A 101,747-nucleotide genomic window follows, 5' to 3' on the forward strand; every position below is an offset into this window, starting at 1 on the left:
CCCAGTCTCCAGGGTAAAAGTCCTGTGTTCCACCCATCCACCACACCGACCTATGCAGATGTTCTCACATATGGGAGAAAGTCCCATGAAAGTCCTTTTTTGGCAGAAAGTTATTTAATTGGAAAGTTATCTCCAGCAGAAAGTTTAATTTCCGAGTCTGACAATGGGCTGCTCAATCTAATAGTAGGTGTAGCAGGCCCCCACTTACCAACAGTATATCTGTGATGCTTATCACCACTGATGACAGCCATTTAAGGCAAAGTTTTAGCATCATAGCAGTGTTGTTGTGATACTGAACTCAAAACATGATTTTAAACCAAAAGGAAAAAAAAGAAATGTCAGTGCTGATCAGGGGCCAAATAGTAATCTTTACAAAAATATCAGTTACAGTAATTTTACAGACCTTCCATGTCGATATCTCATATACACACAAATCTAAACGATGTGCAATTTGATATACATCTGATAATGTAAGTATATTTGTAAGTCAAGAATTTTTTGCTTTGTGAGATACCAAAAATATACTTCCCCCTGACTTCTAGTTGGGATCCTTTTGTAAAATACAATCCAAAAGCCTGTATAAAGAGAAGTAGAAAGCAGTAGAAATGCCCTCAAAGTTCAGAGTTTCCTATTGAACTAAATATGCATAATTCAAATTGTTTTTTTTAACACAAACATTTCTGCTGCAAGGCAGTTGAAGACAACTATAGCCTTCTTTACTACACCCCATAAAGTTTGAAAACTAAATTTATTTAACTGCAACAAACATCATCATTTCAAAATGAGTGCTTTAGTACCTTTTAGAGTATAAGCCCACTCCACACCAACAGCACAAAGCAGCAACACAATAGCAAAGCACAGCCACTGCCTCCCTGCTAATCGACCCATTTTACCAAATCTGGGGAGAGGAGTTGACAATTTGCTGTCTATAATAGCACTGGCCAAAGGAGACAAGTTACTGAGGCGGTGAAAACCCACTCTGTCTGAAATGATCTTGCTGGATCAGCTGTGGCATTGCGCGCCTCCCAACCGTGAAGAACTGTGGGCCAAGCGCCGCTATAATTAAAGCGTTTATTGATTAGACTTTACGCGCTCCTGCGTCCTCTGGACCGTGAGCCAGAGGCGCAGGGCGGGTCAGTCACTCTTTCTATGCTAATGGATATGGTAATATAGCCACCGGTTTGAGTCGATTATCGACGCCTTCCCTAAATGGACGGTTGATCCACAATTGAGGCTTTGTGCCAAGGGGTCAATGGCAATGAGATTGATACCGGGGCAAGAGGTCAGTTTCATTTCAACTCCACCGGCTTCAGGAAATGAATTGGGAATGACTTTGTTAATTGAAATATTAATTGGAAAGAAAATGACATTTCTCAACTCCAAAAGGGATTTCTTTTCATCCCATGTATTGAGTGGAAATATACAAGATCCATCTATAGGCGCCCTGGGGAATAGGTCAGAGACCCTCGTTTGTTGAGGATCAACCTCTCACTGGTTTCATTTAGACATTTATATCTTTCTTTATATGTTTGCACAGGCAGTGTGTGCATTTGTGTGTGTGGAGAAGACAGAGACAGATATAAAAATGAAAAGAGCACACCACAATAAAAGTCCTGAGGTAAAATAAAAGAGCAAGGCACCAGAAGAGAACTGGCCTTACCCTGCCTGCTGGAACAGAGAATAACAATGCTTGATGGTTGATGGACCTCTGGTGGGTGCTGGTGCTGGGGGCAAAGCAGAACATCATGCAATCAGTCTGAGAAAGGTCGGCGTATTGATCGGTGTGTATGGCTCCACTGTTACATATCAAAAACATCTCTGCTCTTCTCAACACTTCTCTAGCTCTTAAAATGACCTGAAGTGCACTGCTCTTTACAGAAGTCTATCCCCAGACAGCCGTTTGGCCCGTCACGCCGAGGCACCAGCGTCTTCCAGACTCAAACCCAGACACATAGTTCTTTGTTACAGCATACCTGGCCTTTATAGAAGTTTTCTGGCTGTTTTTCATACTCGAGATGAACTTATCAGTGTGTGTACACAGACAGGAAAGAGAGAGAGGGAGTTAATCAGATTGTCTGATTATTATAATTCTGCAAAAAAAGAAGACAGAATCACATATCTTTATCTTTCAAAATGAATCAGATACCTCAGTGTTGGATAAAGGATAAAATTAAACCTTGATCTGTCTGGATCTGATGCTTTATTAAACAGACAGAGCAGACACCGCCAAATAAATCCATCTGATGAGACACCTCTTTAATTACTGCTCTCATTTGCGACATGCCACTCACATTGTGTCTTTGCCTGCAGGTGCGTGTCTTTGGTTTGAGCTGCGCACCAACAGTGTTTGTGTGTCTCATATCAGACAACCCTTCTCCCTGCCTCAGCAAGGGCCTAAAAGCCCCATATCTATTGTCAAAGATTCGCATGGAAGAGTATGCGTAGAGGGGACAACTACGATTTAGAGTGGGACAAACATGCATGGGAGGAAGTGTGAAAGCACAAGGTGTGATTATCACAAAGTTGTGGTTTGAGGCAGAGGCGTTTGGTTTCCTTTTCTCTTTTCTCACGTTTGCTCTGTGCATGCAGATAAGGTGGGGTTCTGTTAAACAATAACCACATTGAATGCAACCGAAAGGGCTTTTCCTCTTACCTGTAGCGCTGTTTATCAGTCTAGATTGTTTTGGGGTCAGTTTCCGTGTATTGCAGATATTGGCTGTAAAGGTATCTGCCTTCTTTCGTATATAATGGCATTAGACAGCACTTTGCATTTGGTGGCACTGCCTTCTGCACAGTGATGCAACACATTCTCACTGTGACATCTGGTCAGTGGCCTTCACATTACGATATAATGCACTTGGTACCCCTCCTGCATCAGTTTTGGACACACAGGACCAACTTTTGCCATTAAAGCTTGTTACATACATTTTGTGTTGTTCGAGGTAAACTTCTGTTTCAACAGGAATCGTATAGTTTCTACACATTTAATGCAAGCAGCCCTTTAAAATAAATGTTCAATGTAAGTAAAAACACCTTGTTTTAATGTCAACTGCCTTAAGTTTAGGCAAGAAGAGTACATCATGTAATGTGACATATGTCATGTGACATACTTTGCTAGCGTAGCATGCCACACAGACTAACACAATACGTTATTAAAATAACTTGACTGTTGGTTTCACAGGAAATGAGGAGCATGTTTGACCCACTTACCCTATGAGTACTTTGTAGCTCTTGATAGTATCTTAGTTGGCCACAGCATCAAGAAGGGCTGCTGCCTGGTGTGCGTCATAGAGTGGGGAGTGAGACTAGGTTGTGTGATACGCTTGGTGGGTGTAGCTCGATAGAGAAAATAGTTATGTCATTAAACTGCTCACAGCTAGGTCTGTGGATTATCTTCAGTAAGCGAATCATGATTTCTGCAGAGACATTGCCATTGAGTATTCAAATGCATTTTGTTTGGTTGGCACCACAAGCCGTCTAGATTAAATTTAGATTAATAAATAGCACCACGGATAAGAGGAAGAATATGTGTATTTAATTTGGGGATGAACTGTCGCTTTAAAGTGTTTGTCAGCATACATGCATATGTAAATATGTTCTTAAGCGTGCCCTTGTGTCTGTACATAAGGGGTCGACAATGTGCTTCTCATTCCCATTTGCAGTCGATATCGGATGAGGATACGAGAGTCAGTATTGATTGTAATTTCCTGCGACGCTACGTTCCACTCTCTAGCTTTATCAGGAGACTAATACCTATCAGCTATGCTGTCGGCCAACCAACAGCCCTGGCTGCTGCCCAGGATAACAACTAATGAATAAGAGAGGAACGAATAATCCAGCAAGGCATTCCTCCTCTGACAAACAGGTTGCCACAGGGATGAGAATGATGAGGCTGGGAAATTGGGTGTGGAGAAATGTATATGTGTGTGTTTGAGTGCAAAGTACGTCAGTGCAGGCAGGTCATTATGTGTGTTTCCTCTCTGCACATGTGGATTTGAGATACGTAGTTTGTTCTCAAGTGTGTGTATTTGTATTTTAGTTGAAGGCACCACACCAGCCTAGTTTTCATTGATTTTAATGACAGGACATTTGGGATGACAGGCGTTGGTGTGCCCTGGGATTTCTTTTTGGTGACTGAAGGAGTAAAGGGCATGAAGCTAACATTAGTTTTCCATCCTGACAGCAGGTGGACGGCCAATAATGTGTTTACTTTTGCTATTATTGTTATACCGGTATAATGATGTGCAGGCTGAGATGTACTGCAGGGCCCAGATACATATTGCAGGTTTCTAGCTCTTCACCATTTCATTTTTTTCTGTTTTTCACACCTGTTGTGTCTCAGTTTCCCTTCAACCTTTTCTTCAGTGAATTTAAAGGGTCTTCCTCTTCATTTTGCTTCTCATCACTCTGCCTTTTTGTACACCTATCTCCCTCACAATCTTCACATATCTCTTTCACTTTTACTCCTTTTCAGTTTCTTACTCGATCCAACCTTCTCTTTCTTTCTCATCAAGCTTTAAATTGAGTCCATTGTATTGTCAGTTTGCCAGGCTTTATGGTTGGTTAAATGTTGTGGTTAAATTGAAGACTGACGCATTCATCCTACTGTATACACCACACGCCCCATTCCTCTGTGTGTGCCCTTAAACTGCTATATAAATGTGCTTGCTGCCCCTCGATATATGTTTTGAACTGTTTCCTCCCGGTAGCTGGAGTGGGCTGTAAAAATAAAACTCATTTGTTTCCATTCAAAACTACATTTTCTCTCATCAAAGGCAGCTGGGGTTAAAATTAGACAGAGCTATGCTGGTAAATGATATCAGGTCACAGAACTCCATAAACTAGTCAGGGCCAATACCAGTATTGATATTTAAGAGATTAAAACTGCATGTGAATTTCAGTTCAACTTTAGTTGTATAGGGCCAAAGCATAACAAAAGTTATGACTCTTTTCATTCTCACCTAACTATTTCCACCATGAACAAGCACTGTGGCAACGGCAGTAAGGAAAAAGTTTATTTTAAAAGGCAGAAACCTTAGGCAGCCATTTGTCTTGACTGGTCGAGTTCAAGAGAGAGAAGCAGAGATAGTGAAAGATGCATAACAACAATAATAACAATAACAATTAAAATAAAAATAGAAATAAGAACAAAAAGATATATATATTTTTTTAAGATTACACTGTTGTCTTTATTTGACAGGATAGATAGAAAGAGGGGAAGAGAGGGTACCAAAGTTCACCTGCACATTTGATGGAGAAGCAATGTGATTCCACTGAAACACACCTATATTTATTTTGGTTGGAAATGTAATAGTTGTAAATACAGCTGTGAAGCCAGACAGTGGCAATGGCATTTCAACAGCCTCTACACACACATTTATTATGAAAAAGAGCCAGCCCACTGTGTGGGTGTACCATGACTGTGTGTAAACCGCAAGAAGTTTCCCTCAGACCTTTATTAGAATTTATTCATTTAAAAATAAAAATGATAATAAAATAATTCCATTGTCCTTTCAGTCACCAAATGTTTCATACTATCAGTGACTCATTAAGTAGAGGCAGCTTGTGGTGTCAGTTTAAAGGACATCTGAGTGTAAAGGAAAGAGAAGGGTATTTCGGAGGGTATGTGTATACTTTGAGTGATGCTACATGTGTGTGCTTGTTGCATTGTGGGCAGGGCTGTGGTAAAGGGTCTTTTTTTCATCTTGGGCCTGACAGAGGTGAGTTAATTCTTTCCTCTCCCCACTGTGCGGCCACAGAAAGTATCCTCCATTATGACGGCTTAGAGGTGTGAAGATGAGTTATATACGAAAGGGGGCTGTGTTTTATAAGAGCCGAGATCAAAATTGAATGATCAGAAAGACGAGGAGAAGCTCACTAACACAAAAACCCTGAACGTATATGCTGCGCCTGCCGTGCGAGGAAGACTATCTTGATTCTGTTTCAGCAAGCGGGAGATTTCTTGTGTGAATTATTCAGATGCTGTAAGTTTGCATTAAGAGAAACTACACTTAACAACTGGAGGACAAAGCCAGAAGATGAGATTCACTCTGATGTTAGCCGTCCTTCTCTGCTTCGCCACATGGATGAGCATGGTTTACGCAAGTGAGTACTGGGAAAAAACAAAAAGAATTCATCAAAAATTATATTTGATTGAGTGTTTGTCAGGGTAAAATTATGGGTAACTAATCTTTCTTTCTCGATGTCTGTCTTGCTAGCTCATGGACCGGTGTCCAACTGTTGTCTCCAGAGGTCTAACACTCTGTCAAAAGTTCCATTTGAACAAATTGTGGATTACACCAATCAGTCTGAAGGCGTCTGTCCAATCAGAGCTGTAGTGTAAGTGTACCTGCAAATTTACATTGTATAGATTAAAACCATATAATAATTTAGAACCAATATCCACATCTACTCCCAAAGTGTATTTTTAAAGGGTGGGTTCACAAAAAAAAAAACAACCTCCAGTGGTATGTATCTATGCAGACAATTTTTGTTTCATTTGCCCAGGTTTTCAGATACAGCATTATTTCTGCCACCTCAACAGTACAGTAGGGGTGAACAGAGTTAAATTTTTGCTGTTCAGAGCATTGGAAAATTTTATTTTAAAAAAGTGAATTCCAACAGCAACATGTCTTTTCAGAAAATATCTCCATTATTGTGGACAATCCAGAAACTGGACTGTCAACAGTTTTCAGCAGAACAGCTTTCTAATGCTGAATAGTCTCTTTAAAGAGAGTTCACAGTGGGAACTGTGGATAATTCAGAGAATCTATTTCTGCGAACAGATGTTGCTTTTGATTTTTTTTAAATCCCCGTTTTCAGTGCGCTGAGATTCAATATTTTAGAATCTGAGCAAATTATCTGCATGGTTAGATTCCATTAAAGGCAGGTGAGAAAACATGCTTTTATTTTAACTGGATCAACTACCCTTTTAAGAACAATTAAAAACAATATTGAAACAACAATATTAAAACAACATTACAATGCAATTAACAAGTCACAATCAATTGCAGGTTTCAGACAAAGCGTGGAAAGAGGATTTGCTCTGACCCTGACAGTGACCGGGCAAAAAGAGCCATGCGGAGGGTGGATAAGGAGAAAGAAAAAAAAGCATTGCAGAAGAAGGGACAGCATGAAGGAGAATCAACAACCAACATCACACCGCCAGTGACCAGTGCATCAACAAATGCGCCGCCAGTGTCCAGTGCATCAACAAATGCGCCGCCAGTGTCCAGTGTATCAACAAATGCACCAACAGTGTCCAGTGCATCAACAAATGCACCAACAGTGTCCAGTGCATCAACAAATGCACCGCCAGTGTCCAGTGCATCAACAAATGCACCAACAGTGTCCAGTGCATCAACAAATGCACCACCAGTGTCTAGTGCATCAAAAAATGCACCACGAAAGAAACACAGAAATAGAAGGAAATGCCAAAAGAAGAAGTCACTGAGGAATTGGCAGAGAAAACGTGGGTGAGGAATTACAGGACAAATTGCAGTTACTGCAGTCAGCAAACATTACTCTTTCTTATTGGACTTTTCCTGCTATATTGCATCAGTGGTAAACAAACTTAATGCAAAAACAGCTTTTATATATAATTGTATCCATGATTAAATGTGCAATACACATTTGAATGTATGCTGATCATGTCTTGTTGTCTTAAATCTTTGTATGTCAGTCAGAAGAGCACAAATTTTGGCCTTTTACAGTTATTGCCAATAAAAAAAAATTTTAAAGCAGATTTTGTGGTTTATTTATTTATTTTTTGTTATGAACCAAATGAGATATACTTACTTACATGTTGAGTTTTACATATACATACATTACACAAAATACATCACATAATCTACTCACCAAACCATGATTTTTAGAAAAAGGCCCTCCAAGTGTGTAGGCAGCCACAAAGATAATGACAGAGCTCACTAACCTTCCAAATCGGGAGCACATTTTGTACTCCGTGGGAGTGAGGGCCATATGGTATGTGCAGTAAGCAATAGACTTTTTAAGACAATGTTTAGAACTTTCATGTTATGCAAAAACATTTTGAATATATTGTATTCTAAGCTTTTAATTCATAATTTCAAGGAGACATTGAAAGAGCGAGGGAGAGTGGCGCTGAGTAGGACTAGAGTGTGGTTGACAAGTATTCAAAGCCTTTTATCACACCTTTACAAGCTTCAGAATTGTATTTATCGTCTGAACTTGGCAAGGAGAGTGTAGAGGAGTTTAAAACAAGATGTTGATATAAATTCATGCTTCTCTAGAAATGAACTGTTGTGGCTTCCGACTAATTTTCATAGAGCCCACCACTGAAACGGTATTGGTACGTTGTACTAAGCCTGTGTGCTCTCATTGTTTTTACACACAGTGCAAATGAAAAAATATGAACAGGAAGGAAACAAGCATGCCACATAAAACTTAACAGAGACAGCAAAAGTAAACATAAACAGCATAGATACAGCTGTTGTGTACAGCAAGTAGGTATAAACACAACATCAACAGCTGGACAATATTTGTGTTGCACTGTATACTGTTGCTTCACCATGCAAGTATGCATGAATGTAAGATTGGTAGCTTTCTGTTTAATTATTGCTAGACAACAGAGGGTACTATGTACATGATGATATGTACATCTGTTGCACATTACATGCTGTATTTGTTACCAAATTATATCTAATAATGTATCAAACACAGTGTTGTTTTGACATTGGTCATTGGGTGTCACCTGAAAATGCGGCTGGAGAGAACCACGGGGTGACACCTGGCGCGTCCACCTGATATGTGCACTGGCGGCATCACTTGACAACGCTGTTGGATGCCTGTCGTGTGCACATGAAACGCGTCAGGGCGGTGTCAGGTTGAAACACTGCCAGTGACAATGTAATACAAGGAGTGGGAACAAATCAGAATTTTGATGTGGGAGTCTGACGTTTGTTTCCCATTAGAATGTGATGGTTTTTTCTACACCTCAGTATGGGCCTCTTTCCCCTAATCCTAACCATCCGTCCAAGCATTGCTGTCGTTCTGGCGTCAGTTGCCATGTGCTGATGTTGCCTAAACATAAGCAAATGCAGCGTCACCCCACCATGTGCATATGCTGGCATCACAGCAGTAGCATCCCAGGACATGAATATCAGGCACTTAGTGATACCTAACTCGTAATATGTAGATGTGGAAGTCCACGTGTACATATTAGCGGCATCATGTGACGAGTTGGGATGAAATCATGTTGTGATATCACATGATATCTCACTGTTTCTGACTGTGATGTCAAACACTGTTCTGGTGTCAGGGGTCTCTGGCTGTTTACTAGTTTGTGATGTCTGAAAGTCCTGGCCTGAGCAGGCCTTACCCAAACCAGACAGAATTTTGGTTGTCATTCAGGTCTATACTACAAATTCTACATAGTGCTACATATTTATTCAGCTTTATCAAACTGAGAATTTCTTTTAAACAAAATTATTCAATATTCCTTTCAGCCCCCAGACGTTTTACACGATCAGTGACTTTTAAAGTTGAAGCAGCTTGTGGCTTTCAGAGTGAGTGTAAGGGAAAGTGATGAGAATCTGTGTGTGTATGAAAGTTCATATCTGTGAATGTTTTATTTTTCAGTTACGCGACAGTTGTGTACTTGATGCACTGTGGGCAGGACTGTGGTGAACGGTCTGTGTCTCATCTTGGGCTTTTGAGAGGTGAGTTCACTCTTTCCTCTCCCCACTGTGCAGCTGCAACTCTTCTCCATTGTGACGTGTTAGAGGTGTGATGACAGGGGAGAGGCGGAAGGGGCTTGTGTTTTATAAAAGCCAAGATGAAAACTTGAATGATCTTAGTGTGAGTGAATCAGATGGTGTAAGTTTGTGCTGAGAGATACAACACTCAACAACTGGAGAACAAAGCCAGAGGATGAGATTCAGCCTCGTGTTAGCCGTTTTTCACTGCCTCGCCACATGGATGAGCACAGTTCATGCAAGTAAGTACTGCAAAAGAAAGTTTAGGACTTTTGACTGAGTATTTATCAGGGTAAATTATGAATATTTAATTTTTCTTCTTCTTGTCTTTTTTGTTCAGCCATTGGACCAGATTCAGACTGTTGCCCCCAGTGGTCTGACACCAAAGTCCGAGTTCATAAAATTGTGGATTACACCAATCAGTCTGAAGGCGTCTGTCCAATTAGAGCTGTAGTGTAAGTATTCCTGCAAATTCACACTGTATAGAATTAAGATATATACAGATATACACATGCACTTCCAAACAAAGTATATTTTCAAAGGATGGGTTCACCAACATTGCAACAAAACACATTTCCTCACTCACCTTTATGTAGCCATGCAGACATAGTTTAGTGCATCTGTGAGATTTCTACCTCTTCAGCACAATGGCAATGACTAAAATATTTATAAAATTTAACAGCAACATCTATTTTCAGAAAGTGTCCCTATTATTCTGGATAATGCAAAAAATCTGTCACCAGTTTTTGTTGGAACAATTTTCCACTGGTTCGCAGAGCTGTGGATTATTCAGAGTAACAGGGACTCTCTGCAAAAAGATGCTGCTGTTGAATTCCTATAATATTTAAAATCTGACCAAACCTTCTGCATGATTAGATTCCATTAAAGGCAGGTGAGAAAATTTGGATGAACTACCTCTTTTTATTATTAAAAACAGCATTAAAATAACATTACAATGTTATTAACACATCCTGAACAATTGCAGGTTTCAGACAAGGAGTGGGAAGAGGATTTGCTCTGACCCTGACAGTGACTGGGCAAGAAAAGCCATGCAGAAGGTGGACGAAAAGAGAGAAAAAAAAGCATTGCAAAAGAAGGTACAGGATGAAGAAGGATCAGCGAGTGTCATCACATCAGCGGTGTCCAGTACATCAAAAAAGGCACCACAGAATAAACGCAGAAATGGAAGGAGACGCCAGCGGAATAAGTCCAGAGGAATGAAGAAATGGCAGAAAAAAGCTGCATGAGGAATCACAAGACAAGTCCAAGTTACCACAGACTGCTAACCTCACTCTTCTCAGTGTGACTGCACAAAAACTTGCTTAAATATTTTATTGCATCTATTTTGACATCATATGTCAACTATATCTTTTTGTTATAAAAGTGTGTATGTTGATCAAAACCGTGTATATTTTGACCTTTTCCAGTTGCCATTAAACTCATCTTGATTGAATTTTGTGTTTTTGTAATGAGAAAATGTAATTTCACTAACAAAGACCATGCCATTTGTACTGTAAAGAGACCTCAGGAAAGATTGGGTTAGGGTCACATTTGGTGGGATGATTGGGGGTCGATGAAAGGTTATGACAGTGGGGGGTCGAGACTCAGGATGGGAACATGTCTCGATGAGCTTTCTGCTTAATCCTGTATAGAGTCCATTTTTCAGCCTATTTACTACCAACATGGGCCTCACATATATATTCTAGCTGGCTTGTTTGGCCCTTTTTGTAGTTTTTGAGACTCTTTGCATCTTTTTGCAGTCTTTTTGTGTCTCTTTCTAGTGATTTTATGTTTCTTTGTGATAATTTTAGGACTCTCTTACTGGTTGGTATGCATTGCAGGTTGGGATAAAATGCCCCCCTGACACTGTGGGCCCCTGGACCGACAGAGACAAATATGGGGGAAAAGGGTTAGACACACCTGCATGAGTCTAAACAGCATTAGTGGTGTGAAGAGAGAGAAGCATGCTCCTAAAGCTTAGTTTTATTAACTTCATATAATGTGAAACTGAATTGAGAAAATAAACAGTACTAGTTTCCAGTCGCCCTCATTGTGTTTACACAGACAAGACAAATGCACAGGAAGGAAGCAACATACAGCTAACCAGAAATAACAAACGTAGACACAGATAAGCATCGGAGATACAGCTGTTATGTTTGTAAAAATAGCAACAACAGCTGGAAAAACAAACACAGTTTTTGTATACAGACACAACACTGTATTATTGTTATTTCAGCATGAAAGTAGTGCAAGACATTGGAATAAGTATTGCTGAGATGTATAGTCATAGACATGAGTGACTTTAGGTATATTTATTGCTAGACGATAGGGGGTGCTGTGGATATGATAAAATGTACATCTATTGCACATGCTGAGCAACATGAAATCTTTCAATTCTTTAATACATACACTTAATCTGAAGCATTATCTACATTATAGAGCTGTCTTGAATGCTGTCTGTTATTACCATTGTCGTCTCCCACATTGCATTATGGGATATTTATGCCAGCATAGTGTCCAGTGTTTGTATATTTTAATATTTCATCAGAAATAGCATGCATTTCTTATAGTAATGGTTTCGGACATACTAAAAATTTCACACCGTTTTAGCGTACTATAGCATGTTAGTGTGGAATTTCAGACACAGCTCTTATCTTGATGCACTTGGTGCCTTATCTTATTGGAAAGCAGACTACAGTCGTGTTTTTGGTAATTCACCTTTGCTGGAAAATGTGACAGACTAAAATAGTTATTGAGCATTATCAAATTGAGAATCTGTATGTCATAACTACACATCAAAACATTTTTGCAACCTGCTGTGATGCTCATAAAATACCACAGAAAACCCACAGAACTGAATGTCACAGTCAACAACATCACAACACAAACACTGAAGTTGGTTAGGACAGGCTGTGCTATATAAGGTGTATTTATACAGAATATCTGTCATATTTTATAGTACATACACCACTTTCTAATCTGATGGATGTTTGCTGATGGAAACCTACAGATAATCGTCAGAATGAGTTAAGCTTCACTTTTGTCATCATAAATCTCTTTGTGTAGTTATTATAGAAAATGTCTTTAGCCTTTTCTCTTTTCGACCAAAAGAAAAAAAATATTTAAAGATGCAAGTAAAAAATGCAAGTAAAAAAATGCAAAATGTAAGTTCATAAAAAAATGTTTTAGAAAGGGACGTAGAAAAGTCTTGTATATTTGTGCGTGGTGTCTAGTAGTGATGTCGTAGTATGTGTGTGATATTTCTGATATCATTGTCTTTCTTTGAAAGGGGGGCATTGGGTTTTATTTGAAACTGTGGAGTAATCATGCCACCACAGCTGCCACATCCTGAGCACGCAGTCGAGCTTATGTGTCTCTGTGTGCTTGTTTGTGGTCACTTTCAGTAGAAGAGTATTAGCAAAGCTGTTTCCTCTCTTCTACGAAAATTAAATACAATGTGACAACACCTTAAAGCAGCCATGCAACACTAAACATGTCTGACAGAACTGTCCACCACAAAAAATGCAACGTAACACTTTTGTCTTTGCTTTCGTTTTTCATTACTACCCAGAGGTGCCTTATTATCGTCACAATAAAGGGCCACTCTAAAATGTGCAGTTTTATCTAGAAAACAGACATTTATCAGGATTTCACATGACTAGTGTTACAGAAATGTATTTTTCGGTCACACATACCAACAAAGAATCAGTCAGTATCTGGTGTGACCACCATTTGTCTCATGTAGTGAGACACATCTCTGCTCAAGTCAGTTACGACAACGAACTGCTTTCAGGCCAAGACCCTGATGAGGACTATGAGCATGCAGATGGGCTCTCTGTAGATGGTTTTCTGATGGTTAGTGCAGAAAATCTTAGGTTGTGCAAACTAATTGTTGCATCAGCTGTTGTGGTGAATGGCCTCAGGCGAGGTTCTAAGCTGGTGGTGTTACACAAGGTCTGCAGCTGTGAGGTTGGATGTACTGCCAAATTGTTGACTTATTGTAGTGAAATGAACATTGAGTTAACAGGCAACAACTATGGTGGACACTAGTCTGGCAGTCAGCCTGCTATTGTGCTATTGGCGCATTTCCTCAAACTGATAAAACTGCACATTATTAGAGTGGCCTCCTAATTCTACCAACCCAAGTCACAACTGTGTAGTGAGGATGCTGACCAGAGCTAAAACAAGGGCTATTATTGGACTTATACTCATCTGGTGGCCAAAAACACAACTCCAAATGAACGTTGCTCCAAGACTGCTGGATGTTTGCTTACTTGTTTGGCATGTTAATGTGTGAAGTGATACAGTGTAAATGCAGTGTTTACAACTGCTGCCCCAATGATGCAGGTTTAAAAGTCAACTGTAAGATTCATGGAGAGTAGTAGCCCTCAGATTGAAACTGGCTCTTTTAACTGAGCAAATATTTTTACATTATCATTATATCTGATTAATAAAACCGATAAATAATGGGAGGAATGTCAAAAAACTGGGCAATAGTATAGTTTATTCAGAATACAGGTGTAGTGTATGCAGTAATGTATTTATATCCTATAGCCAATAAAAGTGACTGCCAATGCAAAATTATTACTCTAACTGGAGAATGAATCATACAATTGATTCCTGCGACATGTGTGGGTGAGTGTTTGTGTGTGTGTGTGTGTGTGTGTGTGTGTGTGTGCGTGTGTGTGCGTGCGTGTGCGTGTGCGTGTGGGCATGCGCGTGTGCGGTTGCTCGCCCCAGAGAATTTGGTTCTGTCTGACGTTTTGCAGTGTGAGATTGCACTTTCCTCTTGATGGGTTAACCACACGGTACCACACAATACCTGTGTAAAGTACATGAAGACCCACAATCCTTTGCAAACACTGCAAGTTACAAAACTGTGCATGTCTCAGGTTACATCACAAGTAAAAATACAAGACAGGGCGTTGTCTGATTAATGCACAAATGTTTCAGTGCTGTAAAACTGAAACTGGCACAATAATGAACAGGTGTTATCAGTGTTATACCTACATGTTTATCTTAAATTTACAGTACAATCACACTTATATTTTATTTGTACTTATATCACACTCCAAGCAAGTGTTATGCACATGGACTCATCAGCTCAGTCATACATGTGGCAACAAGGGTGGGCCTCTAATGTTGCTGAGGGGTGGGGAAAACCCATTGCACCGTGGTTTGAGCAAAAGATGCATTCACCTCAAAAACTCTCCCCTCAGCCCCTCAGACCTCCCCCAGCTGTAGCACATTGAAACCGAGCTGTACTTTCTCTCTCCGCCCACGCCGAGTAAACAGTAGTTTGCCTGATGCCTTTTTTTTCGGTTGTGTTAGCGCCACCAAATGATGGAAACATGTTAACTGAACGCCCCTAAAAATTCCACCAAATATCTGGTCAGCTCTGAGGCCCACCATGTCACACCATCACAGTGAGGGGAAGTGGAAAATGGCGGCTCCCATAATGGGTGACAATGATTAAACTGAGTACAATGTGAATGACTCACCCATGGTAGTGAGAACTTGCTTAAAGCAGATTTTTGATAAAAGAAACTTGAGGCTGACGTTTTATTCGGTGGTTTTAAGTATGCTTCGTGAGAGTGCCATGAGAGGTCGTGTGTGGTTGGAAAACAGCGCTGAGAGCAGTGAGTGGCAAAGATTTGACCTTAATGCTGGTGAGACTGTTGTATAATGTTTACCTTTTCAAAAAATATTTCATCTCAAAAAGTAAAATAAAATGAAAAACCTTATAATGCAATACAAACAAACATAAGCATTACCAAACAGTTTAGTGCACAAATTCTTAAAACAAATTTAACACTATACGCTTTATAATGGAAATATATATTAATACAATTAATATAATTCATATTTTAATATTTAAGAGCCATGTAATGTAATAACAGTTTTTGACACAGGTCTCTGTTTTGAAATGATCAGACATAATTTCATAAAAATAGAGCAAAGAAAGACTTGTCAACTTACAGTAAACTGCATTTTTTCCTTATATTGTTAATATGTATCAAATCTGAAAATAAGAATAAGAACAAAATAAGAATCCTGAGCCCCTAAAACAAAATTGCTCCAGGTGGTGGTAGATATAACATTTACATAGCATAGTAAAATAGTAAATTTCCCTGTACTTAAGCGCCAGTTTGTAGGATTTGGGGGTAGATATGGACAGAAATGGAATATAACATTCTCATATGTTTTCAGTAGTGTATAATCACTTAAAACTAAGAATCCTTGTGTTTGCATTACCTTAAAGTAAGCCATTTAAATCTACATATGGAGTGGGTCCTCTTCCACGGAGCACACATGACATACCAAACACTGGCTATAAATAGGGCAGTTTGTTAGAGAAGTTAAAGTTGGTTGCAATCTGCAACCTCATCACTAGATGGCACTAAATCCCACACACCAGACCTTTTAGTGCACATGTAGGCACTATAGTGTTTCCATTTCAGGCCACTTCATACTTCACCATATTCCACAGGAAAGTATTATCCTTTTGATTCCACTATATTTAATTTACAGCTATAGTTACATTTGCAAAGTTTTGAAAACAAAAAAAAAAACAACATATGATGGACTTGTAAAATATCATGTATTGTTACAGATTAACTTCCAAACAGTATATTAAATAGTTAAGATTAGCTCTATCTTGAGATCAGTAACATGAATTACACATAAAGGCATCATCATTTTACTAATAATGTGAGACACTCACAGTGGACATTATTCTGTATTTGGCACTTGTCATATTTTAAGTACATATTGCCAGTGGTGTAGTGGAGGGTATACACAGATATAGGGGGTATATTCCACCCTTTATATACCTGTTTACAGTATATCCACATATTAGCCAAAAAGCCACTGAAAAATATAGGAGAGTACTTCCTCTTTGGTAGTCTATCTATCTCGAAGTACAGTGACTGCATAAAATACCACCACACCACTGCATATTGCTGATAATACTTACATACTTTTACTGAATGATATAATAAGGTAATTTAAGCAGGAATGTAAGGAGTATTTTAGTATGCTATTCCTTTTACTGTGATAAAGGCGCTAAATATATTTTACTGAATCCTCTTTTCAGGACCCTCAGTTTACAAAGAGCGGCATTGCCCATAGACTCAATTATGTTACAATGTTTAATCTTTGTGTTTTGTGGTCTTTTTTATTTTTTTAGAAATGAAGTGCATGTAGAGATGAAATAAAGAGATGAGAAGAAGGAAACTCTAGATGCTGAGATACCAGCTGTTGCTTTTCTTCATAAACACACTTAGTCAGTAATACAGGGATACTCAACTTGCTTATCCCAGGGTCCACTTTTGAATAATGACAGAAGGCCAAGGGCCAGGTTATAAATAAAAATTATAATAAATACATAAATCATTAGCCTGGACCTCTCTTGGGGGGGTCAGGGTGATGCTCCCCCAGAACTTTAAAACAAGCTCATTTGTGCTACTTTTAAATGCCCTCTGGCTATTTTCATTAAAAGTACACACACACATGCGCACACACACACAATATAATCCCAGTGTGAATCATATATTTTTATTGTGAAAGTGATTGCCTGGCCACCAGGCACCCCTTCGAACCAGAATTGGCCCACGGACTGCACATTGAGTATGACTGCAAGCGTCTGTTCTGCTATTTACAATCACCAAAACGTAACCATTACATGACCATTTTTATTTGGTCACAGTGTCACTCAGACTCATTATAAAATGAAGATAACACATTGTTTACATATTTACAATCATATCATTGATATTTATACATAAAAAAAATATTTCCTAATATTATTTCACTTTACTAAAATTAGGTAAGGAGTTAAAATATGAAAACATTCAATAGTCTGTGGAACTCAAATAACAGATGAAAAAATTGGAGTAATTTTAGCTTTAATGCTGCTGTCTCATTGGTTCACCGATGGTGTTTGTGTAGATTTGCATGCTGGAGATGCCAGTTCTTTCCATCCAGGTAGGCCATGCTGGTCTGTGTCCACAGTTTGATGGGGTCGGCACAGATCCGCTTGTCTTGCAGCGTGTAAAATCTATTGCAAAACACAACACAGAACGAAGACATTCAGTAACGTGTTGCGACATATTTAAAAAGAAGATCAAAACTAAAAATAAATCCTAAATGATGATGACTAACTCTGAAATATTGTGCACCACAGTCTAGATCAAAATATCCAAGGACATGACAGAAACTGTGCAAATAAATCCAATGTTGAATTGACTTACACCACTGCGTGTAGAGGGCACGGTGGTTTATGTTGTTCGTAGTAACTCTTTAGATTATCTCGGTGGATTTGAGTGTCTGAAAGTCTTCGACAACAACTGGCTATCCCACCTTTGAGTAAAGATACAGCAGTCCATTATTATCATCATCATAATCATCAAAATCATCAAATAAAACATTGATCTGATATATTATGAATTGACAAATGCACAAACATAACAAATCTTCATGTTATTCTTACCTTGAGCTGAGGCTGTGGACACCATGATAGTTACAAGGAGAAGTGAAACAAATGCGGCAAAACTTGTCATTGCTTGTCTCTGGCTGCAACAGGTATGATGCGTGCAACTGAGCTGTGAGCTCTTTTTATGCCGTCTTACACACTTGACACATTCATTTTCACCACTTGCAAGTTGAGCATGCTGCACCCACAGATACGCATAGGGCTGGAAAGTAGAGTAGATATTTCCTCCCGCAGCGGCTCACTGGTATGACCTTCACCCCTTCAGTTATCACTGGTGGTCTGAAGGTGTCAACACATGTTCCACTGCTAGAGGATGTGGTCTTTGCATGTATTATTATACAATTTACAATTTAAATGATTGTATGGAAAGTACCTGTAATACCTGTACCTGCAATACCAGGATATTGAAGATGTGGTCTTGATCATTACGGTCAGTGAAAATGATGATACCAGTAAGTGCCACACTCATTTTAATGGGGTCAAAGCACATAGATAGGTACTTTTCTACACAGACCAGTTTCCAGGAAGCTTTTAACTTGTTATCAGACATGATTTTCAGATTATTTGTTTGCTAAGTTTGGTACAAATAAGAATCACTGATAGAATCACTTAATAAAACCTTGAAAACAAGAGAAAACCCCATTAGGGGTCACACAGGCTCACTTTCACTGTAACACAGAAGCTTTCTACTGTTGGGTTTTTGAGGTGAGTGTTGCCTTGTGCTTCTGATGCTGGTGTACTAATTTTTGCAACCACAGTGCATGCAGGGGGAGAAAACACGGTCTACGTTTAGAGGTTATATACACAAACGCAGATGCACTCACACGCACGGATACACAAAACCATGTTCATTTCCACTGAAACCCACATGAGGAAAAGCATGGCAGCAGAGACTTCCTTTTGTTAAAGGTTTTGAGTTGGAGTGTTCCCTGTCGCTTATTCATGGCTGTGTAGTTCAGCTATTTGAAAGATACAGTAACAGTTAACTTAGATAAGGGTTATCTTAACACTTGCAAGCTCATGTGGTAAATACAGTAGAAATTAAGAGGATCCTCATCCCTCAAAAATAAAAAACAAATAAATGAATGAATAAATAAATAGATACATATAATAAAATAATGGCATAATTCTTAATTAAATCCATACCCATCATCACTAAAGGGCTGTAAGTGGCTAACCTACACAGTATAGACCAGACAGTGTAACTAGGCTTTTAACTTTTTAACTAGGACAGTGTAACTTTTTACACCAATATATGAGTATAATCATGAAGAAAGTGTTAAACCACCTCAAATTTTACAATAGTTTCTCTTACCTGAAGTGGTTGCGGTTTTCCAAAATGTCCAATAGAGTGCGCTACCATATGTAAAGACGTATTTAGATGAGCTCCCCTGCATCTTTTTTTTTTTTTTTTAATTAGACCGGAAGTAAACAAGCAATGGCGGATGCCCCGATGCCCTTTAGTCCGAGAGGGCCTAAAAGTTGCTACTTTGTTTAAAGTTAAACAGGTTAACCAGGGTCGCGTTTGTTGTGTTTCGGGATCGTGCGGCTCATGAGAAGACTTTAGGAGGATCCAAATGTATCACGCTGTTCATGAAAATATCATGTGGTGAGTATTTTTTCTGTTATATTGTTAGCTAACCGCGATGTTAGCTATCGTAGTGTTACCGCGGGTCTGTTTGCGTGACTTTAATGACGGTATACGTTTTATACAGTCAACGGAAAATGACATTTGTAGAAATACTGTGCGGCAAAACAACAACAGCTGCATTTTTAAGTGAATGAAATGTGCGTTTTGTCAGTAGAAATGCCTGCATTCATACAGTAAGTGGACTTTAATCACCCGTCAGCAGTTTCAGTTTTATAGTTTATTTCTTATTTTTCCAACTTTGCAATAGTGACTTGTTGTATTAACAACACAGTAACTGGTGCAATAATTTAACTTTTACTTACCTTCTTGCACTACTTAACATGATGCACATATTCTTATATGTGTGCATATATATTTATGTGTGTGTGCATGCACTATTTTTTAAATTTATTTTGACATTATTCTTTTCATACTTAATATTCATACTTTTTCATAATTCTCTAAGAGCCGCTGTAGCGTATCACAATGCACCCCAGTGGATTAAAGTATTTTTGATAAAAATGAACAATGGCCATACTTATTGTGTATTTTGCTCCTTTTAGGTTGTTTTTTCATGGTCACACACTGTGTGTGAGCCGGAGGGATGCTCACTGATGCTACATAATGGATAAGGCAGGGGCCACTCACAGGACTGGGACCTCAACAGGATCAAAATATATTCTTCACTTGGACCCCAGGTAAGGTAGGTAGTTCTTTATGTAGTTAATGCACCTAAAATGGACCAAATGTTACCCATAATAGTGGAAAATCATATAACAGATATATGACTTATTTTTGTAATGTCATCTGTAGGAGTTTTTGAAGGCACTTCCTCTTAGATTATGGTTTATTCACTATCATCTGTGTACAACCTTGATGGGGATGAATTACAGTGTAATTTGAGCTTCCAGCAATTCTGTTCAATTCAATTCAATTCAGTTCAGTTCAGTTCAGTTCAGTTTTATTTATAAAGCCCAAAATTACAAATCACAATTTGCCTCAGAGGGCAACACTTTCCTTGAAGTCATGATGAAATGAAAAATACCCTTTTAACCTGTTTGAATGTCATTTTATAGTGTCACGTATTTGCACAATATGACTGGAGATGACAAATACTATTTTGTCACAAATACTAATAATTATATTATTGTATCAAAATGCAATCATGTTTTCTTCCTATGAAACAAAATATTAAGGGTCCTTACATAAGCCAGTACCAACCAGTTTCAGCCAATAATATCATGACATCCACCCATCAATCAGTCTGCACAGAGCTAAGATTCATTGGTTAGCTAGCAGCAGCCTGCTACGTCAGTATGATTTCTGCATTAACATGTGGTTACGGGCCTGTTGGTCAGAGTTCATTCAGTTTGAGGAAGTTGGTGTCTGTGACAGCTCCAGAGTGTGTGCAAACAGTGTACAGGGAACTGGTTGAGCCTCTTAAGTCACATGAAGCATAAGATGGGTTTTGTCTCTCTGTCCCTGATGGATACAACTATCCCATCAGTGAACACTGTCCGGTCTCTATGTGTTTGTTGCAACATGCAAACTTTTGAATGATCAAAGTGCATTGCTCATGAAAATTATATTCTGCTTGCTTATGCTGTTTTACTCGGAAAAAGTTCACGATATTGAAGCCAGACACTCTTAAAATACTGTTTTATCTGGGCTTGAATAAGTAGCACAGGTTTGTACAAAGACACACAGACAGAGTGGGTGGCTTTTCACTTTTGTGAAGGAGTCTCTATTTTTATTCTAAGGAGACAAACTGACTCTAAAAATGACAAATAAGATTATTTTATACCATAATGCAGACCATAAAGTAGATTATCACTCATGAAAACTATTGCTGTACCACAATAGATTACACTACTAGATAGAAAAATGAACACAGGGATTTAATTCTCCTGCAGCCTCCATGTCTCTGAAGTTATCTAATAGTCACTCATGGAGCTGTCGTTGAGTCATTTTCAAATGACAATGTAAGTGAAATTTTTAGATGGGTCCATTATGTTTAATTGACTGTATCCTGTCCCTCCTCAATGACAGTCTGTTATGATTTAAGAATAATCGCTGATATATTCCTTAGTTGTGCCTCAGAGTGCTGATGTCTGCAGAGCACCGGTGTTGTACTATATTGTTCTCACATTTGTTGGAGCCTATAAAGATAATGATATGAGAGAAGAATAAGTTCTCACACAATCACAGTAACAGTGTGGATTTAATCTTTAAGTTTAATCGCCTTGATGTAAAATAAAAACTGGTGAATGAGGTTCATAAAAAAGAAGAACTTTGTTTTTTAATTCAAAAAGTCCATGTTTTGCAATTTTATCTTCATTTTAGTGAAACCAATCACACTCTTTCTGCTTCCTTCCTCATTCTGAGTTATCATTTCTGCTTTTCTTTTAACAAGGAATTATTTTAATGTTTCATTCATCAAATCCCGTAAATACATTTCTGTGTAATTCAGTATAGGCGGACACTGCAGTCAGCAGAGCCTGGTTGCTTCACCATCAGCTGTATAAAGCCTCATGATTTGAGATGTATTGCTACAAATTACTTTTACATGCAGTTTTTTTAAAATGTTAAGAGCACATCAGTATTAAGTCACTGATGATTTTCAGAAGAGTGGAATCTAACGACACTCGCGAAGGCCACAGAACTGAGACATGTTGTAACACGTAGTCAATGTCGTGAAACAGTCGCGCTAAAGTTAGGGGAAAAAAAGTGCTTTTTAGAAAAGTATAATTTTTTGGGTAAAAGTAAGTATAACGTTATGTTAATGCATCATGTGAGTGACGTAAGTACGCAAAAAACGTATGTAAATTGCATAACATTATGTGAAAACAACAATGGCTTTTGGTTTCACACCGGACAAAAACTTTGGTCTCCGGGGTGAAAGTCTGGTTTTGTTCAGCCCTTGCAGAGTTAGTTGACGGGTCGCTGTTATGTCTCATAGAGGTGCTGAAGGCTGCCTTTGGCATCTATATCACATGCCAAAGGGTTAGTTTAACTGATGTTTGACTGGACGCTCAGGGTGACAGTGATATTTCACGTAATGTTGTAAACAAGCCAAGTTAGCCCTCCGAGCTAATGCAGCATGACTTCTCTAACAAAAGATTGCAAATGAGCATCCACGTTTTTTGCTGACTCTGTATATAAAATAGAAATCGGAGAGTGTATCATATTACAGTGCTGTGAGATGTAAATTCACCACTTCTAGGCAGAGCCTGTCCGGGCAAAGCTTCACTTTCTACAGGCAGCTACCTCTGTCTCACTCAGACGCGGTCTGGGTCTGCAGCTGCCTGTACTGGAATACTGCATTAAAGTGAGGAGCGCTCACTCTGCAGCTAAATCTGGGGACTGAAACGTCCTCAGAAGTACCACTGCACACAGACTTACAAAGACGAATCTCAGACTCTTGTTCAAATATCATAATGTTGTATATTTGAGGGTTTGATGAGGATTGTTGATTTACTAACCAGGTGGTGAGATTTGTGGATGTCAAATTGTGTATTATGACTTAACTAGGCTTTTACTTTGAGTTTTTGTTACTCATAATTAGGGAGTTATCTCTGTTGTAACATGCCTATGAGTAGTCCCTTAAGGCCTCAGAGGTCTACTGTGCTCTAAAACAGCAGTGGAGAAACCTTTATTCTGCACAGAAACTACATGGGGATTTTATTTATTTTTTCTTCTTAGTTATTAACAGATACTATCCTTTGAATAGTGGACATCCCTTTCACGCCTGCAAGCTTCTGCAAAATAAATCACAAATGTCCTCCTGATAGGGCAGAAGGATACAGGTGTGGTTTTATTTAGAAATTAATCTTTGGTCATCATGAAATGATATGTAGAAAGTCTGAGGCCACAGGTTCTGCTTTGTTGAAGGCCTAGTTTCAATTTATTGCTTATGAACTTCATATTCAGTCTGCAGCACAAACACGCCCAGGTTCCTAGCATTTAGTTGGCATTTAGTACTGTGAATGAACTTTTTATTTACTGAATACATTGAAAAAATGCTCACTTGTGGTTCTTTGCTCTGTCTCTGGATTCAAATACTGTTTTTGTGTTAAAGTAGACTGCATGACACTATATTGTTGAGACTTGTAGGTGAACATACTGTAAATTATAAGTTCAAATAATGCAATTCCTACATTTTATGAATAGAGGTCTACAAAGGTCACAGATGACTTCTGCCTCTTTAGGACAGGTGAAATAAAAAAAAAAACATAGTTGTAATCTATATAGCATCCATGTAAAACATTTATAATATGTGAATGTTTATTTTAAGCAAATAAAAGCCAGACCGAACAAATTAATTTGCTTTATCAACCAACTTGTGTCTTGAGGGACATAACTGGCAACCTAGTTTTTCTGGCAGCATGGAAACTTAGTTTTAGCCTTTTTGGCAGTTATTTGGTGTTTGGCAGCTTTTGATAAAGCTGTGAAAAACATCCCCAATTAGTTTTTCCAAATCAAATATTTAATATATCCAGAAATACATCTCTACTTGCAAAGTCATTTTAGTCTGTTATACTGCCTGAATTGTCTAAATCATCAAGGCCCCTCTTGAACAAGTAGAGACTTGTAACTGAAATACAGTCAGGCCAGGGCAAATGACCAAATTTGGACGGAGGATGATCGGAAATTTGCGGTAGAAAGTAGAGGATCTCCTTCTCCTTCCCCTTTTCTTGCCCCTGTGCTGACCACGGCAGTCAGCACCACAGAAAAGGAGGGATAGAAAGAGAAAAAGATGACACACTGTGTGGAGTAACCAGCACATGATGCTGCCTTTACAAAATTGCTGAAATCAACAGGATATATAAAAGCAATCATTTAAATTACCGGTTTATAAAGAATGTTACTGTTAATACAGACTGATATAAATGCCCAGTCCGTCTTTTTTGTTCAGGGCCCTGGGGGATGCAGTGTATCTATGCAGCATGCACTGTTTGAGAACCTGGACAGGATGCCAGTCTATCACAGAGCTTACATTCATAGACACATTTGACACTCACGTTGCTGCGTACAAGCAATTAATATTCCACGTTCACCTAAACAAGGCTGTGGGCTGCACGAGGTAATACCTAGAGGAAACTCACATAAACGTGGTATGAATATTCAAACTTCAGAATAACTATAATTAAGAATATTAAACATAGGCTAAAACTAACTGAAAACTATATCAGTAGATTAAAGCAAGGTTAGTAGTTCATTATTTGTTTATTAATGTATTTAATTTAACTGTTGCGTGTTATAAACAGTGGAAAGCATTGGTGGATGAAGTACCTAAAAGCCACACTTAAGTAAAGTTACAGGTGTTTTAGCAGAAAAAGATTTTGGTTGAAGTTGAAGTCACCCATTTGACTATGACTTAAGTAATATTTACTGATATTTACTGTACTTAAGTGTCAAGAATGATCTTATTATATTAAATGTACTTAAGTATTGACAGTAAAAGTACAAGGAAAGTGTGTGAGGTTTACTTCTTTGTATGCACACTAACTTAAAAATGGAGCATACATGACTCTTAAAGAAAAACAAGGTCTTTTTACCACTTAGTGGATTTTAAAGAACAAGTTTTTCACATCCTCACACTCCTTAATTCATCCGTCTGCCCCCCTCTCTTTCCTTTCTTCCCTCCCTATTTTGTAGTGAGTAACTAAAATGCAATTGTTATTCAGGAAATGTAATGGAGTCAAAGTTAAAGTTGACAGAAATCTAAAAATTCAAGTAAAGTACAGGTACAAATCCTTAAGAAATGTAATGAAGTATTTTTACTTTGTTACATTAATGCACTGGATAAAAGTGATAAAGTGAGTCCTGAAGAGTGGCTGCACTGTTGCCTTAGTTTCCACAAATCACTTAGTCAGCATCAGTCAATGTCATGATGTAATCGCAAAAAAGGAAACCGTTGACTGCCACATCATCCAACTACGTCTCCCACCCTGAAACATTAGAAGGAATTCCTCCGGTTTTTCTGCCCTGGTTCCTCTTTTTACGATATAAAACCAAGAGGTTTGGTCTGAAGAGATCACTCGCCTCCATCAGCCGGATCAAACAGTCAGCTTCTGCAAAGAACCTCTGGATCATCTCACACAGTAACCATGCAGCTGTGCATCAGAAGACTGGCTTGCCTGGCTCTCCTCGCCGGGGTTCTGGTGATGGCAGCGTCGGCCTCCGGTAAGTCGCCTTTTAGAGATCCTTCACAATATTATACTTCTTATACTTATACTTCATATTTTATGCTGCAAATGAAAGAGATGTTGGATCGTAATGACTAACCCTTGTTTGTTTTCTGAAAAACAGAAAATAAGATAGTCAGGTGCTGCACTTCAGTCAGTATCGCAAACATCACCGCTCCAATCCTGGGCTACAGGATCCAGAGGAAGAACCTCCCATGTGTCCGTGCCGTTATGTAAGAATCCCCTCCTTATTTTTATTAAACATAGAGTGATGATCAAAAAATGCTCAAAGGTTCTTGGTGAAAATTGATTGGGAGATGTAATTGACTTTTCTTCTTTTTTTCCACCCAGATTTGAGACCGCAGAGGGAGAAGTCTGCAGCCACTGGAAGCAGGACTGGGTGTTTGAGAAGATCATGGAGCTAGAGTGAGTAGGCCTTTGTCATCTCAGTCTGTCTTCAGTGTTGATCATTTCTGTTAGTTGGTTGCTTCAGACATGATGTGTCGCATATGCTCAGGAACAGCACAAACTTTTATCTGTCATTTTAACGGTTATCTCGTTTGTGTGTTTTACAGGAAAATCCGCAACACTACTCTTGCCCCTACAACCTCCGGCCTTTAGAAAGCACTCCTCCCCATCATTATATAACTATAGCAAATTGTCTTGAATTAATTTAAAATATTTAAAATGCTTTCTAATGTTATCCTGTAATATTTAATATTTATTATAGCGTTATTTATTTGTCTTTCATTTTCTTTGTAATCTGTAATCTGTGTTATTTAACATAACATGAGATAAAAGATACAAAAGGTTCATGATATGCAGTACAGAGCAAAACATCTGAGAGCTATCTATTGTTTGCTTCAAACAAAATAAATGTTTTTATCCTCTATACCCACGTATTGTTGTTATTGGTTGATATCGAAAATCAAACTTAGCTGTGCTCATTAAATGAGCATTAAGACCTCCTGATGTAGCGGACTGAGGCGCAGTCTTTTTACAGATCTTCTCTGCCATCTAGTGGCCAAGTAAAATTACTTCAGGACAGTTTGGATAAGAAGAGCGTGTCATTGAGGGAGTCACCTCGTCTGACTGGAGCACCAACCCCTTGGGGTGCTGATCTGAAATAGCACGAGAGGCTGCCTCCCTGTCAGTCAAGTCATGCATTTGCATGAGCTCGGGGGACAGGACAGCTCATCGCAAAGTTTTCAGACACCTTCCAGCAGATGTGCTGACAGCATCCTTCTCTAAGTGCACCAGGCACACATGTCACACCACTAAAACACACATCATGCACAGCAGCAGGTTAGGTTAAGTTTGCACAGGTTGTGGGGCCTCTACCTAGAAAATTAACCTTTTAATCATTTTAATGGGAAACATTAGTATTTTTTAACCTTCGCCCTGTTTTTCCCATTTTTTTGTGTGAAGGCAACTGATGGGAACAACAATTTTTGAAATATGTCCAGTATTGAGAGAATGCGCTGCAGCTGACAGCTGGGAAACAGGCTGCAATACATAGGGGCACATGAATACAAACAAAAAATACTGGCAGAGGACTTTTATTTTGAAAAAATTAAAGACATTTACTCAATACATTAATGCAAAAAGAATCCCAAACTGATGTAGAAAATTCACCGGAATGCAGAAAATTATGTGTTTGATGCACAAAATGTTCTCGTGCAGCGCCTCCTGTCCATTTCATATTTCCCTGGGCAATATCGCACCATCTGTAAACTAATAATGCTTTGTTTTGTTTCAGATTGTTGAGTGTGACAACATCACGAAAAGGACCCTACACAGCAGTAAAACGTTTACATGACCTTTTGCTTGATCCGGTCTGTCTGTTAATGTGGTCCTGCAGCAACTCAACTTGTGAGACTTCAGAACGACACTTTTCCTTCAGAGAAACTAGAATTTCAATCGGAGTCTATCAGTGACAAACAAACCATTGGATGTACATTAATAGTGCGATATTGCATCAAGTGGCTACATTGTAGCCTGTTTTGCGGCTGCTGGCCGCAGCTCTTTGGCTCAACAGTGGACCAATTTCAAAAACTTCTGGTCCCATTAGTCACTTAAAGAAAAACATAATAGGGTCCCCGTTGAAGATACCTACGTTTCCTATACAGAGTCAGGTTACTTACACGTTACATAAAAAAATCATTCCGAGATTTTCTTAAAGCACTGTTGCTAAAATAATGTTACAGCTTAAAAAATATTGTTAAAAATGACATTTTAACAGTATGGCAGCCATGGCTGCACTGAACGTTACATGACACACTTCAGTGAGACAGTGTTGTAGTTTGATTGAATAAACATGGACAACAAGAGTACTATGAAGTAAATTTATTTATGAGAACTGTTATCAGCATTTTGAGTACATTCCCTTGATTAAACAGCAGATTCATAGCAGAAATTAAAACAGCATATAATCACAAAAGCATGATTTTGAACATTTGCTGAGTGGATAAGCACATAATCTGCATCAGTAGTCTCAAAGCTGTTCTTCACAGGTTGCCCTTAAGTCACGATTATATGCTGACGCTGCGTATGTTTAGGCAAGTAGCTTTTTTAAAACAAAAATTTTTAATACTTTTTCAGAGATAAAATCCCCTACATGACTGTGTTACAGTAGGTTCAGTATCTCTCAAACATTCCCTCTAATTGGCATTTCTATATCACAAATTCTTTGATGTCAAATCTTTTCTTGAATGCCGCCACCTTTTTTACGAGTAGTAACTTTCCGTGCTGTTGATGAAGGTTTCTGTGGTAGCGATGTAAAATCCACCTTTCTTCATCGTAGTTTCACCTGCAGCAGGGCCAGTCTTGGACATCTTTCTCAATTTTGAACTGTAAAGAAATACATTTTACTCACAATGCCCATAAAACAAAAACCCCCCTCACACATAAGGCGTGCCCTGATTTTAAAGGTCAATTTCTTAACTGAAACTAGTTGGTATTTAAAAGTGAGTAGGAGTGACATACCTGAGTAATTCCAGAGTTTTCCTCACCCACTCATCCTTTCTTGTCGCACATATTTCATTCCTCTTAATCGTGTAGAAACTACAATCAGGACAAACATGATCAGACACAGATAGCACTATATTGTAGTTAAGTGTATTAACACACTATAATAATGAAATTACACTGTAGTTGGTAGATATTTACTGTTAAAAAATAGTGACATGATACTTACAATTTTTTACTAATTATTAGCAATTGTATTATTTATGTTATTTTACCAGTTTATTGTTGCACATATTAAAATATATATATTAAGTATTTGTTCCTGCTAAATAATTTGCAAACTGTAAACTGTCTGTAACATTATTTAGATGGCTGTGATAAAGTTGCTACTGATGATTATAACCACTCATTGAACAGTGGTTAATAAATACTGTGCAGTGCATCTATAAGTATTGTGACTTTATAATAGACACTTAAAAAAATGTTTATGGATGTGTTAAAGTCATCAGTTACAACTTTATAATAGTCATCCAATTAATGTTCATAGATCGTTTAGAAACCAATTATTACATTTAACAAATACTTAATATAGGATAGAAGTTGCTATAATGTGTGCAACAATATACTGCTAAAATAAGAAAAAAGGAATTAAGAAAGACATTATGTCATCATCAAGCATTACAAAATCTTATTAGTTATGATTTTTAACAATAAAATCTTGATTAACTTGAGGTTAGTTACCATTTAGGCTATTGTGATGGTGATGAACTTTATTAAAAAAAAAAAAGAAATCTTAATTTGTTTTATATCATGAAATATGTGGTCAGATTTTAAGTAAGCGAGAGTAAGTATCTGACAGAGTATTCAGTTGCAGCTTTTGGCACATGTCAGTTTGTATTCACAAAGTATTGAGGTTTGATACCCAGCACTGTTGTGTAATTGGATTTTGTCAGTCTTAAAGCCCAAACAGCTTGCGTACAAATCATTTATAAATACAATTTATGGAGATATGGAGCATATCAAACAGCTGCCTTTTCAGAGTCATGAAATTCACAGTAATTAGTTTTGACATTAAAATGGTATGGTAGACGAAATCAAATGGCTTATTTTTATGGCAATAGATTTTGGAGAAACAACATTAGTTCTGCTTCCCACAAAACAAATACCAGTGTCTTTTGGATAGTTTAGAATAAATCCAATCATCACAATCAATCTACGCTCTCGTAAAGGTTTGTCAGTGATATTTAAATATCACAGTCAGCAATTCAGATTAATGTTGGCGAGGTTTAGAGTTTGGTGGTGTAGTCGGAGAGTCTTACATGATCGCGTCAATGTGGCAGTTTTCCTTGGTGGTTTGTTCTCTGTATCCCTTTATACGCTGGAAGGGTACTGGCTTCCTGTTGTATCTGGTACAACAGAGTTTGCCAGTGTTGGACCCCACTGCGCGCACACACACACAAACACACAAACACACACCACATTATTTACTGAACTAAGAGACCTAATCTAATCTCTACTGTATTTTAATCTGATTGACGAGCAGTCAAATGTGGTGAAATAAACTTACAGGCAGCTGGAGCTGGACCGAGCAGGCCCAGTATGAAGCAGAGGAGAACAGTTGTCGCGGCGATCATACCTTTAGGTGCCATGTTAACGATGTGAACAACAGCATCACCTCTGCACATATATATATAAACCTATGACACTACTCTTTTTTTATAACCTGTGGCTCCTTAATTGAGGACAGGAAGCTCACTATTGCATCATGACAACCAAAGGTGCATACGTTGCACTTTGATCAAAAAAATTAAGCCTCTAACGTGCCATTATGCAACACCTAGATTTGTTTTTGTGGGCATGTGGGAGAGTATCACAGAGGAACTGGTGCACTGATACATTATGTTCATACAGTCTCCTTGTACTCTCATCTAAATTTATACTTTCTGGGTTCATAATCGTTCCGTGAAGTTCTTCACATACGACACAGCAGATTCTAATCGTCACACTTTCTTCGCTTCATTTAGTTTTCTCCAAAGCTACAAAATATTGCTGCATATTTAGCTCTCAGTGCGCACCCCTGCGTAATTACGCTTAAATGGAATTTTTTACACAAAATATTGCCCTCATCTTGCTCCTTATATTTTTCAGCGTTGACAAGAACATGACTGTAATATCCATTGTCACAATTTGACATTGTAGCTTAAAGCTGGAGTCAGGGTGTTTTACATAATCAGCAATCTTGAGATTGTTTTGTGGTGAGAACTGATGGAGTATGAGAGGCTTGTCAAACCCCCCCGTCCTCGTTAGCATGACCTATTTAGTCTGCAGAAAGCTGACAACTCCAAACCCAGCTCAGCTGACCTAGATAGGCACAACATCTTCAAGTTGTAAACACTCTATAGTGTACAGTGTACATATCAAAAAACTACATCTACAAGCTGTAAATGACGAGTTGTAAAAATCAACACCTCCTGCACAGTAAAACACTGTGAAAGCTTCATGAATGAATTCATGAATGTTGTACAGTCACCATGAGTTTGCTGTTACCCCATTTTCACAACATGTGATTGCATCTAGATATTTTTGCCAGGCAATACATAAACACTAAAACTAAACTGGGGCAAATTATTTTCTTGTACGCTGTTCAGAGTGATACTCAGCTAAACCCTGAAGGGAGAGTCTATTTTTTTTGTTGCCCGTTTCACAAAGAAATCAAAAGTGTGAAGGCCAGCAACAGATTAGGGCCATTATAGCTGATAGATTTAGTGTTTCTTGCTCAAGGGCACTTCAAAAATGCAGATGCTTGCTGTCAAAGCACGGAGACAGCTGGAGACAGTGCTGCCAGTTGAATGAGTCTCCCAAATCTCACCATATGATTAATAAGTGTGTATGTGCCAGAAATGTGTTGGTTTTTCATCTTCTGTGCCCACAGACATTAACTGAAATGATTCAACTCCATAGAAACTTTTTTCGCTCAGAACTGATGCATCGTTGAGTGTACAGGAATCCACTCGAAATAATTAGTCAGGAAAGAAATTAGCTCAACTGACAGTTTTTATTGTTTATAATGTTTGTCTTTCAATGGGAATAGCTGTCATCTTGTAGCTGTGTTGTTCTTTCTGTGCGGAGACATTTGTTAGATCAGAATATTTACGCCAAGTCTACATTGATATTAGGCTTACATAGCCACCCTTCAGTATTGTTTTTGTCTGTTGCAGCCAAGATATTGCCTTGTCTGATGTAGTAAACTTAAATTAGTTTTAACTGCTCTGAGCTTTGTCATTTCACGACAGTTTCAAAGATCATGACTCATTATGTTCTCGTTATGACTTGCCCAACTTGTGCCCTCCTTGAAACCTCCTCTGTCCTCCCACTTGGCAGTCAGGCCCACGCATCTCAATTTAGCACAAACTCATGCCCTGTTTCACACTGTCCACCAGCAGTCTGTGCTTCCTTCACCCATAGGGGGGCAGTGTTGGTATGGGCCACTGATGGCTGGCAACCAAGACGAAATAAATGGATGAGAAGTGAGTGTCCTGCACAATCTGAATATCTGTCATAACAACAGTAGGGATGGTTGTCATATGTGAAATGCAAATCAGGCTTTTTATTTTCAAACTGAAGAAGGAGATGGTTTCAGCTCTGCTTTGCACGTCTGTCATTCAGCAACAGAGAAACCATTTCCACAACAGTCAAAAAATGAAAATTTCTCCCCCAGCGTGAATACTATTCAGGCACAGATCGTGTCATTAACACAGTGCGTGATGATGTTTTCACAGAGGCAGTTTATATCCTGGCTCCTAATCCATCCTCTCTCTGTTTTGCTAATGTTTTTGTGACCTGTTGCAACTACTGATAAAGGGGAAGGTAACATGATAAACTGGACAATCATCTGGTTTGACAGCCTAATCCCTGCTAATCCTCTGTAAAACACAGCCTCTTATTATCGTCTCGTTTTTCCTCAATAAAAGAAAAACACAAACTTTCCTGTGTTTACAGCCCCACTTTCAATGGTTATTGTCGTTATGATTAATTTATGTTTAAGTTTGTTTTTTGATCATATGATCAATCATATTAGATGATTACAGGAAATTAATCAGGATCATTTTTTTTTAAATCTATTAACTGTTTTAAGGAGCTGTTTCAGAGCGTATTAATGAGTCTGTGGTGTTAACATACGTTTCAATGACCCAAACATAAGTGGACAGCTGAGACACCTTCACACCTGTATCTCTGATGCGTCTCCAGCTGACCAACTGTTTTCAGATTTTATTACTGCCTACGTCACTTGTGCTAAAAAGTTCAAAGGTCACACTGTTATTGTGTCCACACTTTTGCTAGCTGCTTGCTAGTATGCTTGCTAGTCATGTTAGCGGATGTGTCCACACAGCTGGAGATAACACTTAGTCCAACTCGTCATAAAATGGTGTTAGCACACTGTCACAAAAACAACCACCACATCCTGCATTAATTATGCAGTAATGGGGACACATTCTTGTTGACACTACAAAAGATGTGTTTAATTGCTTCCAAACCACCACTGCAAGTGGTTTGAGTGATTGGCTCACAATGCGTCTTGGTAGTCATTTACACTTGTATTTAGCGCTATCCGCTTGTGATTGGATCACCCAGGACGCATGTTAATACCAGGTGTAAATCGCTTCTATGATTGAGTGTGTGAGGCTGGAAAGTCTGCACATGGTTCTTGACATGGAGGTAGCTGAGTGGATAACTAGAAGCTAACGGTGCCAACACCTCCTTAAACAGTGCCAATTATGGCAACAGTGCTGACAGAGCTAACAGTGTTAACCTGATGGGGGGACCCATGGGGAAACGCTATGCTATGGGGATGCCACCGCCCCGTTATTAGCTGGAAGAGTTTAAACGCACTGCAGAGTAGCAGCATTTACGTAGCAAGTGGGGCACACATGTACTAACATAACATACCCGTATTGCTGGACCGTCTACCACAACGACAGACAGAAAAGCTCGGACACACACAGTGAAGCATGACTCCATTCTCTTCTCAGGATGCCATTTTTCCAGTATATCTTTACATATCAAACAGTTGTTTGTTGCTATATTAATGTTCTGAATGTCACATAGAGCTCCTTCAAATATCAGGTTTGAGCATTATGCACAAAAATTCTGTTTCAGATCCTTTGATGTGAAGATTCACTATTTTTCTCTCTTTTATATCACTGAAAATTAATTATTTCTTGGACGGTTGTGTAAACAGGCAAAACAAGCTATTTGAAGATGTCTCCTTGGAAAATAACTGGCAGAATAACCAATGGTAAAAAAAAAAAATAATCATTACTTGCAGCCTTTTCTTATTCAGTCCAAAAAATGTCTAAAAATAATTACCTGTACCTGCATGAAAACGACATTTTTGCCAAAGTGATCAAATTCATCTTTTTCCCACAGATATTTAATTTGAAAAATAGAAAAGCAGTAGACCCTTGCATCTGAGAACCAATAGCCAGAGAATGATTCTTATTTTAACTTGATGAATGACACTTTGGGCAGTGTAAGGAGCTGTAAGCACAACATTGACAAATTATCACCTTATCAACTTGATTGGCCAATGTGTTAGCAAACTGTTGCTTATAACACATCCAGCAGACATGGAGCTTCATTAGCATTCATTCAAAATGCTCCAGAGAGCTGGGGGGAGCTGCAGAACTAGGTGATAATTCTGTGTCAGTTCGTCACTCGTGCAACTCCTTTCACATCAGACGTCGTTTATCATAAAAATATTGAATAGTGCAGCTTTAACCTTTAATCTCTTATCCAAATAGTCCTTGGTTAATGTTCGGTTTACTTGGTTCAGCACTGCTTCTCCAGCTTTGTCTCATCTCTACAGAAGATGCTCCTTCATGATCAAAGGCCAACATGCACTCTAATAACATTTTCTTATTATGCAGTTTTTTTGGCGATTGTAATATTTTGGCCAGTGCATTTGCTTGAGGCAGGGTATGCAACAGACTCTTTCTCCTCCTGGGCCCCCTCTCCCTCTTTTTGGACTCATACTGGTGGACGGAGGGCAAGAAAGGAGGGGAGAGGAGGGAGGGTGAGGGTAAAAGAGAGGGGGGTCACCATTGAGTTGTCCACCCACACAAGGCCCCCTCTGGTCACCTGCGTGGGCTTGGGCCAAAAGAAAGGCGAGGATGCGCGCGCACACACACAAAAAGAACAAAAACAACAGCTTTCTAACCCTAAATGTCAAATGTGGCAAAGGGGTTCGGAATAAAAGTGTTTTAAATTAGCAAGAAACTTCCTCAAAACAACAGAGAGGGGCATTGTCAGTATCGTAAAAGCACTCCACAACAGAGGAGAGTTTAGGCAGCGAGGGAAGCAGCAGAGAGATGAAAAAGCTCTCAAAGCACTTGGCTGTGGCATGATCTTCAAAAAAAAAAAAAAAAAAGCCTAGTTTATCATAATTAGCATTGTTCCAGGCCGTCAAACCCGTGAGGCACAGAAAACAATGCACTCTTCAATATTTTATTGAGGAGTTATGGTAAATTACTCGATGTATAATTATGTGAGCTGGGCAGATTCTGTCCTCACTGTCTCCTCCTACATCCCATCTGCCCTGTGTGTCCAGAGTGTGGGTGACTGAAGTAGCTGCAAAGGGGAGGGAGCGGGGAGGATGAGGAATTATTGTGGAAAATTATAAGAAAACTTGTGATGTAACAGTCTGAGTCGCACTAGCTGTTCAAGCTGACACTGTAACGTCTGCGGCCTCTAACAAACAACTAAGAAGACGAGGAAGAGGGGAAAATATAGACTTTAAGGACCTCTGTGACTTTAGGAAGCGCCCAAAGGTGTTTTAGTCTGGCAGAGCTAACTCCTGGCCAGGGAGACTCCAGAGGATACAGTCAGCCAGAAGAGGTGAGCAGAGCAGAGAGGAAGAGTGAAGAGTGGTAGAAAGAGGAGTATTTTTAGGGTGGTCTGTTATCTGTGGAGACGAGGGTGCGCGGTATCACAGCCGGGTCACATCGCTGAGGGGGGAAACTGCACAGGCGCTCCGCTGAGACAGCAGATAAGGAGGAACAGAACAATGAGATCTCCGTCTGTCTCTCACACTCACACGTCCACAATGTACACTCAGAATCTAGTAAACCACATCAACAGGAAAACAGCTTCACTCTTTCACATCCTCTCGCAGATACTTAGAAACCCTCAGACATGTTAAAAGATCATGTCTGAGTGGGGCCTCGGAGCTCCACGTGTGACCTGAGAGTGTGTTACTGCTCTGGCGACTGACAGACAAAACCAACATCATCGTAGAATCTTTTCACTAACTGTTTATCTCCGACTCTCTTGTGCTTCCTCCCTCTCTTTCTGTCTCTCTCTCTCCTCTATATAGTAGCCCTCTGAAGATGTAAATGCCAGCAGAACAGATGGATGGAGAGAACATCTCATCACTCTGACACCATGTTTATGCAATCACACACCAACACGCTCCTCCATGTGCACGCACGCACACATACGCGCTCTGGAGCAAGATGCTGATGGAGATTTCTTCAGTCATCAAAGTAAGCGCATGACACACACACACACACACACACACACACACACACACACTTTTGGTGTTTTTGATGAAACCTTCTGTTCGCTTCTTCCTTTGTTTATACCGAACACACGCGTGCATAAACACAGACACACATCCACTCACGTACACACATGAATTGAGTAATTCGCCAGACTAGCAGCTGTTATTGGAGTGAACCGGGTACCGATGGAACGCCTCTGACATGCTAATGACCTGAGGAGTTCAACCACACACACTCACACTGCACAGATTTAGCAAATCTGACTATTATCTGTCACAGAACCCAGAGAATATTAGTCTGGTGGCATGAATATTAAATGGTTTTAGCTCCCAGTACGATGTAAGCACTCTGTGTAGGACTGCAAGCCAAATGAAACCCTAACTCGCTCCAGGAATATCTTAGTGAGGCTTTGAGGGAAGATCCATTTTCAACACCCAACACCCCCACCACCACCCCCACACCACCACCCACCCACCCAATCAAATCCTCACTGGCAATGCGCTGCTCCTCATCTCTCTTCTCTGCTTCTTTTGTTCATCTCTCTCAGCCACCCACGCACCTACAGTCCCTCTGGCTTTTCTCTTTACGCTCTCGCACACATGCACGCATTTACATTTGGCTTCTTCGTATGTACTTTATTTATTTCTGCCCTTTCCGTTCACTTCCTGAGATACTGTATGTGCATGAGTGCAGGTTCAAATATTCAAACAAAAACGGACACTATATTTAGTGCTTTACAATACAGATGTGTGGGCAGCAGCCATCTGGGGCCCCAAATGGAACAAAAAGTGTGTGCCTATGTGTGTTTGTGTGGTTTAGGGCTAAGGGCCAGACTTAAAGTAGGGGTTCGAGGCTGGGGGCCCGTTGTGGAAACCCCCTCCGGAGAGCTGGGAATCTCAGGGGAGAGTGGGAAAAACATCCCGACGGTCATCAATCAAAACTTCGGTGACACAAATGACCAGAAACAAGAGAGCATTCTCCATCCATGTCACTGTGACACCCTCCGCCCCACAGCCATGTCCCACCCACCTGCGCCGCTGCCTCATAGGCCCTCACCGCACGCTGCCCGATGCGATTGGCCAGTCGGTCCCCAAGCGAAATCGAGATCCCCTCTTGGCTAATTGGGTCTTTGTGATTGCGCAGTCTGTCGTGGCGCTGGGGGAGAATGAAACGTGAAAAACGGTATTATGGTGGATGGGGGAAGAGTGGCAGGTCGGAGCGGGGAGATCGTTTTTGGCGTCTCAAAGCACCAGATGCTCTTCCTGGGTCCATTATGATGCCTTACAGGGGATCGAGATGGTTTCGGCGTAGCAACTGTGAAGACACAAAGCGAGATGGATACGGGCCGAGATGGAGGCTCACACAAGCACATACATGCAAATGCGACAACACACACACTAACACACGCACTCTCATACACTTCAACATTATAAACACTCACTATTCAGTGCTGTTTGTTGGTCGATTACAACAAAGGTTATCAGAACCTATCTTCGCAAGTGTTAAGCAAGTTCTAAACAAAGTGGAGCACATCTGCGTGTCACCTTTTGTGCTTAAAGTGTACAACAGACCCTACCGGATCAATGCAAATGAAAAGTATTTACTCCTTCAAGCTGTGCCTACATCAACAGTAATTGTTCGTTAGAGTCTTTGAGAGAGAGAGTGTAGGAGGACGGGTCATGAGCCTGGTCTTTGTCTGCATCACCACGCTTCTACGTGAGGCCGAAGTCCTGAGCCTTTTTGTTTATAACTGGCTTATTATTAAGGAACAAATCTGCTTCTATTTCTTTATACCGCCCATACTTGCGGGGGTTTGTAGATAAAAATAATACAAGCTGTAGGGGACAGATGGTGGGGGAATGATTGAAGCCTCTTATCCTCTTCTTATCAGCCCAAAAATATCCAACAGCCCTTTCAGAAAAGATCCCTGATCATTCATTGGGTGGCTCCTCCTTCCAGCAATCATCAACAGATGGCGCTGTAGTCACACTCTTCAGTGTGATGCTCCTCAGGACAAAGAGCCTCCAACAGCCTCGTGAAGGCTACTAAATCCAAGCAGTCCTTTATCAGGAGATTGTGGCGCATTCATGTTTTGATTTGATGTGACAGGATGATTGAAAAAAACGTGATGATGTGACGTGTAGGACCCAGTGCCTGCTGGTGCTTTTCAATATTATACTAATGAATGACTCTCCTGGCATCTCATATCAACTATCTAAAAGAGTTGTGCATCTGTTAACTGTATCCTCTATTCATTAACCTTGAATTTGCGGTTGCAAATTGGTCCTAAGTGCGTTTTTTTTTCAGGAGAAATGTCTCGCGGGAAAATCAGACATTTAGGAAAATGTGTTATTTTATTTGAAGTTATGACGGTCAGTTAAAAGGGAGGAAAGTGTGCTCTTTAGGGTCGCTTGTTTTAATCTCTAGAGACTCCAAATAAGTCCACCAAAACATATCCACAATTTTAAAACCCCCTTTTTTCTTCTAGAAATAGAGTGTGGAAATGATGCATTGACGCAAATATGTCCCACAGTACTGTATGTCATTTGGCTCATGTCATTTGAATTACCATTAAGGGAAGCATCTGAGTGTAAGAGGACCGCCCCACTATCCGCTGCTGCATCCAACTCGCTTTTCACACTTGGGTTCATTCACACACACTTTTCCCACCGGGATGGAGCCGCTTCAGCCAGCGCGCAGAGCCAACGGGGAACACACGCGCTTTCACACGGCACATATGGCTGCAAATTTATGGCGAATATTTTCCACCTTTATCTGGATATTAACACTAGTTTCAAGTTCGAGGACGAGGATTTATCCACCTAACGAAGGTGAGTAAGGAGGAAATCGTCTGAGCGCGCGCGCATGTGTGTGTGAGAGACACAGTCGGGTTTTCCGTTCCTGCACGCTGGGACACACCGCTGCGTGCAGGCGCTCCCTGCGCGTCCTAGGATGGGAAAGAGCAATGCAGATATGCATGAAACTTACCAAAAAGTTGGATTTTGGCAAAATTTTAGGGTACATTTTACAGTTATTATTTCTCCTGGAGTTGTACCTCCAAGGAGTTGATATGCATGTTGTGTCTCCCCAGTGCTGCCAGGAAAATCTTTTGTTTCTGCGAAATTTCCTCATGGTATGAGCGCACACTGTACTGTACAGTTTAGTGTGAAAGACATCTGTATTCATAAATCTCAAAAAGTTGTACTTTTGTTTGTTTCTGTATGCATATTTATGGACCATAAAATTAATGTGAGAATTTGGAATTATAGAAACTATTAATCTGATACTATGTAATAAAAATGAGAATTATTATTATTTAAAGCAGTTATATTCATTTAAAATTAAGTGAGTTAGACTTCCTGCTGATGTCGTATTTGCACCAAGCTCAAAAATCTTTTGTTTAGCACTGATCTCGAGGTGTGGTTAAGTCATCCAAGTGCAAAAATATTACTTATTTCTCACTCTTAAAGAATGTTATTTATTTATTTTATTAAAGCACTGCAGGCTGTTTGCCCTTAAACCACCTGCATGTGTGCGTGTGCATTTTAGTGACCCTGCTGGATACCAGGACAGTGCCAGGAGAGCTGAAATGGGCAGCCAGTCCTTCAGAGGGAGGGGTGAGTGGGAGCTTTTTTACAGATACACTGTTTACAACCTGTTCTCTCTTTTGGACAACACGCTCACTCTTATCTCTCACTCACATGCACATGCACACACACTTGTACACACTTGGTCTGGGAACTGTAAATAATCATCCCACAGATTTTGAAATGTGCTGTTGTTCAGCGAGTCTAAGTGCTAATACGAGATTGCTGGCGTCGTGTTTGGCACACAAAAAGGCATAAACCAGCTTGTTGGTGGGTGTCATTTTTTTAGGGATTTTTACTACCATGCAGTTGCCAGGATGAATCCTGTAAATGTCTTATTTTGTATTGCATCCTCTCATCTTTTTTGTACTTTTCGTTGTTGGTACACTGTGATCTGCCATCTACTGTATATGTCCTTCCTCCTCCTCTTTCTCTTCCTCTCTCATTTGCTCAGTGTCTTCTCTCAGCTCTTTGTTGATTTAAGAGTTATTGGTGAACTTGACTCTTGATTTCTTCAGTCACCATGCTCTCATTCTCTCACATGCTGCTTGATTGACGAGGTCCTGGTCTGCACGCACTGAGCTTTTGATTACAGGCACCCCCCACCTTCCACATCCCTCTGCTACACACACGCATACACACAAAACACATCTCTGTATGGTTGGGGCAGAGCTTTTTTTCCTCTGACAGCTGTGATTTCTGTCTGCTGACAAAGGCTCTAAAAGAAACTAGACAAGGAGGCATCATACCCCATGACAGCTTCTTTTTTTTTATAGCTCTCTTCTTCAATACACACATGTCCTGCGCAAACACCCACACACAAACATGGAACAACACACACATCACACAAAGACGTGACCATGTTCCCTCGCTCATGCGTACACGCTCTTATATTCACATACTGTAGCCGTGCAGTTACAGACTGCGGAGCCATTGGTGGATTTTTTTGTGGTTGATACTGATGTTTAAAATGGAGAATGATAAAAATCAGATATTATAAGCCAATGTTTAAACATTAAACTTTATTGTCCAATATGACCTTAAGACTCAACAGTAAACCCAAACTGGAAACGAAAAATTCTAAGTAAAAAAATAAATAAATAAAATCAGTACACTGAATTTTCTGCCAACATATATGCCAATATCAGTTCGTTAGTATATCTGCTGTAAGTCAATATTGGCCAATAAGATCAGTCCTGATGGCATATTGATCAGGCCCAATTAGACACACACTCACACACAGACCTCCCCAACACACACACACACACACACACACACACACACATTCTGACATTCTCTGACTCTCCCTCTCTTTTTCTCTCTTTCGACACGGCGCATTTAGTGTGTATACAGCTCTCACTAGAGCAGATTATTATTCAGTGGCAATAAAAAGCCAATTTGGAGTTGGGAGGCTCAGCGGTCATTTGAAGGGTCACAGTACAAGGCAAATAGTCGGCTCTATTGAGATGGATGGTGCAGTGAAGGTTGAGCCGGCTCCGCTTGTATGGAAATGTGCCTGTAAAAACCTTGGGAGTTGCAACAAATCTGAACCACTGTCCACTGCAGAATATTGATGCAAGAATGAATGTTTCCAAATGACAGCAGTGAATTAGAGGTTGCGCCCCAGCATCTGAAATGTACTCAATATAGTTCTTCTGTATTTGTGAGGACAAACATTTCCCCAAGTGGTTGGGAAAAAAAAGATAAGTTCTCCACAGTGAGTGTGTTTTTCTGGTCACTACCTCCGTAAGAGCTTTTGTCTGCGAGGGGCAAAGATTAGAATTTAGTTAAGTTTAGAGTTAAAGGGTATGCCATTAATAGATGTTCCTCTTCAACTAGATTTAGGAGAGACCCTTTGGGTATTGATTTCGCTTCATATCAGTGCCAATATGAAAATCATCTTGCATGTACTTCCCATCATCATCATAGTAAATATTTAGCTATGTTTATTTTTTGCCAAAATTGCGTCATTATTTGCAGCTGCCACCAGGGCTTTTTTTTTCGAGCCTTCATGATTTTGAAAATCCTTCCTCGGTGGTGCAGTTAAGCACTTGTCGAAAACTCTGACAACTGGAACTTGAGAGTCATCAACCTTTTAAATACAAGATGCTTCCTCATTTAAATCCTTTTCACAACATCTGCGCATGTTGTTTGACTTCCAGGTTTCATCTTTTGACAGCAAGCATTGCTACTAGGCAGCTACTCATTAAATTTATCAAAGTCCACTGATTATGAAACAATTTCGACCTGCTTTTAGCACCCTAAAGATCACTATGATGGAGCATCTGTTTTAATGAAGTTTCTATAATTTGTTTATTTATAATGTTGGCATTAATAAGAAGCAGTGAAGGCCTTGAAAGCCGGAAATCAATCTAAATATTTATGGTACATGTTATAAAGTGAGATGTTAAAGGGACAGTTCACCCCCAAAATCAAAAGTATTTTCTTTCTTCTTCTTTTTATCAGTCCAGATTGCCAAATGTTGGAGATTTTGACAAATACATTTGAAAAACTCAAACAGCAATGTCTCTTTTCAGAAATCATGACCAGAGATCACAGACCTTGTTGTGAGCATTTTCATGTAGGAACTATTTTCTTTCTACCGAAGTACACCCACCAACTTTATCATTGCGCAGAAGGAAGTGTGCATTTACTGCTACCTTGCCTTGCATCACTGAGCTAGCAAACAGCCGAGGGGGACACAATTAAAGCTTACCTCTCACACTGTCATGAGCCTGTCGTCCATCAGAAGATCACACAGTGATACAGTTGGCAAGATAAGATAGATAGAAAACAGTTCAGGCATGAAACTGCTCACATGAAGGATTATCTTGAATAACCAAGTCATCATTTCTTGAAAGAGACATCACTGTTGAGTTTTCAAAATGTATTTTTTGGCGCTTTGAGCACCACAAATTGAGTGCCATCTAGTTCCATTATATTAGAGAACAGGCAGACATCTCCACGACCGATCTCCTACACTCGGCAACTCACACCAAAAAAATCCATAGTAAATTGATAAATAGCACTACAGGTAAGAGGAACAAAAGGATTTTTGATTTTGTGGTGAACTGTCCCTTTAAGTATACACAGATTGTTGTTAAGGAGATTAAATAAGTAATCAGCGGATATCTTCACCAGTGTAGTATTGAATTTGTGTTTGTCTTTGTTGGCAGTGGGAAGAGGTGAGTATAATGGATGAGAAAAACATCCCCATCAGAACCTACCAGGTGTGTAATGTCTTAGAACCCAATCAAAACAACTGGTTGAGGACAGACTGGATCCCTCGATCTGGCGCTCAGCGGGTCTACGTCGAAGTCAAGTTTACCCTGAGAGACTGCAACAGCCTGCCAGGGGTCACCGGCACATGCAAGGTACAAGAAAACAAGTTTATAATGTCTTGACGGAGCACGATTATCATTGTACGATCTGGGCACAGTAGAAAGTTTTAAGAATATCATTTTTGTTGAAGACTTGACTTCCTTAACGTGTTAACTTTTCTGCTAATTAGTCAATGGACGTGCCACTGCTAATGGAGCTTTATTATATATTACAGCTGCTGGTTATTCAAGCACAAACCGCCCTTTGACTCATTATCATATTAAGAGGAAAGATGAGTGCTGATGATGATAAATAGATGCCTCAGTCTTTTTCTTCTTGTCCCTTCTGTCTTGTAGGAGACATTCAATCTGTACTATCACGAGTCAAATGAAGACAGAGAGAGCTACATCAAAGAGAGCAGCTTCATAAAGGTGGACACTGTGGCAGCAGACGAGAGCTTCACCCAGGTAACACTGAACAACTGAGTCAGGCTTTGAGTTCTTTATCTTCCCTCCTCCACTCACTTTAATTTGCTCTTATCTTGAAAATAAAATCCCCCTGCGGCACTTAGCTGTAATTTTTTTATTTGTTTTACAAGCACTTTTATCTCTGATGTCCATTCTGATGTCCCAGGAGTGCTGGCTGGGTACTTTTGCCTAGTCCTTCCAAAAAATTGCTTCTGATTTTAGCATCGTAGGCATTACAGCTTATTTTACCTTTGCAATCAATAGAAGTCAGTCTGGACGAGAGCCAAGTGCTGAAAATGTGAAGATCAGCCATGGTTCAATAGCAACTCCCACTTTGGGTTGAACAAGCGAGTTGAATTAATGAGGGCTGACACAGTTTACTGCACATTCCATTAATGTAGCTCCTTTCTCTTCCCGTCCAGGTGGACGTGGGTGACCGCATCATGAAACTCAACACTGAGGTGCGAGACGTCAAGGTCACAACCCGGAAAGGTTTCTACCTGGCCTTTCAGGATGTTGGCGCCTGCATCGCTTTGGTTTCCGTCAGAGTTTTCTACAAAACCTGCCCGCTAACCATCCATAACCTGGCAACGTTTCCTGACACTGTAACTGGGGCCGACACTTCTTCCCTAGTGGAGGTCAGGGGGTCTTGTGTCAACCAATCAGAAGAGAGAGAGGAGCCTAAAATGTACTGTGGTGCTGACGGGGAATGGTTGGTTCCTATTGGTGGATGTCTCTGCAACCCAGGGTATCAAGAGAAGGGCGGCGCATGTAAAGGTAAGTGATGCTGGGTAAAACAGAGCTGCTGTACCGAAATTTGTTTTTTTTTTAATGGTCAGGCTGATCTATATTGGACTCACTCTGTAAAGCCTTGTGTTGTCATCTCTAAGTCCCATCAGTTAGTCCCACGTTATCTGCTAACGATGGAAAACAGTGACAGAGATTTGGTTTGTGTAGTAACTAACTTGCGTTTTATTATTCTGTGGAATAATTTAACTATTTTTAGGGATTTAATTTAGAATTGTTGTCATTAGGGAAAACTCACTTTCAGTGTGTTCTACAATACCACAACAAATTAATCAGTGTGGATGATGAGTTGTCAAGTTGTAAATGAGTAGAAATGTCTTCTGGGTAAATGTCGTTTACAAACAAAAATATGCACTATGTTAATTAGTGAGCTTTAGAGGTGCTGGGAGGCAGATTTTGGTACTTTTGAACAGAGCACGGCTAGCTCTATCCAGCAGACCCCCAGGAAGGCTGCCCAAACCTGCTTCCAGTTTTTTCCAGTGGTAATCGTAGTACTGCAATGACAAAATCCTCTGTGACCCAAAAAGCATTTTTCCCCCGTCAAACTTTCTTAGCTGAGAAAAGTGATTTAAAAATCTGTGACGTCACAACGTAAAGTCTACAAGCCGAGCGGGAGCTTATGGTTTTGGCCAGCAGGAGAAATACTCCTACACATATTCAGTGGGCCCCATACAGTAGAAATAAACCCGTAAGCTAGAAACTGTTTTGGTGTGTGCGCCAGGTGAGCAACACCATTTGAATAAATAGGCACCATCTTGGCATCTGTTTTCCAGTTATTACTATTGTATATTAGGGATGCACAATGTTGGATTTTTTGCCAATATCCAATATGCCGATATATAACAACTCATTTGGCCCATAACTAATACTGATATCGATATATCCACCCTTTTCCCCACCTAATTTTAGTGATCATCAAGTCTCCTCTGTAGTGGAATTGACATCATATTATGCGTACTCTTATCATGATGGCCCAGAGACATGAAATACAAAGTTTTGTCAGTGTATGTAAAAATCATTTAACTTGCAAAATAAGAAAAATACTTCAATTTAGGGTTGAGGCTTTGTACATGTTTACTTTGTCAATAAAAAAATATCGGTTTGTGATATCAGCAGAAATTAGCATGTTGGCCGAATCTGATATTTCATTTTTTAAAGCCAATATCTTCAGATATACATCTATGGTTTACAGTCTTTATGATAAGCTATGCTTACTGTTGCTGTTTATCTGACTGCAGCCTAATTTTAAACAGGCATGAGAACATTGTTGATATTCTCATGAAACTCTTACGAGGAAGAAAATGAAAATGTATCCAAAATGTAGAACTATTCCTTTAAAATATTCATCTGATCTGTACTGTACTGGTTGCAGGAAATAGCTGTAACAAAACATTTTTAGTCAAAAAACTGGACTGCCTTGTGCCGTAGAGTCTGTGCTTTCAGCTTCTCTTGAAAAGTAATACCGAATAACTATAATAAGAGCAAAAAATAAATAGAATATACCATCATGCCATTAAACCATTCTCCCTCTAATCAGTTTATCTTTTAATAAATCCAAGATACAAAGAGTTTGTGTCCTGCAGTGTTATGTCAGTAGAAACTTTCAGGTCTCAGTGTGAGGTGTGCTGACATAACAACAGCCATCTGGACTAAAATGTCTTTCTATCACTTACAAATGTGGTCTGAACTTTACGGTAGCAAATATGCAAGCTGTTCACACCTCTCACCAACATACATGTGGCGTTGATGACGTGTAATGTTTGGAAGTGACTTGTGATAGTGGAGACAAACTAAATGTGCGTGTTTGTGTGAGAAAAGCGGGGTGAACGGGGGACAACAGACTCGGTGGAGACACTTTTACAACATGGCTTCACTCCCCCTATTCAGTCTCACGCACAACAGACACGCAACATGTGCGCTCACACACACACACGCAGATGCATAGAGACCAATAGAGACAAGGGAGAGCGCCTCACTGATCTGCTCCCTCAGTTTTATTTATGAAGCCTATCCCAGCAGGCTAATTGTATAACAAACAGACCCATAATTCAAAGAGAAAAGAAGAGATGCTGAGGGAAAGAAAGGCGGAGAGATGGACATAAAGAGAGCGATGCAGTTAGTGCCAGTTGGCGTTAAAGAGAGGGGAAAAAAACTTGACTTTTTTTTTGCAATAAGAAGTGCAGTAGCCAAAATTCTCCATGTGACAAACGTCCTCTAAAACCTTCACCCCGCTTGCCCTGTTTGTTCTCTCTGAAAAGGGAGGAGGTTTGCGGGGTGGTCCCTGAAGCCTGAAAGATGTTCCTCTTCAACTAGATTTAGGAGAGACCCTTGACTCTGTTGAACCTGCAGCAGATGTGAAGTGCCATCTATCTATCTGCTGCTCTCTTCGCCGTCTCCCCGCTCTCGCCGCCTGTCAGGTTGTTGGCCGGGCTCAGCTGCCTCAGTGGAAATCCATCAAAGTCTGGATGAATACCGAATGTTGCTCAGTGAAAACTCTGACCCTGCAGTATTGGACAGGCGCCTTAACACTTCTCCCATTTTAAGTTTGAAATTCGCAGAGAAAAGAGAGAGGGGGGGAAGGGCAGAGTGGGATGGATGGAAGAGGCAGATAGTTAGATGATCTGTCGCTCCTCCCGTCGCTGATGTCAAAAGGTTTCTGGATCTCCCAGACTCATGTGCCTTCACTCAGTCAGTGTAACAGACAGACAGACAAAAAAATGGAGTGATTACAGCTTGGACAGAGACACCTGTTATTACGTTTTTGTTTTTTTTTCACACTGAGCAAGGCAGAAAAAAAGAATCCTAAATACTTACCTTATGCAATAAAGAGCTTAAAGGAATAGTTCCAGCATTTTGGAAAATGTGAATATTGGCATTCTGGCAGAGTGTTAGGCCTTTTTTATACAGAGATGCTGCAATACTGCCACAACGCGAGCCGTTCTTTGACCACGCTTTGCTTTTTTATACAGAACCAAACAACACCAGCACATACCATCCCAGTGTGTGATTTTAGATAACATGCTGGGGTTCTGGATGCAAAAGAGGCGTGAAATGTAACATGGCAGCGTTGGCATCCAGTGAGACATAAGGGTGGGTGAGAATCACCAAAAACCCCTAATACAATTTTTTTAGGATACTTGGGTCACGATACAATAATAATGTGATTTTAAATGTTTTGCAATATCCTCAGAGTTGCAAAAACAAATATTGCATTACATTGTCATTTACCTTTTTTTAAATATATATTATTATAGAAGGTTATTTGCAATAATAATAGTTGATACAATAAAAAAATGCTACTTGGTGTCCATGTATCGATACATTATTGCCATGCAAAATATCCCTTTACTATGCTAATTCATTTTTCCCCCCACTCCTAGTGTGACACATAACATACGCCTGGGGCAGTGTTTTCTGAGCAATAACAATGGCATAACATGGTAAAAAAAAATCATTTACCTTCCCTGTTATATATGACAATTGTTTTTTTGTCCTCTCCTTTAACGGTAAGGAGTGTTTGTACTTATATAAAGAACAGTGAGGCAGAAAAAGAGTGCAAAATTCCCACCTTTAACAGGCAGTGTAAAAGGGGCTTTATATTCAAAGAATGAGGAATTCTCAGCTCGCAGACTTGTTATTTCTTGACTTCATATTAAACAAATAAGAAATAACTTCTTTTTAGGGAGTTTTTGAGGTGCTGCTAGGTTTATCTATTTATTTCTTACCTTTGGACAGAGCCAGGCTAGCAGTTTACCTGTTTCCAGTCTTTATGCCACCCTAAACTAACCTTCTCTCAGCTTCTAATTTAACAGATAAATATGGCAGTGGTACCAATCTTCCTGTCTCACTCTTGGCAAGAAAATTAATAAGTGTATTGCCCAGAACTATCTCTTTAATTTCATCCATGAAATACCTCAAATTAACCTCTCTGTGAAAAAACATGAAAATTGTATAACAGAGGCTAAATCATAGAAATTGTCACTTCAGCCTTGTTCGTATTTTAAAAATATTTTCACATTTTGTCTGCCCAGTGTATATGTGTGTGTGTGTGTGTGTGTGTGTGTGTGTGTGTGTGTGTGTGTGTGTGTGTGTGTGTATGTATATGTATATATATATGTGTGTGTGTGTGTGTGTGTGTGTGTGTGTGTATATTCAGTATGTCTTAGATTGATTATTTTTAGCTAATTTTTCTATTTTATACATCACATTTTTTCTGTATGGTAAGAATCCTGGTGCAACAACCACAGTTTCCCCTCTGTGCAGACATTTTGCCTTTTTTAAATTCGTTTTAGCATTCCCAAAGTCTCCTGTTGAATTGAGCTGAAACAAGAGTAGACTTAGCTAAAGCGGTGAAATGTGAAAAGTTCATTTTCGCTGTTGACACAGAGTAATGAGGATGGAGAGGATGAGAGGAGACGCTCTGGAGAGGAAGAAGGGATTAGAAGTTGAATGGGGCGAGAGGGGGATTGAAAGAAGGCCACTGACAGCAGAAGGCATCAATACAGGGCTGCCCCTCCCCCGCCGGGGGGGTTCGTCATCGGGTGCAAAGGGGACGACTAGAGAAACACAAGAGAGAGGGAACTCCCCCTCTTTTCTAAACCCCTGGTTAAGACCGAGGTCATGACTGAGCCTGATGAAGACGTCAAAAACTCTGACTGACAGCCGCACACACACACGCTCATGCAGAGAGACTTTAGATACAGAGTGCAGGGTCATGACCGAGGTAGATGAAGACGTCAAAAGTTTGACAGCTGCGATCCGTCTGGGAGGATCGGAAACGAAGGAGGAGAGAAACAACAGAGAGAATTTAAAATGTGAACGGCCGGAGAGGCGGAATGAAAGAGGAGCCTTCTGCTTTTTGTCTCACTGTCTCTGCACTGGCCTCCTTTTTCTGTCGTCTGATTCTGCTCAATTCTGCTCACTGCCTGGGAGGGTTGGACTGTTTCTCCCTCTGTGAGTGTGTGCGCGTTTCTGTGTTCCCCACTTCCAGAGAGATTTCATGGTTGTGCTTCTTTCCAACGCACCTGCAGTGTCTCGTCAACAGCAGAAAGCGTTTGGAAAGAGACGGATGAAAAGAGAGAGAGAGAGGCAGCCACACTCAAAGAGAGATGACAGAAAGAAAGAGTGAGCGGATGACAGAAAGAGTGCGTAATCGCTGTATTCAGTCCCTCTAATTATTGCATCGCATTTCTGGACTCTGGACATGTTGGATTGCTGCTTTAGTGTGTGCGAGTGTGCACGAGCGTACATGTGTGGGTACTGTATCTCTGATTTTCTGCCTAACAAAGCCCTCCCTCCCATATACTCACAGTTTGGAGGACTGCCCAGGAATGCCTAGAGAGGAGTGTGGTGGGGCAAACAGAAAGGGAGGAGGTGTGTGTGTGTGTGTGTGTGTGTGTTTGTTTGTGTGTGTGTGTGTGTGTGTGTGTGTGTGTGTGTGCGTGTGTGCGTGCGCACGCATGGCAGGTGACAAAGCAATGGCACGAGTGATTGTATGACGCGAGCCAAACTCAGGTGGGGGGAATGGTTTGCATTCCACCATCACAATCAAAGTGTGTGTGTGTTTCTGAGTGTGTGCTCACTATTGTCTCTTTCTCCCAGGTTGTTCTTAATGTAGTGGAGGTTTGCCAGCTCCACCAGTCCGTCTGTGGCTCTCTGGCACCGGAACAAGCCCCTCTCTGCCTCTCTGTCTCTCTGTCTTGCTCTCATTATCCTTCCTTTCTCTTCTCCAACTCTTCTCCCTGATCCACGGTCCGTCAGGGGGCTGGGGTGCTGTTGCTGGTGGTGGGGGGTGATCAGTGTGTGATGGGGAGGAGGGTAGGTATTGTTGTGGAGCCCCTTTCACATGCTAATGTTTGCACTGTTGGCTTTGGGCACACACAAATCCACACACATTTCTCCTCAAACCGCCAGTTTTTGTGAGGATTTAAATTTAGACAAACTTGCGGCTTCCACTGAGCACATTCCTAAGGTTTTAAACGCAGAGTGATGTGAGAAGCTGGTGCCCGTGTAAGATATGAGATCATTTTGATACCAAGCTGTGTAGGAATGTGTCCTCTCAGTTAAGACATACAGTAGTGAAAAGATAAGCATCTCATCTTATCTGCAACATTTTCTGTGGGTTTTAATTAACGGGGCATGACCCCTGTGATTAATAGTGTCCCTCCTTCTCGTGTGACAGTCTATCAATCCGTCCATCCATCCGTCAATCGGTCCCTCCCTCCATCCATCACAGAGACAGGTGTCAGACCAGAACGGTCGGGGGTACTTCCTCCATCTACACCCCTCTGCTGAGAAGGAACAAGGGATGATGACAGATAACACGGGGTCAAGGAGAATACACACACACGCCCACACATACAGTGTGCCGACAAGGCTCTTATTTGGATTTGCAGGGAGCTGCATTTGCATTTTAGGTAGCAGATGAATGCATATGCAAATGCCGACAGTGCTGATAGTAATCAAAGGGCACCTTCCCCTCCGCTTCTCTCCCTCCTTGTTTTCTCTCTTCCCATCTTTATCTCTACCTCCTTGTCAGTCTTTTTTGTTACCCATGCTGTCTCTCCCCTCCATCTTTCACACTTTCCCGTACTTGTCTCAAGCAGACGAACAGCTGATTACAGTCGATTCACTCGGCAGCTACCAGGCAAAATGTGAGCGCATGCTATCACTTCATCTTATCAGTATGTGCTTATGTTTGTGTCCAAAATCCCTCCCAGTTTGTTGATTGAGCTCGGGTGCTGCGCGGTCCTCGTCGGCGTAGGGTTAATGTCGGGTTAATGACACCCTCATGAGCTCTTATTCCAGGTCAGCAGCGCTCAGCCCCCCCTGTTGAAACCAGCACTAAAAAAGACACAAAAGGCTACAGACAACAGAGAGAATAGAGACATGAGAGGGCGCTGAAGGAAGTTTATGGCTTCAGATACTGTGCTCCTTTCTTTCTCTTCCTCCTTCAGTCTGTCCTCTGTGTTGGAGACAAGGATAGAGGATTTGGAGGGACAGGGACAAAGGCAGTGTGCAACCCCCCTGGCAGAGTCTTGTTTAGCCTTATAATCAACCCTTAAGTCCTCAGCAGGTCAAATACTTTTTCTTTCTCCCTTTAATTCCCTCTCTTTCCCATCCATGTCTTACTTATCCACATTGATGAATTAAAGCAAAGGAATGTACATGTCAGCAGAGGTGGTAATACTGTGTTTTTATCTCAGATTTGATGATATCAGCTGAAACATTACTGCAAGTCTTTCACCACATGAAACCCAGCCTTATCAGCTGTAAATGTGTTTATGAATTTACAGGTTTTGATTATAGCTTTCAGCCTGTGTACAGTCTCGTTTGAGTTGGTATCGATATCAAGCCATAAACGCTGCAAGTCGTGCTTCAAAGCTTCCTTGAGATTTGACGCTTGGAAAGGAGAGGGATATACAGAGATACAGCAGGAGCGAGAGAGTTATCACAGACACAAAGACAGATAAGTAGAGGTCGAGGAGGAAGTGCGCGGGGAGCGAACGAGGGAGGTCGTGAAAAATGTGAAAGGAAGGGCAGATGAGTGTGTGAAAGAGCAAATCTATGGTGGCTCACGCAGATGGGGCAGGATGGTCGGTGTGAGTAGATTACAGAGGAGACTTCCTCTCTCTCATCAGTAGATGAGTGTCATAAAGCACTTGAGCACACATCTACACACACACACACACACACACGTACACACACATCATTCCCACATTCCTATCCACTCCTACTGGGATGTCTTCATCTCCCTTGGAAATTTGAAAGGGTTGGAAAAAAAGGAGAGAACCGGGAAAGATGGCAGGATCGAGAAAGGAGAGTGAATAGGGTGTGATGATGAAAAAGGTGTTGAAAAAATGATTGCCGTGGAAACAAATGAAGGATTTCCTTCTGAAATTAAAGGGAGAAAAAAATGGCTCTAACCAGCCACGCTCTGCCATCTCTTTTGCTTCACCAGTGGATGTCAAGCAGTATAATTATGCACTCATTTGTTGTATTGTTGCTCTGTCAATGCGTGAATTCCTTGGTATACAGAGAGAAAATTTCTCTCCCTCCACCCCCCCCTCTGTATCTCTCTCTCACCCTCCCTCTGTTTCTCCTCTTTCATATATTTAAATGTCAGTTATATTTGTGTTGGCGTTGGAGTTTTGATGTATTCAGATCTAGTGTTTCTGGTTTCTGTGCGTGTGAGTGGGAGATGATCAGTAGATGTTCTTTTAGAAGTTTCTGTCTTTGCTCATCAAACCATCAAAAAAGACAAAAGAAATAATAGTGCCCTTTTCGCCTTTATGCCATATCTATAACGCTCTGTAGATTTTTCTTTACGGTTTATCTTTGGATCAAATTGCAGTCTGTGTGTTGATTAAGTTGTCTGAGCAGTCTGAGACGTCAATATAGAGACAACAAAGACTGCGTCAAAGGTCAGAGGTCAGCTGACCTGAGGTCAGTGCTGGGTGCACTGCTTGCAGCACAAATCAGGGTGGATCTATTGCTATAAACTGAAAAATAACATTGATGTTTTAAAGGTATCCGCTTGAGTATTTCTCACTAAAACACATTTGCAAATTTTTTGAATATTGACATTGAGCAATGCTTGATATTTTATGGGTAGGAGAACTATGGGATTGTGCACATTAAAGAATACTTCATCCCCCAGACAATCATTTGTATATCAAATTCTCAGCCCATGATACATTGATTTGTTTTTTCTCTCACATGCCTCCATGGAGAACAAAGAATCCAAAAACAGAGAAAATTCTTGAAGAAGTGAAGTCAGAGGGGGCCCACATTTAACAACAACTATATCACAACATTCATTTACAAACTCTAACACAACTGGAGCAGTATAATCAAATGCTCATTTCTCCTGTCATATGCTCAGTGCTTCCCAAACACATGCATTTTCCTAAGTGTTTAAAACATGTCCTCCGCAGAGACGAGTAGTGTACACCTGTACTGTTTATGTGGAAGTGTTTTAGTTCCTTTTTTAACAAAAATGCATCTTTGTGATGCACTGAGCATACACCTGAATAAATGAGACTTGGAATAAACTGCTCTAGTTGTGTGAGAGTTTGTAAATGGATTTTTTGATATAATTTTGCTGTTGCTCAATGCGTCCCCCTTTTACAATAAGTCATCATTAAGTTGCCTTTTTTGAATTCTTCGTTTATTGGAGGCATGCGAGAAAAACGTTTTTGGAGGTGAGTGCTTGATGCACAAATGGTAACTTGGGGCTGAAGTTTTCATTAAGGGCTGCAACTAATGCTTTATTTTCATTTTTTATTCATCTGCTGATTATTTTCTTAATTAGCCGATTAACAGTTTGCTCTATGAAAAGCAATAATTGCAAAAAAAAATAATTCTTACAATTCCCAGAGCCCATGCTGACCTATTTAAATTGCTTATTTGTCAAACCAACAGTCCAAAAGCCAAAGACATTCAGTCAACTATCAGAGAAGACAGAGAAAGAATATTCATATTTTATGAGCTGAATTTATTTGGAATATATACTTGAACAATCAATGTATTATCTAAATTGTTGTTCATTAATTTTCTGCCAAACAATGGACATATCATTTCAGCTCTTGCAAACATATATATTTGTTTATGTGCACATTACAGCTGTGCATGAAATTCGAGTAAAACAGAGACCTGCAAATAAAAAAGCACCATTAGTGCCTCACAGGGTGCCTTTAAACAAGTACTGTGTTCTGTTCAAGGTAACATGTTGTTATTTCATTTCAGAAGGACTTTTTAGTGTCTTTCATAAAGTTTCTGTCAATGTGACCTGTGAACGTGAATAGGCATTGTTGTCCTGAATCTGTCATTTTCTGTCCCTCTGCAGCCTGTACCGCTGGCTTTTACAAGGCCAAGTCTTCAGATGCAGGATGCTCCAAGTGTCCTCCACATAGCTACTCGCTCAGAGACGGCGCGACTGTCTGTGACTGCCACTCTGGATTCTTCCGCGCTGACAGCGACCCTCCCTCCATGAGCTGCACCCGTAAGAACACACACACACACACACACACACACACACACACACACACACACACACACACACACACTCACACACACTAGTAAGACTATACATAAGTGAAGACACGGACAATACGTGTGTGCATTTCTGCAAATAAAAGCAAAAAAAGCACTCTCATTGTCTCCCTACCTCTATCTCTACCAAACAGAGGGAGACACAAACTTGTCTGAATGCCACCCCTGTTTCATGATCCCATTACTTATGACTAAGCCACCATCTACATCCTGTCTGCTAGTGATAAGTAAAGACATTGAGAAGTGAATAAATGTCCTCGCTCTCTCTTGCTCTCTCCATCTCTCTCTCTCTCTCTCTCTCTCTCGAAGTCTCTGAGTAGTTCCTGTGTGACAGACTTGCAGACCTCGGTCTGTGTGTCATAAACTTAATTATGCCTATATTCAGCACATGGTTTCCTTGGCCTGGGAAAAATGAAAACACACACACACACGTACTCTGTCTCTCAGACGTACAACACACAAAAAAGAAATACCGCAGAGGAAAACATCCAGCCCATCAAAAACATCTCTGAACAGTATGGTTTTCAGTCTGATGCCAGATGTCCACATTTCAACTCGTGCCAACAGCTCGCAGCAACCCCCCGCCCCCCATACACCCCGTTTACTGGCTCCCCCCCTTGTGTGCAGTATAGAATGTAAACTTGGTCGGTTTTGTTCATGCTCAAGCTTTTACCCGTCTCCTCCTCAGAGCCGCCGTCAGCCCCACAGCAGCTCATCTCTGTGGTTAACGAGACCTCGGTGGTCCTGGAGTGGGCCCCCCCTCGCCGGCTGGGAGGACGAAGTGACACCAGCTACAGTCTCGAGTGTCTCATCTGTCAAACAGGAAGCCACAGTCAGTCTGGCAGTAAAGCTCTTCCCAGGAATCACAGCATCTCCCAGCCTGAGGCTCAGCACAGTGGCCTGGGGATGCAGTCAGACCAGGGGATTGTGGGATCTGAAGTCCAGTCAGGGAGAGGAGTCTACCAGAGCAGACCAGTACCTGGAGATTACCCGAGACTCAGTTCAGGTTCTGTCTCCAGCTCTCAGCTCTGCCTGCCTTGTGGCTCAGACGTGCTCTTCTCTCCCGACCAGACCGGACTGAGGACCACCAGGGTGGTTGTGAGCGAGCTCAGGGCCCACACGCACTACACGTTCATCGTCCACGCACGCAATGGGGTCTCCCAGGCCAGCGGAGCAGGGGCAGCTCAGAGTGCGTCTGTCACCATCACCACCAACCAAGCTGGTGAGCAGAAGTGTTTGAGAGTGAGAAATGTGTTTGTCAGATTGTTGTAGCAACACAAAATGTGCTTGTAGATGTTGTCCGTAAGTGGGTCAGCACAATACAAACTGCTGTTCACTGCATGTGGGCCCACAAGGGAGCAGGGCCCCATGAGTAATGTTCCAAAACGTGAAAGCATGTTGTGCACAACCTCTCTATGGTGCTACATACTTGCATGCGAAAACTAGTATCCATCCTAAACGCTTCAGTTAAATGAGAGTGAGTCAACAAAGCCAATGTGTCAAAAACTGCAGTTCTTGGAGTGGCCACTTAAGGGCCGGCTCCAGAAGCGAGTCAGTCTCCATAGCAGCCCCATGTTGAAATGCCCAGATTTACAGCAGATATTAACATGTGTACAGCCTGGTACAAAAAACTATTTTGCTCACTATAGGTTATTTCAATATTCATGAGAACTGTACAGGAGGGTTGTTTTTTTGTTTTTTTTTAAACTCACCTGTTTAGATGTTATTCAGGCTTAAAGTGACTCATCATTCATGTGGGGCTTCTTTGACTGACAGGCTGTCTGCGAGGTGTCACCACACCTTTTGTCTAAATATGGTCACTTCTGGCTCGAAAAATCCAAGGTGGCAATTGCCAAAAAGCACGACTTTGGGTCTTCAAGATGGGAGGCAACGCACCAATGGGTGATGTTACGGAGGCTTTATCCATTATTTTAACCAAGTCTTTGGCTTATTATTATTATTATTATTATTATTATTATTATTATTATTATTATTATTATTATTATTATTATTATTATTATTATTATTAAGGGAATGTATTTGTAATACGTTTTTTCCCACAACACTTTCCAAATATATTTATAGTGAATCTTAACAGGGCTTATGACGATGTTTGTTTCTGGAAGATTGTCCAGAAAATTATGATATATATTTGATGAAATATTAAATTAAAAGTAGTTTGCATTCATTTGATTTGCATCAAATTTGGCATGTAGTTTAAATAGACTAGCACCACTATATGAAATATATAAGGGATGACCAAATTGTAATAGTGTATAGAAATGCTATATATTACAAATGAAATTCCTGAATACCTGAAATGCATCACAGGTGTCAAACATACAGCCTGCAGGCCAGAACGTGCATGCAGAAGGGTCCACACACCTAATATTGATGCACTTGTGAAGGCTAAGTGCTGCCAGGTTTCAGGGGCAACTTAAAAAGCGAGGAGCCTACTTTATATAAATTGCTGTTTCAGAGGCTTTCCACCAGCTCAGACTGCCTTTATCTAAAAAAAAACTGGGAATATTTATTATGATCATATATTAAGATAATTAACACTGCATTATAAACATATAAGTGGAACCTTATTACAAGTGCACTTTCAAAACTTTCAATTAGTGAGTGTTTTGTAAGGTACAGGATAACTTCACCTGCTTCCTCAATGGCTTCCACTTTAGTTTGGTGTGGTGATGCATGCATTACCGCGCAGGAGTGAAAACGTAAGGAAAAATGCACATGTAATGACAGTATGTAATAGTACTCACTGAATGTGGAAAAACTGAGACATATTGTTGAAATTACGCTTATTTTTCCTCAGACATCTCAGGCTGTTCGTCATCTGTTTTATTAAACCGATGAATGTTATGTACTTGTACATATTTACACTAAAAGAGACAGAAACATTTGGAGGTGTTGTTATTTGTAGGTTATTATGCAGTTGTTGTACTTGCCCGGCCCACGTGTGATCAGTTTTTATGAACCAACATTTACGTAATGCTTCAGTAGAGTTTAATGGAAGAAAAAAGGATGAACTTTTGAATTAATCAACAATAGGTAACAGCTTCTCCGCTAACAACAGCATCAACACTAATGAAGCTACAAGACAGTTTTCTTGCTTTCTCTCAACTGGAAACTCTTGCTCTTACTATCACTGTCATCGTTGCCATAGTTATTACTCTGTCCTCCTACATCTAACAACAGCTGAATTAATTATAGGGTTGTTCTCAAGAGGATGTCAGAAAGCATTCTGGGAAATGTAAAGCACTGACTTAAATACAAATACACAGAGCTTGGTGCGGGGAAAGTAGTTACAAGGAAAAAGTAAATGACAACAGCACACAGTAAATTAGTTGACACATAACATGAGTGTATCTAAGCGGAGGGGGTGACTTTCCCTGTGTCTGCTCTTGACCACGGAAGTGTTTAAAAAATCACCCAGATTTTATGGCGTGTTTCATTTTAGTTGTGAAGGTGTCAGCTGGTGTGTGGCGCTCCTCACACATGCTCTCCATTAGTTTTCAGTGCGTGCTTTTCTTTCTCATTTTCTTTTTCTTTTTTTTTTTTTTGCATGCTGTTACATCTCAACTGTCATTTCTTTAAGTCTTTACGGTGGCATTTAGAAAACGGCACACCTGCTTAGTTCCAGGTGCCCCGGGGAAATAACTTAGCTTGTGTGTGCACAGCGTGAGAGCTGTCTGGGATTTTTCAAGTCCAACCTGCATCACCATATGGCCCGATATCATGTGAACAGCCACAAAGGAGGACAAACACCATAAAGGGAGGGAAAATGGTGGGATGTAAGAGGAGAGAGAACGGAGAATGAGGCTCCTCTCATTCATTCGGAAATGAGATTTAGGTTAGTTGTCAGGTGCACTGGGTCAAAGGGATTATTGACAAACAGGCACCTTACAAACCTTTTCAGCTGTATTCAGACCTGTGAAACTATTATAGTTATCTTCTCAGCAGCCTCATATTATAGAGTGCTGCAGGGATGACAAAAAAAATGAAACAAGACAAGCAATACACACTATGGCACATGATATAAAGTGATATAAAGAAGAAGATGAGACAGAAAATACAAAATGAAACAACACCAGAAAGAAACGTCACTCAAAACACACAATAAAACACACTTATTGAATATTTTTTTGATATCCAATAGCTCCAATATCCAATTCATTAATTAAAAGTTAGTTAACTGAAAAACACACTACTTTAGCTCTGGTGCAACCAACCCTCTGTGTCTGCAGTCAGTCACCACTCTGTGGCCTCGCTCAACCTCCTGCCCACAGCACTCTTTGATTGGTTATGCGTCAGAAATAATACATCAGCACTGCTCCAGTAAGGCCGTGGGGCTGTGAGCCAAACATTAGGGCAGCATATAAAATTGAAGTTGAAAAATATTATTGTTTCATATACTGAAGTTGTAGCATTCTGCTGACAATAGCCTCAAAACAGTTGTTACCTCGGTTGCACACGTGCAAGAGCTGCACGGAGAGGGAGTGACATGGATGTGGCACATTTTTCCTTTGAGCGCTGTCCACTTCCTTTCAGTGCCCATGTTAAGCAGATGGGAGGTTCACACAGGACACGCCGCGGCCACTTTGCTTCAAGCGCTTGATCTGCAGTGTTAGTTTTGGCATTTATGTGAAGCCTCCATGTTTCAGAATTTGTAGCTTCTTTGTGGCAACATTCATTTTTGAAGCATGTCAACTGTCACGGCTACATATGAGTCTGGACAGACATGGCTTTCACCTTTTGGAACCTTGATTTCTTTAAAAAAAAAAAAAACATGGGAAGAAATGGCCCCGAAATTTTTTTAGAAAGTTATAAGAAAATTACCTGAAAATAAGCACAAAAAAAAGAGTTAAAAAAAACCCACAACAAGATCAACTGATTGATGTCTTTATTTCGAACATGTAAAATACAACAAAACAGTAGTTAAAAACATATCAACAAAAGAGAAAGAAAAATAAGGACAGTCCATCCACATATTGCATCAATTTACATGTGTGAAAGGGAGTAGGAAGAACTGTACATAGCAAACATTTCCCCCTTGGTTTTAAATAATATCGAAAAAACTTGAAAGTCTCTTCAGCTTGTGTTAACAACAGACCTTATTTCAGGCATCTAACCAAAAACCCATTGACTTCCAGATGAGGAAACTGCTTATTTATTTGTTTACAGTTTAAAAGGACTCATCCCTGCATATATATATATATACAGTAAGTTATACTAATGTCACTAAGAAGTCTCTCCCCATCTTCCTCTCCCTTTCAGCTCCCTCTCCAGTGTCATCCATCCTGGCCACCGACGTCACCAGGCACAGTTTGTCGTTGTCGTGGCAACAGCCAGATCGACCCAACGGGGTCATCCTAGAATACGAGGTCAAGTTCTATGAAAAGGTGAGGCGCCGGCAGGTTAATGCAGCTCAGGCAGCTGTCTGGAATGCCAATACGTTGGCACGCTGTTTGTATTTCGCTGATGGTTACGATGGATTTGCAGTCAGGCATTGAAAAGAGGCCCCCTTTTTTGTCCCATCTAATCAGGATCAGAAAGAGAGGTCCTACCGCATAATGAGGACCTTCTCTCGGAGCGTGGATGTCACGGGTCTCAACCCCCTCACTGTGTACGTGTTCCATGTGCGTGCCCGCACAGCTGCTGGATACGGAGAGTTCAGCAACCCCTTTGAATTCGCCACCAATTCAGGTACACTGACAATAAGGTTCAGAAGTTTTAGAGGATGCATTAAAGTTTATTGTGACGGAGTTTACAACTTTCTGGTTGGTGACCTGTGTGTCCTCTGTTGTTAGATCCGTTCCCTCTGATTGGAGAAGGAGTGAACTCAGCCTTCCTGCTGCTGTCTGTCAGCGGGGTCGGAATTTTACTGCTGATATCTGCAGCTGTCTTCATCATTAGCCGCAGGTACACACACACACACACACACACACACATATGCATCCACGCAGACCTGGCATGCACACCTATGGGCTTGTTAGGTTGGCTAGAAGTTTCCCATCAGTGCATCACTGACGTCAACATGAGTGCCGCCGCTACCTTAACTACTGCTTTTGACCAATCTTCCACAATGCACACAGACAACACACACAACTCCTCTGCTATTGTGTGGCTTAATAATGTGTGTGTGTGCGTGTGTGTGTGTGTGTGTGTGGTTGTGTGTGTTACCTGAAGCTTTTAAAGGGGATTAGAGTGGAGACAGTGATAATCCCTTTGTCCCTGACTTGTCATTACTGTCTCTTCAGCAGCACAGCTTGTGTGTCAGCTTCCGTTGCACACACACACAAACACAAGCATGCGCAAGTGTCCACAAACACACACACACACACACACACACACACACACACACACACTCACACACACACACACCTGCTCACCCACAAAGGTGTTTTTGACAGTTTCTTTGTTTAATGGAAAACACCTTTTATCTCGCGCTACCTGAGGCGGCGCCCCTCCTCCCTCTCTCCCTTAAACGCTTTCATCTACTCGCTCTGTGTCTTTCCTGCAGCCCGTTGCTCTCTGTTCTCATTGTCATCGCTTCTCTTGCGGCATATCCTGAAAAACCCGATGAATGCGCAGCTCTACTGGGAAAAAAATACACAAAGTTAAAAACAATGTGACACGTCATTGCTCTTAACTGTAGGAATCACAAAATAAAAATGTGACAAGTGAAAAGAATTGAATGCTCTGACATGTCTTTTTGTGTGTGTGTGTGTGTTAAATGTCAATCACTTGTGTCTTGTCAGGAGGAGCAAGTACAGTAAAACAAAGCAGGACTCGGAGGAGGAGAAACATCTTAACCCAGGTACTTCACACTCATATACTGTACTGTGAAAAAAAGCAGCAAGACAGATGGATGCTCATTTTTCTTCTCTTCTCTTAGATCCACCTGCACACATCTTACACACATACTGCCAACACATTTACATAACATATGCAGCAGTTACACAACTCATATTTCTCACCCTCCTCTGCATTCCTCCTTCTCCTCCCTCGTTTCCTCTCCTCTCCCGCCTCTCTGTTATGGCAGGAGTTAAAATCTACGTGGACCCGTTCACCTACGAAGACCCGGATCAGGCCATCCACGAGTTTGCGAAGGAGATTGATGTTAGCAGTATTCACATTGAGAGGGTTATTGGCATGGGTAAGGCTGGCATTAGCGCTCACACACACACACATACACACACACAAACCCACACACACATGCTTACTTGGCGCTGACACTGCTGTTCGCTCGATATGTGTAGGAGAGTTTGGGGAGGTGTGCAGTGGTCGGCTGCGTGTTCAGGGAAAAAGGGAGATCTATGTGGCCATCAAGAGTCTGAAGGCGGGATACTCTGACAAGCAGAGGAGGGACTTCCTGTCTGAGGCCTCGATCATGGGCCAGTTTGACCATCCAAACATCATCAGGCTGGAGGGCGTCGTGACGAGATGTAAGTTGTGAACATGGGAACTCTTAGGCCCAGACACACCAAAACGACATCAAAGAACTAGTATCGACAGTGGCCAACTGTTGTATCGCCTCGTTGCATTTGTCTCGGCCAAAATGTTGCACTTAAACACACTGCAAAGACTAAAGCCAAGGAACAACTGGCACGTATGTTCATAGGACATAACCCTCCATAGCAAAAGACGTCAAGTGTGTTCTGTGGAAAAAAACTGCAATACAAATAAGATAAATAAATGAAATGTATTATTAGTTTATCAGTTGGCACATTAACAACACAACCTAATGTTAAAAGAGGATATTTACTGTGTGTTATTGGACAATAACACATAATTAAGAAACACTTCTTCTAAAGAACTTTATTGCAAAAAACATAATCTTACTTCATTTAACTTTTTTCTTTTTTTATCTCACACCTTCTTGACTTTAGTTGTTTATTTGCTAATCTGTCTTCCATTTCTTTTCGTATGCACTGAGCTGAGACGCCTATCAGAGTTATGTAATTCTGTGACAACGGAGCCTGTCGCAGAATTACATAACTCTGATTGGCTCTGTTGTGTCCAACAGCAATCAACATGCTGAATCGGCCAAAAAAAAAGATGACCTACACCTCAAAAACGAGAGCGCCAGATGCTCACCGACGGCCCGACATTTACTAACAGCCAACCATCAGCTTGGTGTGTCAGGGCCCTTAGTAATAGTAATGTTGGGGTTATGTGCATGTTTTAACTTCTTACTCTTCACCCGTTCAGGTAAACCGTTGATGATCATCACAGAATACATGGAAAATGGATCCCTGGATGCTTTTCTCCGGGTACATTTAGTTTCATTTTTCCAGTGTACTGATGTCTGAAATCACTGATAAAATGCTTTCACTCATGATGAGGACTGCAAATAAAGATTATGTTCATTTTTAGACTAATCTGTCAGTTATTTTCTTGATTAATCAATGAGGTTATTTGGTTTATAAAATGTCAGAAAATTGTGAAAATGTTCATAACTGTTTCCTACGGAGCAAGTTAACATCTTGATGTCTTTTTTTGTCCTCAAAACAAAGTTACTCAGTTTACTCTCACAGAGGAGTTAAGAAAGCAGAAAATATCCACATTGAAGAAGCTGGAATCAGAATTCTGAATTATTTTTATTAAAAATGACCCAAACCAATTTACTGATTATTATTTTGTTGGTGATTCATTTAATATCATTTAATATTTAATCATTGCAGTTCTGCTCGTGACTGTCAGCCAGTTGTCGGTGCCCATGTTAACCTACTCTGCTGTCTCAATCATTTTGATGTTTCAGAAACATGACGGCCAGTTCACGGTGATCCAGCTGGTCGGCATGCTGCGTGGCATCGCTTCAGGTATGAAGTACCTGTCAGAAATGAGCTACGTTCACCGAGACCTGGCAGCGCGGAACATCCTGGTCAACAGCAACCTGGTGTGTAAGGTGTCTGACTTTGGCCTGAGTCGGGTTCTGGAGGACGATCCAGAGGCTGCCTACACTACAAGGGTAAGACACACACAGATGTGACAAATACACACAAACTAGATAGAAACATATACATACAATCTGCTGTTTGTTTGTGAGTCACAATCCATTACATTCACAGACTATTTATATGCACTTTTTAGATAAAAGCAGCCTTTGAAAACTTTTATTATTGACCATAGACCAGGGATATACAACTAACTTTACACGTGGCCCACTTTTGCAAACTTGATAGAGGGCCAGGGGCTACTTAGTAAACAAACAATAATATTTATCAGTATATATAATAATAATAAATTGCCTGTTTTCAACCTTTTAACATTTGATGTTTTCAGTCATCTTTGCAGCAGTCCCCCACAGGTCAGGTGTACACACACACACACACACACACACACACACACACACACACACACACACACACACACACACACACACAGAACTGTTTCTACGATTTGATGACATTGGGGACTATATTCCCCTGACACTGTTTTTAATAAACAAGCTCTATTTTGATGCCTTTTTATGCTCTCTGGCACCTTATTTACATTGAAACTATAAAAAACATCCCAGTGTGAATCAGATGTATTTTTTTTGTGAATTAGAAAATGGTCAGCAGGCTGGTAGTTAAGTATCACAAATACATAGACATCAATCAAAGAATAAATCTTAGAGCTAAACTATTCAGAAAATAAAACATTTTCTCCATTCCCATTTATCTAAATGGATCAATGAGGCAATCAGTTGAGAAAAAAATCAATGAATGAAATAGAATTTTACTGCTTTTTATTTTTAGGAGGCCACTGGGACTTATCTGTCCCCTGGAGGGAAGATCCCCATCAGATGGACGGCTCCAGAGGCGATAGCCTACAGGAAGTTCACCACAGCTAGCGATGTGTGGAGTTACGGTATCGTCATGTGGGAGGTGGTTTCATACGGAGAGAGACCCTACTGGGACATGAATAACCAGGATGTGAGTAATTATACATATTATCGAACCCACGACTTTCCTTGAAGATAAAAGGGGATAAAAGGGTGAGCTCATTCCTGAGTATATTTAAAGATAAATGTCACATCAAAAAGCTGTATTATCTACATTATTATTATATAATGGAATCAGGGAATGGATGATTTAGCTCCAGAACATGGCTTACTCTCAGATATTAATATTATTACAGCCCGGGTTTTGTTTTCATAGTTTTTGGCCACAAATCCTGTTGTAAATGATGATCACACTTTACTCGTTAGCTTTATTTCTCGCTTCTGGGGAATCTCAAACAGTTATTTGGAAGTGAAAACAAAAATGACTTCACCCAAAATGTTTCTCAAGATTTTCAATTACTGTGTGAAACTGTGTGTGTACACAAGTGCGGCAGCTACAGCAGGTCAAAGTTGAACCAGAAAATAGCGCTTTAAGATCTAATGAATGTTTAGGGTTTGAGTAATTACTTCAAGATTCACCTTCATTTCATTTCCAAATGAGTGGTTTATATAATATTGTCAAAGAGGGGATTTGCTAAGAAGCCTTCTGTGTGATTGTTTCTGCCCCATGCACATTGTTGTGGAGTTACAGCCCTTTTTACACAGAGATTCTGCAATACAGCTGTAATGAGGACCCTTTATTACACCGGCTTCATACAGAACCAAACAACACTGGCATAATGCCGCCCCAATTCATGATTTTAGATCACAAGCTGCCATTCCAAAATCAAAAGAGGTGTGGCATGTAATAAGGTTCAAGGGAGATATTTTTTGTCATTTTTTAAAATGTAGATTAAAAAATGAAATAAAAATGTGCCCCTAAAATCCTGTTGCATCTTTTGGCGTCGAAGGAGGACTTTAGGAGTCTCACAGCCTGGGGAAAGAAGCTGCTCTGTAGTCTGGTGGTTCTGCAGCAGATACGTCTGTATCTTTTTCCAGATGGCAGCAGGGTGAACAGATTTTTGTTGGGGTAGCTGCTGTTTTTCAGTATCTTTTGGGCTATGTGCAGACACCTCACTTCAGCGTCACTGATGCTCTGTAGATGGGAACTGGTGATGTTCTGGGAAATTTAAATCACCCGCTGTCAAGCCTTCCTGTTTTGGGCCGTGCACAAACCATGCCAGTTTGAGATGTTTCCGGTCAGTACGCTTTCTATTGCTCCTCTGCAGAAGTTAATCAGGATCTTGCTCTGGAGCTTAGCCTTCCTAAGTTTCCGTAGGAATCAGAGCCTTTTTTGTGCTTTTTTTACCTGGGTGTCGATGTGTGATGACAGCACTGACAGGTTCTCAGTGATAGTGATTCCAGGGAACTTATAGCTGTTCACCTGCTTCCCTCTTTGAAAAATAAACAATCAGCTCCTTGGTTTTACTGACGTTGAGCAGTAGGTTGTTCTCTGTGCACCAATCTGCAAAAATTGATTTCCTCCCAGTATGAACTCTCATCGTTGTTTATAACACAGCAGCATCGGCCTCTAGTGTCATTAAACATACACTTGGGGCCGCGCTTTCTAAACAATAATAATTCACCGTGCCTGCTATCTGTCGATTGATCTTGTCCTCTCTTTGGAGTGTGAGGAGCTCCCAGATCTCATTGTTTACTCAATTTGTGGACATTTTCGGCAGCTGTTTTTTTTTCTTTGAATTAGCTGATGGTGGGTCGCACATATAACACGTTGTCAAGATGTCACCCCTGTCCTGTACTGCCAGCTCACACTTTTTACACTGGCATCATTTTGGTGCTGTTTATACCTCCGCTGCCGTTTCAGAAGTGAGAAAACTCTTCTGAAGCAGCGAGGCGGAATAACAGTCATTATTCCTGCCTTGAACAGCAAGGTTAAAAGGGACTTGTGTTTATCAGATTTTAGCAATTAAGTTAGTGTGTAGAATGTTATTGTGACTGAAGGGGAGGATGGCCAAAAGTATGAATATAACACTCATCTCACTCGCTAAGCCAAGTTTCTTGTCGTTCACTATAGTAAAAAAACTGACCACCAACATAAACATGAATTGCAATTTCCCTGTAACATAATATGTGTGCTGTGAGAAAGTCAAATTAAAACTTTTAATTTAGTAAAGTCTATAAATTTGACTTAAATTAACTCAATCTAAAAAGATCAATGAATGGAAGAGGCGCCACTTCTTTTGGATGTTTTAAGAGAGGACTTCTGGAGGGAAATAAACTGTCCTCTGTGTGACGTACTGAACACTGACCCAGTGTCTTTGACCTCTGCACCATTTTAAAATGGTAAATTCTGCTTTTAAATAATCCACAGAGAGGGCAGCAAGCCAAGATTATGCTCCTCAGTCACAGGACATTTTATTGAAGATACGTATTTAGACTTAATAAAAAATGACGAGAAAATACAGCTTAGCCTCAGCCCTCAACCAAGCACACACTATATATATACATTTAGGGGTGATTAAGTTGTTCTGAACAGTTTCTGAGATCTGAGGGGAAAATCCTATTTCAGAGCAAATTTGCAATCACTTTGCTATCAAAGCTTGTTAAGTTTGAGTAGGTCAAAGAGGCAGTCTGGCATATGGAAATCTTCAGACATGATTGATATCATCTGCAGCACAGTTGTAGTCTAAGAAAACTTTCCTGATGAGCCATTCTCTAGACACTTTATCCATTTTATTTACTTTATTTTTTTAAAGAGCAAATTAGTACATGCTGAGATGCTTTTCTGTTATTATTGTTTTTTTAGCCTCAGCTTATTTGTTTTAGTGAAACACTATCTCACAACCAAATACAACTGAAGCATCTTTAAACCTCATTTTGTAAGCTGTTACTCAGTGCCATACCACATACTGAGACATTTTTGAATATGTAATATTTTCATGTTAGAAAATTGACTGATCTGGCCTGCTCATTAGCACAGACAGCATTTGTTGCTGCAGCAGAAGTTGTTACACACAGCTCGTGGAGGCAACTATGTATATGGCGATGGTGCAAGTTTGCCGAAATGAAAACAAAATATAGGCAAAAGAAAAACAAGACACAGCTAACTCTCTGACCTCATGGCAACATTATACTTCCTTCTTACAGTCCCCAGAGCCCGGAAACAGTAGGTCCAAAACTTGGAGCATAATTATCCCCCAGATAGGAGTAAGACCAGGCATTATGATAGGAATTACAGAAAACATTAATGTGAACTTTTTCTTTATGTACTGTATTATTATTTTTGACAGCACTGACACTCAAAAGGCACAGTTGTCTTAGTTTTGTCTGAGCGGGGGCCCACAGTGTCAGATTTTGAAAACCTCTGATGAACAGTATTGTCCCCACAGTATTATGTACAAAGGAAATTGAAGAACTGCTAACAGCTGGAAAAAAATATAATAAATTGCAGTTTGGTGGTGAGACAGCTCTGGAAACATCAGAGAAGTAATAGATCTTCAGCAAAAGGTTTTGATTTCTCGTTTTGTGAAATTTAACTGGCAGTGGCGTTTCAGAGTGGCAGTTTGATTGAAGTCTTTTCCTGTACAAAACCGTAAGTTAATGTTATTGTATACCGACTGTAAACAAGTCCCAAACTGACAAGTCCCAAGCAAGCAGCAACCTCAGGCTAAAAAATAAAACCAGTGCGAAAGTGCCAAAAACAGATCCTCCGATGGATCAGATCCTCTAAAGAGAGTCGATCCCCAAAGACATCCATGTTAAAATGCCCAAATTTACAACAAGTTTGCAGCTTGGGACAAAAACACTGTTTTGATCTTTAGAACTAATGTTCCCATTCGTGAAAACTCTCCTGTTAAAATATTTACTAAGGTTTAAAGTTAAGTGTGAATAATTATTGGCGGGTTGCTTTGAGCGTGTCCTCAGGCTCTCAGTCAGATCTCGCTCCTCCACAACTCCACTCTCTCGTCCAGTATGGTCACTTTGGCTCCAAAAATCAAAGATGGCGCACAATGACTGCATCCATTACATTTATATTGTCTGCAGTTCCAAGTCATGTCCCATGTCCTAAACTTTGAATTTTGAGTCCTAAACAAGTCCCAATTGGCTTTTTACCAAATGTAATGTCATACCTCTGGTTTAAAGTGCAATGTATGCTGTTGGTGTACATCATAGGACAAATACAGAAATCTCAGTTTGTTTCTGTGCCCCGCTACTATTTTCTCTTGTTTTATATTGTTTAACTCTGGCATCGTGTTGTAAAGTGACATTTGCTATAAACACTTGTATCAGACATTTTTTCAGACGTTTTTTTTTCTCTATCATTGTAAGCTCTTTCCATTGGATCTAGCTTGTTAAAAAAATATAACCACTTATGTCCTTCCTTTAGGTGATTAAAGCGATAGAGGAGGGCTACCGTCTGCCTGCTCCCATGGACTGTCCTATGGTGCTGCACCAGCTAATGTTAGATTGCTGGGAGAGAGAGCGAGCAGAGAGACCGTCCTTCAGCCAGATACTCAACATGCTGGATAAACTCATCCGTAACCCTGGAACTCTGCGTCGGACAGGAGGGGACAGGTATGTAAATTAAATGTAAATATAGGCCTAAAAGATGAGACAAATACATAGAGTACATACATAACCATTAAATATTCATTCAGCATTCATACTGAACTCACACCTACATGCTCTCACCCAGATGAGTGGGTGTACATGCGCTGTGCTGCTTCAGCTCTCATTGCACACGACCTCCTTCCACTTGCTCTCTCTATTTTTACAGACCCACAGCCACTATGCTGGAGTCAGGGGTGGGTTCAGAGGTGTGTGTGTCAGTCCTACCGGAGGTGTGCGTGCCTGTGTGGTCGGTGTGCGAGTGGTTGCGGTCCATCGGGCTGGAGAGGTACAGAGACACTCTGGCAGCAGCAGGATACACCAGCCTCGACAGCCTCCTGGCTCTCACACACCAGTAAGTGCACCTTCATGTGAAAATGGACTTTGGCATTTACTCTTCACATTTCTTCAACACAAACAGAATCACATTGTACTCAGCAATCAGGCGCGAGTCAAAACAACAACAGAAATTGTATAACAGTCAGAATGAGAAGCACCAGCAGCACAAACAAAATGTTTCACACAACTGCGGCGATATCATTTTTGTATCTGGCACTCTAATGTGAGCTAATGGTAAATAAACACCTCCGTCTGAGCAAAAGGAAAGTTGTCCCGACATTAAACTGCTTAAAACACGGTCTGAAGTATTACAGTCAAAATATTCATAAAGTACAAAATGTAAAAGTACTAATTATGCAGAGTGGAGCATTTCAAAATAAAATAAATTATATTTCAGAATTGTATCGATTAATGCAGTCATGTGTATATTGTTTTGGTTCTTTTGCTGGGGATAATTTCAGCTACTGTCTATACTGCCAGTTAGCTTTACCTTTAATACATGATGATTTATTAGTTGATTTATATTCAGTATTAATAATGTGAACCTGCAAAGTAGCTACTGACTTAGTTACCAAATAAATGTAGTGGATTAAAAAGTACAATATTTGCCTTCTAAAATATATATATGAAGTGTTAAGTAGCATAAAATAGAAATACTCAAGTGAAGCACATATACCTCAAATGTATTTAAGTGCTGTATTTGATTAAATGTACTTAATTACTTTCTACCAAAGCTATTTTGTACGTAGTGCCATTCAAACACATCTAAGAAAAAATGTAGTCATGCTTGTTAAATTGTCAAACAAAATGTTAAAGACTTCAGACACAGGTGGCCTGTTTCCGAATCAGAAAGGAGGTTTTAACAGTGTTGGATGATCCAATCAGCACACTGATACCTTTACAATTTGTTAAGATGTCAGTAAATGCCTCACAGCACTTTATAATTACACCAAAATATTGTTGTACTCTAATTGCTTCAGTGAATGAGTAATGCGTGTAGGTTTCTATTTTGTCAAACAGTGAAATACACTTTTAATTAAAGGGAAGCTCTACTGTTGTTTCATAATTGTGTTTTATATGTACAATTTCCCTGAAACCAACAGTGAAATTATCCAAATAAATGGTACTGTCTGATGTAGCTTATACACAAAACTTTGTTGTCATCCAAAATCTATTAAAAACATAATAAAAAAAACACCATACTAATGTGTGGATGACATATTCATCATAACAATGAATGGGCCCATGAAATTTAATGTAAAACAGCTTTGCAGCTGCATTTCCACACCACTGCTCGGGGATGTGGTTTCTTGTTAACATGATTTTGCTTTGTTGCTTCTCTCTTTTATGTGATTTAATAGTTCTGAATGACAATGGGGTTCTGTGGCACAAAGGCACAAACTACATCAGGCTTTTGCTACACAGACAAACTGATAGCATGGTTACAGCCCTATTGGTAGGCAGGTATGGCTGCTTTTTAACAGGCTGGTGGTTATACAGCTGTTTGTATGTTATTGAGCAAACAGTGGATCCCAAAAAGTTTTTAAAGGGATAGTTCAGATTTTTTGAGGCAGTGTTGTCTGGGGTACTTACCCATAGTCAGTATATTACATACAAATGATGTCAGTCGGCACACCCCCAGTTTGAAGAAACAGGCTGGAGTTCAATACAGCAGCACAGCAATGTACTGCTGTGGACGGGGGTCTAAAAAATAAAAAACTGTTTTAGTCACCTAAAAAAAGTCCCACCTAAAAAAATAATATCAGGTTAAGTGTATGCTTTTTGCTTTCTTTATGCTTTACCTTTAGCCTTTAACAGCTTTATTTTCTCATCCATGTTCTCCATTTCATTGACAAAAACAGTCATAAAGGACGCTGAACACTTGATATGCTGGTCTACTACTGCCCCGATCAGTTAGAGTTTGTGTTATTGTGTGAATTTGGTGAATCCCCAGTGACCCAAAAAAGTCACACATTAACACAAACTAACTGATGGCTGCAGCAGAAGACCAGCAACTCCAGTGTTCAGCAATGTTGAATTACTGTTTTTTTCTATGGGGTCTGGCTTCAAAGAGAGTGATATAAGTTTAATTTTCCCATTGGAAATCACCCTCTGACAGCAAGGTAAGGTGGTAAAAATATTCTTTATATAGTATACAATTAAACTGATGTTGCTCTTTTTAGATGGGTCTTCTTAAGTTGGCTAAAATGTTTTTTTTGCTGACCCCTCCACAGCAGCACATCGCTGTGCTTCCATTTCAGACTCAACATCTACTCTATGTAATATACTGTCGATGCAGAATTAGCCCAAAAAATATATTACACATATTACATACATGAATTAATTACATAAACATTATAAATATACAACTTTTGCATAAAGGTTCTATATTATATTGCTGCAGCCCATTTTTGATTGCTGTACAATCTGCTGTACAATATCTCTTTCTCTGCACCCACAGGGAGATGGACAGACTTGGAATAATCACACCATCACACCAGGACATACTTATTGCCAGTGTGCAACAAGAAATGTTGTCTCAAATGCAGCACATGCAACACACGATGGTTCCAGTCTGAGCCGAATAACGGATACAAACCAGTTTTGAAAAGAATTTCATTTACCTCATCCATGCACTTTAGAGGGACTTTTCACCAGTGGAAATACAAGGAGCAAAGTAAAGTAAAAGTATGAAGAAAAGAGAGAGAGAAAAGCAGCACTTTTGTGAACTTCCATCCTGTGGAGTTTTCTAAAAACCATGATGTGGACGTGGCCACAGATAGCATTAAGCTACGGAGAGCTTAGACTGAAGCCTCATCCTCTTATCCAGTTCTATTTTTCCTTATTTTATTATCTATTTCGTGAAGGCTGACATGTTAAGGCTGTGCATAAGCAGAATGGCTTCCAACTTTTCTTTTCGCTGCTTTGGGCTTGACTTGAATAAAATGTGTTTTGCTCGTATGTCTGTACGCGTGTGTGAGTGTGGTGTGTGCTTTGGGTGAATGCACACAACCTGGAATCTCCCTTGTCAAGACGTCATCTATCTTTGAATATTCTGAATATGCAAAGTTACCCGAGAGAGACAGAGCAAGAGAGCGGGAGGAGCCGGACAGAATGTATCATTACAAGCTCTTACTAGTTTCATACTGGAAGATCATACTAACAGATTGTATGATTTGCTTGTGTTTTTTAATTGTTTTTTTGTATGAATTTCTGTTGAATTAGACATTTAGAGTAGACTGTCATCCATCTGTGTCAATTGTACACGTCTCTTGTTTGATGCTAAGAATTAGCTACATGAAGCGTTTTGTTTATTTATGTTTGTTTTTTTATCTAGTTTGTACATTGTAAAATAGAAACACTGAGGAAATATTGTAATGATTGCCATATATTGCATTGCAATAAATCCCCAAACCCATCCATTTATGTAGGTTTTTAATCTTGTTTAAACCCAACTTTTGCATTTTAATGTAGTTAAGGTACAGCATAAATTGTAATGTAAACAGAGTACCAAATGAAGCCTCGGGCACTTTGTATTTATCATTTCTGAGTTTGGCTGAAGAAAGTGTACTCTGTGGAAGTTGAGACTTAGTCAGAGGTGCCTGTAACAAGGAAAACAACTCCAGAAGAACGCCCAGCTGAGATGCTTGCGGTGTCATCACACACAGTGTCGGGTTTTTGTGTGTGAAAGAAGGGACAGAGAGATAGAGAGGATGTAGAAAGGGTAGTAGAGGAAAACTGAGATGAGAAAGAGAGAATTAAAAGGAGAGAAAATTAAGAGTGGGCTGTCACCATGAGCGTCTGTGTGGCATCATGTTTTTTTTGTAGGCTAAATTGGGCTGAGTTTGCAGTGCAAACTTGTCGAATCAGCAAACATCTGTCTCCCACTACACTAAGACACACACATACACACACACACACACACTCACACACCAGGGAGCTGATTGGAGGAACACTTTGATAGATAAAGGAAGAGCAGATATGATCCGGATTCTGGCAAAAATGTGAGTGTTTTTTTCCAGCCTAATGAGAGTTGACTGCACACACACACACACACACCACCCCCTGCCTCACTCCCAATACATCCAAATCAAACACAGCAAACAAAATGTTGATGGTGGTTAATGAGGCAGATGCTTCTGAGTAAAAGACAGAATGAGGAAGAGAAAGACAGAGGGAAAGAGTCAGCTTGGCTCGGGGGCAATGAAACAGACAGCTTCTGTCAAATAATGAGACACTGACAACGCATTTAGCAGGTAGTCTTTTATGATAATGCATCACATGCCGAGCTGTACTCTAAGAGTGAGAGAATGGCATCTGTTTTTGTAGGAAATAACTGCCTGCACACGGTAGATAAACTCGCTTTTAACCATTTCAGAAAATGAGTGTCATGGCTCTGTGGACGACATAGTCAATCCACCGCTTTGATCCTGACTGAAATATCTCTGTAGTATCTACCAGTTGAATAGACACAACAGTCTCCATTGACATTCATGGTCCTCAGAGGATGAATCCTAGTAACTTTAGTTGATGCCCTGACTTTTCCTTCAGCGCTGCCATGAGGCTGACATTTGTTGCTCTGAGTGAAATATCTTTACAACTATTGGATGGATTGCCACAAAATTTGTTGCAGACATCTATGCCCCTCTTGTGAATTTGGATTTCCTAGAATGATAGGGGAATGCCCCCTCTTACTCTGCCTCTGATTGGCTCACCCTGACATTCTTACTCTAACCCTAACCAATCCCAGTCCTCTTGTCTAAACCTAACCCTTCTAACCAACAAAGGCAACAAGAACTAGCCCATCATAGGAAGATTAGGCCACGTCATTCCTTTGCTATCTAAGGATTCGAAAATTTGCATCCCTCACAGGATCAATTGTATGAATTTTGACATCCCTGGATGGTGGAGTGAGTATTTAGCACAACATGGAAACCAATGCCGCCAAAAGGAAAAAAAGTAAGATTCATCTACAGACACAGGGGACTTGCAGACAACAGAAATCGAGGTCAGTGTTCTTTCCAGTATCAATAAAAAATCTGACCATCTCATCTCACTTCACGAAGAAATAAAAGAGCTCAAACCAAGCCTGGAATTTGCCAAAAATCACATCACAGCCGTTGAAATTGTTAACACCGCACTACAGTCATCTGTCAGAGCAACAAATGGAAATCGTCACCAAAGAAAACAAAGTCATGAAAGAAACTATCCTGGACCTGAAGTATGTGCGATAATCTTGTCTTCTCCGGCATTCCTGAAACTACACCCGACAGCCCAGAGACAAAAATGAAATACTTCATGAAAACCCACCATAAACTCCTCCTGGAAACAGTAAACAACATTACATTCCTCCGAGTACACCGCATTGGCACATCAACAGACAGAGAACCTAGAGCAATGGTCACAAAGTCATTCTCACTTTCTTCCTGTGAGGAAAACTATACAAGCTGCCTCAGCGGATTCAGACTAACTTGGTTAGCTGCTAAACTTTTCACAGACGACCCATAAAGGATTTGATTCAGTTTTCTCCTTTCCCTAACACCATGTCCTCGGCTACTAACCCGCCAAAGGGTTGGACCTGAAGGCAAAAGAGACTGCATTCCGCCTGTGTCCCGTGTCATGCGGATCATCTGTCTCAGGCGTGGACCCTCATCCGATGTGCATAGCCTGCATGGGCCCTAAACACTCCGAAGCATCGCTAGCCAATCCCCAGTCATGTTCTCACTGTGCTTCAGTGCCAGAAAAGATATTGCAAAGGAGACTGTGAGTGGCAGTGGCCGACAGTCAAGACTGATGTCTGTCGGGAGCCACAGCGAGCACCCATCAACCGCAAGTCACTACAAGCTGTGGGGACATGATGGAGGCTGAATCCTCGGACAAGCCTCCACTCTTCGAGGAGCACCTAGAGGTGAAGCTGGGCGGCGAGGCGGAGGTGAAGCCAACTTGGAGGAGGATGAGGAGGATGACTCTACATTCCCAGTTCAACAATCCAGATGCCCTAGCACAACCGACACTGCACCCCCAGTGGATAGTCAAGTCAAGTCAAGTCAGGTCAATTTTATTAATAGAGCCCATTATCACAAAACAAGGTTTGCCTCAGAGGGCTTTACAGTGTACAACATCCCTCTGCCCGTAGACCCTCACATCACGTAAGGACAAACTTCGGAAAAAGAACCCCTGTAACGGGGGGGGGGGAACAAACCTCAGGAAGAGCGGCAGAGGATGATGAGGGATCCCTCTTCCAGGACGGACAGACGTGCAATAGATGCTGTAGCAGCTTGTAGGAGGTGTGAGACCTATATGATGGTAAGAGGCTGCCTCCAGCAAAAGCCACCTGCCAAGCAACTCATGCCAGCCGTGCCCGCCTGTATGAAGGAGATGAGCCATGACTGGTCCAGTCCCTTTAAGAGTAAGCTGCCCACCAAAGGTTACTCCAAGCTTGAGATCCATGGGATGGGGGAACTGGGGCTGGCTGAACCCCCAGTGGTGGAGCCGTCACTGGCTTTTCACCTTCACCCTAACCGTTGCTCTCTCTCAGCATCCAGCAACATTTCTTTACCTCGCAAAATGGAGCTCAGGAGGGTGAGAGGGTCAGGCAGGGGTGGCTGTGGCTCAGAGGTAGAGTGGGTCGTCCTCTAATCGGAAGGTCAGGGGTTCGATCCCCAGCTCCTCCAGGCAACATGTCAAAGTATCCGAATCCTTAATTGCTCCCAATGCGTCATCGGAGTGTGCATGCATATGAATGGTTACTACCTGATAGGCAGCATCTAGCCTCAGCCACCACTGTGTGAATGTGTGTGTGAATGGGTGAATGTGGCATGTCCTGTAAAAGCGCTTTAAATGGTCAAAAAGACTAGAAAAGAGCTATACAAGTACAGTCCATTTACCATATATATATATTTTACATGCAAAACTAATGGCATTTCCAGCATCCTCAGCTGTTCTTTGTGTTAAAGGTTCTTCTACATAAAAATGTAGTGGAGTGATCTCGTGACTGGAGGACTTTGTGTTGTAATATGAGTTTCTCTGTGGTTTATTGTGGTAAGTCAGTCTGGCAGGACGTGCATGTTTGTGTATGTGTGTATTGCACTGGCTAGGCCATTGCCTCTGCTTTGTACTGCTCTCACATAGTGGTTACTCCTGATATCAAGACACAGACATGTCGTAGAAGCATAGTACCCACCCCTCAGTTAACACTGTTAACACTGTTAGCACTGCTGTTAGTTGTTTAGCGCTCTTTATGGAGTTAGCACTTAGGTGTTAGCTGCCAGCCTGGTCAGGGAGTGCCAATTGCTTTTACAGCCCATTAATCAGAAACCCCAATCATCCGTAAAATGGCCCATTGGACGAGAAGCCCAGTTGTCCAACAGCCTGCTGTCTTGGAACAAACACCCATTGCTTCATAGGCCCAGTGGTCAGAAAATGAACAGATTCATTGAACCCTCCTGGGTGCCAGTTTTTTCCATGCTACAGAAAAAAGCACAACCTGCCTTGGTCTGATTTTGATTGGCTAGTACTTGTTGCCTTTATTGGTTGGACTGGTTGAGTTTGGGCATGCATATTGAGGTTTTGGAATAATACAAGGTACAAGGTACAAGGTAGATATATGGTAATTTTTCTTAACGTGGTTTGAGAAGAAATGAAATCAAAGTTGATCCTAAATCCTGCAACATCTTTTTGGCCTCGAAGGAGGAGTTGAGGAGTCTCACAGCCTGGGGAAAGAAGCTGCTCTGTAGTCTGGTGGTTCTGCAGCAGATACGTCTGTATCTTTTTCCAGATGGCAGCAGGGTGAACAGATTTTTGTTGGGGTAGCTGCTGTCTTTCAGTATCTTTTGGGCTATGTGCAGACACCTCACTTCATAGAGGTCACTGATGCTGAGATGGGAACCGGTGATGTTCTGGGCAGTTTTAATCACCTGCTGTCAAGCCTTCCTGTTTTGGGCCGTGCACAAACCATGCCAGTTTGTGATGTTTCCAGTCAGTGTGCTTTCTATTGCTCCTCTGCAGAAGTTAACCAGGATCTTGCTTTGGGATTTAGCCTTCCTAAGTTTCTGTAGGAATTAGAGCCTTTTCTGTTTAACCTGGGTGTACAGAGGATGTGCGATGACCAAGATAGGTTCTCAGTGATAGTGACTCCAAGGAACCTTTCTGTTTAGCTGCTCCACCTCAGCTTCACTGATGTAGACAGGGGTGTGTGTCTTTGCTTCCTTCTTTTCTAAAATCAACAATCAGCTCCTTGGTTTTAACAATGGCAAGACAACTGATACACTGTGCATTTCATATAGAGCCCTTTTATTTGGTGAGTAGCAAATTTTAACTTGCTAACACACTAAATTAAAAAAGTGAATCATTTCACCTGTTAAACATCAGCATATTAGCATTTGGTACAGAAAAGTATGCCAATGCTAGTGCGTAGTTAAAAGCATTTCGTTGCCTAAGTTCATCTAGAGCAGCTAGCATGGCTGCAGACTCTTGGAAAGCTTTTGCATTCACTGCCACAGAGCGCAGCCTGTAGGTGTTTCAAATTGTTAAGAAAGGGATTGATCATAGGGATAAAAAGGCCACCGTTTAGGGCTGAATCCACATTGCCTGATGGTAGAGTGAGCAGTAGTAATTTTAACCCTAAAAGACACTCTTGTTATATTGAGGAGGGCAGATCAAATCAAATCTTTCTCTCTCCCGGTCTCAGTGGGAGGGGATTGTGGGTTTTTGTCCCCAGATTAGGGCGGGTATAGAGCTAGCTAATCCTGCCCGCTCCTCCATGTGGGAGTGGCAGCGGGGTGTCTTTGCTGCGCGGCCAGCCATAATCTAATGGGTGTGAGATTGGGCTTTATACACAGGCACGCTCACTCACACACAGCCGGACATACATAACACAAAGTCTAGATTTGTTTCAGGATTAAAGGCATCACCTCAGTGACTGACATAATGCCTCAGGCATTCCCACGGTAACCCTGATGAGGTTGTCTTTGTGTCTGGGAGGCTGCGTGTGTGTTTCTTGATGCTGTTGATGAGAAATACATTGAGAAAAGAAGCAGATAGAGCACAGGAAAACGAGAACACACACACACACACACACACACACACACACACACACACACACACACACACACACACACACACACACACATATGCACACCACTCAGTCCCACTAGAGAAGCAGCTGCCCAAGTTGGCAGGCCATGTCTCTCTCATTATGCTGGCCAGTCACTCATGTCCTGGCTCCCTCTCCCCTGCTGCTGTTGCTGGACAGGTAGCATCTGACACACATTAGCCTGCTATTAATGACTTCTGCTGCCGCCATTATCACACACTTAGAGAGAAACATCCCCAGGGTGCCATTTCTGCAGTGACATGAATTATGTGTCCAAAATCATCCAATTTTCCCAAACTTCTGCAAGCAAAGCAACATTGTGTCTTCAGGGTTGCACTCCTAAGCTGCTCTTGTTTCCGCTCATGTTTGACATTTAGTGTGTGATGTTACTCTGAAGTTAAGTCCAGGATTTCTGTGAGTTATTCTCAGAGGCAACACTTAAGGAATGTGGGGTGTTGCTGGTGGACCTCCCACATCAGATCCATTGTTTACCCATGATCCCAAAGGGAATACCACTGTGATTAACATTAATCCTACAAGTCTATGCACAAACAAACCCATACCATTTCACATCTTCAACAACCCCAGAAAGTGTTTCAGACTTCCCTCTCTTCCTTGCACTTTAATTCAGTGTTTGACATTGTGTCTGTACGGGTTAATGGTTTAGTAAGGTAGGTCCATAGAAAAATAGTATGTGCAACGGTCATTGTCAGTTGACATTTTTCTCCTCATTTTTTTGCCCCCCTTTTAAATCATACTGCGGTCACAGTGTCAGAAGTACAGAGGATCACAGCAGGTCAAGCATTTTTTCTTTACAGCCATAAAAAAAAACTGTGATAGCTGTGCATAGCAATCTGTTCAAAATGAGTCAGAGAAAATTAACATTTAAATAAAATGTCCTGTTTGGTCTGCTGTAGTAGTCTGGTGCACTAGAAAGTGTGCGCAGTCAAGGTATCCTTGATGAAAACACTAAGTGCCAAATTGTTGATTTATACATGAAAATTGGTCATTTTTGCTAAATTCCAATAGTAATAAAGTACAATTATAAAACAATAGTTCCTCACAAGAATTAACTCAACCCTATTGCCAAAATAAACACTGTTGTTACATTTATTCAAATCACGGATATGTTACATTTTTATGTTTCTTATGGAGTAAATATCTTCAAAGTTTAGGTTTCAATTTAATTTTTTTATTTTGTGAAACACTTTTGTTAACATGTGGTTAGGTTTAGGAATAAAAAACAGTTAGTTAGGGTCAGAAAAACAAAATATTTTGCCTAAAATTCCAGGTTTGGTCTCTACGAATATGGCTGGACCTAAACCAAATTCTCGTAAAAGGAGATCCACTTTACATTTCTATTGAGACGACTGCCACACGGCAGGCAACCCTAGCCCAAACCCTAACCCTGTTTGAGAGAAACTAGAGTGTTGGGGAAACTATATTAGAACTGTAGCTCAACAAACTGCAGCCTACTTCTATGCAGTGATCATATTAAATATCAGTATTCAAATATGCTTATTTTTTTTTCTCCAAACATAGTGATGAAAAAAGTAAAATAGAACAAAAGAGGTGTTATTCTATAAAGAGCGACCAATCAGCCAGACTAGGGGCTGGTCTGAAGCAAGCCTGAGCCGACAATATACAATTCATCAAAGACTTAAGTTATAAGACTGGAAGATGGGTCCACAGGAGAGGAGGCTAAGAGCTGAGGATTTGGCCTCTCATTTTACTTTTGAAGACTGTGTCATGTATAGTACGTCATAGAAGAGTCAAAGTGTAGTATCTCATCAAAAAAAAAAAAAAAAAAAATATGATATGTTATAAAAGAGTTACCAAAAAAAGACCTGGTACACAAGGTCGTAAAAAACATATAACTATTAATACAGTATAATTATAGTATGTCAAAAATGAAAAAAAGGTCAAAGTAAGCGTTTAAAACAATGGAAAGTGAAAAAGTTATGGTAAAGTATGTAGAAAAACTGAGGACAAAAGTCAGGGTATAATATGTTATAAAACTTCACTGCATAGTCTCTATTAAATGCGCCTAATGTGTGGGGCCACACTGCCGGATGATCTGAGCAAATTTTACACTCGCTTTAATCTCCTCAATAAAGACTCAGCTGTGAAGTAAAAAATGTCAAATTTTAACCTGGCCCAAAAATGGCTGAAAATTACATATTGTGGCTTGTAAAGACACGTCATAGTATACAAAGTGTAAATGAAGGCAAAAAACAAAACAAAAACTAAACTAAATGATTTACCATGTTGAAAAAACGGCCAAACATCGCATACTATACTATGGTGAAAAATGTCAAATTTTGACTCGTCCAAAAAATGGCTGAAAATGACATATTACAGCTTGTAGAGTCCTGTTGTAGTGTACAAATTGGAAACAAAGGCCCCAAACGGCAAAAAACGTGATGATTTAGCATGTTGAAAAAATGGCCAAAAATCGCATACTATACTATGGCGAAAAATGTCAAATTTTGACCCCTCCCAAAAATGGCTGAAAATGATAAATTATAGCTTGTAGAGACCCGATATACTATACTAAGTGGATACAAAGGCCCAAAACTTCCAAAAACATGATAATTTAGCATGTTGAAAAAATGGCCAAAAATCGCATACTATACTATGGCGAAAAATGTCAAATTTTGACCCCTCCCAAAAAAGGCTGAAAATGATAAATTATAGCTTGTGGAGAGCCGATATACTATACAAAGTGGATACAAAGGCCCAAAACTTCCAAAAACTTAATAATTTAGCATGTTGAAAAAATGGCCAAAAATCGCATACTATACTATGGCGAAAATGTCAAATTTTGACCCCTCCCAGAAATGGCTGAAAATGATAAATTATAGCTTGTAGAGACCCGATATACTATACAAAGTGGACACAAAGGCCCAAAACTTCCAAAAACATGATAATTTAGCATGTTGAAAAAATGGCCAAAAATCGCATACTATACTATGGCGAAAAATGTCAAATTTTGACCCCTCCCAAAAATGGCTGAAAATGATAAATTATAGCTTGTAGAGACCCAATATAATGTACAAAGTGGAAACAAAGGCCCAAAACTTCAAAAAACATGATAATTTAGCATGTTGAAAAAATGGCCAAAAATCGCATACTATACTATGGCGAAAAATGTCAAATTTTGACCCCTCCCAAAAAAGGCTGAAAATGGTAAATTATAGCTCGTAGAGACCCAATATAATGTACAAAGTGGAAACAAAGGCCCAAAACTTCCAAAAACATGATAATTTAGCATGTTGAAAAAATGGCCAAAAATCACATACTATACTATGGCGAAAAATGTCAAATTTTGACCCCTCCCAAAAAAGGCTGAAAATGATGAATTATAGCTTGTAGAGAGCCGATATACTATGCAAAGCGGATACAAAGGCCCAAAACTTCCAAAAACATGATAATTTAGCATGTTGAAAAAATGGCCAAAAATCGCATACTATACTATGGCAAAAATGTCAAATTTTGACCCCTCCCAAAAATGGCTGAAAATGATAAATTATAGCTCGTAGAGACCCAATATAATGTACAAAGTGGAAACAAAGGCCCAAAACTTCCAAAAACATGATAATTTAGCATGTTGAAAAAATGGCCAAAAATCGCATACTATACTATGGCGAAAATGTCAAATTTTGACCCCTCCCAAAAATGGCTGAAAATGATAAATTATAGCTTGTAGAGACCTAATTTAATATACAAAGTGAAAAGAAAGGCCCAAAACTTCCAAAACATGATAATTTAGCATGTTGAAAAATGGCCAAAAATCGCATACTATACTATGGCGAAAATGTCAAATTTTGACCCCTCCCAAAAATGGCTGAAAATGATAAATTATAGCTCGTAGAGACCCAATATAATGTACAAAGTGGAAACAAAGGCCCAAAACTTCCAAAAACATGATAATTTAGCATGTTGAAAAAATGGCCAAAAATCGCATACTATACTATGGCGAAAATGTCAAATTTTGACCCCTCCCAAAAATGGCTGAAAATGATAAATTATAGCTTGTAGAGACCCAATATAATGTACAAAGTGGAAACAAAGGCCCAAAACTTCCAAAAACATGATAATTTAGCATGTTGAAAAAATGGCCAAAAATCGCATACTATACTATGGCGAAAATGTCAAATTTTGACCCCTCCCAAAAATGGCTGAAAATGATAAATTATAGCTTGTAGAGACCCGATATACTATACAAAGTGGATACAAAGGCCCAAAACTTCCAAAAACATGATAATTTAGCATGTTGATAAAATGGCCAAAAATTGCATACTATACTATGGCGAAAATGTCAAATTTTGACCCCTCCCAAAAATGGCTGAAAATGATAAATTATAGCTTGTAGAGACCCGATTTACTATACAAAGTGAAAAGAAAGGCCCAAAACTTCCAAAAACATGATAATTTAGCATGTTGAAAAAATGGCCAAAAATCGCATACTATACTATGGCGAAAATGTCAAATTTTGACCCCTCCCAAAAATGGCTGAAAATGATAAATTATAGCTTGTAGAGACCCGATATACTATACAAAGTGGATACAAAGGCCCAAAACTTCCAAAAACATGATAATTTAGCATGTTGAAAAAATGGCCAAAAATCGCATACTATACTATGGCGAAAATGTCAAATTTTGACCCCTCCCAAAAATGGCTGAAAATGATAAATTATAGCTTGTAGAGACCCGATATACTATGCAAAGTGGATACAAAGGCCCAAAACTTCCAAAAACATGATAATTTAGCATGTTGAAAAAATGGCCAAAAATCGCATACTATACTATGGCGAAAATGTCAAATTTTGACCCCTCCCAAAAATGGCTGAAAATGATAAATTATAGCTCGTAGAGACCCAATATAATGTACAAAGTGGAAACAAAGGCCCAAAACTTCCAAAAACATGATAATTTAGCATGTTGAAAAAATGGCCAAAAATCGCATACTATACTATGGCGAAAATGTCAAATTTTGACCCCTCCCAAAAATGGCTGAAAATGATAAATTATAGCTCGTAGAGACCCAATATAATGTACAAAGTGGAAACAAAGGCCCAAAACTTCCAAAAACATGATAATTTAGCATGTTGAAAAAATGGCCAAAAATCGCATACTATACTATGGCGAAAATGTCAAATTTTGACCCCTCCCAAAAATGGCTGAAAATGATAAATTATAGCTCGTAGAGACCCAATATAATGTACAAAGTGGAAACAAAGGCCCAAAACTTCCAAAAACATGATAATTTAGCATGTTGAAAAAATGGCCAAAAATCGCATACTATACTATGGCGAAAATGTCAAATTTTGACCCCTCCAAAAAAGGGATGAAAATTATAAATTAAAGCTTGTAGAGTCCCAATTTACTATACAAAGTGGAAACAAAGGCCCAAAACTTCCAAAAACATGATAATTTAGCATGTTGAAAAAATGGCCAAAAATCGCATACTATACTATGGCAAAAATGTCAAATTTTGACCCCTCCCAAAAATGGCTGAAAATGATAAATTATAGCTTGTAGAGACCCGATATACTATGCAAAGTGGATACAAAGGCCCCAAACTTCCAAAAACATGATAATTTAGCATGTTGAAAAAATGGCCAAAAATCGCATACTATACTATGGCGAAAAATGTCAAATTTTGACCCCTCCCAAAAATGGCTGAAAATGATAAATTATAGCTTGTAGAGACCCGATATACTATACAAAGTGGATACAAAGGCCCAAAACTTCCAAAAACATGATAATTTAGCATGTTGAAAAAATGGCCAAAAATCGCATACTATACTATGGCGAAAATGTCAAATTTTGACCCCTCCCAAAAATGGCTGAAAATGATAAATTATAGCTTGTAGAGACCCAATATACTATACAAAGTGGAAACAAAGGCCCAAAACTTCCAAAACATGATAATTTAGCATGTTGAAAAAATGGCCAAAAATCGCATACTATACTATGGCGAAAATGTCAAATTTTGACCCCTCCCAAAAATGGCTGAAAATGATAAATTATAGCTCGTAGAGACCCAATATAATGTACAAAGTGGAAACAAAGGCCCAAAACTTCCAAAAACATGATAATTTAGCATGTTGAAAAAATGGCCAAAAATCGCATACTATACTATGGCGAAAATGTCAAATTTTGACCCCTCCCAAAAATGGCTGAAAATGATAAATTATAGCTCGTAGAGACCCAATATAATGTACAAAGTGGAAACAAAGGCCCAAAACTTCCAAAAACATGATAATTTAGCATGTTGAAAAAATGGCCAAAAATCGCATACTATACTATGGCGAAAATGTCAAATTTTGACCCCTCCCAAAAATGGCTGAAAATGATAAATTATAGCTCGTAGAGACCCAATATAATGTACAAAGTGGAAACAAAGGCCCAAAACTTCCAAAAACATGATAATTTAGCATGTTGATAAAATGGCCAAAAATCGCATACTATACTATGGCGAAAATGTCAAATTTTGACCCCTCCCAAAATGGCTGAAAATGATAAATTATAGCTTGTAGAGACCTGATATACTATACAAAGTGGAAAGAAAGGCCCAAAACTTCCAAAAACATGATAATTTAGCATGTTGAAAAAATGGCCAAAAATCGCATACTATACTATGGCAAAATGTCAAATTTTGACCCCTCCCAAAAATGGCTGAAAATGATAAATTATAGCTTGTAGAGACCCAATATAATGTACAAAGTGGAAACAAAGGCCCAAAACTTCCAAAAACATGATAATTTAGCATGTTGAAAAAATGGCCAAAAATCGCATACTATACTATGGCAAAAATGTCAAATTTTGACCCCTCCCAAAAATGGCTGAAAATGATAAATTATACCTCGTAGAGACCCAATATAATGTACAAAGTGGAAACAAAGGCCCAAAACTTCCAAAAACATGATAATTTAGCATGTTGAAAAAATGGCCAAAAATCGCATACTATACTATGGCGAAAATGTCAAATTTTGACCCCTCCCAAAAATGGCTGAAAATGATAAATTATACCTCGTAGAGACCCAATATAATGTACAAAGTGGAAACAAAGGCCCAAAACTTCCAAAAACATGATAATTTAGCATGTTGAAAAAATGGCCAAAAATCGCATACTATACTATGGCGAAAATGTCAAATTTTGACCCATCCCAAAAAAGGCTGAAAAAGATAAAATATAGCTTGTAGAGACCCAATATAATGTACAAAGTGGAAACAAAGGCCCAAAACTTCCAAAAACATGATAATTTAGCATGTTGAAAAAATGGCCAAAAATCGCATACTATACTATGGCGAAAATGTCAAATTTTGACCCCTCCCAAAAATGGCTGAAAATGATAAATTATAGCTCGTAGAGACCCAATATAATGTACAAAGTGGAAACAAAGGCCCAAAACTTCCAAAAACATGATAATTTAGCATGTTGAAAAAATGGCCAAAAATCGCATACTATACTATGGCGAAAATGTCAAATTTTGACCCCTCCCAAAAATGGCTGAAAATGATAAATTATAGCTCGTAGAGACCCAATATAATGTACAAAGTGGAAACAAAGGCCCAAAACTTCCAAAAACATGATAATTTAGCATGTTGAAAAAATGGCCAAAAATCGCATACTATACTATGGCGAAAATGTCAAATTTTGACCCCTCCCAAAAATGGCTGAAAATGATAAATTATAGCTTGTAGAGACCCGATATACTATACAAAGTGGATACAAAGGCCCAAAACTTCCAAAAACATGATAATTTAGCATGTTGAAAAAATGGCCAAAAATCGCATACTATACTATGGCGAAAAATGTCAAATTTTGACCCCTCCTAAAAATGGCTGAAAATGATAAATTATAGCTTGTAGAGACCCGATTTACTATACAAAGTGAAAAGAAAGGCCCAAAACTTCCAAAAACATGATAATTTAGCATGTTGAAAAAATGGCCAAAAATCGCATACTATACTATGGCAAAAATGTCAAATTTTGACCCCTCCCAAAAATGGCTGAAAATGATAAATTATAGCTTGTAGAGACCCGATATACTATGCAAAGTGGATACAAAGGCCCCAAACTTCCAAAAACATGATAATTTAGCATGTTGAAAAATGGCCAAAATCGCATACTATACTATGGCGAAAAATGTCAAATTTTGACCCCTCCCAAAAATGGCTGAAAATGATAAATTATAGCTTGTAGAGACCCGATATACTATACAAAGTGGATACAAAGGCCCAAAACTTCAAAAAACATGATAATTTAGCATGTTGAAAAATGGCCAAAACTCGCATACTATACTATGGCGAAAATGTCAAATTTTGACCCCTCCCAAAAATGGCTGAAAATGATAAATTATAGCTTGTAGAGACCCGATATACTATACAAAGTGAAAAGAAAGGCCCAAAACTTCCAAAAACATGATAATTTAGCATGTTGAAAAAATGGCCAAAAATCGCATACTATACTATGGCAAAATGTCAAATTTTGACCCTTCACAAAAATGGCTGAAAATGATAAATTATAGCTCGTAGAGACCCAATATAATGTACAAAGTGGAAACAAAGGCCCAAAACTTCCAAAAACATGATAATTTAGCATGTTGAAAAATGGCCAAAAATCGCATATAATACTATGGCAAAAATGTCAAATTTTGACCCCTCCTAAAAATGGCTGAAAATGATAAATTATAGCTTGTAGAGACCCGATATACTATACAAAGTGGAAACAAAGGCCCAAAACTTCCAAAAACATGATAATTTAGCATGTTGAAAAATGGCCAAAAATCGCATACTATACTATGGCGAAAATGTCAAATTTTGACCCCTCCCAAAAATGGCTGAAAATGATAAATTATAGCTCGTAGAGACCCAATATAATGTACAAAGTGGAAACAAAGGCCCAAAACTTCCAAAAACATGATAATTTAGCATGTTGAAAAAATGGCCAAAAATCGCATACTATACTATGGCGAAAAATGTCAAATTTTGACCCCTCCCAAAAATGGCTGAAAATGATAAATTATAGCTTGTAGAGACCCGATTTACTATACAAAGTGAAAAGAAAGGCCCAAAACTTCCAAAAACATGATAATTTAGCATGTTGAAAAAATGGCCAAAAATCGCATACTATACTATGGCGAAAATGTCAAATTTTGACCCCTCCCAAAAATGGCTGAAAATGATAAATTATAGCTCGTAGAGACCCAATATAATGTACAAAGTGGAAACAAAGGCCCAAGACTGCCAACAACATGATAATTTAGCATGGTTAAAAAATGGCCAAAAATCGCATACTATACTATGGCGAAAATGTCAAATTTTGACCCCTCCCAAAATGGCTGAAAATGATAAATTATAGCTTGTAGAGACCCAATATAATGTACAAAGTGGAAACAAAGGCCCAAAACTTCCAAAAACATGATAATTTAGCATGTTGAAAAATGGCCAAAAATCGCATACTATACTATGGCGAAAATGTCAAATTTTGACCCCTCCCAAAAATGGCTGAAAATGATAAATTATAGCTCAGAGAGACCAATATATACTATACAAAGTGGACACAAAGGCCCAAAACTTCCAAAAACATGATAATTTAGCATGTTGAAAAAATGGCCAAAAATCGCATACTATACTATGGCGAAAATGTCAAATTTTGACCCCTCCCAAAAATGGCTGAAAATGATAAATTATAGCTTGTAGAGACCTGATTTACTATACAAAGTGAAAAGAAAGGCCCAAAACTTCCAAAAACATGATAATTTAGCATGTTGAAAAAATGGCCAAAAATCGCATACTATACTATGGCGAAAATGTCAAATTTTGACCCCTCCCAAAAATGGCTGAAAATGATAAATTATAGCTCGTAGAGACCCAATATAATGTACAAAGTGGAAACAAAGGCCCAAAACTTCCAAAAACATGATAATTTAGCATGTTGAAAAAATGGCCAAAAATCGCATACTATACTATGGCGAAAATGTCAAATTTTGACCCCTCCCAAAAATGGCTGAAAATGATAAATTATAGCTTGTAGAGACCCGATTTACTATACAAAGTGAAAAGAAAGGCCCAAAACTTCCAAAAACATGATAATTTAGCATGTTGAAAAATGGCCAAAAATCGCATACTATACTATGGCGAAAATGTCAAATTTTGACCCCTCCCAAAAATGGCTGAAAATGATAAATTATAGCTCGTAGAGACCCAATATAATGTACAAAGTGGAAACAAAGGCCCAAAACTTCCAAAAACATGATAATTTAGCATGTTGAAAAAATGGCCAAAAATCGCATACTATACTATGGCGAAAATGTCAAATTTTGACCCCTCCCAAAAATGGCTGAAAATGATAAATTATAGCTCGTAGAGACCCAATATAATGTACAAAGTGGAAACAAAGGCCCAAAACTTCCAAAAACATGATAATTTAGCATGTTGAAAAAATGGCCAAAAATCGCATACTATACTATGGCGAAAATGTCAAATTTTGACCCTCCCAAAAATGGCTGAAAATGATAAATTATAGCTCGAGAGACCCAATATAATGTACAAAGTGGAAACAAAGGCCCAAAACTTCCAAAAACATGATAATTTAGCATGTTGAAAAAATGGCCAAAAATCGCATACTATACTATGGCGAAAATGTCAAATTTTGACCCTCCCAAAAATGGCTGAAAATGATAAATTATAGCTTGTAGAGACCCGATATACTATACAAAGTGGAAACAAAGGCCCAAAACTTCCAAAAACATGATAATTTAGCATGTTGAAAAATGGCCAAAAAGCGCATACTATACTATGGCGAAAATGTCAAATTTTGACCCCTCCCAAAAATGGCTGAAAATGATAAATTATAGCTCGTAGAGACCCAATATAATGTACAAAGTGGAAACAAAGGCCCAAAACTTCCAAAAACATGATAATTTAGCATGTTGAAAAAATGGCCAAAAATCGCATACTATACTATGGCAAAAATGTCAAATTTTGACCCCCCCAAAAATGGCTGAAAATGATAAATTATAGCTCAGAGACCCAATATAATGTACAAAGTGGAAACAAAGGCCCAAAACTTCCAAAAACATGATAATTTAGCATGTTGAAAAATGGCCAAAAATCGCATACTATACTATGGCGAAAATGTCAAATTTTGACCCCTCCCAAAATGGCTGAAAATGATAAATTATAGCTTGTAGAGACCTGATATACTATACAAAGTGAAAAGAAAGGCCCAAAACTTCCAAAACATGATAATTTAGCATGTTGAAAAAATGGCCAAAATCGCATACTATACTATGGCGAAAATGTCAAATTTTGACCCCTCCCAAAATGGCTGAAAATGATAAATTATAGCTCGTAGAGACCCAATATAATGTACAAAGTGGAAACAAAGGCCCAAAACTTCCAAAACATGATAATTTAGCATGTTGAAAAAATGGCCAAAAATCGCATACTATACTATGGCGAAAATGTCAAATTTTGACCCCTCCCAAAAATGGCTGAAAATGATAAATTATAGCTTGTAGAGACCCGATATACTATACAAAGTGGATACAAAGGCCCAAAACTTCCAAAAACATGATAATTTAGCATGTTGAAAAAATGGCCAAAAATCGCATACTATACTATGGCGAAAATGTCAAATTTTGACCCCTCCCAAAAATGGCTGAAAATGAGAAATTATAGCTTGTAGAGACCCGATATACTATACAAAGTGGATACAAAGGCCCAAAACTTCAAAAAACATGATAATTTAGCATGTTGAAAAAATGGCCAAAAATCGCATACTATACTATGGCGAAAATGTCAAATTTTGACCCCTCCCAAAAATGGCTGAAAATGATAAATTATAGCTTGTAGAGACCCGATATACTATACAAAGTGGATACAAAGGCCCAAAACTTCCAAAAACATGATAATTTAGCATGTTGAAAAAATGGCCAAAAATCGCATACTATACTATGGCGAAAAATGTCAAATTTTGACCCCTCCCAAAAATGGCTGAAAATGATAAATTATAGCTCGTAGAGACCCAATATAATGTACAAAGTGGAAACAAAGGCCCAAAACTTCCAAAAACATGATAATTTAGCATGTTGAAAAAATGGCCAAAAATCACATACTATACTATGGCGAAAAATGTCAAATTTTGACCCCCCCAAAAATGGCTGAAAATGATAAATTATAGCTTGTAGAGACCCAATATACTATGCAAAGTGGAAACAAAGGCCCAAAACTTCCAAAAACATGATAATTTAGCATGTTGAAAAAATGGCCAAAAATCGCATACTATACTATGGCGAAAATGTCAAATTTTGACCCTCCCAAAAATGGCTGAAAATGATAAATTATAGCTTGTAGAGACCCGATATACTATACAAAGTGGATACAAAGGCCCAAAACTTCCAAAAACATGATAATTTAGCATGTTGAAAAAATGGCCAAAAATCGCATACTATACTATGGCGAAAATGTCAAATTTTGACCCCTCCCAAAAATGGCTGAAAATGATAAATTATAGCTTGTAGAGACCTGATTTACTATACAAAGTGAAAAGAAAGGCCCAAAACTTCCAAAAACATGATAATTTAGCATGTTGAAAAAATGGCCAAAAATCGCATACTATACTATGGCGAAAATGTCAAATTTTGACCCCTCCCAAAAATGGCTGAAAATGATAAATTATAGCTCGTAGAGACCCAATATAATGTACAAAGTGGAAACAAAGGCCCAAAACTTCCAAAAACATGATAATTTAGCATGTTGAAAAAATGGCCAAAAATCGCATACTATACTATGGCGAAAATGTCAAATTTTGACCCATCCCAAAATGGCTGAAAATGATAAATTATAGCTTGTAGAGACCAATATACTATACAAAGTGGAAACAAAGGCCCAAAACTTCCAAAAACATGATAATTTAGCATGTTGAAAAATGGCCAAAATCGCATACTATACTATGGCGAAAATGTCAAATTTTGACCCCTCCCAAAAATGGCTGAAAATGATAAATTATAGCTCGTAGAGACCCAATATAATGTACAAAGTGGAAACAAAGGCCCAAAACTTCCAAAAACATGATAATTTAGCATGTTGAAAAAATGGCCAAAAATCGCATACTATACTATGGCGAAAATGTCAAATTTTGACCCCTCCCAAAAATGGCTGAAAATGATAAATTATAGCTTGTAGAGACCTGATTTACTATACAAAGTGAAAAGAAAGGCCCAAAACTTCCAAAAACATGATAATTTAGCATGTTGAAAAAATGGCCAAAAATCGCATACTATACTATGGCAAAAATGTCAAATTTTGACCCCTCCCAAAAATGGCTGAAAATGATAAATTATAGCTCGTAGAGACCCAATATAATGTACAAAGTGGAAACAAAGGCCCAAAACTTCCAAAAACATGATAATTTAGCATGTTGAAAAAATGGCCAAAAATCGCATACTATACTATGGCGAAAATGTCAAATTTTGACCCCTCCCAAAAATGGCTGAAAATGATAAATTATAGCTCGTAGAGACCCAATATAATGTACAAAGTGGAAACAAAGGCCCAAAACTTCCAAAAACATGATAATTTAGCATGTTGAAAAAATGGCCAAAAATCGCATACTATACTATGGCGAAAAATGTCAAATTTTGACCCCTCCCAAAATGGCTGAAAATGATAAATTATAGCTTGTAGAGACCAATATACTATACAAAGTGGAAACAAAGGCCCAAAACTTCCAAAACATGATAATTTAGCATGTTGAAAAATGGCCAAAAATCGCATACTATACTATGGCGAAAATGTCAAATTTTGACCCCTCCCAAAAATGGCTGAAAATGATAAATTATAGCTTGTAGAGACCCGATATACTATACAAAGTGGATACAAAGGCCCAAAACTTCCAAAAACATGATAATTTAGCATGTTGAAAAATGGCCAAAAATCGCATACTATACTATGGCGAAATGTCAAATTTTGACCCCTCCCAAAATGGCTGAAAATGATAAATTATAGCTCGTAGAGACCCAATATAATGTACAAAGTGGAAACAAAGGCCCAAAACTTCCAAAAACATGATAATTTAGCATGTTGAAAAAATGGCCAAAAATCACATACTATACTATGGCGAAAAATGTCAAATTTTGACCCCTCCCAAAAATGGCTGAAAATGATAAATTATAGCTTGTAGAGACCCGATATACTATACAAAGTGGAAACAAAGGCCCAAAACTTCCAAAAACATGATAATTTAGCATGTTGAAAAAATGGCCAAAAATCGCATACTATACTATGGCAAAAATGTCAAATTTTGACCCCTCCCAAAAATGGCTGAAAATGATAAATTATAGCTTGTAGAGACCCGATTTACTATACAAAGTGAAAAGAAAGGCCCAAAACTTCCAAAAACATGATAATTTAGCATGTTGAAAAAATGGCCAAAAATCGCATACTATACTATGGCGAAAATGTCAAATTTTGACCCCTCCCAAAAATGGCTGAAAATGATAAATTATAGCTTGTAGAGACCCGATATACTATACAAAGTGGAAACAAAGGCCCAAAACTTCCAAAAACATGATAATTTAGCATGTTGAAAAATGGCCAAAAATCGCATACTATACTATGGCGAAAATGTCAAATTTTGACCCCTCCCAAAAATGGCTGAAAATGATAAATTATAGCTTGTAGAGACCTGATTTACTATACAAAGTGAAAAGAAAGGCCCAAAACTTCCAAAAACATGATAATTTAGCATGTTGAAAAAATGGCCAAAAATCGCATACTATACTATGGCGAAAATGTCAAATTTTGACCCCTCCCAAAAATGGCTGAAAATGATAAATTATAGCTCGTAGAGACCCAATATAATGTACAAAGTGGAAACAAAGGCCCAAAACTTCCAAAAACATGATAATTTAGCATGTTGAAAAAATGGCCAAAAATCGCATACTATACTATGGCGAAAATGTCAAATTTTGACCCCTCCCAAAAATGGCTGAAAATGATAAATTATAGCTCGTAGAGACCCGATATACTATACAAAGTGGATACAAAGGCCCAAAACTTCCAAAAACATGATAATTTAGCATGTTGAAAAAATGGCCAAAAATCGCATACTATACTATGGCGAAAATGTCAAATTTTGACCCCTCCCAAAAATGGCTGAAAATGATAAATTATAGCTTGTAGAGACCCAATATACTATACAAAGTGGAAACAAAGGCCCAAAACTTCCAAAAACATGATAATTTAGCATGTTGAAAAATGGCCAAAAATCGCATACTATACTATGGCGAAAATGTCAAATTTTGACCCCTCCCAAAAATGGCTGAAAATGATAAATTATAGCTTGTAGAGACCCGATATACTATACAAAGTGGATACAAAGGCCCAAAACTTCCAAAAACATGATAATTTAGCATGTTGAAAAAATGGCCAAAAATCGCATACTATACTATGGCGAAAATGTCAAATTTTGACCCTCCCAAAAATGGCTGAAAATGATAAATTATAGCTTGTAGAGACCCAATATAATGTACAAAGTGGAAACAAAGGCCCAAAACTTCCAAAAACATGATAATTTAGCATGTTGAAAAAATGGCCAAAAATCGCATACTATACTATGGCGAAAATGTCAAATTTTGACCCCTCCCAAAAATGGCTGAAAATGATAAATTATAGCTTGTAGAGACCCAATATACTATACAAAGTGGATACAAAGGCCCAAAACTTCCAAAAACATGATAATTTAGCATGTTGAAAAAATGGCCAAAAATCGCATACTATACTATGGCGAAAATGTCAAATTTTGACCCTCCCAAAAATGGCTGAAAATGATAAATTATAGCTTGTAGAGACCTAATATAATATACAAAGTGGAAACAAAGGCACAAAACTTCCAAAAACATGATAATTTAGCATGTTGAAAAAATGGCCAAAAATCGCATACTATACTATGGCGAAAATGTCAAATTTTGACCCCTCCCAAAAATGGCTGAAAATGATAAATTATAGCTTGTAGAGACCCGATATACTATACAAAGTGGACACAAAGGCCCAAAACTTCCAAAAACATGATAATTTAGCATGTTGAAAAAATGGCCAAAAATCGCATACTATACTATGGCGAAAATGTCAAATTTTGACCCCTCCCAAAAATGGCTGAAAATGATAAATTATAGCTTGTAGAGACCCGATATACTATACAAAGTGGAAACAAAGGCCCAAAACTTCCAAAAACATGATAATTTAGCATGTTGAAAAATGGCCAAAAATCGCATACTATACTATGGCGAAAATGTCAAATTTTGACCCTCCCAAAAATGGCTGAAAATGATAAATTATAGCTTGTAGAGACCCAATATACTATACAAAGTGGAAACAAAGGCCCAAAACTTCCAAAACATGATAATTTAGCATGTTGAAAAATGGCCAAAAATCGCATACTATACTATGGCGAAAATGTCAAATTTTGACCCTCCCAAAAATGGCTGAAAATGATAAATTATAGCTCAGAGAGACCCAATATAATGTACAAAGTGGAAACAAAGGCCCAAAACTTCCAAAAACATGATAATTTAGCATGTTGAAAAAATGGCCAAAAATCGCATACTATACTATGGCGAAAATGTCAAATTTTGACCCCTCCCAAAAATGGCTGAAAATGATAAATTATAGCTCGTAGAGACCCGATATACTATACAAAGTGGACACAAAGGCCCAAAACTTCCAAAAACATGATAATTTAGCATGTTGAAAAAATGGCCAAAAATCGCATACTATACTATGGCGAAAATGTCAAATTTTGACCCCTCCCAAAAATGGCTGAAAATGATAAATTATAGCTTGTAGAGACCCGATATACTATGCAAAGTGGAAACAAAGGCCCAAAACTTCCAAAACATGATAATTTAGCATGTTGAAAAATGGCCAAAAATCGCATACTATACTATGGCGAAAATGTCAAATTTTGACCCTCCCAAAAATGGCTGAAAATGATAAATTATAGCTTGTAGAGACCAATATACTATACAAAGTGGAAACAAAGGCCCAAAACTTCCAAAAACATGATAATTTAGCATGTTGAAAAATGGCCAAAAATCGCATACTATACTATGGCGAAAATGTCAAATTTTGACCCTCCCAAAAATGGCTGAAAATGATAAATTATAGCTCGTAGAGACCCAATATAATGTACAAAGTGGAAACAAAGGCCCAAAACTTCCAAAAACATGATAATTTAGCATGTTGAAAAAATGGCCAAAAAATCTATACTATACTATGGCAAAAATGTCAAATTTTGACCCCTCCCAAAAATGGCTGAAAATGATAAATTATAGCTTGTAGAGACCCGATATACTATACAAAGTGGATACAAAGGCCCAAAACTTCCAAAAACATGATAATTTAGCATGTTGAAAAAATGGCCAAAAATCGCATACTATACTATGGCGAAAATGTCAAATTTTGACCCCTCCCAAAAATGGCTGAAAATGATAAATTATAGCTTGTAGAGACCCGATATACTATACAAAGTGGAAACAAAGGCCCAAAACTTCCAAAACATGATAATTTAGCATGTTGAAAAATGGCCAAAAATCGCATACTATACTATGGCGAAAATGTCAAATTTTGACCCCTCCCAAAAATGGCTGAAAATGATAAATTATAGCTTGTAGAGACCTGATTTACTATACAAAGTGAAAAGAAAGGCCCAAAACTTCCAAAAACATGATAATTTAGCATGTTGAAAAATGGCCAAAAATCGCATACTATACTATGGCGAAAATGTCAAATTTTGACCCCTCCAAAAATGGCTGAAAATGATAAATTATAGCTTGTAGAGACCCGATATACTATACAAAGTGGAAACAAAGGCCCAAAACTTCCAAAAACATGATAATTTAGCATGTTGAAAAAATGGCCAAAATCGCATACTATACTATGGCGAAAATGTCAAATTTTGACCCTCCCAAAAATGGCTGAAAATGATAAATTATAGCTTGTAGAGACCCAATATACTATACAAAGTGGAAACAAAGGCCCAAAACTTCCAAAACATGATAATTTAGCATGTTGAAAAATGGCCAAAAATCGCATACTATACTATGGCGAAAATGTCAAATTTTGACCCTCCCAAAATGGCTGAAAATGATAAATTATAGCTCGTAGAGACCCAATATAATGTACAAAGTGGAAACAAAGGCCCAAAACTTCCAAAAACATGATAATTTAGCATGTTGAAAAAATGGCCAAAAATCGCATACTATACTATGGCGAAAATGTCAAATTTTGACCCCTCCCAAAATGGCTGAAAATGATAAATTATAGCTCGTAGAGACCCAATATACTGTACAAAGTTGATACAAAGGTCCAAAACTTCCAAAAACATGATAATTTAGCATGTTGAAAAAATGGCCAAAAATCGCATACGATACTTTGGCGAAAATGTCAAATTTTGACCCCTCCCAAAATGGCTGAAAATGATAAATTATAGCTTGTAGAGACCCAATATACTATACAAAGTGGAAACAAAGGCCCAAAACTTCCAAAACATGATAATTTAGCATGTTGAAAAATGGCCAAAAATCGCATACTATACTATGGCGAAAATGTCAAATTTTGACCCCTCCCAAAAATGGCTGAAAATGATAAATTATAGCTTGTAGAGACCCGATATAATATGCAAAGTGGATACAAAGGCCCCAAACTTCCAAAACATGATAATTTAGCATGTTGAAAAATGGCCAAAAATCGCATACTATACTATGGCGAAAATGTCAAATTTTGACCCCTCCCAAAAATGGCTGAAAATGATAAATTATAGCTCGTAGAGAGCCGATATACTATGCAAAGTGGACACAAAGGCCCAAAACTTCCAAAAACATGATAATTTAGCATGTTGAAAAAATGGCCAAAAATCGCATACTATACTATGGCAAAAATGTCAAATTTTGACCCCTCCCAAAAATGGCTGAAAATGATAAATTATAGCTTGTAGAGACCCAATATAATGTACAAAGTGGAAACAAAGGCCCAAAACTTCCAAAAACATGATAATTTAGCATGTTGAAAAAATGGCCAAAAATCGCATACTATACTATGGCGAAAATGTCAAATTTTGACCCCTCCCAAAAATGGCTGAAAATGATAAATTATAGCTCGTAGAGACCCAATATAATGTACAAAGTGGAAACAAAGGCCCAAAACTTCCAAAAACATGATAATTTAGCATGTTGAAAAATGGCCAAAAATCGCATACTATACTATGGCGAAAATGTCAAATTTTGACCCCTCCCAAAAATGGCTGAAAATGATAAATTATAGCTTGTAGAGACCCAATATAATGTACAAAGTGGAAACAAAGGCCCAAAACTTCCAAAAACATGATAATTTAGCATGTTGAAAAAATGGCCAAAAATCGCATACTATACTATGGCGAAAATGTCAAATTTTGACCCCTCCCAAAAATGGCTGAAAATGATAAATTATAGCTTGTAGAGACCCGATATACTATACAAAGTGGAAACAAAGGCCCAAAACTTCCAAAACATGATAATTTAGCATGTTGAAAAATGGCCAAAAATCGCATACTATACTATGGCGAAAATGTCAAATTTTGACCCTCCCAAAAATGGCTGAAAATGATAAATTATAGCTTGTAGAGACCCAATATAATGTACAAAGTGGAAACAAAGGCCCAAAACTTCCAAAAACATGATAATTTAGCATGTTGAAAAATGGCCAAAAATCGCATACTATACTATGGCGAAAATGTCAAATTTTGACCCCTCCCAAAAATGGCTGAAAATGATAAATTATAGCTTGTAGAGACCCAATATACTATACAAAGTGGAAACAAAGGCCCAAAACTTCCAAAACATGATAATTTAGCATGTTGAAAAAATGGCCAAAAATCGCATACTATACTATGGCGAAAATGTCAAATTTTGACCCCTCCCAAAAGGGCTGAAAATGATAAATTATAGCTCGTAGAGACCCAATATAATGTACAAAGTGGAAACAAAGGCCCAAAACTTCCAAAAACATGATAATTTAGCATGTTGAAAAAATGGCCAAAAATCGCATACTATACTATGGCGAAAATGTCAAATTTTGACCCCTCCCAAAAATGGCTGAAAATGATAAATTATAGCTCGTAGAGACCCAATATTATGTGCAAAGTGGAAACAAAGGCCCAAAACTTCCAAAAACATGATAATTTAGCATGTTGATAAAATGGCCAAAAATTGCATACTATACTATGGCGAAAATGTCAAATTTTGACCCCTCCCAAAATGGCTGAAAATGATAAATTATAGCTTGTAGAGACCCGATATACTATACAAAGTGGAAACAAAGGCCCAAAACTTCCAAAAACATGATAATTTAGCATGTTGAAAAATGGCCAAAATCGCATACTATACTATGGCGAAAATGTCAAATTTTGACCCTCCCAAAATGGCTGAAAATGATAAATTATAGCTTGTAGAGACCCGATATACTATACAAAGTGGATACAAAGGCCCAAAACTTCCAAAACATGATAATTTAGCATGTTGAAAAATGGCCAAAATCGCATACTATACTATGGCGAAAATGTCAAATTTTGACCCCTCCCAAAATGGCTGAAAATGATAAATTATAGCTTGTAGAGACCCGATATAATATACAAAGTGGAAACAAAGGCCCAAAACTTCCAAAAACATGATAATTTAGCATGTTGAAAAAATGGCCAAAAATCGCATACTATACTATGGCGAAAATGTCAAATTTTGACCCCTCCCAAAAATGGCTGAAAATGATAAATTATAGCTCGTAGAGACCCAATATAATGTACAAAGTGGAAACAAAGGCCCAAAACTTCCAAAAACATGATAATTTAGCATGTTGAAAAAATGGCCAAAAATCGCATACTATACTATGGCGAAAATGTCAAATTTTGACCCCTCCCAAAAATGGCTGAAAATGATAAATTATAGCTCGTAGAGACCCAATATAATGTACAAAGTGGAAACAAAGGCCCAAAACTTCCAAAAACATGATAATTTAGCATGTTGAAAAAATGGCCAAAAATCGCATACTATAGTATGGCGAAAATGTCAAATTTTGACCCTCCCAAAATGGCTGAAAATGATAAATTATAGCTTGTAGAGACCCGATATACTATACAAAGTGGAAACAAAGGCCCAAAACTTCCAAAAACATGATAATTTAGCATGTTGAAAAATGGCCAAAAATCGTGATACTATACTATGGCGAAAATGTCAAATTTTGACCCTCCCAAAAATGGCTGAAAATGATAAATTATAGCTTGTAGAGACCCGATATACTATACAAAGTGGAAACAAAGGCCCAAAACTTCCAAAAACATGATAATTTAGCATGTTGAAAAAATGGCCAAAAATCGCATACTATACTATGGCGAAAATGTCAAATTTTGACCCCTCCCAAAAATGGCTGAAAATGATAAATTATAGCTTGTAGAGACCCAATATAATGTACAAAGTGGAAACAAAGGCCCAAAACTTCCAAAAACATTATAATTTATCATGTAAAAAAACTGCCCAAAAATCGCATACTATACTATGGCGAAAATGTCAAATTTTGACCCCTCCCAAAAATGGCTGAAAATGATAAATTATAGCTCGTAGAGACCCAATATAATGTACAAAGTGGAAACAAAGGCCCAAAACTTCCAAAAACATGATAATTTAGCATGTTGAAAAAATGGCCAAAAATCGCATACTATACTATGGCGAAAATGTCAAATTTTGACCCCTCCCAAAAATGGCTGAAAATGATAAATTATAGCTCGTAGAGACCCAATATAATGTACAAAGTGGAAACAAAGGCCCAAAACTTCCAAAAACATGATAATTTAGCATGTTGAAAAAATGGCCAAAAATCGCATACTATACTATGGCGAAAATGTCAAATTTTGACCCCTCCCAAAAATGGCTGAAAATGATAAATTATAGCTTGTAGAGACCCAATATAATGTACAAAGTGGAAACAAAGGCCCAAAACTTCCAAAAACATGATAATTTAGCATGTTGAAAAAATGGCCAAAAATCGCATACTATACTATGGCGAAAATGTCAAATTTTGACCCCTCCCAAAAATGGCTGAAAATGATAAATTATAGCTCGTAGAGACCCGATATAATGTACAAAGTGGAAACAAAGGCCCAAAACTGCCAAAAACATGATAATTTAGCATGTTGAAAAAATGGCCAAAAATCGCATACTATACTATGGCGAAAATGTCAAATTTTGACCCTCCCAAAAATGGCTGAAAATGATAAATTATAGCTCGTAGAGACCCAATATAATGTACAAAGTGGAAACAAAGGCCCAAAACTTCCAAAAACATGATAATTTAGCATGTTGAAAAAATGGCCAAAAATCGCATACTATACTATGGCGAAAAATGTCAAATTTTGACCCCTCCCAAAAATGGCTGAAAATGATAAATTATAGCTCGTAGAGACCCAATATAATGTACAAAGTGGAAACAAAGGCCCAAAACTTCCAAAAACATGATAATTTAGCATGTTGAAAAATGGCCAAAAATCGCATACTATACTATGGCGAAAATGTCAAATTTTGACCCTCCCAAAAATGGCTGAAAATGATAAATTATAGCTCGTAGAGACCCAATATACTATACAAAGTGGAAACAAAGGCCCAAAACTTCCAAAAACATGATAATTTAGCATGTTGAAAAAATGGCCAAAAATCACATACTATACTATGGCAAAATGTCAAATTTTGACCCCTCCCAAAATGGCTGAAAATGATAAATTATAGCTCGTAGAGACCCAATATAATGTACAAAGTGGAAACAAAGGCCCAAAACTTCCAAAAACATGATAATTTAGCATGTTGAAAAATGGCCAAAAATCGCATACTATACTATGGCGAAAATGTCAAATTTTGACCCCTCCCAAAAATGGCTGAAAATGATAAATTATAGCTCGTAGAGACCCGATATACTATACAAAGTGGACACAAAGGCCCAAAACTTCCAAAAACATGATAATTTAGCATGT

The 101,747-nt window shown here is 39.2% G+C and overlaps 6 protein-coding genes across 7 annotated transcripts; 4 read left to right on the top strand and 2 right to left on the bottom strand.

Moving 5' to 3' along the window:
- The first annotated feature begins 5,825 nt into the window (after window positions 1-5,825).
- On the top strand, window positions 5,826-7,744 carry LOC121952032 (uncharacterized). The gene is made up of 3 exons (XM_042498544.2): window positions 5,826-6,105; window positions 6,219-6,339; window positions 7,014-7,744. Exons 1-3 carry the CDS (start codon window positions 6,039-6,041, stop codon window positions 7,477-7,479), a joined length of 654 nt encoding a protein of 217 aa, XP_042354478.2. The 5' UTR covers window positions 5,826-6,038; the 3' UTR covers window positions 7,480-7,744.
- Window positions 7,745-9,813: 2,069 nt separating this feature from the next.
- On the top strand, window positions 9,814-11,184 carry LOC148188073 (eotaxin-like). The gene is made up of 3 exons (XM_042498547.2): window positions 9,814-9,973; window positions 10,072-10,186; window positions 10,717-11,184. The coding sequence occupies exons 1-3, from the start codon at window positions 9,907-9,909 to the stop codon at window positions 10,976-10,978; spliced, it is 444 nt and encodes a 147-aa protein (XP_042354481.2). The 5' UTR covers window positions 9,814-9,906; the 3' UTR covers window positions 10,979-11,184.
- Window positions 11,185-17,266: 6,082 nt separating this feature from the next.
- LOC121952011 (monocyte chemotactic protein 1B-like) lies at window positions 17,267-18,380 on the bottom strand. Its single transcript, XM_042498518.2, has 3 exons — window positions 18,223-18,380; window positions 17,984-18,092; window positions 17,267-17,790 (listed from the first exon to the last, which is right to left on the bottom strand). Exons 1-3 carry the CDS (start codon window positions 18,290-18,292, stop codon window positions 17,661-17,663), a joined length of 309 nt encoding a protein of 102 aa, XP_042354452.1. The 5' UTR covers window positions 18,293-18,380; the 3' UTR covers window positions 17,267-17,660.
- Window positions 18,381-19,637: 1,257 nt separating this feature from the next.
- LOC121951192 (ephrin type-A receptor 4-A-like) lies at window positions 19,638-73,007 on the top strand. Of its 2 annotated transcripts, XM_088085322.1 has the most exons (21): window positions 19,638-19,834; window positions 20,419-20,558; window positions 36,383-36,551; window positions 40,119-40,186; window positions 43,333-43,530; window positions 43,834-43,944; window positions 44,367-44,721; window positions 54,599-54,754; window positions 55,493-56,026; window positions 60,088-60,212; window positions 60,357-60,516; window positions 60,621-60,732; window positions 61,572-61,630; window positions 61,856-61,969; window positions 62,073-62,258; window positions 63,025-63,086; window positions 63,575-63,784; window positions 64,557-64,733; window positions 69,030-69,217; window positions 69,420-69,605; window positions 72,051-73,007. In XM_088085322.1, exons 3-21 carry the CDS (start codon window positions 36,485-36,487, stop codon window positions 72,166-72,168), a joined length of 3,186 nt encoding a protein of 1,061 aa, XP_087941448.1. In that variant the 5' UTR covers window positions 19,638-19,834; window positions 20,419-20,558; window positions 36,383-36,484; the 3' UTR covers window positions 72,169-73,007. The 2 variants fall into 2 exon arrangements, with proteins under 2 accessions (XP_087941448.1, XP_087941447.1); XM_088085321.1 differs by lacking the exons at window positions 19,638-19,834; window positions 20,419-20,558; window positions 36,383-36,551 and adding an exon at window positions 39,134-39,400.
- LOC121951195 (uncharacterized) lies at window positions 25,883-26,935 on the top strand. Its single transcript, XM_042497434.2, has 4 exons — window positions 25,883-26,041; window positions 26,168-26,276; window positions 26,395-26,469; window positions 26,619-26,935. The coding sequence occupies exons 1-4, from the start codon at window positions 25,966-25,968 to the stop codon at window positions 26,662-26,664; spliced, it is 306 nt and encodes a 101-aa protein (XP_042353368.2). The 5' UTR covers window positions 25,883-25,965; the 3' UTR covers window positions 26,665-26,935.
- On the bottom strand, window positions 28,375-30,713 carry LOC121951194 (C-C motif chemokine 17-like). Its single transcript, XM_042497433.2, has 4 exons — window positions 30,578-30,713; window positions 30,330-30,450; window positions 29,029-29,106; window positions 28,375-28,893 (listed from the first exon to the last, which is right to left on the bottom strand). Exons 1-4 carry the CDS (start codon window positions 30,693-30,695, stop codon window positions 28,770-28,772), a joined length of 441 nt encoding a protein of 146 aa, XP_042353367.2. The 5' UTR covers window positions 30,696-30,713; the 3' UTR covers window positions 28,375-28,769.
- Window positions 73,008-101,747: the final 28,740 nt, after the last annotated feature.

The sequence above is a fragment of the Plectropomus leopardus genome, chromosome 12 (genome assembly GCF_026936395.1).
Source record: "Plectropomus leopardus strain MGB_pleo_1.0 chromosome 12, ASM2693639v1, whole genome shotgun sequence".
Taxonomy (NCBI): domain Eukaryota; kingdom Metazoa; phylum Chordata; class Actinopteri; order Perciformes; family Serranidae; genus Plectropomus; species Plectropomus leopardus.

Excerpts from the sequence above, each read along its gene's own strand:
- LOC121951195 (XM_042497434.2), top strand. The coding sequence starts at position 25,966 with ATGCAGCTGTGCATCAGAAGACTGGCTTGCCTGGCTCTCCTCGCCGGG. Across the intron at positions 26,042-26,167 it reads GATGGCAGCGTCGGCCTCCG|AAAATAAGATAGTCAGGTGC; the intron begins GTAAGTCGCCTT and ends TCTGAAAAACAG. Across the intron at positions 26,277-26,394 it reads CCATGTGTCCGTGCCGTTAT|ATTTGAGACCGCAGAGGGAG; the intron begins GTAAGAATCCCC and ends TTTTCCACCCAG.
- LOC121952011 (XM_042498518.2), bottom strand. The coding sequence starts at position 18,292 with ATGACAAGTTTTGCCGCATTTGTTTCACTTCTCCTTGTAACTATCATG. Across the intron at positions 18,093-18,222 it reads GTCCACAGCCTCAGCTCAAG|GTGGGATAGCCAGTTGTTGT; the intron begins GTAAGAATAACA and ends CTTTACTCAAAG. Across the intron at positions 17,791-17,983 it reads TGCCCTCTACACGCAGTGGT|ATTTTACACGCTGCAAGACA; the intron begins GTAAGTCAATTC and ends GTTTTGCAATAG.
- LOC121952032 (XM_042498544.2), top strand. The coding sequence starts at position 6,039 with ATGAGATTCACTCTGATGTTAGCCGTCCTTCTCTGCTTCGCCACATGG. Across the intron at positions 6,106-6,218 it reads GATGAGCATGGTTTACGCAA|CTCATGGACCGGTGTCCAAC; the intron begins GTGAGTACTGGG and ends CTGTCTTGCTAG. Across the intron at positions 6,340-7,013 it reads TGTCCAATCAGAGCTGTAGT|GTTTCAGACAAAGCGTGGAA; the intron begins GTAAGTGTACCT and ends AATCAATTGCAG.
- LOC121951194 (XM_042497433.2), bottom strand. The coding sequence starts at position 30,695 with ATGTGCAGAGGTGATGCTGTTGTTCACATCGTTAACATGGCACCTAAA. Across the intron at positions 30,451-30,577 it reads CGGTCCAGCTCCAGCTGCCT|TGGGGTCCAACACTGGCAAA; the intron begins GTAAGTTTATTT and ends GTGTGCGCGCAG. Across the intron at positions 29,107-30,329 it reads TGCCACATTGACGCGATCAT|TTTCTACACGATTAAGAGGA; the intron begins GTAAGACTCTCC and ends TCCTGATTGTAG.
- LOC148188073 (XM_042498547.2), top strand. The coding sequence starts at position 9,907 with ATGAGATTCAGCCTCGTGTTAGCCGTTTTTCACTGCCTCGCCACATGG. Across the intron at positions 9,974-10,071 it reads GATGAGCACAGTTCATGCAA|CCATTGGACCAGATTCAGAC; the intron begins GTAAGTACTGCA and ends TTTTTTGTTCAG. Across the intron at positions 10,187-10,716 it reads TGTCCAATTAGAGCTGTAGT|GTTTCAGACAAGGAGTGGGA; the intron begins GTAAGTATTCCT and ends GAACAATTGCAG.
- LOC121951192 (XM_088085321.1), top strand. The coding sequence starts at position 39,244 with ATGGAGCCGCTTCAGCCAGCGCGCAGAGCCAACGGGGAACACACGCGC. Across the intron at positions 60,213-60,356 it reads AGGTCAAGTTCTATGAAAAG|GATCAGAAAGAGAGGTCCTA; the intron begins GTGAGGCGCCGG and ends CCATCTAATCAG. Across the intron at positions 64,734-69,029 it reads GGGACATGAATAACCAGGAT|GTGATTAAAGCGATAGAGGA; the intron begins GTGAGTAATTAT and ends TCCTTCCTTTAG.